The sequence below is a fragment of the Mustela putorius genome, unplaced genomic scaffold (genome assembly GCF_011764305.1).
Source record: "Mustela putorius furo isolate JIRA1106 unplaced genomic scaffold, ASM1176430v1.1 tig00000765_pilon_pilon_pilon, whole genome shotgun sequence".
Taxonomy (NCBI): domain Eukaryota; kingdom Metazoa; phylum Chordata; class Mammalia; order Carnivora; family Mustelidae; genus Mustela; species Mustela putorius.
In genome coordinates this window covers 3129057-3241789 of record NW_025421470.1, presented here as the reverse complement: position 1 = coordinate 3241789, position 112733 = coordinate 3129057, and the positions used below count along the sequence as shown (strand labels likewise).

Here is a 112733-nt window from a genome sequence, read left to right as displayed (position 1 = left end):
AGCGGGAAGCCCCGGTGAGCTCACAGGCTGGCAACCCTTCCCCAGACCCTCCCTCCCCGGAATGTTCTTCAGCATTCCTGGTTGAGCGTCTGTGCCGGGCCAAGGCCTGTGTATGCTGTGGCTGAGCTGGACGGCTTCCAGGTCCCTCTCTGTCCCCAGGCTCAGCCGTGCGGACCTAACCCCCCGGCTCCCGCACCCTGGGGCCGGTGGGGAGCCCGGGGGGCGGCATGAAGGAGGTGGTGGCACTGGGGCATCTCGTTCCACAGCCCACCCCCTTGCAAGCTTTCCCTCATCTCGTGACTAGCGCTTTTCAAACTACCACACCTGGGGCGGGGCGGGGGGTGCTCCTTCCCGCCACAGGCTTGTCATCGGCACAGAGCGGCTCAAGGACCACGACCTCCCATTAGCCGATCCCAGAGTACCCACACCTGCGGCGGGCACGTGGTGGCCTCCTCGCCAGTCGGGGGAGGGCATGGGTGGCCCACGGCGGGCACGAGCGTCCTTATGGCCCATATTTGCACTGGTGATGGCAAGGCCTGGGGCCATCCCCAGCCACCGCTCCCTGGCCCCATAGCAACTGTCATGTCACAGATTTCACATCCCCTGGCCGCTCGGCGCCCTGGGGACATGCCCCCCGGGGAAGAGAAACGCTGGGGACAGACGAGTAAGACCAAGCTGAGGAGCCAACACGAGTCTCCTCGTAAGGGAGGCAGAGCCAAGGGCCGGTTCAGGGCTCAGCCCCGGCGGTCCCTTCCAGGAGAGGACGCGGGGGGCAGGGAGTGAGGCGTGGAGAGACCGCCGGGGAGCCAGCGGGGCGGGAATGGATGAGAGGCTGAAGACGCGGAACTGCCGATTCCCTGAAGCCCCACCGTCTGCAGAGGAGAATCCTCTCTCCTCCTCTGCCCCCCCTTCTCCGGCACTCCTCCCCCTGCCCTCCCCCAAGGAAGGGAATCAACCTTTCTCTGCTCCCAAAGCCTTCCCACACCTGCCCCTGGGCGCGATGCCTCACATCCAAGGCCAGTTCTCAGGACACCTGCCGCCTCTCATTGCTCCAGACCCGAGAAGAGCTGATATAACAGAGCCCAGGTCGGGGGGCCCAGATCTTTCCAGGACGGGGCTGCCTGCCCAGGGGAGGACTGCGGGTCCCCCAGCAGGAACCCGGGAGCAGGTGCCGGACCAAATGGGAAGGAGTGAGTCGAGATTCACCCAAGCGTTTGCCGTGGCTGCCCTGACCTGGGACTTCCCTGTTGACTTAAGCCCTGAAGGTGCCGTTGCTAAGTCAGCAGGTTGACTTCTGAAGCCTGGACAAGGGCGGTGTGGAACCAAAGAGGTCAAACTGTTCGAGGTCACAGGCTAGGGACACGAAGTGTAGAAATGGAGCTGGTCTTTGCGAGTGATGCAGCCACTCCCTTGTCATAGTCTCTCCCCTGCAGGGGACTGGAGGACACGGAGACCACACGGGAGTCCTTATGGAGCCTGGGGGCTGTGCTCTGCAGCCTGGAGGGGAGGCTGGGGACGCAGAGCTGGCACTAAATTCCGATCTCAGCAGGGACAGTGGGGTTGTGGAGTGGGAGCTGGGACCCGGCGGGCCCCAACGCCCCATGGAGGCACGTGGAGAGCAGGGCCACAGTGTCCTGGCAGGCGTGCTGCTGGCTCCTTGCTCACAGGGTCCCCAGACACAAAGGAGATGCGTGCAGAGCTCTGTGTGACACGTTCAGGTATGAGCAGCCCTGGTCCGCTCACGAGGAACCTCACACGCGGCTCCTCCCAGACCCCAGACGGAGCCAGTTCTCCACACCCAGTCCTCGCGTCTCCAGAGGGAGGCTGTACGGCGTGCCCCCTCGAACTGCCCTGTTTTGAGAGTGTCCCGTGTCCTGCCAGGGTCCCGATCTCAGAGGACAACGCGTCTGAGGGCCTTCCGTTCCCGTGGGGGGAGCGGTCGTTACACAGGCCATTATGAAAATACATGGGGAAGCCCCGCGTAGCAGCAGACGGGGGACAGAGAAAAGCCACCCAAAAACAGCCCGGAAAACAGAAACCCAAAATCAAAGTACGCAGTGAAAACTTCGGCTCGATTAGACACGGTCTCGACAAAATAAAAATTAGGAGCACAGGGAACCTTTCCCCTGTATTTACCAAAGTGCAAATTACGCAAAATTGTAGCTGCGCCTCTGCCAAGACTTCATAGCAAACCGGGCAGAGTCGCAGCCTTCCCCAGCAGCGGGATTTCCAACCCCCGCTGGAATTCCCTCCTCGGCACGGCTGGTGGCCGGCAGGATGAGCCCCTGCCCTCCTGTAGGAAGGCAACCTTGCCTGAAACCACTCTTCTTCGTCTTGCCAGTAATTCCCTTGTCCTGGCCATTTCCGCCTACAAAGGCCCTCCATTTCGTGCAACACCCGCCCCCCCGGAGCTCCGTCCGTCTGTCTGGCAGGACGCTGCCCCGTCGTGAATCCTACCACAAGGCCAGTTAGATCTTTCCATTTACTCGGCTGAGGTTTTGTTCATGATCATCCTAAAACCCTTGTCCTTTCTTAGGTGTTAAGAGAAATTTGGTGTTCGACCCTGGTTCCTGACCCCAAGCTCCAACTCCCTTGGGATTGCCTGGGGGATAGGAGTGTCTCTTGTTCGAACAAGGTGACTCGGGATAGCTCCCAGATGGCCCTACTTGCCCACCCAAACCGAATCAGCAGCAGGAAGTGGCACTGGTGGACATGGCAGGAGAGCGTGTCCTGAGAGGGTGGCCCCCAGCTAGAGAGGGGGGCACAGACAGGCTCCGGGCCACCCCTTTGGGTTGAATGGGCAGGTGGACCCCAAAAACCTCACCCCGAAGGCAATCATGGGAGGAAGAATGTAGACCCTAGGACGGCTCCGTGGAGGCCCGAGGCCAAGGAGACAAAGCCACAGGACGGGGGACAGCCCTGGCGTTAGACATCCAGGAAAAGGAACCAGTTCCATCTTGAGGTCGGGAGGAACGCCGTAATCGTTCCATTCGTGATAAAGACATTTGGGGACAGAACTCTGCTCTCCCCAGCATTACACAGGGTGGGTTCCACCCCGCCTCCCCCCGGGAGCTCCTTCCCCACCCAGCCGTCCAGCAGATTACAGCATGCACTCTGTGCAAGTTACAACACAAGGCCCGGATGCCAGGGGAGAGGGACTCAGAGCAGCCAGCTTCTAGAAGAGAGCCACGGCTGCAGGGAAAGGCCGTCACCAGGACGTCCATTCCCGCGGCTTCAGCCTGCATCCGCGGCAACCACCCAGAGCGACCTCAGCCCCGACGGCCCCTGCCTGGCCTGAAGGACAGAGGACTGGGTTCGGGGCAGACACAGCCTCAGAAAGTGAGCGGAGAATCCAGGAGCAGAAAAAGCCAGGAAGAGGGACACTCAAATCCCGTGGCTACACCTGCCTGACCAGATTCACCAGAATGCGGAGTTCTGCTGCTCGAGGACTCTGTCAAGAAAACAAAGAGGCAAGCCGTGGACTGACAGACAACATGCATCGGGCGAGGGGTCTGTGTCCAGAATAAAGATCTTTACAACCCCAAAATAAGACAAGCCATTTAAAAACCAGATAAGTATTTGAACTGATGTTTCATAAAGGCTGACACATAATCATCCAAAAAGCACGGGCGTAAACGCTTGGTATCGCCGGCCTCAGCTGGAAGAGCGATACGGATCCAACGGACGAGACCGGACGTGCGGATCAGGGGAACGCTAGCAAATCCTATCAGCATGAGATTTCCTGATTTTGCTGACCACACGGTGGTTCCATAGGAGAATGTCCTTGTTTTTATAAAGTATACTCTGAAATATTTAGGTGTATCTCACACTCAAATGATTCTGAAAAAAGTAGCTACTGACTTACCATCGCCCGCCCCATGTGTGGCTCCACTCCCTACGGTACAGCTACCACAGCTGAGAGAAAAACCCTCCGAAGGTCCGAGCTACCTCAGTCCAGATTCTAAGTCAGCACGACCATATGTACACTTTGTTCAAACCCAAAACCCGCCTTACGGCCCCACCCCCCACGCATGGTGCACCTGCTTTGTGAACGAGTGAGCTGAAGGGAAGCCATCTTGCCAACGGCCCTGCTCCCCGTTTACGGCGAAACTCCTGATTCCTGCCGATATGCTAATCTGTAATCTCCTGGGCTTTCACAAGATTAAAAAAAAAAGTATATAACCATAAAAACTGTTCATTCTCCAGAGTACTTTCTTCCCTATGAAGAGCAAGTTTCCCAGGCAGCTGTCCTAACCGGGCTTGAAGAAAACTGTTTCTTTCCTTGAGAGATCCTGAAAGATTTGTTCATTTTGTGTCGACACAGACAACCACCATCCGGAAGCCGGTGATGTCACACCGGAAGGTCAGAAGGAGCCTCACCCTAGGTCGCAAGGTCTCTGTCACTCACCTACCTCCGCCTCGTCCCGCGGGCATCTTTTCTCTCCTGTTGTCGCCAGAAGGGCGAGCTCAGGGCAGTGAGATGCTGCGTGAGACGGAGACCTCACTCATGGAACTCCCATCACGGTATTTGTTAGAACTGTTCCATGTTATTATTCGTTACTGTTGCCAATCCCTTACCGCTCCTGATTTGTAAATTAAACTTTATTACATGTATGTATGTATAGAAGAACACGTAGTTTGGACAGAGTTCTGTACTGCCCGTGGTTTCAGGCGTCCCCGGGGTCTGGGCACATACAGCCCGTGGGTAAGAGTCACTACAGAACAGCGTATATACACTTACACACAAATTCTGTTCTTTCTCTCCCTTTCACGCTCTCTTTCCAAAGCCAATGGAGCAAGATAGAAATGATTCCGAGTCTGGGAAAGAACATACAAGCTCCTTTTACTGTTCTTGCAACTTTTCTGTGAGATCGAAATTATATAAAAATAAATTACAAAACATCAAAACCACTGGGAAAAGGTAATGAAATTTTCAAGGACTGATGGGGTTGTGTCAAAAGGACCCGAAGCAAGTAGGAGGAGTTCCAGTGGCCGGAGCTGTCCCTTTCAGCACGATAAAGCCGAGGATCACGGCCGCTGAAACACACTGAACGGATGAAAATCTGTGAGGCCATGAGCGCTGACCAAAAAAGAGAGCTCCAGGACAGACCAACGTGCCACCATTTGGAGCGTCCATTAAACTAATATCCTGCTTTTAAAATCATTCAAGAGAAGGAAAGAAGCATTTATCCCGTCTTCCCTGGAGGACTGTATTTCATGGGAACCAAATCAGTCCACACTTTCCTACCTAACAAACATGGAAGGGACAGTAGACTTAGAAAAACCATTGTTTAACCATAATCATAACTATTACATTTATGGCCCAAAAGATTTCAGGTTCTAATCCCTGGAATCTGTCAATCTTGCTTATTCAGAAAAAGGGTCTTCGCAGGTGTGATTAAACCAAGGGTCCTGAGATGGGGAAATGGATTGTCCAATCTCCAGGGCCCTTATGAGAGAGGCAGGAGGAGGTGCGGTGACACAGACAGAAGAGGCATCAGGTGGTCACTGAGGCCACCAGAAGCTGCAGGGACAGGTCCTCCCTCCAGCTCCTGGGCTCGCACAGCCCTACACAGCCTCCGGTTTGGGCTTCAGCCTCCAGAACGAGGACAGCACGGCTGCTTGAAGTCGCTCCGTTTATAGTAATTCACGACAGCAGCCCCAGGAAACTGGCACCGCAATGAAATGGACTCAGACTCCACGTGGCCAGGAGGCACGGGGGTCAGTGAGGCTGGAGTCCGGAGGCTTGTACAGCAGCAAGGCAGCGTACACACCACTTTTAGTCGGCGGGACACATGCAGCCCAGACACGCTGCTGCTCCTGATCTGATCCCGTAGGAAGTACACGGCGCACAATATGGAGAATTCAGTCAGCCGTTCACAAACGGGGCATCCACCAAGCCTCTCAGCATAACTTCCAGAAACAAGAAATACGGGGGACAGCGGGACCACCTGAGAGAGCCCGGACCCACCCAGGAGCTGTGACATTCTGCGGGCCGTGGCTCGCTCTTGCAAACCAGCCACAAGGGAAGGAATCCTCCCAATAAAGGGCGTGAAGCCCCCCCAGCCCAAGGCCCTTCCACGCCCAGACCATGTGCCTCACACAGTGTGCTTCAGTGTAACCACCGCGGTCCCCTGTCCCTTCTCCCTCTGAGGCACTGGCACACCTGTCCCCTTGTGATGCTGGGCCCCGGAGCCAACGCAGGCACTCTCACAGCACACTAAGGGAGCGCCAAGTAAGTTGCATTGGGGACGGTTTCGGCAGCGTGGGCTTCTGGAAAATGTGCAGGGTTCTGGTTTGTCATTTCCACGTGTCAGTCAGTTCTTGTTAGCTGCTCTGGAGTAGCGTCCAGAAATATGCCCACCACCCATTTTGGTGACTTGCCCAGCACTCCGGCACCCAGGTATGGGGTCTGTGGGTCAGATATCCACCTGCCCTTGTCTTGCAGCTCAAACACCACGTCTGCAGGCCTAGAGGGACGAGGTTCGAGGAGCACAGCACCAGGCTCCTGTCTGTGGACACTACTTCAATTACGAGAAACACAGGGTTGGACTCTCCCATCAGGATCCACCAAGGGTCCGTCGAGTACAATATCTGACGCAAATCACACGCAGTAGGGTTTTACCAGACGGCACGCTGGGAGCGCACAACCCCGATGCAGTTTCGTGAACCGCTAGATGTGGGGTGTGTAGGTCAATGTTCTATCCCGAGTGGCCAGTGGTTATAAATCGCGGTAAAGGAACAGCTGTGAGGACTTCCCCAACCTCCCTGCAGGAGATCGTGCAAAATTGTCATCGTAAGGAGAAGGGAGGCGAAGTGTGGCCAAAAGCAATGTCGGAGCCGTGTTAGAACATCCGCCTTCTGGTGGTTTCCTAGATGTGCGCTTTGTGGATTCGCCAGCTCTGTGGTTGGGAATTGTATTTGGAATCTCCTATTCTAAAATAGTATCCGTCTTACTGCGATTTCATATTCATGGTGTCCTGCGTGCTTTTGTAGACAGGTCCGGACGCCGTGTTCACGATGCGATGTTCTTAAAAAGGCCCCATGTTTTGGGACCTCGTGACCATAGACGCAGCACGTGACGCTGGACACGCCAGCTACAGAGACCGTTCTGGGCTGAACTGAAGACACCGGCCTCCAAACGACTCTGGGGGTAGAGGAAGATGGGGGACGTGAAGCTGGAGACGGGAGACGGGGGGGGGGGGCTCCTCCAGAGCCACGTGTCTTCAGGGTGGTGCGGGGCCCCCGAGGAGGGGCCTGGACAGCGTCAGCCCCTCCCCCCAGCCCCCACGGGAGGACCTGAAGAAGGTGCAGCACTGACGAGGTCAGAGCCGTGTCCGTGGGCAGCCCTGCCCTCAACCATCCGCAGGGACCCCCAAAATCCACGCTGGGAGGCTGAAGCCGTAGAACAGGCAGGAGGGCCCCCGCCAACGGCAGCTGATGGTTACTTGCCTGAGCCCGAAGTTTATTTTTTTAAGACTTTATTTATTTATTTGAGAGAGAGAGCCCTTGTGCCCGGGCAGGGGCAGGGGGAGGGAGGAGCAGAGGAATGAACAGACTCTACACTCAGCATCGAGCCCAACTTAGGGCTGAACCCCACAACCCCAAGGTCGTGACTGGAGCTGAAATCAAGAGTCAGATGCCCGCCCCGCCCCCCGGCACCCCGCCCTAAGTCTATTCACCGCGGTGTTTCGGGCACGGGATTGCTTTCTAGGTGTCTCCGTGGCTCTCCCGAGGGAGGTTGGAGAGAGCAGCTTTGGCAAGTAGTCACTGTACGTGCTCAGCCAGAAGGCCACCTCCGTGAACCGCCTCCTGCGGAGTCAGGGGTATGTGACCCTGTCCTTGATCCCAGGAGAAAACAGGGCTGCACCACCGCAGCCCGGTCACCCAGAGAGGCCCAGCTTAAAGACCTCGCAGAGGCTCATCCTTAAACAAAGGAGGAGGGAGACATTTATTCATACTGTGCACTACTTAACGACTGATAGAAAAGATCAATAACAGAGGAGCATCAGAGGGCCCTATAACGGAGCGTTTCTGTGACACGATCTCCTATCCTTCCCGCTTGCTTCCGCTCACTCCGGTGGCTCCGACTGTTTATTTTCTTCTTCTTCAAAACTAACAATTCCTGCGGGGAGAAAAGAAGCACGAATATAGTCCACACTCCTTTTTTCTATGCTGAAATGCTGTGCTAACAGATCTTTTGTAATGAATAATATTATAAATAGTAAGCATATATCAGGCAAAAAAAATACCGTGTTAAGTTTTATCTTATACCGACTTTCATGGTTTTTCTTTGGTACCAGTGTTAGGAGTGAGTTGGCCAGTTAGGGAATCGGGGCCAGGGTCCCCAACAAGAAAATACGGAGTCAGGACGGCTAAGATCACACAGCACTGACACCCCGTTTTGCAGCTTAGACAGGACCAAACATTCTGCCTCATAGCCTTTGCTGAAGTGATTTTGGCAAAATGTCCTGAAATAAGACGGTTAACCCCAAAGCATTTGTCAATATCACAGGCAAGAGGCAGCGAAAACCTAAAACCCCAAATGTCAGCAAAAAAAAGATCATCAACACGTGGATATCATCCTAATAGTCGGACGGACACGTGACCAGAGCCCTGACTGGCACGACTCAGCTCACCCTGATTGCTTACGATCGTTCCGCAGAAGAGTGCCCCCAAACCCCGAAACTTAGAAACTCCCAGGGCGACTCTGTCGGGCCCCCTCCCTCTCCGAGAGCTTTATACTGTCGCTCAATAAACTTGGCTTGCTGCCCCCCACCCTCCGTCCGGTCGACCCTTTCATCCTTCGAGGCAGCGTGACCAAGAACCACAGACGCTAAGGGGACCAAAAAGTCCTGTGACACCAGCAATAAACGGAGCAGAAGATAAACCCAAAGTCGACGCTGAGAATATTCCGGTAAGTGAGGGTGAGCTCAGGAACGATCTTTGCCGGCACGCGCTGTCCATACACACCAGCTCTGCGAACGTGGGGCTTCGCTGCTCGGCCCTTACATCCGTACAAAGGAAGACAAGGACTTGCCGCCTTCCAGGAAGGTGCTCCCTTAAAAGCGCCATGAAACTGAGAGTTATTTTTCATTGTAAGTAAACCCTATAACCCTCACTGCAGGCGAGGAAAAGAGATTGGTAGGCTGACCCTCCGCCGTGATGCAGGAATTGGGTTAAATCTTAAGTTTTTGTTATTGGCATGAAATGTGTGCCTCCGAGGCCCGTTGCTTACTGCAGCCTGTTGTTCATTTAAGGCGCTCTGACATTTTGGCATCTCCCCGGGAAGGTGTGGGTAGCACCGTCCCTGCCTCCCCATCTCTGCCCTGCTCTCAGGAATACTGACGCGGCCGTACTTGCTCCGTGCATGTTCTGGGCAAAGCAGTCAGCGGTGGTCACACGGTTCCCTCTGCAGGCACACGGCAGGCACACGGCTGTCATTCTGCAGACACTAGGCGGTCACATGAGCGGGCACGCGGCGGGCACACAGCAGGCACACGGCCGGCACACGGCTGTCATTCTGCAGGCACACGGAGGGCATATGAGCGGGCACACGGGCACGCAGTGGGCACACAGCAGACACACGGCTGTCATTCTGCAGGCACACGGTGGCCACAGGAGTGGGCACATGGCGGGCACATGAGCAGGCACACAGCGGTCAAGTCAACGATTCTCCACACACTGTCAGGCCCTAGGTCTCGCCCAGGGCCCCCCGGTAGGGCAAGCACAGTGCCCCCGCCCCACCGCCAGACGTGCTCAGATCAGCCACAGCCTCCCCGCATGGAGCATCCCCGTGCCATGTCCCTGCTCGGCAGATGAGGGCCTCCTCCATCCTCACAAACCTCAGGACCCTGGGGATAAATGCGGGATGAAGGGGTACAAGCCAGAGGCCCCCCAGCTGCCAACGGGCATGCCTGGCGTAGGCCTCCCACACTCTAAGCCACAGGCTGCCCAGCCGCCAGCATGGGCTTCTCTGGTGCAACTACAGCAGTGGTTCGTCTCACTTGACAACCAAAGCCTGACCCTATGTGCGCCCAGCGCATGGGGATGGAAACCTGTTTTACCAGGAGTTCATTAGTGCAGAGATCGTCTTCAAGAAAAAAAAAAAAAAAAAAGTGGGGAGTACAGGTCTTCCCCAAAACAGGCATTTGCTCTATATTTGCAATAGAAACAAACAAACCTGCATGGGGTCCCCGGCCCAGCAACCACCATCTGGATGGAGCCAGCGGTTCCCAGACCACTGGGTCCTGCACCACAGAGATGCCCGCCTTAAACCAGACACAGGAACTGAGTTCCAAGAAGAAAGCCCTCTCTGAACTTCTGAGGCTGCCCACAGCACCTTGTCAAAGGCTCTAGGAACCTGAAGCCCCAACAGCCTGATGGTCACATCCCTGGCCTGTGACCTGCATTCACAGATGCTTCGAGATTAACGGTCCCTTCAAACCCACTTGAAAGGGGCTGATTCCCAGCACTGATCAGACTGCTGGGATCCCACAGCAGTAAAAATCAGGTAAAAAGAAAAATTTAAAAAAGGAAGCAGCATTCTAAATCTCTAGAAAGACCCTTCAGCCTGAGGCTGCTCTTTTGGTAAAAATGGAGATAGTTAGCACGCGACAGACAGCGAGAGACCCTGCAGGGCTGCAGGCTGTCCCCACCACCGACAGGGGGCTGGCCGGGCGCCTGAGAGTGGGACATCCCACAGCCCAGCAGGAGTCCTCAGCCGGCCCCTGAGATCTCATCCCAGTCCCCGGGGCAGCCCACAGAGGCCAAGGTCAAAGACAGGAGAACCCGAGAGCCCTTCCCAGGGTGCGCCCTCCTCCTCCCTGGGCCCGAGGGCGTGCTCACCCTGGTCGATGGTGTCATAGCGGAAGTCCTCCCGGCCCTCCTCCCGGCTGCCTTCTCCGTCGTCCTCCCCAGGCCTCATGGAGTCGGTCTCCCCCTCGGAACCATCGGCCAGAGCCTGGCCCTCCTCCGAGGGCTCCCCGCCGCCTGAGATGAAGCCACAGGAAACACTGTCACGTGGCCTGCGGGCCTGGGTCTCAGCTGCTTCCTCACCTGCCAGCGCCCACTCCCTCCTGCCGACAAGGTGCCCGCCACCCGCTCTGGGGACCCCCACTCCTGCTGGACGTCACCCGATCAGGTCCAGAGCTGGAGCACACATCCCCCATCTCGGCAAGAGGCTTGGTGGGGGAGGGGGGCCTACTTCCCACTGAGAAGCCACTGTCTGTTCCCCAGGGTTCCAGAGCTGACGGGGGCAATTTGATGGAGTCGATGAACATTGCTCTCCGAAGCGAAGGGGATGCCCACAAGCAGAGACCAGAGAGGGGAGGCCTGACCCTGCCGTGCCTGAGGCTGTCCCCTCCCTGGCTGTCCTCTCCAGCCGTCGGAACTCCAACGCATTGGGACCCGTGCCCCGTACAAACTTCTCCAACCACCAATGGCGCCTTGGCTCCTTCTCGGGAAGAGCACGGGGCAGGGGACGGTCAGCTGCTGCCACCCCCTCTTCAGGAAGGACTTGTCACCTGGATGCTTGCGCCGGCCCTGGCCCGAGCCCACAGCCACAGCCAGTCCTGACCGAGGGCAGTGGGCTTTGGTCCAGGCTCCCCATGGAACCAACCAGGTTGTCCGTCCAGCCGGTCGTCCCACGTCCCCCCCTTCCACCGCCAGGAGGCCCCAACCCCCCAGGCTACCCCCCGACATTTTCATGCACACAAAACAGGCCCAGAGTTCCAGGTCCACAAAGCGGGTACCCAGGGCCGGCACCGCGGAGGTGCCCCGTACCTTCGGTTTCCAGAGCCTCTTCTGCACCAGGCCCGTCCGCAGGGGGCTGCTCCTCAGGGAGGGTCGGGGTCCACAGAGCCAGCTCTGTGATTTTGGTGGCTTTCCACCTCGGAAGCACGGTCATCATTGTCGCCTCCTCCTCCTCCTCCTCGTCTCCTCTTTCCTGTTGGTAAGTTTAAAAACAAAATTACTTGCATGCGTGTAGACTCGGTGTGGGATGCTTACTGCCGGGGACATTCGGCCACCGTGACAGCACGGCTCGGTGGTCAGGCCAGTGGCCAGCTGTCCCTGGTGTGATCTGGGCTCCAAGGTGGGTCTTGGAAGCACTAGGCTGAGGCACAGACGAGCATCACCGCACGGCGCCCACCCGTGCGTGCACTCCCGCTTCTGCTGTGAACGGCTTCCAGACTTGACATTCCCACCTTCTGGAGCCCTCAAGAAGTGACAGAGACTGGGTGTGGCTTTCAGTTTGCTCGGTCGCATTTTCCCGATCACAGCTTCTTTAGTACAATAGCTAGTATCCCGTCCCTGGGAGGAAAGGGCTGGGAGCATCCTAAGACGACCAGACAGCGTGCAAGGGCCTGAACACTAAGCATCTAGGATCAAGGACTCTGGAGGGAAATGAAGTCCCGTGACAGCCGAGGGAGAACTGATCACCTCTACACGCAGGCTCTTTTGTAAGAGCCTAATTCCAGCTGTGCAGCAGCCGGCATATGCCCACCGGACCGAGCGTCCCAGCCTGTTCCCGGTTTTGCGTCTGTACATTTCCAAAAATCTGAATATCAATATATCTGGGATTGCCACTGTTACACAGAGGATAATACAGATGACAACGTGGGACAGAGACCCGTCTGTCACTTCCACTGAGTCACTCAGAACCACAAGGCTTGGTTTCCAAGTTTCTGAGCTCCATCCCCTCCGAAGGGGGATGCCAGTGCTCTAGGCCTGCACCGGAGTTCCCGAGGGGCTTGTGAAAATACGGGTGGGACCTCCTGTGTCGGGACGTCGGGGGTGGGGCCCTACCACCTGCGTTTCTAGCAGACGTTAGAGCTCAGATCTCCCATCTTCCGTGTGCTGTGACACCTGGTTTCTGTGCTTATCACAGCCCTGGGCGTCATACCAGAATGTCCAAGTGCAGCCCTAGACCAAGACCCCCGGGCTGTGCGTTCCTCCCCAGGCTTATTCCTGAACCGGGGCAGTTCTGGGAGCTTATGGCAATATCACCCCCCACTTAGGTGTTAGGGTGTTCTTTCTACTTTCTCCCCAGCATCCTACAGTTCGGACTTCTAAGAACTTTTCCCCGAAGAGACTAAAACTGCCTGCTCCCCAAATCACAATAAGGGCTCAGTCACCGAGGCTATAAGGGACAGATTTGGGGGGCGGTGGGAGCAGTGTAATAAGTTGAGCTGGCAGGTCCCTTCAGGGGCCCATGAGGGGTTTCCGGCCCCAGGAAGAGACCAGCAAGGACCCGGTCCATCGCTGGCCCATCTAACGATTCAGCACGCAGCTCAGCTGTGTTTGCAGTTCTAGACCGCATGCGCCGAGGGCACGGCGCAGACAGGAATGGGGGGAGCTGTGGCCCGCAGGGGGTGACACATCGCATTTCTCTAGATGCCTCGGCTTCTGGGAGCCCTTCCCTCAGTCACTGCACGTCCTGGAATCCAGGCCGAAACGATGCTGGGGCTGGGGTCAGGCCTATTTTTAGCAACAGAATCAAGCATTTGGGACACTTCAAACTGGGTAGTTTGCCAGGAAACCGACCCTTGCCACAATCCGTGGCCCCTGGTCTAAAGGATGGTGAAGGTAAGTGGGGGGCATGAGGCCAGGGGACCGGTTGCCGTGAGCCCACGGAGGATTCTGGCCACTGCCGAGGGCATGGATATTTACTCTACAGAATAAAGAGCCTCTGGCAGAGTGATCTGAAGGAACTCAGCAGGGGAGAGGGGCCGAGGGCAGGCCTGGGCGTGGGGTGTCCTGGCGGGATGTGCCTGGGGGTGATGCCCAGGGAGGAAGGGGGTGCCAAGGTATTTTATGAAATCTCCTGTAGATCAGGAGATGATGACAAGAAATCCACAGGCACGTTCGCACGCACATGCAGTCACACATGCGCACACGCTCGCACAAACACGTGCCTAGTAGTGACAGTGTTCGCTGGCTAGTTCCTGTGAACCGGGAGGCATGGAGCAGGTATTCACGACAGCGCTGAGTGCTGGGAAGGCGCAAAAAGACAAGTGGGCAGGACAAGCCACATGTCAAAAGTGTGACGCTGGACAGGCTTGGTGGCACCACAGCCACAGATGCCAGCCGTCACTCCTGCTGCCTGACGCTGCCCAGAGCCCTTGGACTCCGGGCCAGCTGCTGCTCCTGACCCAAGCTGCATGTGGGCTTCTGTGGCAACGGTGACGTGACACTGCTCAGATCTGGAAATTTGGGTCTGGACCAAGGCACATGCATACAGGGGGACGACAACATGAGCGTGGCCGAGAGCTGGCATGACTTCATGTGATCTGATGGGATCCATGGGCTCAACAGCCCGGGCAGCTCCTTGGCCCGCGGATAGAGGAAACCGTATGCACTCTGCCACTCACCACGTCGGTCAAACGGTACTCCCCGTGCTGCTCACATCCGATATCAAACACGTACTTCCCAGGGCCGACAGGCTGCGAGCAGAGAGAGACCAAGAGGGCTTCACACTTAGTGTTGCGTACCCACCGGAGCACAAAATGCCACGGGGATGTCAGAAAACCAAAACCCATCCCAAAGGCGGGGAGCGAGACAGCGGATGAGGGTTAAAGGGCTTTTGTGAACTCACGGCCAATGGAATTGTCAGGTATAGGGCCTGTTTGCTTTCTTACCTAAACTTGAGTTTCATTGTCATAAAAGTAATGTATTTATTACAAAAAGTTCATGAAGTCAATACCCACAGGCAAACAAGCTAGAGATAGAAGTGTTAATAATATTGGAACATGGTCTTGGGGTACCCAGATGGCTCAGTGGGTTAAGTGACTGGCTTCTCATGATTTCGGCTCAGGTGGTGATCTCAGGGTTATGAGATCGAGCCCTGCCTCGGGCTCTGTGCTGGGCATGGAGCCTGCTTCAGATTCTCTCCCTCTCTCCCTGCCTCTCCCCCTGCTGCTTTCTAAATAAATAAATCTTTTAAAATATATATTGTGACATAGTCTTTATAACCTTATTCCTTATTTCTAGTGCCTAGATTTTTCCAAATAGACGTTTGACCGTAATTACACCCAGCGACTCATACTCTGCTGTTACTTAGAAACACAGCATAAATGAATTCCCGTATTCACAAATGGTCTTCCACAATTCCAGTTCTTTCCAGTTTTCTTTCATTTAAGAATTGTAATCTATTTTACCCATCTACTATTGTTAATATTTGGTGTGCTGACACTATCCCTTGACAGAGACCATGGCGGGAGATGTATTTGGAGTCGAAGTTTTCAGAGGTGGAATTCTGGCACACACACACAGTGTGTACATATATACTCACAAAATATATGGACACACCTATTTTGTTATATATTCACCAGAATGAGGCTCTAATGATCCTCCTTCCCACAACAACACTTAAGAGCCCTTTGTCAGTAACCCTTGCTTCTCCTGGGCATCAACATTTTGCTCTATCTTTACATTTTTTGAGTATATAAGTAACAGGACTCATCATTAAGTCACATCTTTAAGTTATAAGTAGGGTTGGATTTTTTTCAACATTTTTGACCACTTAAAATCCCACTGACTGATGCAAATGCTTTAGGTATGCGTACTAAATCTTACAAACATCCTAACCCCACTGGTCATTTATCTCTTAAACTTTCTTTAAAGCATATTCTAATCAATAAGGGATTATTTTTAGCAAGCAAAAATCTGTTGGGTTTTCCTTTATATTTCTGCTTAGAAAGTCCTCTTTCTTCATTTCAAAGTTAATGAACATTTACCTATTTTTTTTTCTATATGTGGTTTTGTTTACATTTAAACCTGTGCTCCCTCTAGAGTGTGTCTTCACCTCGTGCTGGATGTCAAACGGACTTTGTTTTTCTTCGTTTCGTTATTAAGTTGTCTGAGCACCACTCCTCGACTTCTCCCCATCATGTCCTCATTAATTTAAATGATGCCCTTTTCAGGAGCTAATTTGCCGTATGCACTTACATCTGTCCCTAGACTTTCTAATCTGCTTCATGATCTGTATTTCTCCAACCTGGTAGCTCAGTTGCAATTATCAAAAGTTTGAAGTACGTTCTAATAACTTGTCGGCAAGGATATGAACGGGTAATCTCCGAGGAAGGTAGTAGAACCAGGAGCAGAAGTGCGTAAAGATGCTGGACTTCACTAGGAATCGGGGAAATGCACATTAAAACCACAAGACATTTTTTATCCATCGGAGTTGCAAAAACATTAAAGACTGGTGATACCCAATGTTGGAGAATGTATGACAGAAGATCTCAGAGTCTGCTCACCAGAGTGTAAACTAGCACAGCTCTTTTGGGCAGCTGGTGATATCAATCATGATTCAAAATGTCAATATTTGTAAACTCAGCAATGGCCGTGTCTAACCTACGTAAATATTCCCAAATGAGCAAAAAGATCGAGGTCTCTGTGCCTATTTTCGTGTCCGGATATAATGTGATCCTATTTTATACAGTGACAGCCCTCATGCTGTATGTACGCGTGGAGAAAGGGCTGGGTGTCTGGGGACATTTCAATTGGAACGGACAGCTGACCCCTGAACAATGCTTGTCTTAACTGCACGGGTCCCTTTACATGCGGATTTTTTTTTTTTTCAATACAGAGTAGCACTATAAATATGTTTTCTCTTCCTAATAATTTTTTTAAAGATTTTCTTAATTTATTTGACAGACAGATATCACAAGTAGGCAGAGCAGCAGGCGGTGGGGGTGGGGGAAGCAGGCTCCCTGCTAAGCAGAGAGCCCAATGCGGGGCTCAATCCCAGGACCCCGAGATCATGACCTGAGCCTAAGGCAGAGGCTTTAACCCACTGAGCGACCCAGGTGCCCCCCTAATGATTTTCTTAATAACATTTCCTTTCCTCCAGCTTACCTTATTATAAGAATACAGTATCTAGTATAGATACAAAGTATGTGGCTGACTTTCTTGTGAGGATACAGTGTATAGCCCCCGAAACATACCAGTGTGTGTTAATGACTGTTTATCTTGTTGGTAAGGCTTGTTGGTAAGGTTTCCCGTCCACAGCATGCTCTTGGTAGTGAAGTTTTGGGGGAGTCAAAGTCCTGTGTGGATCTCTGACTGTGCGGGGGTCAGGGATCCGTGCCCCTACCCCTGCATTGTTCAACGGCCCACTGGACTTGTGTGCCATGTGCACAGGTCTCACTAACCAGCAGACCAAAGCTCTCCTTCTCCAGAGGAGTCTAGGTTTGTTGATTTTCCCAATGAACTTTCGTCAAATTCTTGTTCCCTCCACATAGCTCCCCGTGCTGAAAAGCATCCCGGGAGAATTTTCCTGAGAATTACATATGCAATGCATGGATTTGGGGAGAATGATGCTGCTTTACAAAGACTTAAAAGTAGAATCTGTAAGTCAGGGAATGAATTTTATGTCAGTGAAAACTAAGTTTTAAGAGAGTCCAAGGTGGTTTCATAATATTAGTTCAATATTCCCTGCACCCAACTTCTTTTTTAAAGATTTATTTATTTATTTATTTATTTGAGAGAGAGAGAGGGGCAGATGGAGAGGGAGAGAATCTCAAGCAGACACACCACCCCCCCCTCCCCCCCGCTGAGCACAGAGCCTGCCCTGGGCCTCGATCTCACGACCCTGAGTTCACAATCTGAGTTGAAACCAAGAGTGAGATGTTTAACTAGCTGTGCCACCCAGGCGCCTCTCTCTGTGTCAACTTCTAATGCCTTTAACTTGCTTTGCAAACTCTTCAGGGGACGTTTCTGGCCACGCTGGCTTGAAGTGTGGGGGGAGGGCCGAAGGAGCAGGGCATCTCTGTGTCCCAGCGGGGCCCCCACAACCACGGAGCCCTCCAACAGAATCGACCAATTATGAGCCCTGCGGACTGGCCACACCTTCCCACGCAAGCCCGCGTCCAGGGCGGACGGACTAGCCTGCGGCAAGAAAGAAGCTTGTGGGTCCGCCGACCCGGCGCTGCAGCGCGTGCCCCCCAGGGCAAAGGATGTCCGAACACCCACATGCTCACAAGCACGGGAAATGTCTCACATCTGACCTACCCATGAGGAGCACCTATGGGAGAAGGGACCCCCCCCCCTCCACTTTATAAGGATGGGCTGGATCCCGGCCGGGTAGAGTGGGGGTTCACTGAGACGCAGAGAAAAGAACCAGGTGCCCTCCACTCTGCCGTCTGTAGGCAGCAGAGACTTGGGGAGAGGCACAGCTGCCCCCTCCCTGTGTTTGGAGGGGTTGGAGGGTTCCCTGAGTTTTTAGGATTCTACGGTCACATATTTACGCAGACGGGGGAGGAGGGCGCGCTTCGTTTCCCACCGACTTACGTTTTTGTTGAAGAACTTGCCCTGGTACCTGTGGTTCAGGTGAATGAGTTCGGCCGCACCCTCTTGCTGTCCGTTCACCCAGGTACCTATGTACTTACTGCCCGTCTCTGCGTAGAAATAGGTGCCTTGCCCGTGCCTGGTAAAGACAGAAAGAACATGCAGTCTCCCCGCACAGTGGAAAGCCTTCCAGGTTTACAGGACAGACATTTAAATTGAGGGTGGCCTATCCTTGGCTTTTCTGTCTGTGCCTCCATCAAAGCACGCGCCTGCTCTGTGTGCCCATGCATGGGAGGGGCATCGCGTGCTGGACAGCGACACCCTTCCCGATGCCCTTCCTGCATATCATTCGGGTCACGTGGGAAAGAAGCAATGCTCCCAGGAGGCTCTGTGGCTCTGTCCCCAGGTGGGTACTTCTGTGGCCCCCTCGCCCCGGGGGCTCTGAATGAAGGACCGAGTATTCTCCCCACACATCTGTACCTGCCCAGTCATGTCACATCTGGAGTGCCCACCTGAAAGCCTTGAAGGGTTTGGACCGCCTGGCAGAGTTGGCTAATGGGTTTTTGTCATGATTCCGCCTCATAATAAGACGTCGTCATATTCTCGTTACATAAACAAGTGTACAGAACGGAAGAGAGAACGCAAACCTTTGGTGAGCAAACCACTCCCCCGTGTAGGTGTCATTATTGACGTAGTAGTAGACGCCGTAACCGTGCCTTTGGTCATCCGCCCACTCCCCTGGAAGGGACGACACAAAAGATGGCCCTGGGTGAGAAGGGAAAGACGGGCTTCACCTGCTGTCTCCTCCCTCTGTGACCCTCCTCTGTCCCCCGCCCCTCTGGCTGGATGGCGTGGTGTGGGCGGCTGGCTAAAGGAAACTGAGTCAAGGGCCTCCTGGACGCAGGTCTAGACAGGTGCACACACACGGGCCGCCGTCACCTGCGTGTGCCGACAACCGGTATCCCCGCTGGTCGGTGGCAGAGCAAGGATTCAAACCCGGCTTTGGTCCTGTAGTTCTCCCTACACCGCACCCCTGCTTGCACAGTTCCGCGATCCAACAACACCCAGGCTTGCCGACCCCGCCTCGACCTCTCCCAGCAGCTCACTCTCTCTCCCACCTCATCACCTCGCTCCGACACACCTTCCCGGCCAGGGTGCCCGGGGTGCCCCACCTGCACACCAGCTCCAAGGGTGTGGACCCCGCACCGTTCCCAGCCCCTGCCTGTGCCCGGACTCTTCCCTCACTGATCGCCCCTGCCTCCTTCCCCCCGTGCCGCCTCCTGCGAATCTCCCGCTGCCTTGCTGAGAAATACTGGAACTGGCAAAAATATCATAAAATTCCCAACACCTCTACCGTAATGACAACAGCAAACGAGTTAGGGCATGAGGTCGATCCTTGAGGACGGATCTCCGCTCCAGGAGACTTACGACACCCTCCAACCTTGCAGCTCACACAGGGAAGAAACTTAAAGAGTTTTCTGAGGTTGACCCCTCTCCTAAAAAGGCACGTGGCGTTGCTAATAACAAGTTGTTACCTGGAATGACGCTTTTCTAGACTATGCATAATTTTTAAAAAATGAATTTTCATCAATTTCTGATCAAAGACAAAAGATAGAATTCCCTATCTACAGAATTGCAGTCAGAGAGACATTCCATTATAGCTAGACAGACAAGGAAAAGGTGTGTGACAGCCATGTCAGGCATGAATTTTTAAACTTCTGTTTGTTAAGTCCTCGGATTTTATAACAGTCGTGGCATTTTATTTTGATTTTTTATTACAAATGAACATTCACATGTATGCCAATCTTATGTTCTTTTCCTTAAAGAGAGCCCCCAAGACTTGCATAAGATTCTGGCTTACAGGAGAACGGGCTCTGCTTCCCCTTCAAGAGGAAGAAGACACAGCACGCCGAGGACATGTGGATCGTCCAGGAAATACGTGTTTACGCGACGTGAACCCCATGTTCATCCACAGCAACGGATGGACGGAAGGGCACAGCCCCACGTTTTCCCTACCAGCTCCACAAGGCCTCGAGCACTCTGAGACGGACAAGCAGCAGCTCCAAGAGCGCTGACCTGGGGGAGCCTGCCCCCCGCCCCCCACGTGCGGGGCGGACCCACAGCTGACAGCCCAGAGAGGAGGCGGCGGGAACCGGCGTGAGTGAGGGAAGAGGTGTGACGTGTGTCAGGAACAGCATGAGCGAGGGTGACGGAGAAGCCCCACACTGAAATAACTCAGCAAACACAGGGGCTCGAACCTGAAGTCGCCCTGAGGATAGAGAGAGGGTGCAGGAGTCCTGCAGGACTCGGCTTTCAAGGAGCCATTGTGTCCCGGTAAATTACCAGTTTAAGAGGAGGAGGAGGAGGAGGGCAGATGTGCAGCAGAGGCGCTTCTGTGTTGTAAATATTCCCACTGCGGCCAAGGTTGGACTGCGCACGGGGCTGGGGACGAGTGGCCCCGAGCTGGCGCGTGGGAGCGCTCAGAGCCAAGCAACAGAGCCCCGGGAGGCCAAGACATCACTTGGTTTCTTCACCCAAAAAGACCATGACAAAACGGTTCCCTCCTCTTCTCTCGGCCATTACAGCTGGTCTCCAGGGCAGCGTGTCGAGAACAATGTAGTGAGCACTTCACAGAAAATCTTCAAGAAACAAATTGAATTACAGGGGCGCCTGGGTGTCTCCGTCAATTGAGCATCTGACTCTTGATTTGAGGTCGGGTCGTGATCTCAGGGTCGTGGGATGGAGCACCCTGTCCGACGGGCTCTGTGCTCAGTGGGGTCTGCCTGAGATTCTCTCTCCCTCTCCCTACGTCTCTTCCCCCATGTTCGGTCTCTCTTGCTAATAAATAAATAGACATACGGGAAGGCAGGCAGGGAGGGAGGGAGGAAAGGGGGGGGCGCCTGGGGGGCTCAGTCAGTGAAGCCTCTGCCTTCAGCTCAGGTCATGATCTCAAGGTCCTGGGATCAAGTCCCGCATCGGGCTCCCTGTTCAGCGGGGAGTCTGCTTCCCCCTCTCCCTCTGCCCCTCCCCCTGCTTGTGCATGCTCTCTCTCTCTCTTAAATAAATAAAATCTTTAAAAAAAAAAAAAAAGAAAGAAAGAAAGAAAGAAAATAATTAAATTGCAAAGGCACCAAACTTCAAGGCAGTGCAGAAATTTTTTTAAAATCCTGGTTTAGGGGCTCCTGGGTGGCTCAGTGGGTTAAAGCCTCTGCCTTCAGCTCAGGTCATGATCCCAGATTCCTGGGATCAAGCCCCGCATCGAGCTCTCTGCTCGGCGGGGAGCCTGCTTCCCTTCCTCTCTCTGCCTGCCTCTCTGCCTACTTGTGGTCTCTGTCTGTCAAGTAAATAAATAAAACCTTTAAAAAAAATAAAAATAAAATAAAAATCCTGGTTTACTGAACAAATAAGGTGTTCGCAATCCTGCCCAGCAGATGGTAACCGGGTGGCAGGAAGTGGTGACGTGAGGGAGCTAAGTGAGGGAAAGGTCGCCGCCTGGAGCAGGTCTTTAACACCGCGGGCCAGGTTTCCCTTTATACACGCATGCCACTGAGAAGCTGTGTTGCTGTTGCTTTAACCGTGCACTTCGTTGCTCAGCCTTCCAACCCCTAACTCTGTACTTTCTCATCATTCTCCATCTCGTCACCAGAGCGTTTTCAGCTACATTTCTGCTCGGGAGGAACTCCACAGTTGGCTGGCTGGTGGTCTGTGTTGGTTTTCCTCCAGGAGAGCACCGTCCCCTTACAAAGCTCTCCACGTGCGTCCATCCTGTCGCTATCCCCAGGCTTCTAGGGCTCCCGGGTCTGCAGCTCTGGGGATTAAAGACCATTTAAAGCAAGATGCCCTGGGGCATGTGGGTGGTTCAAGTCGTTTAACTGTCTGACTCTTGATTTCAGCTCAGGGTCACGATCTCAGGGTTTTGAGATCAGGCCCTGCATCAGGCTCTATCTACACTGGGTTCAGAGTCTGCTTGGGATTCTCTCTCTCCCTCTCCCTCTGTCCCCTCACCCCTGCTCGTGTGCAAGTGCTCGTGCTCTCTCTGCCTCTCTCAAATAAATAAGCAAATAAATAAATGAAATCTTTAAGAAATAATATTAAAAAATAATTAAAATGAAATGCCCTTCTAAGAAGCTCTCTGCCCACCTAAGATGCAGGTTAGTCACTGTCTGCCCCGCTGGCTCCCTCCGCTGCCGGGTCAGCAGAACGTGGATGAGACGGGAGCTGACATCGGTGGGGCATCACTCTGGGGGTGCTTCCTGCCAGCTAGGGTCTTTGCATTGGTCACCTCCTTTGGGATGTGTAATAACCAAAACACATTTTTACAGGGACACCACCCAAAACCCAGAGAGATCATGCACCTTGCCCAAGGCCACACAGCAGGACAGAAACAAAGATCCCGATTTCCGTGGTTCCAACATCGTGCTCTCTTGCACAAGCAAGGGCCATGCATTCATGTCTTCTTCTGGCTCTGGCCACTGAGAGCGTCCAGAAAAGCCAACTTTGAGTCATATCGTTTTGTCTCTCCACGTTGTCATGACCAAACAGCTTCATCTTTATTGGCTCCTTGCAGCTGGTTACAGGACCGGTCCTAGAGAGGGGTGTTCCCTCTCCTTTCCCAAGCCCTTGTGGACCTTCCGTCTCTGCATCTCACAGTCCAGAGAAGTGGTCCGAAAGCCCCTCTAAAGTGGCTCCCACTCACCCCCCAACCTCATTCCCCACTTTACCACTGCTCTAGTGGCCCCCAAACCAGGAGTATCCGCTGGTCCCTGGGCTCCCCATCAGGCTCAGTGGGTTGATCAGGAATGTGCCCCCAACCCCGGGCTGAGGCTGAGTACTCTTGATAACCTGCAGAAAACCACTCTGTGTCCCTTAGGGTGGCAGTGGGCCAACACACAGTCTTGAAAAATTCAACCATGTCTTAACTTGGACTTTATGACTAGAAGATTGTTCAATGGCTGAGCTAAAATTAACATTGTAGCTTTTGACCTCCAAGAAGAAATCTCTGAGCAGTGACCACACCCTGCACACTTTAACCTACAAAGCCACATGGAGACACAATAATTCATGGCTGTTGGCAAAGAAGGTCTACATTTTGGCTAATCTTCACGTTTAAAAAACCCCTTCGATCCCTTACTCTGAGTACCTTCTTTACATATTTACATGTTGCTCCACTTGTATTAACGTCTACACTAAAATAAAACATGACAACAATGAGATTAGGTTCATAAAAGTCTGGAAGGAATTAAATCAAACTCTAAATTAAATTGTTTCAAGTTGATTTAAAAAGCAGATGGTGTTCCTTCTGCGATAAGCCCTCTAAGAAATAGGAAACAGAGCAGAAATTCCTCTCTAACACGACCAACGCAGGTAGGCCTCCCCTGGCTCTCGGACTCTAGCAGAACCTCTGGTTCAGAATTCCTTGGTTCTACTTTCATTCGGTGATGAGGGAGGCAGCTCGGGCTCGCGCCGAAGGACATGTCCGCACCGGGAGGCGATGCTGCCGGCGGACACGTACTGAGAGCTCGCCGTCCACCGGGCACGGTTCCCCGTGTTCACTCCTCACGCTGCAGACCAGAGAGCTGGGACAGCGAGCACTGAGGCTCCCTACACAAGCTCACCACGGCTTGTCACCACGGCTCCAGGGATGCGGTCATAGCTCCCCTGGGAAATCTGATGAAAACTGGATATGTTCTTCCCAGGAAAAGTCCAGAACACAGAATCCTGCATAGTTTTGAGGGCTCACACCCACTCCCCACTTGTCTGTCTTCCCGGGCTCATCCCTCATTGGGATCAGATCAACATGGTAGTCACACCGGGTGATGACGGTGTGTGGGGGCAGCCGTGGGGTTCTTGGAAATAAGGGAACAAGAATTTCCCTCCCGCATAACATTGGCAGGTAAGAAATTGTGGCAAGGGGTGCCTGCGTGGCTCAGTGGGTTAAAGCCTCTGCCTTCGGCCCAGGTCATGATCTCAGGGTCCTGGGATCAAGCCCCGCATCGGGCTCTTTGCTCCGCTGGGAGCCTGCTTCCCCCTCTCTCTCTGCCTGCCTCTCTGCCTACTTGTGATCTCTCTGTGTCAAATAAATAAATTAAATCTTAAAAAAAAAAAAAGAAATCGTGGCAGACATGTCTTCCAGATGTGTCTTCCAGACCAGCGGCCTTCAACGAAGGAGCCACCAGGTCTAAAGAAACCACGTGTTCGTCAGAAGAGGGACTGGCCAGAAAGGGAAGCAGCAAGTCAACATCAAGAGGCTGAAAGGACTGAGTATCTGAGGTCAAGGGTCCAGCCCCCAGACGCCTGTGCTCCCCCACAGCCTCCCTTGCTTTTGGTACTGAGCACACGGGCTCACAGCTGTGCTGGCTGCAGGGGCAGCCGCCGGTCCGTTCATTACAGGCCTCTCTGGTCTCTGCGTCAACCCCGTGAACCTAGGAGCACAGCTGTGTTTATTGAGTGACTGACTGATCTGGAGGACTCGAAGCTCCCTCACGCAGCTCAGCGACCACGACAAGCTCAACCCCACACATCAACTTTACAACACAAACATCTGCTTTGTGAGCACGTCTTACCTTCATATCTTGAGCCATCTGGGTATATGAAAGTGCCGTGACCATGCTTTTTATTTTGAACGTATTCTCCCATGTACCGAGCACCATTTTTAAACTTGTAGACACCCTGAAACACATCGATTATATACGATTCGTATCATTCCTGTGTTCCGGGGTCACCACCAGAATAGTAACTGGAGAAATCTAGCCCCTGAAGGCACCTGTTCTGACCTGGCCATGTCTTTTCCCGTGTTCGTAGTTGCCTTCATACGTGTCCCCGTTGGGCAGTCTTGCTTTCCCGTGTCCGTGCCGTTCACCTGCCTCATTCCGCTCCCCCTCGTACTCCTGGGCAGAAGAGACAGGGACAAGGACAGCTACTGCGTATTAATCACTAAGGATGCGTTCAGCGTTTTCGTAAGTAATATTTCATGGAATCCGTCCCAGTCTTCAGCCCCGTCTGACAGGTGAGGTAGGAAACCACACCTGGGCGATGTGGAGCCTTGGTCTAAGGTGATATCCTGGGACCTGTCAAGGGTGGAAGCCTCCCTCGCTCTCTCCAGCATCTGAGTTTGCAACTGATCATGATAATCCTCTGCCCTGTGAGCAAAATCGACAAACTGCGGGAAACACGAGGCGCTCCTAATTGTGTTCTCTGTGGGAACAGGCATGAAGTAACAGATGCCGGTGGCATGGCCTCAAGCCACATTAGGAATACCTCCCTGTTCCTTCCTCCAATAATCCAGGACTCAAAATGCAAAAAAAACACCTCTTCCTCCAAGGATCTCCAGGGCTGCTGTGGCCTCAGGACCCCTTTCACCATGGGGGCGCCCGCGGGACAGGAAGCCACAGGGGAAGATAAGGACCAGGGCTCAGCTGTCACAAGTGTCCCTAACTCCACTTAGTTAATCTCGTTATCAAGTTTCAACTCCTCAGAGAGAGACTCGAGTTTCAAACACTCGTAGACTAACATGGAAATAATTATGTAACTTACAAGTAAATCAACTAAAAAAAAAAACTAATACAGGTTTGTAATTCACCTATTTTCTCCTACCCTTCAGCAAATAAACATTCCTCAAGCCCCTAACCATGAGTGCAGAGTGAACATATACATAATAAAAGGGCAAAGGCACAGAGTAACGGTTTGACACAGAGTGGTGTCTGCAAAGAGGGCACCACCAGCTCAGACATACGACTAGGACGTGGGGAAAAAACCATCTGCGGTCTGCCTTTGCCCAGGCAAATCTGTCTAGCTCAGAAATCCATGCTCAGAACGGAAGGTAAACATGTGTGACCTTACTAATTTGTTTCAGGGTTAGTCGAAATCAAAATGTGTAAAAAGCTCTCCACTTCGCTCAGAAGACCTCCCAGGGCACCCGACGGGAGTGACCGAATGGGGGAGGGGACTCTAAAATGACCCCAGCTGTGATTCAAAGCTAAAGTTATGGGCACAAAAGAGTTACAAATCACCAGGGCTACCTGAGGGGACAAGTTCGAAGTCTTACGGGGCAGATGCTGAAGAATGGGTTCCCCCAGAAACAGACTCTGAGCAAGTGATGTTTTAAAAGCGTCCTCTGAGAAACCAACAAAGGAGGTGGGGAAACAGACACAAGAGAGGAGGGTGGGTGTGTCAGGAGATGTCCCCACCTGGGCCTCAATGCCCCGGGGATGCTGGAGGGTAAAGCACTGTGGTTTGTCCTCTTTTTAGCACGAGCTGCTGGCTGTCTGGGGAGCGTGGATTCCTGGCTTCCAGCCATCCTACTGGCCGGGTGGCTCCACCCCTAGAGGGGCTAGTCTTGAGCAGTGACCAGGACAGAAGCTGGGAGGTGGGCACACCCAGTGAGCAAAAAAGTTCTGAGCATCTATCACAGCCGAAGTGGTAGGTTTTTCAGCTAATTCTGAAACTGTCTCCACTCTGTACCCCGAGCACACACACCGTGGCTGGGGTTCCCACCTGTCGGCCAGGAGACAGTCACCCTGTGGGGTAGAGTGATTAGTCTGGGGACATCCATCTATGCCCACGCAGAGCCCGGCTCCCGCCCGGACGCCAGGCACCCAGCACCGACTCTCTGCTGCCTGCACCGGGAACTAGTCCAGTGACCTGGGTCAGCTCCCACAAGAGCGGAGAGAGCCCATAGGATTCCAGGCTTCCAGGGTGGAAGCCTCGCTGAGAGCCCCTCGCATCTCTCGAAGGACCCCGCGAAGCCCTTCCCTCCACCCCCTTGATCCTGAGGCGCAGGCTCCAGGGCAGGACCCAGCGCCCTGCGGGCTCGCCAGAGCGGAGTGACCCGCCGCCTCGGAGGGCGCCCGGATGGAGACCAGCAGCAGGCAGGGGATGTTCCCAGAGGCTGGACTGGGAAGTCTTCGCCTTTAACGGGAGGCGGGATGCGGAGGGAGGAGGCGGCGAGGAGGGATGTGGCAAGAGGACGTCAGCGGGGCACCTTCCATCGCCAACGTCCCGGCGCGGCGCGGCGGTGGCCGGTGCGGTCCCGGTCCCCGGCTGGCCTCCGCGGGGCGCCCGGGAAGCCCCCCGCCCCCGGAGCGCTCACCCCAAGGTCATTCTCTCCCTCCTCCTCCAACTCCTCCGAGCCCAAGTCCGACATGCCCTCGCCCCGGTCTCGGTCCTCGCCGCCACCAGCGCGTCTCCAGTCGGTAGGTCCCCGCCGCCCGCACCGCCGCGTCCGCCGTCGCCATGGAGACGAGGTCCGCCCCGCCTCCCCCCTGGCGCGGGCGCCCGGGAGCGGGCCGGAGGGGCGGGGCGGAGCCAGCGGCCGCGTTCGGGTGCTGTCATAGCAACGGGAAGGGGCGCCCGGGCCTAGCGGGAAGGGGCGGGGCGGGAGGGCGTGGGGCGGAGCCACTGACCGCTTTCGGTGCTGTCATAGCAACGGGAGGGAACCTCGACCAATCGGCGCCCGGGAAGAGGGAGGGGGCGGACTAGGGATGGATTCGTCGCCCACGCGCGGTCTAGCGGGGACCCAGTGTGGCTGGCCCGGGCGGCCGGCTGCCGGCTGGTGCGCTCACGCGGGGCCGCCTTTGGATCCGGGCCCTAAAGACGTGGAGCACAGACGACGCACAGGGGCCCGCCCTGGGCAGGGCTTCACCTCTGCCTGCGCTGAGCCCTGACCCTTCCGACCCGGCCCCTTGGCTTCTTGGGTCCCTCCGGGGGCCCTGCCTGCTCCTCCCCACCTTCTGGGCTCTCCCGACCCTTCGGTGTTGGCGTCCGGAGAGATCTGTCCGCCGAGAGCTCTTCTCTGACACAGGGAGTCAGTGTGCGGGCGCGTCCACACTGATGCTCTTAAGTTTGACACCCCTTCTCCACCCCGAGCCTGGGTCCAGTCCCCTCTCTATCCCAAGGAAGAAAGGACTTCAAGTCCATGTATCGTCTACCGCCTGTCGTCCGTCCACCTGTCTATCCTCCGTCTAGCTCTCAGCCCCCACAGCACCGAGGAAAGTGTTTTTCCCGCAGCAGACGCTCAGCCAAGCCACTGAAATCAGTCCACGGGGCCGTTAGATTCCCGGTGAGATGGAAATATGGTCGAGGTCTTTCTTCACCAGTGGTACTTAACAGAATCTCTATTTTGTGTGTGTGAATAGACAAAGACCACCCAAATGAACAAGCAAAGGCCATGTATTCGGAGCTTGCCCTAGCCAGGAAGTCAGCCACCATCACTTGCATTTGGACGGAGCTCGTGGGCAGGCAAAGGGGAGGCAAGGCTTACAGTGGAAAAGAGCGGGGTCTCCAGGTGCGCCCCGATTGGAGGCTGTTAGTCCAGGGAAGCTGTGGGTGTCCCAGTAGAAGTGGGATATTCTGTGTGACTGGTGAGCAATGCATATTGGACTTTCTCTGGTTGGTCCAAAGCTGGACATGGGGACGACGATGACAAAATTGCTCAGTTATTGATCAAGTCCTGGCCACTGGTTACAGGGGTTAGTGTTTGCCCCTAGATCACTTGGAGGAGATAGCAGACTGACTTCCTACAAGTCCGACTCAACAGCACCCTGGCTTCCTGGACTGGTTACTATAGATAATGGGTTGGTTTCCTGGGCTGTAGCTTATGGTTCAGAATTCTGTTTTTCTGTATGCTTTGGCCTTTGTACATTTGCATATCCAATTTCTAATGAGTTTTTGCAAATGACACAAATAGCTGTCATCTCAAAACTAAATATTGTTGGGGTTTTTTGGAGTTTCAATACCTTGAACAATAACAATAACCCAATCATTTGATTTCATCAAACCTAATATTTAAGTATTAAAAATTTCATCTAAATGGATGGGAAACAGGTCTTAAAGTCATCATTGTTCTAGATGAAGACGTGACTCTCCTAGAGCCAGAATGTTCGAGTTCTAATTCTGGGTTCCCATGGCTTTGGTGACCTCAGGTAATTCACCTGCCCTCTGAACCTCGGATTCCTATTTTGTAAACTGGGGAGGATAAGCCCTTCCGCTCTCAAGGAGCTGTCATGGGGATCAAAAATAATATTTTATTAACATATTGTTATTTATTATGAAAGCTACCCAATGTAAACAGAACTATTACAAAGAAATCACATATCATTCAAAAAAAGTTCCCCTCACACCAACCCCAAGGTGTGTTGTTTGTTGTTGCTGTGAGGGTAGGGAAGGGGTGGCTGAGGAAACAGTTTGATCTGCCGACAGCCGACAGACTTACAGAGTACCAAACCCGTGAGGCGAAGCATCCACAGAACTCCCAGATCGCGCATGCTTTCCAGCCTGTCCCTCAGAACAATGACATAGTGGAAGGTAGTGATTTTAACCTAATGTCAGTCCCAAACACTTCACTTACTGAAAAAAGAGACAATTAACAAGCAAATTAACACCCAAGTCCCTACAGTTAGCACTATTTGTGAGTTGCAAAGAAAAAAGATTATAAACGCCAAAATTTAAGTTTTTCTTGTGGGGAAAAGTGAAGTGTTTGGGGACTGGATGGTCATGATCTCCTTTAGACTTGGCAGTTGCCACATTTAGTACAATTAAGCATGTCTTTTTATAAGAAAATGTCAAAAATATTTTAAATGCTAGAAATCCGGGGTGGCAATTGGTCATTCAAATACATGTTAGCGTTTTTGCAAGTGAAAACGAAGGTCAGAAATTCTACTTCCCGACTTGCTCTAACGATGACAGCGATTGAAGTTGCTAGGTGTCCAGCTCGGCACCCGCTGTTTTATGTGAATTGTCCTGCTGAGTCCTCGCGGTCGTCCCTCAGCGCCCGGCCAAGGAAAGGAAGCGCTGGGAGGTACCATCTTCGCTCCAGGGCGAAGAGCCAGCGGGATTCAAAGCCGTTGCTGCCCCTCACTATACTCTCCCGGCCTCCCAGGAGTAACTGGTTTTCTGGAATGGCCCGAAACCACCTTCCAGGCAGAGGCGCAGCTCCGTGAGCTTAGACTGAGGAACCCCAAATGGCTTAAGCCCCTGTTCAGGATCCCATGGCAGGGAGCAACTGGGCGCCAGCCGGACATGGAGCTCGTGAGTCCTGGAGCTTACGACGCGACTGACCTCTCCTGCGGAGAGTCAGTTACCGCCTCATCGTTCAGTCCACGACAGTGTCACCCCGCCCCCCATCGTCAGTCCACGGCAGTGTCACCTCGCCCCCCCATTGTCAGTCCACGGCAGTGTCATCGCGCCCCCCCATCCTTCAGTCCACGGCAGTGTCACCTCGCCCCCCATCGTCAGTCCACGGCAGTGTCACCTCGCCCCCCATTGTCAGTCCACGGCAGTGTCATCGCGCCCCCCCATCCTTCAGTCCACGTCAGCGTCACCGTGCCCCCCCCCCATCATCAGTCCACGGCAGCGTCACCCCGTCCCCCCATCATCAGTCCACGGCAGCGTCACCCTGTCCCCCCATCGTCCGTCCACGGCAGCGTCACCGCGCCCCCCATCGTCAGTCCACGGCAGCGTCACCGCACCCCCATCGTCAGTCCACCGCAGCGTCACCCCGTCCCTCCATCGTCCGTCCACGGCGGTGTCACCCCGCCCCCCCTCGTCCGTCCACGGCGGCGTGACCCCGTCCCCCATCGTCCGTTCACGGCAGTGTCACCCCGTCCCCCATGGTCCGTCCACGGCGGTGTCACCCCGTCCCCCATGGTCCGTCCACGGCGGTGTCACCCCGTCCCCCATCGTCCGTCCACGGCGGCGTCCCCCCGTTCCCCCATCGTCCGTATCGTCCGTCCACGGCGGTGTCACCCCGCCCCCCCTCATCCGTCCACGGCGGCGTGACCCCGTCCCCCATCGTCCGTCCACGGCAGTGTCACCCCGTCCCCCATGGTCCGTCCACGGCAGTGTCACCCCGTCCCCCATGGTCCGTCCACGGCGGTGTCACCCCATCCCCCCATGGTCCGTCCACGGCGGCGTCCCCCCGTCCCCCCATCGTCCGTATCGTCCATCCACGGCGGCGTCACCCCGCCCCCCCTCGTCCGTCCACGGCGGCGTCACCCCGTCCCCCCTCGTCCGTCCACGGCGGCGTCACCCCGCCCCCCATCGTCCGTCCACGGCGGCGTCACCCCGCCCCCCCTCGTCCGTCCACGGCGGCGTCACCCCGCCCCCCCTCGTCCGTCCACGGCGGCGTCACCCCGCCCCCCATCGTCCGTCCACGGCGGCGTCACCCCGCCCCCCATCGTCCGTCCACGGCGGCGTCACCCCGCCCCCCATGGTCCGTCCACGGCGGCGTCACCCCGCCCCCCATCGTCCGTCCACGGCGGCGTCACCCCGCCCCCCATCGTCCGTCCACGGCGGCGTCACCCCGCCCCCCATCGTCCGTCCACGGCGGCGTCACCCCGTCCCTCCATCGTCCGTCCACCGTCCGTCCACGGCGGCGTCACCCCGCCCCCCATCGTCCGTCCACGGCGGCGTCACCCCGCCCCCCATCGTCCGTCCACGGCGGCGTCACCCCGCCCCCCATCGTCCGTCCACGGCAGTGTCACGCGCCGCAGGTCCGGCGGGGCCTGAAGAAGCGAGAGGGCCGCGTCCCCAGCCTCCCGCGGCGACGCCGGACCCGATCCAGACTGCGCCGCCCGGATCCGCTCAGACCGGTTCCCCGCCTCGGACAGACCGCGGAGTCCCGGGAGGCTTCCTCGCAGCCCCCGACGCCCTGACCCCTGACCCCGGGTGACCCCGACGGCCTGGGGTCGCACCGGCAGCGCTTTCAAACTCCGAGGAAGGCCTCGAAACGCCTCCTTAACTCGTCTCGCTCCTTTCTCCGTAGGCAGGAGGGAAAGGGCGCGCACAGCGCCGAAGGCGGCGTCTTCCCGGGCAAGGAAGGAGGACCGTCCCCGCCTCCGAAAACCCTTCCGGGGAGCCCCGAGCACAACCTTCCCAGCAGCCCCCGCGAGGCGTTCTCCGTCGCCCACGGGTGAGCCCTTCCCAGCAGCCCCCGCGCGGCTTCCCGTCAGCCCCCGCGAGGGACTTCCCATGACCCCGCAGCCGGGAGCTTGCGCAGACGCGTGCCTCGGTGCGGCGAGAGGGCGGCGAGCGGGAGGGTCCGCCGGTCCGCCCGCTCCATTTCCCCGGTGAGACATTCTCTTGCCTTTCCCAGGCCGAGCCGACAGACGCGCCTGTCGCTACCGCCCTGCCCTCCTCCGAAGAGAACGAGCGAGGGAAGGCGGTCCGGCCGGCCCGCCGTGAGGGCCCTGGGGGACCTCGGGATCGCTCCGGAGGGGCCGGAGGTGCTGGCCGCCCCCGGGGTCGGCCCCTCCTCCCACGCCTTTCCGGCCCGCTCCGGGCGGGGGCCGCAGGCCTGGCGGTTGCCGTGGCGACGAGCTGCGCCCCTGAGCCTGTCCCTTCCGAGCCCCTGGGGACCCGCCCGAAGCGGCCCCGAGACCGGGGCACCGGAAGAGCGCACAGGCCTGTCCGGTGTGGTTGAGGCCGCAGCAGCCGCCCGAGAACAAGCCGGGCCGCTTCGGAGAGGATTCGGGCCGTCTTCGCCGCGGAAATGTCGCGCTGGCCGTTAGGGCTGCTTCGGGCCCGGCCGCGTAGACGGGCACCGCGCGTTCCCCTGCGCAGGCCGCGGTGCGCCGCCGCCGATCGCGCGCCGAGACCCGCCGTGTCAGTGGGTCCCTCAGGAGCCGGGATGGCCCCGTGTCTCCTTAGAACAGAACTGTAGTGCGTTTGGGGGCCACGCGCCAGGTGCCAGGCGGGACCCCGAGCCCCTCTTCGAGGTGCCCATCTCTGAAATGGAGGTGCGGCCGCTGCCCTCCAGCGCCGTTGCGGTGTCCGCGTGAAATGTTCGCGGGGAGCCTGGCGCCGTGAGGGGGCGTCGGCGACCCCCGCTCACACCGTGCTCGCGGCTCCTGTAGTCCGCCGGAGCCGCCTGCCCGCCGGTCTTCGGGGAACTTCCAGCTCCGTTTGGTCTTCGTGATTTTCAGCCGTCCTTCCTTCCTGCGGAGGATCAAACCGCCGAGGACGGCTCAGCCAGGGGCTCGCTTGTGGGGTCCGAAGTCAGGCTGTGCTGAAGACTCGCGTCCACTAGCCCGATGTCCGCGAGGGCGCGAAGAGACCGCAGCCCTTGCGGTTCCGAGTGACCACTTGTAAGTTCATGGCTCCCCTGCAGGTGGCAGCCAGCAAAGAGGAAACAGCCGGCCACATGCACCCCCACCGGAGTTATGTGGGTTCATGGAGCGATGTCAGGACGCGGTCATCAAGACACAAGCCAGTGCTCCTCCCCCCCGGGAAGTGAACCCATTCAGTAACGCAGCCCAGCCGGTGGGGCACAGAGGTTCGGGGAGTCAACAGGGCTGCAGAGGAGATGTCCAGAGACCGGGCAGACTAGGGTTTTATGTTGGCAGCCACTCAAGGGAAGAGCCTGCAGCTCGCCCCCACCCCCTCTGTCCTCACACAGCACAGAGCAAGTGTTCGACGCCACACGCTTACCAAAGTGCATGTTGGGTGTCATTTTGCAACAGAACTGTAGTTTATGCAACACTTGGAGAAGAGAGAAAAAGTAGAGCATATCCGTGTTTTGTTCCTTTTATCGTCTGGTTGAGAATCTTGGTTTTTTCCCCTTCTTTTTATTATTTTTATTTATTTATTTATTCATCTTGCTTTTTATTCTTTCTTGATTCTCCTTACATCAGATTCAGTTTTCCAGGGGCTCTCTCAATACCTCAGTGAAGTAATTGTAGCTGAGCATGTGCTGAGCCCCTGGGTTGTCTATTAGGGGGCTCTGAGGATCAAGAAAAATGTACAAACCCGTCTGGGACAAATTCAGCATTAATGCACGCTCTTTAAAAACTTAACAAAACTCTGATCCTCTGTGGCTTCCTCTGGATCCATTATTCTAAAACAGTGTCATTCTTAAAAGCTAGTGGGTATGTAAGGCCGGTTCTACTCTGGTACCAAAGATGACCTTGCGGGGGGCCATGGTGGTGGAGGGTGAGGCCAAGGGTCAAGGGACTGTACCTTCCGGGGCCTAAGGATGCATCAGACTCTCCGAGGCAGGTGCAGGGGAGGAGCCTGCAAGCCAAGTGACCTTTCCCGGAATAAGGCTTGCCCTGCCCAACTAGCGGGAAGGTCATGAGGATAGAATGAGATCATGAGGATGAAATGGTTGGGAAAGGCCACGTGCTGTAGAAATGGAATGTGTGTACTCAGCTCGGGTTTTTAAATCAGTGATCACACACTGCTTGATCCGTACGGAACAATGCACGTTCCCATGTGTCAGTGATGGGACACAGTAAGATGGTGAACCCCTGTGAACCTGCTCCCCAAAATGAGGAAGCAAAGGAGGAGATGAGTAGAATCACTGTGAACGTCTGAGTGCAAAGATCTCTGTCCACACCTCAAATCCCTCTGTGCAGGATTCAGTCTTGGAGGAGCTGAGGGGTCCTGGGCCAGGAGGGGGAGGAGGGAGACTAAACACTGCCCTGTGTTGCCTCCTAGGATGGCCGGTCCCGTGTCGCTGTCCAGCGGAGTGACTGATGCCCGAGGACTCCTCGCCTGCTGTAAGTCATTTTTCCCAGCTCATTTGGTGGGCAGAACCGCATCTCATGGTGCCTTTATTTTGTACTTCTGAGGATAAGCGCTTCCCCCCATAGGCTTATTCTTCACCTGCGTTGTCCGTGTGTAATTCTTCAGATGGTCTTGCTACAGGACTCCCTCCCAGAACAGTGAATCTTCTCTCTTTCTGGAACGCGATTCTCACATTTCTCTAGCTGGTGAACTGCTCTTCACCTTGAACATCGGACCCAGATGCAACCTCCTGGGGACGCTGTCCTACCTGCTTCCAGCCCTTGGCACCCCCCTTCTCTCGGCTTCCGCTGCAGTTCTCGCATCCCTGTGACTTGTGTTTCCACAGGTCAGCCTCCCGCCATGCCCCAGGGCCTTGGCCCCCACAGTCTAGCACAGAGCCTGCCATGCAGTCAAGGCTCACATTATTAAAAATTACTAAGTGATGTTGGCAAAATCGGTAAAATGCGGTGAAGTATGCAGCCACTTACTGGCATTTTGGTGTGAATCCTTCCAGGCCTTTAAAATGCACGTATGATTGCACTTAATTGGAACGGTTTCCTTTATCACTTGCTGTTTTCAGGGGCCCTTACACAGTAAACACATCAGCTTCTTCAGAAGCGTTTTAAATAACAGCAGTATTTCACCTTGAGGGCCTGTCAGCATCATCTTGACTCAGTCAAAGTTTGATAATAGAACGAATGGAAATGTTTAATTCAGGTTTGAAGGCGGTCGGGAGCGTTCCTTAAGGAGATCGCACTCGTTTACTAAGAAAATACCGTCTCCGGGTTGTTCCGGTACCTCATTCATCCGGCCCTGGGGTGACCACCAAAAGCACTTCCTCGGCTCTGGGCGCTACCTGCCCTCTGCTCTGGTGCCCTGCTTCTTTGTGCATCTTTATCTCCTCCCAGGGCCTGGCTTTTAATGGCCCAGCTGGTAGGGCAAGGCTCTGAGCCGCTGTGGACCAGATACCCTAGTCAGAGCGGCAGAAGCCTTTTCCCTTCCCCTGCACGAAGAGAGCCAGGAAGATTTTACATGGGACTGGCATCCACGCCATCTGAGCCCTAAAACTTGGCCCTGAAGACCGGGCTGGAGTCCACTTTGGGCCCCGCTAGGCTCCTGGCCGCCAGCTCTGGGCTTTGCCACAACTCCTGACCTCAGTGTTAAGGACTTCTAGGGCTGGGTGCGTGGCCTCTGGATAGGGACCGTCTGCATTTTCCCCGCTGCACGAGAACAGAAATGGAAAAATCCCCACGTATGAAGCAAGTTCAATTGGGCAAAGATGACTTCATCTCACCAGTGCATTCCTTGATTAGTTTCTTACTATGTCCAAAATATTGTTGGTTTTCAGAAGTGACGATATCAAAGAAAATGTGATTTTTTTTTTCTTTTTTAAAGATGTTATTTATTTGACACACAAAGAGCGATCACAAGTAGTCAGAGAGGCAGGTGGTGGTGCGGTGTGGGGGTGGGGAGCAGGCTCCCTGCTGAGCAGAGAACCCGACCCAATGTGGGCGTGATCCCAGGACCCTGAAATCATTACCTGAGACAAAGGCAGAGGCTTAACCCACAGAGCCACCCAGGTGCCCTGTGATTTTTTTTTCCTAAAAGAGTTTTTATATTGTTGTAACCGGAGGTTTTGTAACATGTTTAAGGGTTTGGGGGCTGGGGTGTTTGGTGGCTTGAAGGTCTCTGTAGTTACCTGCCGCCTAGGTGGCAAGCTCCTGAGAATAGCATCCGTCCTTCTCTCTTTGTAACATAGACAGCGTCATGCAGAGCCAAGCGCTTGGTTGCTCGGCGACCCTGCATTAGAGAAGACACTGAGGAGCATTCCAGGGTGACACATCTAATACGTGCTGCTGGGCAAGGCAAGGAGGGCGGGCAGCACCCTTGCAGGGAGACCGCAGGCGCTGGCCGTCAGTCCCCTCTGATCCCCCTCCCCCAATGTGACCAGGCGTGTCCCCTCACAGATGCTCCTGAGTTTGCCGGTGGGAGGGCGGTGGCTGAGACATAATGATCCACAGGACCTTAGTAGGCACATTGGGATTTAAAACTCGCATTCGCTTTTTGCTGCATAATCCAGCCTTAACGGGACTTACATTAAAGACAGGAGGTGGGAGCTCAAACTGCATTTTTAGAAGAAAATGGCAGGTCAGCCACGCACACTGCTGAAAGGGACTTTGTAGCTAGTTCTCTCTTGCCCGGGCACCTGGGGCATGGCCACAGATCATGGCACATTCATACAGACCTGCTGTACCTTCTGGCACTTAACGTCACCACTGCCCACCTGGGAACAGTCACTCAACGGCAGGGGTTCCTCGAGGGTCTCCTGGGTGCCAGGCTTGATTCTAGGTGGTGAGGATTCATTGATGGACAAACGGATAAAAAAAATCTCTGCCCTCACAGAGCCCACATCCCAACATGTGACCTCCTTCACCTCCGGATCAGCCACAGGACGTCCCTGTAGCTGACTGGCGCCCAGGACAGTGATGTTCCTGCCCCGCCGTGATACACACAGTGAAGGGGGGGACCTGCAGGACATGCTTAACACTGGAAAGCTGTCCATTCTGTTCATTATCAACATTATTAATTGAACAGAATCACCTTGCACCCCTCCTGCTGGAAGTCTGACTTTCTGATGAGTGGAGACATAAACGAAGCTTCTCTTCTCCCCACTAAGTAAGCAGGTTCTGGTCTTACCTGTCCCTCCCTCTCTGGGAACGGTCGGTGCTTTCATGCTTTCTAACCTTGCTGCATTCTCTCAAGCTCTGAAGTCCAGACTTGCCAAAAGCGCCCTCCAAAGAGGTTCTCCCCCAGGGATGTCTGTTGCTTTCCCCAGTGTGCCGTGGCCTGGCCGCCTGGTTCTTTCGCAGACCCCGAGCTTTTGGGCAGAAGGTACTTGTTCTAAACCTTCCTTCCCGTTGCAACTGCTGGCACAGGGCGTCTTTGGCACACAGTAGGGTCTCATGCTTCGTGGGTCTTTCTCATGGAAGACCGAACCTTCTAGAAGGTGTCAGAATCACCCCTTTCTCAATGCCAGGGGGAAGGAGGGACTCCTCCCTGCAAATTGGAGGAGGCGGGGTGACAAAAGCTGACCCTTCAGCTGAGTGCTGCCCACCTTTGTCCTCTCCGTGTCACTCAGGCCACAGACACAGTCCATCACACACTCACACTGGCACGGATAGAAACTTAAGGACCTCATTACTCTGCTGGAGGCCAGCAGTACCCACCCACAGCCCTCCAGGCAGTGTTCGCTGCAGGTTCGCTTAAATCCTCTTGATTTTCCTCAAACCCCCGAGGCTACCTCCTCCCTCCATTTCAGCAACTGACTTGATCTTCTGCAACAGGGGAACGTAGGTGACAGCTCCCAGCTCCTGCCTGTCCACCTAAAATGACCTCTGTCTGTGTCTGTCCTTTTCCCATGGTCCCTTCTCCATCTGGGGGTTCGTTTCTTTTCCCACGTTTTGGATTCCCTGTCTTTCTGCCTCAGGCGGGACACGCCCTTTAAGCTGACGGCCGCTTTCCTGTGCACCGGACTCCCGTCCTGACTTCTGGCTTCTGTAGGACAGGCAGCTCCTGAGAGAAACGGCTGCTTCCAGGTCTGGGGCGCATGGGTGAGATACACTTGGAACATCGAATCACACCGGAAAACAAGGATATTATCGAAGCACCAGGTCGTGGCAGGACTCGGCCAGTGAGAGGAGGCTCCCACCAGGGGCGCCTGGGTGGCTGCTGTGCTGTTGAGTGTCTGACCCCTGGTATCAGATCGGGATCTCAGGGTCGTGAGATCAAGCCCCACATCAGGCTCTGCGCTCAACACAGAGCGCAGGACTCCCTCTCCCTCTGCCTCTGTCCCTGCTCTCTCCTCTTTTTCTCTCTCAAATAAATTTTAAAAATATTTAACAAAAGAAGAAGAGGAGGCTCTCACCAGCCAAGATGGGCAAATGAGATGAACGCATATCACAGAAAGGGCAGAACAACATGGAAGGAAACTGATAACTTTGGGGCCTGCCAGCAAACCCAGTCCTTGTGTTGACAAGTAGCAGAGAATGGAAGGAATCCCGGCTTTATCCTGCCTTTCCTACCTGAACCACACCTCAGAGTTAGCTAAGTAGCTGGTGAGGACAAGTCTGTCTCGTGGAATGTGCTACAAAGAAAGAGAACTCACTAATTCTGTGACTCTCACTTCCAAGGAAGAGTGGACTTCGGCAGGGAACACCTACTGTCACCCATGTCGCGCTCCTCACTGCCCAACCTGATGGTGCCTCAAGATCTCACTGCCAAGTTCAGGAAGGGCAGTGGGCAAGAGAACACGTTCGATCACATCACGAAGACAGAGCCAGCCCCACACAGAGTGTGGGAAACTGTAGGACAAACCGCCCGGCCCCTGCAACCACGGGAACAAAGTGTCCGGGGCAGAGAGAGAGAGAGAGGCACAGGGCAAATACCCAGATGGGGAGACCCAGGGGACGCATCCGGGCAATACGTGCGCGGTCTGCTTGAGTCCCCCTTTAAAAACGAAATAGAGGGTGAGAACATGTGTAGCACCAGCAGGGAGCTGAGAGCACTGGCTGGGTATTGGATGCTGTTCTGAGCTTACTTTTGTTTGGGGGGAGCCTTGATGAATAGGCTGAGACTGTATCTTTTAGAGATACAGACTGAAAAGTTACAGATCCAGTGCTGCAGTGTCTGGGGTTTGCTGCAAAATACCACCGGGGCCGGGGCAGGAAGGGGGTCGAACCAGGAGACTCATTTGGCCGCGCATTGGTGATCGGTGAAATTGACTGATGGGCACCTGGGGCTTCCTTCCAGCGTGCTCTCAACTTCTACATACGATCGAAAACGTCCAGGCGTTTAAAACCTATGCTTCCTGCTCCCCAAGTCCTTCTCAAGCTTTGGACTCTTTTCTCCTCCCGGTCACAGCCAACCTTCCTGAAATGACTGTCTGCTTTCTCCTGCCTCTCACTCCCCACTCAGTCCTGCCCCACAGCGGTCGCCCACCCCCGTGGAAGCTGCAGTCCCCCTTCTTCTTAGCGAAGCCTGTAAACTTGACTTCTGTGCAGCATCTGACTCTGTGGCCCCCTCCATCCCCTTCTGGAAACTGCCTGCCTTGGGCCCTTGGACATCACCCTCTTCTGGCCTTTCCCACTACTCCCATCTGCCTGGCCCCTAAGTGTTGGTACCTCTGGAACCTCCTGCCTGGGCAAGGTTCTACTCCACTGTTGTCCATTTCTGCCCATACCCAGCCTCCCTCACCAGCTTAGGATCCTTCCAGTGACTCTGAAGCCACACCTCCAGCCCTGGTCAGCATCTCCACTGAGAGGTCCCCTGGGAACTAGATGCCCAACAAGTACAAATAAATTCCTTTCCCACCCGCCCCACCAAGGGCAATACGCTCTGTGTGCCTCTCTCCATGAGGACACCACCGTTCATTTAGCTGCCCAAGCCTGACGCCTGGGGGCCAGCCCCAGCTCGCTTCTCTCCTTGTCCCCTAGACCTTTCTCCCACCCATGTGCCCCATCTGCCACAATCTCCAGCCATCCCTGCCCCTCGACCAGCCTGCTGCCTTGCTTCTCAGGCTTCCGTGCATGCTGGGTTCGCTCTGCATGACCGTGTCCCTTCTCCGCCCATGCTCTTGGCCAACCCCTTGTATGCTCCCGAGACATTACCTCCTGTGACCGGCTAGCCAGATCAGGTGACCCTCTTTTGCACCCTGTGTTTGCCGCTATAATGTAACCGTGTTGTGATTGCTGGTTATCTGTGTGACTTATTCCCTAACCAGATGCTCTTTCTGGGGGAAGTGGGATGGAGCCCACATCTGTCTTTGCCTCCTGGAGCTGTGCTGTGGCTTCCTTGCCTCTACCTCCCTCTTGGGGTTTCCTTGTCTCTATCTCCCTCTTGGCTTGGGGCAGTGGAAGAGTGGGACCTGAGAGGTAAAACTGTTCACTCCCTGCTCCCTCCCTGCTGGGCACCACCTGAAAGCAGCTACATCCCCTCCCAAGCCCCCTCCTGTCCAGCAGCTCTGGCCTCAGCCCCAGCTCCCCGAGTCCGAGCAGTGGCTCACTTCCCTGGCCATAGCACATTGGCAGCTTCGAGATGTTGCTAGCCCCCGGGTGCATTCCCACACCGACCTCCCCCCAGCCCCGTGCCCTGCTTGACCTTCTCTAGTGGCCCTGTGCCAGCTTGGTGCCCTCCCCAACCTACCCTCGCCAGACTCTAGTCCCTCCCAGTTCTGCAGAACATGACCTTATTTGGAAATAGGGTGGTTGCAGATGTAGTTAAGGCAAAGTCCTATTGGAGTGGGGTGTGCCCCAGATCCGGTATGACCGGTGTCCTTGTAAGAGAGGAGGCACAGAGACACAGACACACAGGAGACGCCGTGTGATGGCAGATTGGAGCAAAGCATCTGCGAGCTAAGAAACACCAGGGTTGGCCAGCAATACTGGAAGCAATATGGGAAGCTAAGAAAAAGGCCTGGAACATTCTTCTGGGGAGGCTTCAGGGCTAGCACAGCCCAGCCAGCACCCTCATCTCAAGACTTCTGGCCCCCGTAACTGGGAGACCTGTTTGCCCTGTGGTTGAAGCTACCCTGTTTGAGGTCATTTGAGCCCCTTCCTCACTCGCACATGAGTTTCCTTTCGAAGGGCCCAGCCGATTCTTGCTGCACGCTCTTGCTCTGTGAACTTTGCAAAGTCAAGGCCCCTTGTTATTCCGACGCCTCAGTGCCTGGCACGGGGCTGACCCTGAAGGGCAGTAAACACCTGCTGGCTAAGAACCAACGTGGCGCATTTGGTCTGTTCCTCTTTTCCCGAAATAGCATCAGAACAGTCAAAGCAGGCATGGACGTTTCCGGTTAAAGCAGAGCCCCCCAACCAGGCCAGGTGTGTTCAGCTGACAGCTCCACATCTGGCCCCCCTGGGGTCATCCATCTGGAGCCGGCTGGCCTGTGTCCGTGGGTGGCAGCCTCAGGGCACACCACCTCTGGTGCTGCACACCTTGTCAGGACTTTGAACCACTGGATTGGAAAAGTTGAGCTTCATTCATTCTGTTCTCACAGGAAATTTCCATATTACACAAATCAATGAAAGAAAAGGAAGAACCATTAGATTCTTTATCTTCTCAACTGTTACAAAATTTGTGATTGAAAAAAACAGGGTCAGAGTCACCTAAGGCACCTGGGTGGTTCAGTCGTTCGCTGCCTGACTTTTGATTTCCGATCAGGACGTGATCTCGGGGTCATGAGATCGAGCCCCTCGTCTGGGTCCCTGCTCAGCGGGGCAATCTGCTTGAGATTGCCTCTCTCCTCCTCCCTCTGCCCCTCCCACGGTCTCTCAAATAAATTAATAAAACCTTTTGTAAAAATTTCTAAAATGTTACCTAGTGGCACAGAGTGTCTCAGTGGTGACATGCCAGCTGTCCCCTCCATCCTGAGCTTGTGTGCAGTCATGTTAACCATAAAGCCTGGAATGTTCCTCGAAGCAATCGCAGGTTCTCATTTCAAAGTGCAAACTGTTTTATTTGAAAGTTTTGTACAAATTTATTACCTCCCTTACTATATTTTCTGGATGTTATGATCATATAAAAGATTAGTATTTTATAAAAGATGAATACTTTAACCTTTTTAAAATTAAAAGACGAACACTTTTGGCAAATAATCTGTAGACCATCTTGGCCCCCTCTGGTTTTCCACAGTATGCCACACAAATACCATTTTCTCTGAGACAGCTTGCACACAGACTGCTGCCTTCCGAGTCAGGGCATGGCCTGAGTATCTCCCCAGCTAGATTCAGAAATCACTAGGACCAAGTCACCGTGGTCCGTCAGGACAGACGGGTTTCTGCGGCCCCCAGGAAATGAGAGGACAGAGCTACTGGAGCCGGAGAGGCTGAGGTGGGGCGGGCAGGGCAGACCCGGCAGTGTGTGAGAAAGTGCGCCTCCTGGAGGTGACAGTGCTGTCCCCAAGCCGGGGCAGGAAGGGGCAGGAGCGTGGTCAGGCCTTGTCTGGCTACGAAGGGACCAGGTCTCGTTCCCACGGGACCCAGGGGCACCGTGAGGGGTTTCATCAGGAATGACAGGCTGCCAGCTGCTTTTGGAGGCCAATTCGGGGCAGCGGGGAGAGTGGGTGTCTGGGGAGGAGCCCGCCCGGGGCTGGGAGAGCTAGGGCACACTTTCCGTGAGAGACCAGGATGCCCTTGGGAGCAGCAGAGGAGGGCCCGTGTGGGGAGAGATGCGAGCCAGGCTGGGCTGGTTTGGGGCTCACCAGGAACGGAGAGTCAGGAAGGGCAGAAGGAACTGGCCCTCAGAGACCCTGCCAAAGGGAGAAAGAAGGAGAGAGGCCTGGGGCCATCTCACTTGCAGGAGGAGGGGGCCCAGCGGGTGTCCTGTGGCTGAAACCTTGGGGCCCCCTGAGGCTGACAGGTTTCCCTTCTGCAGGGAGAAGGCTTCTCAAAAGCCAAAGGGGACATTTGTTAAGTGGTTAAGGTTAAGTGTCGCACTCAGCTCAGGTCATAGGTCAGGGTCCTGGGTTAGAGCCCCACCTAGCATCAGGCTCCGCACTCAGCGGGGGCAGGGGGGTGGGGGGGTGGGGGTCGACTTGGAATTCTCTCTCCCCCGGCCCCACCCCCTGCACACTCTCAAAAAAAAAAAAAAAAAAAAACCCACCACCACCACCAAAACCAGAGAAGTGGCACCTTCTGCACAACTCAGCGAATGGGAAAGAACAGCAGAGTGTTCTAGAACTGAACAGCCCCAGGGGAAACGGTGAGGCCCGACGGGGAGGAGGAAACCTCCTCAGGGCTGGCCTGAGGGAGATGTTGGGGAGGGCCTACCGATGTGCCCAGACCCACTGTCCCTACAGACCTCCAGGCAAGTAACAGTGAGGCCTCGATTACTTTTAGCCAGGGGCGGCCTCCTTCCTGGAATTTTTCTGCAAAATGTGTTTTCTGCTTCCCTTTGCTCTTCCTGGGTCGTGCTGTTCTGGGAGCTGGCTGCCTGGGCCCAGTTAGGGAGCTGTGTCCACTGTGGGTGCCTGTGGGAATATAAGCGGCCCCTTCTGGGGTCTGCGCAAGGACAGCTGTGGGCCCCAGTGAGAGTGGGATTCAGAGAACAGTGGTCCTGGGCGGTGATGGGAACTGTATGAGGGCACAGCCAGGGCCCCGGTCGCAGGTGCCAGGACCCAGGTTGGGCTTCTCCAGGCGACCCCTCCGAGCTGCGTGTCATGCACACACAGGTGTGATTCGGGAAGGCTCAACAGAGCCTGTCCGTCGGCCCCTTCTCACTCAGGAGCACGCTGGTTTGGGGATTTCTGACCCTTGAGAAGGAACCGCGGGAATAAAGGCCAGCAGTCCCAGGCACCCCCACTCTAGCGCTGGGCCTTCCAGAGGGACCCGTGGCTTTGCAGCTTATTGGTAAGACCTACCTTGAGGGCCAAGGGCCCAGGGGGGCTCCCTGTCGGCCAGTGCAGAACAAGCCAGTGAATGCCCGCGAACCCGCCGGCAGGTGCGAGGGACACGGGTCCGCCGCCAAAATGCCGAGCCGGGGCGGGGGGCGCGCCTGCGGGCTCCAGTAGCCAGCGGGCGGGCAGCGCCACTCGCGTGGGGGCGCCCCTGGGGCTGTTTGGGACCCCGGCGCGCCCCGGGGCCGGGGGTGGGGGGCGGGGAAGGGGATGGGGGAGGGCAGGGAAGGATCGGGGGGGGGGGGGGATGAGCCGGAGGGGGAGGGCCGAGCCGGCCGCCGCGGCCCGGGCCCCAGCGCCCCGCCGGCGGCAGGAAAGTGAAAGGGCCGGCGGGGCCGGCGGGGCCTCCGCGCGCCGCCCCAGGAAGTCGCAAGCAGGAAGCGCCCGCGGCGGCCGGCTCGGGCCGCGGCGCAGGTGAGGCGCGGGGACAGGGACCGAGCGGGGAGAGCGACGCGGGGACGCCCCGCACCGCCTGCACCCGCCGGGCCGCCGGCCTACCGGTCTCCGGATTTGCGGCCGCGCAGCACCTGCCGCGGCGGCGGCCCCTGCGTTCCGGCCGTTTCCCGCCCCGCCGGCCTTTGTGCTTGGCCTTGGCCTGGGCCGAGAGTCTCGACTCCTGCCTTGCCTCGGAAGGGGAATCAGGGGCGAGCCGAGCGGTCCCGCGGGCGCCCCTCCTCACCCTGCCCCGGTCGCGGTGACAGCGGGGGCTCCGGGGACCCCGCGGGAGGAGCCCCGCGCATTGGCCGCCGCGCGCCGGGGACGTGGGCGTGTCGCCGAGTCTGCCTCTCCCGGGGACCCGCCGCCGGGGAGGAGCCGGCGCTGAAAGGCGTCCGGGAGGCTCGGGGAGCTGGCGCTCTGGGCCTCTGGGCTGTTTGCCTGCTGAGCAGCTGGCTCCCGGAGCTCGTGAGCCTCCTGGCCCACACCAGTGGCCGCGTCCTGTGGATCGCTTGGAAAGCGCCGGAAAGTCCCCCACCTGTCGACCTCCAACCTTCGGGCTCTTTTTGCCTCTTTCCCCCGCCTTCCGGTGCAACCCCGCCCTAGCAGCCACGCAGCGGCTCCTGGCGACCCGGTGACCCCGAGGGACCGTCCTGATTTGCATTTGAACGGAGGACACAGGAAAGCCCTTTTTCCAGCCCCAGGTTTGCATTTCTAAAGGTGAAATTACAAAGCCTGCCTCTCCTTCCCGGTCTCCTGGGGCTGGGTGGTGGCCAGCTGCTGGGTGGCTGCCATCCGCCTGGGACCAGAGATTTGGGGAGGTTGTTTGAGTTGGTAACTGTTAAGGGTCTCTTCCCGGCACCTTCCTTGGTCTCCCTGTAGGTCAAGACTCCAGACCTTCAGTGTCTCCCCATGTAGGCGTGGACCCCTACGGGCAGGGTCTGTTTTGTGTATCACCTTTGACATTCAGTGGGTTGGGGGTCGGGGAGAGGAGGTGATGCGGAGAGAGAAGTTCTTTTTGTGTTTAAACCCCAGGAAAGAGATAGTGGGCACTGTCAGTCATGTTTCGTAGGGAATAGAGCCTTTAAAGTCGAAGCCCTAGAAAGTATTTTCTCTAGAAAGGAAGTTGTCTTCATTCTCCCCCTCTCCTGCCATTCTCTCTCTCTTTGCAGAAAAAAGAAGTAACTTTCTGGGGGGAGGTGTACCTTCCACCCGACTTTGCCTTAAAATAAGATCCACTTAGAAAATTCTCTTTGAGTAGCTCATTTAACATCTGTACAGGGCTACTGAGGTTTACACAGCGCTCCGTTCCGGGAAGACCCTTTCAGTTGAAGGAGCTCACAGAGCCGTCCTGGGCAGCCAGGTCACCCACGGACGGCCCGAGGGCACAGCCCGGGAATGCTTCTCTGCCTCGGGTCATTCCTCATCTAGTTGCGGGGTTTGGGGGCTTTCAGAAGGTGGTTATAAAACCTTGCCTGTTAGTAGGTTTGACTGATCTGCTCTGGAGGGTGGGTGGGAGCTGAATTCCCCGTCTGATGGTAGAATGACTCTGGAGGGTGTGACTTCTCTCGGGAATAGTGACTTTTGGAGACCCTACGAAGAGCGGCCAGCAGAAAGAGTACATCATCTTTTATGCAATGGGGTTTTGTGCTCAACGCAGGGTGTCAAGTGCCTCGCCTCGTTCCCTTGTGCTCTCCGGAGGACAGGGGACAGGCCGGAGGAAGAGAAGAGGGTGGGTGCAGCTGAGAAAGTCTGGACCTGAGTTTGCGCAGTGTCCCGCCCATGGGGCAAGCCGCCCGTCCTCTTGGGAAGGGAGTGCCGGGCCTGCCAGTGGACCTCACAGGGCTCCACGGCTCTCCATGCAATTCGTGCTTCTCAGGGGCCACTGCCTGGCTCTGGAGGAAGGAGCCTCACTCAGTTGAGCTCTTAACATCCCACGTGTAAAATCCCTACCCTTACTTCTAGGAGAGTGATAGCACTTGCCTTCACCCATTTCACAGGGGAAGACCGTTCAATTATTTTTAAAAAGAAGTTGAGATTTTCTTCCCCTGCTGGTTTCCAGGGCCTTCTGGATTTCTTTTTTTAAATTACAGGTTTATTTAATCGAGGTTTATTGATTGACTGATTCAGAGGGGAATACCATCTAGAATATTCCTAGACAAGCCACACCTAGCGAAGCAGTGTTTGGACAGAGGAAGGAAGTGGACTCTGGCCATCCCTTTTCAGGCACTGTAAAATTTAAATCCTTTACTCTGCGGTCACAAAATTGTTTCTCAGAGTATATAGAGGCCCCGACAGGAGCCCACACATTTTGAATGGAGTTTTAGTGAAATACTCTTTAAATCTAGATTTTGAGCCAAAACATCTTTGAAGCATTTGCAGAGACTGGTTTAACATGTCTCCAGAGTGCTCGCTCTGTGCCAAGTTTGAACCTAAGTCCCGGGAATGGGGCAGCCGCGCACCACCCTGGCTCTCCTGGATTTTCCGGAACACAGCTGCTTTTTCCTGAGCTGCTTCTGCCCGCCAGGCCCAGTGCTAAGGGCTTTCCATGGGTGATCTCTTTTTCTCTTCATAAGAACCCTAAAATGTAGGTGCCACCATCCCTATTTTGTTAGCCAGGGACAGCAAGAAAACAGACAGTTGAAGTAATGTGCCTGGGATTAGCCAGCCCAAGGTCAGCTGTAAGGGGGTTGGGGAGGGCCAGGGCTGGGGGTCCTGGGATGAAAACGCAGCAAGGAATTTGACTTTTTTACTAAAAAGTGTGCAGGGCAATCCCTGAAGAAGTCACCATGTGTGGAGGGGGGAAGGGACAGAATGTCAGCCGGCAGGGGGTGGGGGGGTGCCCAGACTCTTAGGAATGTAGCTGGAACCTTCTAGTGGAGCTATTTGCTTTGCTTCTCTGTAACCCCAAAGAAGTTGTTGGGAGACATTAAATAAATTTCAGCAGCTTTAAACTGAGATGAATGTTTACTCAAAAGTAACTTTAAAAAAAAACAAATTACGTAACTGTGAATTTTCAGTAAGTATTAAGACAGCCCAGGCCGTGCTCCTACATGCGCTGGGTCCCGTGTTATCTAAGGCCTTGGTCCAAAAGATTCCTTGTGGCCAAGCATCGAGGATAGACTGAGAAGTCATGTGTCCTGAGGTTGGCTTTGGGATGAGAGACCAGGCCTAACTGCTGTGCCGGGCGTCCTTGGCTCTCAGGGTTCCCTGGCCGTGGCTTCCCGCCTTACTCTGCCATCAGCCCTGGCTTCGGAATGGGGTCCTTCCCCAGGACATGAGGCATCAAGAGGCCGGTGGACAGTTGGGTACCTTCCCACAGCACGAGGTGCATTTCAGTTCAGTCGCGAGGCCACAGTGAAATGATTGGCTTGACGACCTGCCATCTCGCCCAGGCCTCTGTGTCTCTCTGTTAGCATGGCTTGGACGTGGCCTGGTCCACAGGGGGTGGAGTCGAGCCTGTCCCATTGCCTGGCATGCTCTGGTAATTGAGCACACGGTATGACTACTGGGCACGGACTGGTCTCCATGAATATTAGTATTCGTTCCGTAGAGTGTGGTGGTTAAGAGCGAGTGGGAAGATCTCTGGATGTCTCCCAGATGGAGAGGGAGGGACTCGGAGTCTCTCTGTTCATCGTCAGACCACGTGGAGTTTGTGTCTGTGGTCTCTGAACAAGCTGTCCCTGAGGGCAGGCAGATTGCCTCCCCCAGTAGCTCTCGTGGGGGGATTTCGGTGTGGGGCTGGAAGCCCAGCTTTGATCTGGGCCGGCCGACACCCACTCCGGACCTTACATCTGCCAGGGACTCCCACAGTGGCCCTGCCGGGACACCTGACTTTTCTACTGCTCATTCTCCTTGTAGGGAGCCGAGCCTCTGCCTGAAGGAAGAGGGCAAGCAAGACCCAGCAGGACACCTCGGTGCACCTTCCAGTCCGCGGGAGCTGCAGGGGCCAGAGAGACACTGGAGCCCGGGTTGGTAACCCACGCACGACGCCTCTTGTGACCAGAGCCCCGTGGTCGGCGCGGCGTAAATGGCTCCGCTGCCCCCAGGCGTCCGCTTCATCGTCTCGTTCTCCCGGGATCAGTGGTGAGTGCTGGCGCTCAGTCCGTGGTCCGGTGCTGTGTGGCGGTGCGTGCACAGCCAGTGTCATTATAACAAACGCGTATGGATGCCTGGCGTCCCTGGGTTACTGTTGAATGGCTTATCAACACTGGAAAGTCTGACCAGGAACTTTGCTAAGCTGTCCTCTGCGTTTGGTTCTGGCCATGACAGATAGCGTTAGGACTCCCTCGTGGTTTTCAGTAGTTTCTATAATAATGACGGTGTCCATGGAAAAACGCCCCTTGGCTATGGGCAGGATTGTAAAGTGGCTTCGGGGGAGATAAGTGTATGAACCCTGAGTGCGGTGAGTGGCTTAGCTGGGGCAGTACTTACTGAGAGAAGATGAAGGCTAAACAAGTTAGATGCAGACCAGAATACCGCTTCCTGTTTCGGGACCAAGCTCACGTCGTCGCATGCTCTGACAGCCCTTCTCACGGTTGGGGCAGGAATCTCACGCCCCTAGAGGAAGAAGAGGGCAAGGGCAGAGACTGGAGCCAGCCTCTCTGTCCCGGAGCCCACCCGCACAGAAGTTTCTCTTTCCTGTTGCTCTCTACTGGGAAGGAATAAGTTTTCCTCTATCCTCTTGGGCTCTTTCCTTGGGGACGTGCAAATTAAACTACAAAAGATAGATGTGATCACATATGCAGGGGAGGTTACAGAAAAATGTGACTCAGGTGGCTTCTGTGCCATCTTAGTAAGGGAAGAGGAGGAGGACAAGGGAAAAACAAGTGACTTTTCGGAAAGGTTCAGCGGGCCTTATGGGAACAGACGGGAGATAAGGTAGCGCTGTGGGCCTTTCTTTAGGTGAGCTGCTGGTGCTTCTCCTTTCCAGCAAGAAGTGTGTCTGCCCTGCTGCTCCCAGGGAGGGGGTTGCCGCACTTAAGTCCTTCTAGGTGGTTGTGCTTGTGGGCAGGTTAGAAATTAAAGGCACTCAGATTCCCTCCACTCAGAGCAGTTTCTGTGCCTTAGTGCCGCATCCTGGACCCCTTCATCTCTGCCCCGACAGCCCACCTGTGGCCCTCACACCCTTTCCTGCGTCTCAGGCCCCTGCTGGTCGGTGGCACCCACAGGGCCTCTGCGTCCCTCCCAGAGTGGTTCCCGTGTCGTTTCATTTCTCGTCTACAGGGCACCTGGTCGCCAGCTGTAGACACATCCCTTTCCTCTAGTGGGCGCTTCCCTTCAGTTTCCTTGTCTGTTTTGTAACTTTGTTTTGATACAGTTTCCAAAATCACAGAAGAAAATTGTAAGACTATCACAAAGAACCCCATGTCCTGTGCCTCACAGATTCATTCTTTTCTTCTCCTTTCTCTTCCTTTCCTTTTTTCAAGCTGAGGCCCTAGGGCTTCTCACACTTGAGTTTACATGTGCTTCCGCCCCCTGGGAACTTGTTAAAATGCGAATGCTTCCTCAGGAGGTCTGGGGTGGGGCCCAAGCGACTGCATTTCCCAGGGGACAGGGTGCCCTGCGTCCGGTCCGCAGACCGCACTCTGGGTGACAAGGGTGTAGCATGTCTCTTCCTCTCTGCCTCGGACTTGCTCGTTGGCCTTTACTCTGTAGATCCCAGCTCCCGTCCCCAGAGGGACAAAGCTAGCTTGGACCTTCCTTCAGAGGCCTGGCGATGTCTTTCTCCCAGTGGGCACTGCCCTTGCTGACACCACCTTGATTTCCTTTGGGGACCTGACTCCTTTGTGCGCAGCTGTGGGACTAAAGCGGGCTGGCTGGGTCTTGGGACCCAGAGGAGGGCCCCGGAGGACCAGCCAAGAAAGCCCTCGGCCTCAGGCGGGATAGAAATCAGACACAAACCGAGAGGAAGTAAGAACGGAGTCTATTGAAGGTACAGAGAGAGTGTGGATACAGACAGCGCGTCCGGGAGACTCAGAAGGGAAGAAAGAGAGCGTGTCATGTTCGCTTGGGGCCTGGGGTTTTACTGACGGTGGTCTGGTGCCCGTGCCTCCTCAGTAACCCAGGAACAAAGCCAGTGTTGAGCTGTCCTCCGGAAGTCACTTGTGCCCTGGAGCCGGGGGTTTTGGTGAGTCCAAGGTTTTGGAAAAGTTCAAGATGACTCCCCCCGGTCACTCCTTAGATATCATCTGCTGTGCTGGAAAACTCTGAAGAAGTCATTAACTCCTCGGTGTTCATGCGAAAGACGGACGTTATCTGTTCTGTCACAGATGTGTAAGGGGCGGGGGCAGAGCTCTAGCAAAAACCGAAGCTGGAAGCGCCGGGAGAATAGCCGTTTTCTATGGGGTCCTTTAGTTTCCCTGTCTCAGTAGGTGCGACTGAGGCCCCCGAGGCTCTGTGTCCTTGACCTTTCTCCTTGGCCCACGTCCCCCAGGAGGCAGTCTGGGGCCCAGGGTGGGATACTGGTCTCGTGCTGGGGTGCTGAGTGTCGAGCAGAGTAAACCTTGGGTAGAGGGACTGTTGAATGTGGCCAGTCCAGCGGGGGCCAGGGCTCAGCTCCCAGACACACCTGCACACTCTGCCCATTTGCTTCTCCCTCCACCCTCTGTGTGTGTGTGTGTGTGTGACACACACACGCACACACGTATTTTTCTGAATCATTTGAGTCAGTTGTAGTCATCATGCCCTTTTATTTCTCAGTATGCTGGTGTGTGTTTCCTGGCGATAAGACATTCTCCTACAACTGCGCGTGAAGGTCAGAATCAGGGAATTTAACGTGAGGTAATGCTGTGATCTAATCCACGGTCCATATCAGAAGTCACAGCAGCCAACGTCCCAGGATGTCGTGTCCTGTGTCCCCTGGTCCAGGACCCCGTCCACAATCACATGTTATGTTCCATTGTCCTGTGGGACTCCGTGTCCTTCAGTCAGAAGCTGTTTCTTGGCCTTCCCTTGTCCTTCATGACCTTGACATTTTTGAAGAGTACCGGCCATTTCTGTCATAGACTGTCCCTTGTTGGGGTGTCTAGTTAGTATTTCCTCAGGACTGGATTCAGTAACGCTCTTCTGTTAGGAACAGCACGGAGGGCAGAGGACGTCTCGCTGCTGGTGAGGGGCTACAGACGCGGGCACAGGAGGGGCTGGTCGGGAAGTAACGTATCAGGAAGACCGGGAGAGAAACAGCTACATGTGGTTCTGCATGTGGGCTTGATGCATGTGTGGTGTGTGTGTGTGTGCACGCATGTGTGGTACGTGTACATGTGATGTGTGTTGGTTAGATGTGTGTGGTATGTGTGATGTGTTTGTGCATGTCTGGTGTGTGGTGTGTGTGTGTATGGTGTGCATGTGTGTTGTGTTTGATGTATTTGATACGTATGGTGTATATGTGGTGTGTTGTGTTTGTGCATGTGTTTGCTGTGTGTGTGTGTGTGGTGTGTGTGCTGTCTGAGTGTGGGCTGTGTGATGCATGTGAGTCACGTACCACACCCAGTCGGCTCAGAGGCCCTGGATGAAGCGGCGTTCAGGGTAGGGAGCACTGGGTGCTGGGTGTCGGGCTCCGCGGGTCTCGGGCTCTGCGTGCGGTCTCCCGTGGAGGGACCCAGGCACCCTGGAGTCCGGACCGATGTGAGGACTGGGCCGCAGGCGCGGTAGGAGGAGCCAGGACTACTTCGTACCAGAAATGACGAGCCGAGTCTGGAGGGACTTGAGATTTAAAGTAAATGATGCTAGTGGTGGATTAGTCCGATGGACAGAACAAGAACCCCGGAGCGGCAGGGCTGTAAGTGCGGGCACGAGGGTGAGAAAGGAAGCCCCGCCCCCAGGGGATGCCTGCAGCTCCCCACCCCCCAGGCCCGCGCCCTTTGAGATCCTCAGGATCAGACACTGTGAGGGGAGACCAGAGGGACAGGATGCCCGTGTCAGCTCTACGTGTGTCTCCACAGACTCCGTGTTAGTTACACAGAGGGGAGAAGCGCCGCTTCCCGGACGGCAGACTGGGCACGGGGCCGCTGGGGCAGAGGGCCGCTTGAGCAGGTGGTCCGTGCCAGCATCTCTGACATCCCGTCTGTGTCTAGGATGCTCTGGGAAGGTGTCCCATCGTAGCTCTGTGTGGTTTTCTTGTTCCCAAGTTAAGGACGCCTTTGGACAAACTCCCATGCCAGATCCTACCGCCCAGTAACTGTCCCCTACAGTGTTGGTCTCCCCCGTTGGCCTACGACTCCGACGAGTACCGCTGCAGCTGGAAACAGACGCTGTGTCCTTCATCTCGGGCAGAAGCAGGCTGCCGTCCGGGAGCACACGCGAGGCTGGAGACCATGTCTGCGAGGCTCTGAGGTGCACACCGGGCCTGTGCTGTCACTGCCGAGATGCACTTTTGCTTTGCTAGAAACTTTGCATCAACCCCAGCACCGTTCTTGTGCTGATTGATGCAAATAAGGCCACCGCTAGACAGAACCGCAGAGTACTAGCAGGTGGAAGAGTCAGAGGGTTCTGTAGCTCCCTTGTAATTGTACATGTTTCCTGTTCCAAGCCCAAATGTGACATTGAACAAAAACACCAGTATCAGATTGCATTCGTGTCCCGAGGCTGCTGTAACAGCCCCACACACGACAGAGGCTGCAAGTCCAGACCCAGGTGTTGGTGGGGCTGCGCGGCTCCCAAGGCTCCAGGGAAGGATCCCTCCTGCCTCCTTCAGCTTCTGGGGGTGCCTGGTGGTCCTTGGCCTTCCTTATCTCGGCTCTGCCTCTGTGATCACGCTGCCGTCTTCCTGTCTGTCCCTGTATCTTCCATAAGGCCTTTGTAAGGATGTCAGTCATTGGATTAAAGATCTCATGTGGTCTCAGGTCATACGTGGGTTCAGTATGGCCTCAGCTTCACTAATTACATCCCCAGGACTCGATTTCCAAGTAAGGTCATGTTGTGAGATTTTCGGTTGGACTTGAATTTGGGGGGGCAGAGGATTCAACCCAGTGCAAAGTGGACGGTCACAATCATCCACAGTCCTGCTTCGTAGAGCATAAAGGAAGACAGAAAATGAGGGTAGAATTAATTACAGGCCAGGAAAAGCAATCAGGAAGGTTGTGTAGGACTTTGGTCCTATAACCCCAGGTAATCCCGTGGAAGTAAAATGTCTTCCAGACCTTCCGGAAGGGAACCGTCAGCCCGGGATGCTGACTCTTCCCCTCCACAAATCCTGTGTCACAACGAAGAGGAAAGGACGGGAGGAAGGGCCGGGTTAGAAGTCGGGGCACCGGAGTCCGCCCCGACACTGGCTCCACAGAAGGAGGGTTTTCTGGTTCAGAATCTCCAGGAAGGAGGCAGCAGCCCAGAGGTGGTGGGTGGAGGCCCAGGTTGGCCACTAAGTCTGGATAAGCTAGACAGACTGTCCTCTAGGGCTGCAGGCATATCAGGATCCCTGGGGCTCTTCAGATGTGATCTGGACACACACAAGAGCTCTTTATTTCTAGGCTTATTTATCCTACTTAATAAATATATTTAATAAGGATCAATTACTTGTACATAGAATATTCTGTTTATGTCTGGGAAGAGACTGGAGAGTGTGAACCCAGGGCCCATTGAAATCAAGTCACTCTATCAAAATCCTTAGCCGGGTGACAATGACATTCACATTTTCCTGGTTCGTAACACACCTGAGACCCGGGGTCATGCAGCATCCTCGAGGCCTCCATTCTTCTCTGGGACCCTGATCTGGGAAGTGCTGGGCTGACTTAGTCCCAGAATTTCGTCCGTGCTCCCTGAGCAGACTGCAGAAGGGGGCCCTGAGCCCAGGTGGGACCAGCTCGGGGTCCCTGCAGGGCTGGAGCCCTGCCTTGTGCCCTTCCGCTGCCCGTACCTCTGCCGTAGGTGACTATCCACTTGGGTGGGCTCTCTGTCTGAAAGTCATTGGCCTTTTCAGGCCGGAAACAGGCAGGTATTTCAGGAGTGGGGGCCAGCCTTGCCTTCCTGGCAGGGCCCCTGCTCTGCTCTCTTGCCAAGTTCTCTTCCCACTGACCTGTTTTCTTCCCCAACAAGTGCTTTTCCAGAGAGGGGTTCCAGCTTGGACGTTGGAATGAACTTTTCTCTTCTTGCCCAAGGTCTTCTTTTCTCTAGTCTCTGATTCACCTCAGTCTTGCTCTGGGGCTGCTTTTGCATAAACCAAGAAGAGCACCCGGCCTCAGGCCAGGCTTTCTGCTGCCATCTGCCTTGTTCATAGCGTGTCTGTGGTCACCAAGTTTCTCATGGAGGCCAGTGAGATATTTATATTCCTGCCTTGCATGTGTCCTTCTTAAAAAGTTGCACAGAAGCTCAAAGTAAAAAATAGATGTGCTCTTAAATGCCCAGGATACAGGCTTACAGGAAATTTGTACTTCATGCTCTTACTAACCAGTTAATGGTTTCTTCGTGTCTACTCCATGAACTGTGTGTTCACCTTCCGCGTCCCAAATTTCTCTTTGATTGTAGTTATGTTTTTATAAGTATTGAAACAGTTTTAATTTGCACAAAGCAAAAGTGGTGAAATTTTTAAATGTATTATGGTGATGTTGCCAATAGGATTAGTAATTGATATAGGATTGAGGGACTAATATACATATAAGATGATTTAAAATACAGTTACAAGGTATTGTTTGTTTATGTGTGTATGTATTTTCATCTTATTTATTTATTTTAATTTTAATATTTATTTATTTTGTATGTATGTATTTTATTTATTTGGTCCTTCATCCCCATCACCTAGTTCACCCATCCCCCGCCTACTTTCCCTCTGGTGACCGCCAGTGTGTTTTCCAGAGTTATGAGTCTGTTTCTGGTTTGTGTCTCTCTTTCTTTTTCCCCCTTTGCTCATTTGTTTTCTTTCTTAAATTCCACATATGCATGAGATCATACGGTATTTGTCTGTCTTCGACATTCTTCGCTTAACTCTCTAGATCCATTCATGTCATTGCAAATGGTAAGATTTCATTCTTTTTTAGGGCTGAGTACTATTCCGTATATACACACATCCCACTTCTTTATCCATTCCTCTCTCTGTGCACACTTGGGCTGCTTCCATATCTTGGCTTCTGTAGATACTGCTGCTGTAAATGTAGAGACACACGTGTCCCTTTGAATTTGTGTTTTTGTATTTTTGGGGTAAATACCCAGTAGTGCCAATACTGGATAGTACGGTAGTTTCATTTTTAACTTTTTGAGGACCCTCCATACTGTTTTCCAGAGTGGCCACAGCAGCTTACATTCCCACCAGCAGTGCAGGAGGCCCCCCTTTCTCCACATCCTTGCCAACACCTGTTGTTTCCTGACTTGTTCATTTGAGCCATTCTGACTGGTGTGAGGTGGGATCTCACTGTGGTTTTGATTTGTGTTTCCCTGATGATGAGTGATGGTGAGCATCTTTTCATGTGTCTGTTGGCCATCTGGATGTTTTCTTTGGCGAAATGTCTGTTCATGTCCTCTGCCCATTTTTAAATTGGATTGTTAGTTGTTCGGTGTTGAGTGGTTGAAGTTCTTCATAGATTTTGGATACTCGCCCTTTATCAGGTATGTCATTTGCAAATATCTTCTCCCGTTCTGTAGGTTGTCTTTTAGTTTTGTTATTTCCTTGGCTGTGCAGAGGCTTCTTACCTTGATGAAGTCCCAGCAGTTTATTTTTGCTTTTATTTCCCTTGACTCAAGAGGCATATCTAGAAGGATATTGCTAGGGCTGATGTCAGAGGAAGTACTGTATGTGTTCTCTTCAAGGATTTTTACCTCTTCAGACCAATATCTCTAATGAATATAGATGCGAAAGTCTTCAACAAAATGTGAGCAAACCAAATCCAACAAAATATAAGAAAAACCGTGTGTCACAATCTAGTGGCATTTATTCCTGGGATGCTGGGGTAGCTTGGTATTCAACAATCAATGTGATATTTCACATCAATAAGAGAAGGTATAAAAATCATCTGATCATTTCAGTAGATGCAGAAGAAACATTTGACAAGTCCAACATCTGTTGGTAAACCTTCATCAAAGCAGGTCTAGAGGAACATGCCGTAACATAATAAAGACCTTCCATGAAAAACCTACAGAGAACATCACACTCAGTGGGGATAAACAGAACTTTCCCCGAAGGTCAGGAAAATAGCAGGGATGTCCTCTCTCCCCTCTGTTCCTCTACATAGACAGGAAGTCCTGGCACCAGCAGTCACACAATAAAAAGAAGTAAGAGGCATCCAGATTGGTAAAGAACTCAAACTCTCACTATCTGCAGATGACATGATACTATGTATAGAAAACCTGAAAAGAGTCCACCAAAAAACTGCTAGAACTGGTAAGTGAATTCAGTAAAGTCACAGGATACAAAATTAATAGACAGAAGTGTGTTGCATTTCTATACATTAATAAGCAGCAGTAAGTAAAATTAAGGAAACAATCCCATGTACAATTGCACCAAAAACAATAAAATATCTGGGAATAAACTTAACCAAAGATGTGAAATGTCTGTACTCGGAAAACTATAAACCCTGATGAAAGAAGTTGAAGACGACACAGACATGGAAAGGCACCCCGTGCTCATGGATTGGAAGAACAAATATCCGTACAGTGTCTGTACTACCCAAAGCAATCTACGGATTCAGTGCCGTCCCTATTAAAGTAGCAACAGCATTTTTCACAGAACTAGAACAAACAATCCTAAAACATGTGTGAATCCACAGAACCCCCAAACAGTCAAAGCAATCTTGAAATGAAAAAACTGGAGGAATCGCAATCCAGATCGCAAGATACACTACGGAGCGGTCGCGATCAGAGCAGTACAGTACCTGGCACAGAACCAGACACAGTTGCTGACCAGACACAGGTTAGTGGAATGGGACAGAGAATCCAGAAATGGACCCTCAACTCTGTGGGCAACTCATCTTCAGCAAAGGAAGCAAGAATAGCAACAGGACAAAGACCATCTCTTCAATAAATGGTGCTGGGAACACTGGACAGCCACATGCGGAAGAATGGGACTTGGCCACTCTCTTACACCACACACAAAAATGAACTCAAAATGGATGAAAGACCTCAGTGTGAGACCTGACCCCATAAAAATCCCAGAGGAGGGGCACCTGGGTGGCTTAGTGGGTTAAAGCCTCTGCTTTCAGCTCAGGTCATGATCCTGGGGTCCTGGGATTGAGCCTGGCTTAGGCTCTCTGCTACGCAGGGAGCCTGCTTCCCCCCACCACCCCGCCTGCCTGTCTGCCTACTTGTGATCTCTGTCAAATAAATAAATAAAATCTTTAAAAAAAAAAAAAATCCCGCAGGAGAGCGCAGGCAGGACTTTCTCATCATTCTCAGACATCGGCCCTGGCAACATTTTCTAGGTTGGTCTCCAGAGACCAGGGAGATACAATGTAATCTTAATGCGTCTTGTGTTAACTTATGTCATCCCTGCCTCCGTTCTGTGTTGCAGGTACAGAGCCTTCATTTTTATTTTGACATTTTTGCTGTATGCAAGTTTCCACTTATCCCGAAAGCCTATCAGCATAGTTAAGGTAAGAAAGCATAAAAAGCACAGTTTCGTATCCTGCCTGTAGTTTCTGCCTGGAGCTGGGAGCTGGTAGCTACTCGAGGAGCCAGTTCGGGAATGGGGGAGGGGCAGGAGAAGGGGTGGGGGGCGGGGCCATGGAGAAAACAGGTGGTTTTAGAATCAAGTTATCCTGCTTTGATTGTTAGTTTCTCTTTTCTGAAACAAAAATCTTGGACATGCTTTTAGGGTTTATCGTTTTAGAGGTAATATGCTTTCAGTTGTAGTAACTGACAGTTGCAGAATTCTAAAGCTTAATCAAATATTTACTCTGTGACCTTCCCTCCAAATACATCCTGTCTTAAACTGTTCCCCGAAGTGCCTCTACGATCGCTGTCCTCTAAGTCTGGCCATGGTGGTGGCTCTCTTGTTATTCTGAGAACCCCGAGCTTCTGTTTGAGTGACGGGAGAGCAGAAAGTTGCTCAGCAGGCATTTAACTACACTTTGAGAAAAGAAGATTAAAGTAGACAAGCCTACGTAATAGCCAGTTACAACTGGGAAGAAACAGGTCGTTTTCTTACCCTCTTAGAAATGACATCATTTTGCCTATAAACTCTCAAAAGGCTGTAGGCTGTTGACTCTTGATTGTAGAAGGAACAAGGAAATTGTCCAGTGCCAAAGACTGCCCCCTCCCTTGCCTAGTCGTGGGCAGGGACACGGATCCAGCGCTGTAATTCTGACCTTAGCAGCCACGCTTCCTCCATGCCCACCACGTGGTTGAGCGCCGGCCTCTCAGTCTTCAGGCCGGTGGGAGCAGCAATGCCAAACGAGGCTGTTGCTCCTGTGGACAGTTTTGTGTTCCCCCTTCTCCAGTAATGCCCAGGGGACTTGAAAACAGCATCCATCTATGCAGAGGGTTCTGCAGGACCTCGCTGACCTCGCGTAAGCAGGAACCTTCGGTGCCCTTCGCGTCACTTGCAGAATTCTCAGGTTTTTGATATACCAAGTTTTAATGCCTGTGGAAATGTTTGCAGACTTTTAAAAATGTGGTTTTCAAAGAAGAGACAAGAGAGAGCGGGCTTTAATGCATCCAGCCAGGCACTCTAAAATCGTTCCAAGGACTAGCCACCACATTTATTTATTTATGTTTGAAGATTTTATTTCTTCATTAGAACACACAAGCAGCGGCAGAGACAGAGGCAGAGGGAGAAGCAGGCTCCCCTCTGAGCTGGGAGCCCAATGTGGGGCTCGATCCCAGGACCTGGAGATGATGACCTGAGCCGAAGGCAGATGTTCAATCATCTGAGCCCCCCAGGCACCCCAGCTGCTCCATTTAAATATCACCACTCACTCTCTGTCTTCCGTGTTAGGGAAACACACGCACAGCTCAAGGAAAGGCAAGTGATAGAAGTGGAGGAGATTGTTGAAGAGGTCCCAGCAAGCGCCGTGGGGCTGAAGGAGCGGGAGTGCTTGGGGAGCCTGCTGGGGTTTCAGGATCGAGCTCGGATGTGGGGGTGGACGCCTGGAGTAGCCGATGGAGCGTGGGCCCTCACCACGAAGCCCCAGCCCGGGGGGCAGAGGCTCTGCTGGGACGCAGGCGGTGTGGGGAAGGTGGGCTGCTTATTGGAGGATCGTCGTCGCAGGACAGGACATGGGGACTCGATGTGATATTGTGAGGGGCCTCGCGTAGCCAGGAAGGAATGTAGCGTTGCCGTAGGGCGCACTCCCAGTGTCCCTGTTGGGAGTTTGGGGCGCACTGATGATGGACGTCTTGATGAGGCAGGGTCCTGCCAGCCCTTCTGAAAGCATCTGTTGGTCACAGGGTTTGTCGTGACCCGCGGTGTGACAGGGTGGCCTGTTCGCCATTTGACACGGAGTCCTCACAGTGGCCTGGGGACTCGGGGGCCCAGTCCCCTCATGCAGGGCGGTGCCAGGTCTGGTGAGTTGGGCAGGGTCTCTGCTCTCAAGCCCTGAGCTGCGGGATCTGAAGGGCGTTGAGGGTCTCAAACACGCCCACGGGCCTGCAGCCCGATTTTCTCCCACGCACAGATTTCCCGACTTAGCGCCTTAGTTGTGCCTGGACACGGATGGGCCTCACGCACAGTCTCCTAAGATCGATCCGGACGTCCCCCTACAAACGTCAGCCTCAACTTTGTAACGCCTCACAAAGCTTCGACATGCTTAGCGCGTCTTACTTATAAAACTACAGCTACGGATGATTCTGGTGACCCAAGGAATAGCTTGAACTATCTGTAGTCTGTATTCGCTAGCACACGAGAAGCAAAACAAAGTGAAAATGTATTTGCTTACCTGGAATTGATCACCGGTGGTTGTTAATTATAAAACGGTTTATATCCCTCAATGACATTCAAAGAGTGGCGTGACATGCGACATTGTGGTGTAGCAAAAAGAAAACAAAGGTGGCGGTGACGGACACGGGCCAGGCGGCGGCGGCGGACACGGGCCGGGCGGCGGCCGACACGGACACGGGCCGGGCGGCGGCGGCGGACACGGGCCGGGCGGCGGCGGCGGACACGGGCCGGGCGGCGGCGGGATCAGGCGCAGCCCTCCTCCCTTCCACTGCCGTCCCTGCCCGGCCTCCCGTGCCCCCCGCGGGAACGGCGACCCCGACGGGTCTGAGTGTCCGCGCCCGGTCCTCTCTGGGCGCACAGAGCCCGGAAGGCGGAAGCTGTGGAATGCTCAGTGACAGATGGAAGACGGCCGGCGGCACAGCCCGGCTCTGGGTGGGAGGATTGCTCTCTAGAAAGGCCAGTGTCCCGGGATGAAGGCGGCTGCAGCAGAATGTCTCGGCAGGCCTTTTGCACCGAACAAAATCAGCCCAAGAATTTATGTGGCAAAATGTCCAAGGAAAGTGTGGAAAAGATAGCATTTTTAAGCCAGTACAATCAAATTTTTATGGTACGGCATGAGAACAGACCGAGAGGTCAGGGAAGGGAGTAGGAAATACGGCGTGGTGGACAGAGAAGGGGGAACACTGGAGCATCTTTAGCAAACGGCGTGAGCGCGGCTGGCTGTTGTCTAGAAGAACGGAGTTGAATCCCTAGCTTACAAAAATGGATGGGTGGATGGAAGATTAAGTGTAATAAATAAGTAAAAATCCACGAACAAAATGATGTCCGTCGGAGAGGTGTGAAGTTGGCAGAGCAGAAGGAAGACCCCAGAGGGGGAGGAGAGTAAGTTCACAGACAAGGAGCCTGAATCCCGCCAGACTGGATGAGCCGTGTGCGAGCTGGCCAGTGCCCGTGAAGGCCGGCGAAAGGACCACTGGGTCGCCTCACATCCACCGTCCGGACACCCGACGCAGCACGCTAGCCCCGGTCACGGGCAGCGGGGGCGGCGGGGGCGGGAAGGCAGCCGGGCGCCGCTGGTGGACGTGCAGGGCTGCAGCTCTTGGGGGAATGTGCCACTCTCCAGGCCGTGAGTTTGAGCCCCATGTTGGGCGTAGAGATTCCTAAAAAGATAACAATAATAATAATAACAATAATAAGCTTTAAAAAATAAATCAGTATATCAGCAAGTAAATAGATAAGCAAACCACAAACAAACAAAAAAAAGAATTACAGCCTCGCCACTTGACATAGAAAGATTTCCAAGAAGGATTTTGAGTAAGAAGAGTTAGGGTGTCCTTAAGTCTGTATTAAAGGCTTCTGGTTTTGAAAGATCGGCCCTGATCCCACACCTCTCCTCTCTCTCGGCGTGCACCTGCCGGTGGGGGTGTGTTTGCGCCGCGGTCCCGTGGCCCCTGTGTTCCCTCGGGGCACCTGACCACACGTGGGTCGTGCTGTGGGTGAGTCCCGGCCGTCTGGTCCTTCTGCCGCCGGCCCTGTGCCCAGTCGCCTCTCAGCCGCAGAGATCTACTGCTCATGGTTCTGGGGGCTGGAGACCCCCAGTGCCTGCGGGCTGGGGTTTTGGTCTAGTACTCTCTCTGCAATGTCGCTCAAGTTCCAAGCCTACACAGCAGCCTTCTTCCAGGTAGCTCCGCTAAGGACGTGGCCTGCGGCTGCGTGGATGTGTATGCCTCGGAAGGGCCGTGCTGTCTGCTGGTCCCGTGTGGTTCCCTTTCGCTGCCCACTGGTGGGGCAGGGAGCAGGGCCAGGGCTGGGTGGGATCTGCGGGGGGACCAGGGCCCACACCTGCTTCCCCACCCCCACCTCCGCAGCCCCTCGCCTGCACCCACGCTGCTTGCTCTCCGGGGCTGCTCGCTGTGGCCCTCCGTCCTGTGGCCACCGTCCTCTCCCGCCCCACCTTCCGGGCCCCGCGGCCTGTGCTCTGTATTTTGTTGTTGCTGTTCCCCCGTGGGTCCCACGGTGACAAGACGACCTCAAGGATCGTGTAGCTGGCACACTCCACGCCAGGTAGGCTCCCGATTGCTCAGCTTTGAGTGACCGACCACCTGCTGTCAGGGCGGGCGGGGGAGGGGCCGGCGTGGAGTGGGGGACTGCTGCTGGTGGCTGCCAGTCCCCACACTCTCCGAGAGGCCAGAGGCCAGGGGAGGAGCGGTCCCCACAGGGATGGTGGAGGCAGGAAGGCAGCACCTTGGCCCCTGTGTCCCAGCTCAGAGCCCGCTTACCGCAGGACAAACCAAACCAGAATCGCTTTTCTGCTTGTTTCCGAAAGAAGGGATCCTTCCCAATCTTTGCTGTTTCTCACAACGGCTGCTTCCTGGGACTCTGACCTGATGGGAGAGCATGTGAAAACCGTGTTCGGAGCAGGGGTCCACAGCCGCCTCCTCCCCTGCTCCCACGTGGGGACCTCCCCTCTCAGCGGGCAGGTCCCCCGCCAGCCCGCCTGCAGCTCTCTTCGTGGGCAGTGTACGGGGAGGACAGTGAGGCCCGGGGTCCAGCCCGGGGAAAGGCTGACTTCTGCAGGCAAGGAAGAGGAGCTAAATATAGAATCAGGGGACAGGGAAATGGGAGACTCCCCGGGGCACGTGGGAGGGAGGGGCTCGGCCTCCCCAGCCTCCCTCCGGGTTCCCTGCGACATCCAGCTGGGCGAGCCCCGGAGGACCGGCAGGGGCAGAGGGGCTCGAAGTAATGCAGGAAGGGCGAGAGGAAAGCTATTTAGCAAAGACTGAACCGAGTCTGTAAAGCAAGCCTTGCTGATTTTTAGGGCAGTGTTTGGATTCTAGCAGAACGCCCAGCGAGGGTGCCAAAGCCACAGGACCACAGAGTGGCCAAGTCCCGTGGGTCATGCCAGCTCTCAGTGGCGTGTGTCCATGCAAAACCCGGAGGCGTCCAGGCCAGGCTGACCACAGCCCTGGCAAGGGCAGCTGCCTGGAGGTGATCAACCTCTTAGGCGACTCCCTCCCGAAGAAACGGTGTGGGCGAGGGAAGGTGGTGGGCAGGACTCCGGTTGCCCCCCACACTCCCCTCCCCGAGCCTGGTGCACTGGGGTGGGGCTCTTTGCCCACTGCATGTGTCCTGACCTGGAGGGGTTCTCCTGGGACCAGCTTTGCTGGTGCCCCCCAAGCCCCTTGTCTCCCAGGTGGCGGCTCGATAAGGAACGCCCTTTTAGGGCCCCTGCTCCTGCTAAGGGCTCCTCCCTGACCTCGAGGATGCCTCCTTTCTGTCCTCCCATCTGGAGGACTGCTTCCTCCGAGCCGCTTGGAGTAAAGAAACCCAGAAAACGCTCAGCAGGTGGCAGGGAGCCCCGTGGGAGGGAGACGTGGGACAACCCGCAGCCCAGCAGGCGCGGGGAGGTTCCCCCAGAACAAGATGGGCCCGAGCCATCATGTGGCACTTTTCCGGAAGTGGGATTCCTCTCCCCAGCATCCCCCCGTGTCCCCTGTGCACGTCTCCAGTGACCACCCCTCCAGCCCTTCCTGGCACCCCCATGCCCCACCGCAACGGCCACCTTTCCTCACGGGGCACCCCGTCCCGAGCGCGGTGCTGATGTGGTGTTTGGCATCTCCAGTCCCGGGAAGCGTTCTGTGGGGGGTGGGGGGGGCAGCCCTGTCGGTGGGCAGGCACACAGGTAGGGTGGGAGTGGCCTGCTCAGGCCTCACACTCACCCCGAGAGCCCCGGAGCCTCCCGCTCCCCTGCGCCCTGCCCCTGGCCTGCCTGCTGGCTCCGGGGACAGCTCGGTGGGCTTCGGCTGTTTGGTTCTCTGGGTGGGCTGGTGGCCTTGTGCCCCTGCTGTTTGGTTCTCTGGATGAGGTATCTGATTTGCACACAGTGATGTCCACGGACCTTCAGCATCTAGCCTGGCGAACATTTACATGCTTGCCTGGCCAGTCATCCCTTGGGCTCAGGTCTCGCCCCCTTCCAGCTCCAGGTCCAGGCTCCGTGTGCCCTGTCCTCTGTCATTAGGTGACATTCTGCCGTGGGCACCGTGTCAGGCTTCCTTGGTTGTAAGATCTGTCCTCATCGTCGCGTGGACCCGTGGCTTGTCTCGCGTTCTGCTGGGCAGGGTTGGGTTGTCAACATTGAGCACGAAGAGTCCCTGCTTCCACTATGGGCGCCGGGACGGCAGCAGGCGGCTTCTGTCACATGGCTGCGCGGGACACTCGTCTTGGGGGCCCCACGTAGGCCTGTGTGGGCTGTGTGTGTGCTCAGGGCTGGCCACGGCCAAGGGCCCCACGAGCCTCAGTCTCTGCAGGCACTCTGGGTCCTGCAGACAGATCGCGCCCATGGGGCCTCACTCCCTGGGCACAGTGTTGCCATGTGCAGGCTTCCTGCTGTGAGCCTGCGGAGCCTGCCCTGAGCACACCTTCTCCCTCTGGCCTCTGACCCCCGTGGGTGGCCTAGGGCGAGCTGCACAGATACTGCGCTACCCTGCACGAGGGGCAAGTCCAGTTCAACAGCTGGAACCAGAAAGCCAGTGGCGCGCCCCACCGCCAGCCAGCAGACAATGAGACGGACTGTAGCTGGGCCCCATTCGGTGAGTTCTCCATCTGTCCCCCCGTGTGCACGCTGGGGTCGGGGGTTCTGGAAGTGCCCTGTCCTCCGGCTCCACCACGGCTGGGCCACTAGGCACTGCTGGACGCCGGGCCTGCCCCGTCTGAGCCTCAGGAACCACCTTCTTGAGTGTGACTGCCTCTCCGGGGACAGTGGTATCCTGTCAGTTGGCCCTCCCTGCGTGCAGAGCCGCTGCCATCTGACAGGTTCGCGGCCTGGGGGACCTGCTGCAGATCACTTGTGTTTTGTCCATGTCGAAGCTGGGAACAACAGGGAGACCCCCGGAGGTGGGGGGGGGCGTGGGGCAGGGGCTGGCCAGGGGCTGGCCTGGGGCTGGCCTGGGGCGGCCAAGGAGCAGCCAGACCCACACGGGAGGCAGAGTGAATGCCCCACGTGCTCTCCGGGACGAGTGGGGATCTCCTGTCACCCATGTTTGTTTAGTGACTGTTTGAAAACATGGTGACTTTCTTTCCTTCTGTCAAGAAGCCACTCGGGTGTTCCCCAGGTTTTCTGTGCTGGGGACAGCCCCGTTCTCCCGAGTGCACTGTCCTACCGTACAGGGCACGTGTGTGTTGGGCTGTCCTGCCCCGGAGCGCGAACCAGTGTTGGGTGCAGAGTGAGCGGTGCTCACTGTTGCCTGTTGATTTTCACCCCTGTAGACCAGGACAACTACCAGCAGCTGCTCGGAGCCTTGGATTACTCGTTTCTGTGCGCCTACGCCATCGGCATGTACCTGAGGTAGGTCTGCTGGGGTTCTCCGTCCCCTGATGGTTCTTGTCCCTCTGGGGCAAAACGCGTCCGCAGGTCACCTCCCTTCCCGTGTCTTCTCACAGACGAGGGCAAAGTGAAAGCCGGCCTGTGCAGGGTGCCCTGCTGGTCGGGGCGCCACTGCAAAGCTGCCTACGTAGATGGCCCAGTAGTATGCTGATCAGGGCGGACCGTCCAGGGACGGCGCTCAGGGCCCTGGGGTTTCACATGCACAGTGAATCCTGCCACGATGTGGTCACCAGGGGCGGGGTGCTGGTCGCCCCCGGGGATATGCTGTGGAGCACGTCCTCCCCTCTGGTCTCCGGGGCTGCTGTCTGCCCACATGGTTGCCAACATCAGAGCAGTTTCGTCCCCGCTGCCCAGCTCGGCCCCACAGGGTGCCTCACCGCCCTCCTTGTGCTTGCTGCTGGGAATGAATCCGACTCCAGCACTGGCTCACACGGCTTTGGGCCAGTCATTGCCCCTCTGTGGGCCTCAGTCTCCCCTTTGTGAACCGAAGAGAATGGTAGTTAACTGATAGGATCGTGGTGAGGACCCAACGAACGCTCAGAACAGAGCCTGGCCCGCAGAGCGCTCCAGCATCTTTCCGTGTGATCATTACCCCATTCTGAATGGACCCGGGAAGGTGGAAGTAGTATGTCAGTACCAGGACAGGTGATTACCTGATTAAACACCGGCGTTGTATCAGTTCAGCCAGGTTAAAAAAAAAAAAAAAAATGGGGCTCCTGGGGGACTCAGTGGAGCGTCTGCCTTCGGCTCAGGTCACGATCCCAGGGTCCTGGAATGGGCTCCCTGCTCAGCGGGGAGTGCGCGGAGTGTGCGTCTCCCTCTGCCTGCTGCTCCCCCTGCTTGTGCTCTCTCTCTGTCTGTCAAATAAATAAATAAAATCTTAAAAGAAAAAAATTGTAGGGACTAAGGCCCTTGGCTCAAGAGATTGTTGTTCAGAGATCTTCAGAGGTTTAAGAATCTTGGGGATCCCTGTAAATGGTTAGCTTCTTTCCTGACCAGTCCCCTGGAGCCTGGCATCCTCCAGACCTGCCCCTGTCCCAGCTCAGGGCAGTTGGTGGGTGGCCGGTACCCAGGCAGGCAGTTCCTGTTGGTGGAGTGGCTGCACCCCCATTTTATTGTATTTACCTAGCGCTGCAGAACTTGTCTGAACGAACGAATGAATAAGGATGGATGCGAAAACCCTCTGTGTGTGACCCACAGCGGAACACAGCCCCGCTGAGAGAAGGCGGGGGAAGCATTCGGCTTCGTGGGGCTAAGTTGCAGCCGGGCGGCTGGCCATGTTCCATCTTGAGATCAAATACTGATACCCGAAGATTGCAGTCTTACCGGACACCGATAACCTATAGTACAAAAAGGCCTAAAAGTTTGAATGTGTTTTTCTTGGTTACTAGAAGATAGTATTTACGTGTGCTTCTCAGCTAGGAGTGATTTTGTCCCCTAGGCAACATTTAGCAGGATCTGGAAGCATGGTTGGTTGTCTCAGCAGGAGAAAGGGGCTTCCTGGCAGCATCTAGCAGGCAGAGAGCTGGGCCGCTAAGTGTGCTAAAGCACAGGACAGCCCCTCGCCACAAAGAATGACCCCGCAGCACATCGAGAGTGTTGAGGTGAAGCCTTTAAATAGGTGGTTTTATTGTTGCTTCTTCACTGGCAAAGGTAATGTGTCATGCAAGTCGCTAAAGAGGGTTATTACAGAACTCCATCTAGCGTAGAATCTGGAGTAGACTCGCGACTGTAGCAAGGGCAGCCACTGCTTTCCGTGGCCTTTTAGTGACATCAGGGCACGTGGCTGGTCAGGTGAATCATCTGCAGGGGCGCCTGTGTCAGCGCAAGCCTTTCCTAGCGGGTGCAGCGAGGACTTTAGTCCCCGTACGAATCGGATGTGAGACAGAATGGCGTCCGTTCCCTTAGGCCTTTTCTTTAAAAACTTTGGAATAGAGACTAAATTTGGGCTCATTATTGTATAGCAAGACTGAGAACATTTTTCAGCCCTGGCCGATGGCATTAGCTCTATCCTGTGACGTCAGACAGGACAGCCAGACCCTCTGGGACACGTTTTCTCTGCTCTGAAGCCAGCAAGTGGAAAAACATCACTTGCTTAACTCTAGAATGCTCTTGAGCTTATGATGTTTCTATGCAACTTTGAATTTGACCTGGATGTAATTCCTAATTTAAATAATTATAAATATATATCATAAATATTTATAATTATAAATTAGACCTAATTTTAAATTACTTTCTGTAGTCACTTGGTTGGTGCTAGGTAGATGGTCCTCTCTGGGGACTTCAGAAGGAGAAGTGTCCTGCTGTCTTGGTTCTTGAGATGAAGGACAGAATTTTGGAGATCATTCCCTGAGCAGTGTTCCCCAGCCGGCAGGTATCATTATATTTCTTGTTTATGTGACTCCGGGATGGCTACGTGGAAGGAAGGGAGATCCGTGCTTTTCAGTGACTGCAGGAGGCTCACAATCATTTGATTATTCTGGTGTTTGTCCCCTTCATAAGTGACAGTGACACACCGCTCTACAGTGGCAGTTCTCCCCAGGCCACCTACTTCCCGAGGCATGAGCTGCTCTGCGGAGAGCAGCCACCATGGACCAGGCCCTTGGCCCACTTTGATCTCATGGGAGCCATCCCAGACAGCTCTGGAACGGAATTGTCCTGCAAGGCCAGCTCGTTACCGGGTCACGTTGCTGGGACAGGAGCATAGCAGCCCTAGCCTCCTGTGTCAGCACTCGCGTTAAAGATAATCTGTCTTCAGGCCTGGTCACAGTGGTGGCGGCTGGAGGGCAGCTAATGGCAGAGCCCATCCAGCCCCGTGTGTGGACGCAGGTGACTTAGCGACAGTTTCAGGGCCGAGGGACGTCCGGAGGCGACAGGCGATGTTTTCATGACACACATCTACAGTCAGAACATCACCATTTTAAATACTGTGCACACACACTGGACGTTGTTTATATAAAAGCAGGACTAACTAGCGGGACAGGTTTTTACTGTTTTGTTTTTTGAGGATCTTATTTACCCGTTCTGGGTGGGGGGCGGGGGAGGGGCAAGCAGACTCCCTGCTAAGCACGGAGCCGATCTCAGGACCCCAAGATCATGACCTGAGCCAAAACTAAGAGTCATTTACCCGACGGAGCCCCCCAGGGGTTCCGGTGGTCTTAACTGGCAGCCATCATGCACAAGTCACAGTGTTTGAGGTTTACGACTTGACAGTCCATGGCCCTTCCAGAAATAAAGTCCTAAAAGATGTTGCCAGTGGCCAGCCTCTGGTTCATGAGCAGTCTGCTGGACACAGTTGTGATGAAATCTTCCTAGAAACTGTAGTGCATTCGAGTTCTGAAAGCTCCGGGAACAGCGTGGGAACATCCAGAAAGGTCACGGCTCCTCCACATCATGGGTGTGTCCGTCTGCTCATTCTCACGTTCGCTGCTTTGTTCTCCGTCCTCAGCGGCATCATAGGGGAGCGCCTGCCCATTCGGCACTACCTCACGTTTGGGATGCTGGCTAGTGGCGCTTTCACCGCCCTCTTTGGGTTAGGCTATTTCTACAACATCCACAGTTTGGGATTCTACGTGGTAACTCAGGTAAGGGCTGGGTCCGTGGCTTCCCAGGGGCCGGGTGTCTGTGATGAATCAGACTGGGTGTTTGGGCCTCCGGTCCCCATCCCTGCCACGGGAGAAAGCTGCGGGCCGGGCCAGCTCCGTGTCCTGTCTGCCGGCGGGGTCGGCGCTGGCGTCGGAAGGACCCCACCCGCATCGGCACCCGGCATGGGGGACGCAGGAAGCCTGTGAGCTCTTCTCCCTCACATGGAAGGCTTTGAGATGTGTCCTGCGGTGCGTTTGACCTCTCGTGTGGGAGGGACGGGAGGTGTGGCTGGCGGAGGAGGAGGGGAGGGCTCCGGGGTTGCAGGCCATCAGCGGGGAGGCAAGGAGAGAACCCCATGGTGCCCCAAGTGGGGGAGAGGCCAGGGCAGGCTCTGCCCATCCCGCGGGGCCGTCCTTCAAGCAGCCCCTGCTCCGGTGCTCAGCCTCTGAGGCTCTCCACACAGCCTGGGGGTGCGTCCTGTCATCAAAGCAGATTGTATGTAATTTGCTTTTTCAAGTGTTGCCTCAGGACTTGAAAAGTTTGGTTGTTTTAATTACAACAGTGATTCACACTTCATAGTAAAATGGAGAGTTGGAGGGCGGGAGTGAACAGTTCCCCAGAGTCCCAGCGTGTTCCTAGAGGGAAGGCAAGCCCGGCTGGCCCCGGGGCCAGACCCACAGTCACCCCGACTCCCTCCCGGAGGGCTGGCCCGCCCAGCGGCAGTGGCGGGGAGGGCGGTCGGCTGGACCTGCCTCCCGTTGTGAACTTCTGCTCGAAGCTCCTGAGACTAAAGCAAACCTGCCGCCCCTCCTGAGCCCCTTGGAGCCTGAGCTTGGAGCACTCTCGAGAAGTGGAGAAATGCTTTTCGCAAGCTCAGGGTCCTGCCTGTGCTCCTTCCAGAGGGTCGGGATACAAGAAGTGAAACGTGTGGTCGGTGAGCTTCCCTGTACGCGCTTAGGCTCACGATTACACACACGTGCCGCGTACGCCGTTTACAACCCATCTTTGGCTCCCGAAGCTCCCATCAGAGAGTGTTTTGCTGCCTTCTTGTGGGAGTCTCTGCTGCGCTCCCAGACGTGCCAGGAACAGGGCGGAGTGAGCTTTCGTGAGCCGGGCCTGAAGACGGGGCGCCCCCTCTTCGGCTGGCGGTGAGCCCCCTTTCCCTCTGCCGCAGATCGTCAACGGACTGGTGCAGACCACCGGCTGGCCCAGCGTCGTCACCTGCCTCAGCAACTGGTTTGGGAAGGGAAGGTGAGCAAAGGCGGCCCCGCTTCCAGCGGCATGTATTCTCTGAGATTCTGATGAAAACCAGACCGCCTCCTTTCTAGGTGATCTTGACATTTACTGCAGAAAAAGCCACTTTTACTAGTGCACTCCGTGAAGGAAGTGCACTCCGCTGGGACTTGGGGTGCTGGATTCAGGAGGGCCTTCCTACCAGGAGACACGCCCACCTTCGACCCCTCCCCCATTCCGTGTCATGGCTGGGGCGGTCTGTTCTGCGCAGCTGGTCCCCTGCGCTCCATCTTCCCAAGACTCAGAGGCACATGGCAGCGTGGCAGGGTCCTGAGCGGGTCACCCAGCGCCCAGCGGCAGAGCCGCACTGAGCCTTGGTGACGGACCGCAGTCCGGATGACACGGTGATATCCGTGTGACGCACAGCGTGGCGGGGCCCAAGGTTAGAAGTGCCTGAAGCCACTAAACACGGCAGGGAAAGCAGAACGAGAGCCCGCAAGCTTTGTTAGGATTCCCCACTTGGCTCCTCCGGTGGGCTCTGTGAATGGCGGATTTCTCAAACAATTGTATATAGATTACGAAGGCACAGATTTCATTCTGGGCCCTTCCAAGAACTCAGGCAGAGGCTTCTTTCGCTCTAAGCGTAGACTCACTAAGCCCTGAGAGAGGCGTGCGAGGATTCCTCCGGAGGTCCGGCGAGAACACTGCTCTGGGCGCGTCTCCTGTGTCCGTCCGTCTGCCTCGGGCCGTGGCGTCTGTCGTCCTGCTCATTTCCGTGGGGCCCCTGACACGTCCTGGGCACCGTCTGTCCTGCACCTGCTGGCGACTTCTCAGGGTCATTTGTGTTCTGTTGTGTTGCAGGCGGGGTTTGATTATGGGGGTCTGGAATTCGCACACCTCCGTGGGCAACATCTTGGGATCCTTGATCGCCGGCTACTGGGTGTCCACGTGCTGGGGCCTGTCCTTCATCGTCCCCGGGGCCATCGTGGCAGCCATGGGCATCGTGTGCTTTCTCTTTCTCATCGAGCGTAAGTACACGCGGCCTTGGCGGTGACGTCCCGGCGGGAGGCTTTGGGGGGCCAAGTGTTAAGGGAAAGGCCCGCGGTGGCCCTGGCTCTCCCCCGGCCGGGTGGACTTCCCTCTTCAGGTATAGATTTCTCCCGTGAGCGCTTTCTCTCTGGCTCTTGCTGCATTTCTGTTGTCTCCTGGTTTCTGGAGCAAGCGATGTGGCAGTTCCTCTCCTGCCCGCCCCCAGCATCGGGCACGCGTGGTTCGCCTGGTGCCGGGAGTCCTGTACATGAGATCTGCCACTTCGCTCACCCCCAGGGCCACAGCGCCCAGCACCTGCTCAGCCGTCTTGTTGCCACAAACGGGCATCTCCCCAGCTCGCCTGCCTTCTGATAGGGTAACTTCATGAAATCACTGCGTGACTGCAGACCCTGTATCCTAATCAGGTGAAGAGTGTTCTGCCAGAAAATCAAATTCTTTGTTCCCTTCTAGGCTCAGTGCCAGACTTCTGATTGAATTGGGTTTGAAATTAATTTTCAAAACGGGAATCTGGCAGGACAAGGACTCCTGGCCATTAGTCCAGTGATAGGAAAGCCGCTTCAGCCGTTCCAGGGCAGGGCGTCTGGTCCCCCAGGCTCTTCTTGGAGCTGGATTGGGCATTTGCTGCTTCGATTTGCCTTAAAGCAAAATAAAATCATAGGCACTAGATGGCGGTTAATCCCAGGTAGGGGTGCTCAGGGGCTCGGTGCTGCCACCCATGCGGGCGTCAGCTTCGGCTCTGCGTTTGGAGCTGCCCAATTCATCCAGGACATTAAGGCGTGTTTTACTCAGCTTCTCGCTTCTCTTTTCTCATTGCTTGCCAGCGTCACCAACCTGTGGCATTTAACTGGAGTGAGTGTCATGGAGTTCCGGGAAAGGTCCCCTGTGTCACCTGTCCTCCAGGCTGGCCCACTAGCACGCGGAGCTCTGTCACGGGGCGTTTCAGCCTGTTCCTTAGGCAGTAGTCACCCAGAGAACAATGCGAGTCCTCTCGGCTCGTGCACAGGGGCCCCTGGGTGTGTCCTGCCCGAGGTCAAGAGTCCACGGTCCCTTTTCTTCTCTTCCTCAGCCAATGAAGGGTTGGTTCCGGGGGCAAGAGGAAGTGCACTGAGGAATGGGGTGTGTGGCCAGAGACGGGAACAGCCGCTGGCCGCCCGGATCTTAGTGCCTGAACCTGGTCAGCCCAGTTCTCCCGGGCCGGGCCTCATCCCCTGCTCTGGGCAGGGATCCCAAGACAAGGAAGCTGTGCTTTGTCTTTTGTTCTAAAACGAGAGCCTTCTTCCCACCGGGCCACCCCTCCTGTGGCTTCCGGGGCGGGGGGCAGGGCGGAGAGAGTCCACACGGGGCTCTCCTGGCGCCGCCTTCCCCCCACTTCTTGCTGGGGCCTCCCATTCCATCCAGGGATTGACCTGCGGCCCCTGTCCTATTCCTGTGGTGACCGTGGATTGCTGCTTCTCCACCCTGGCCCGCTGGGGGACAGAAGTGCAATCCTTCACCTTCCCCAGGCCCACCAAGCCTTGAGGCCAGGGGACCGTGCCTGCCAGACTGTCCCGGGAGGCTTGCTGTTACTGGGGTAATAGGCACACACCCTGCTGTAACTTGGCCGGGGTGGGGGACAGGCACACACCTTGCTGTTACTGGGGGGTGGGGGACAGACACACACCCTGCTGTTACTTGCAGGGGGACGGGCGCACAGACCTGGGCTTGCGTCTCCTGCTCCTCGGGTCCTCTGTGACCTGCAGGGTAGGCGGGGTGCTGACCCTGGTGGGAGACTCAGGGCTCCACAGGCAGGGTGAGTGCGGTGGGACTGAGGTCTGGACCCAGAACCTTCCCCCCACCGCCCTCCTGTCCCCTCAACACATTCTCATGGTTGGGGATGGATTCGTGCCAAGAGTGTCTACCTTCAGCCCTTAGTAGTACGTACACTGCAGGTGACACGAGATGTCAGGTGAGCCCCTGTTCCTTCCTCCTTCCCGGACTCCCCACATGGGATCTCCTCCTCCCCAATGTTCCATGGTCTGGAGCACGTTTCTCATTGCACTGGGTCCCCCCAGAGCCCGAGGTCACCCGACGTATCTCTGTCCCCTGGTGCCTGCTCTCCCCCGACATCACCCACCTGGTCTCCCCAGGATTGGTCCTCCCCGTCCCACCGCCCTTGGCTACCTGCTCTCCTCCCCTGGCTTCTGCTGGGGCTGCTCCCCAGCGCCCGGCTCACGGGGCTCACGGACACCTGACCCCGGCACTTCTCCGCCCTCCCACCAGATGTCCCCTTGCTGTCTTCCTGCGTGCTCCCTCCGGGTGTTGGCATCTACCTACCCTCTTGTATTAAAATCCGAGGTTTACTTTGGTAGTTGTACTGGAGATGAGACACCTTTCAGACTCCCCAAGTAACTAGTGGGCACGTGCCCTGTGGCCTTCCTCGTCATCAGGAGGACATTCTCGGGGGAGAGGCGGCCACCATGTAACAGGAGTTTTGCTGTGTCCCAGGCGCAGGGCCAGGCTTAGGGCGGCTATTATTTGGCAGATTTCCAGGGAAAAGTCTTGAGGCTCAGGGGCTGTAGGTGACCTGTCCAAGGTCACACACTAAGCGGTGAAGTTGGGGTTGGGGGTACCTGCTCGCCCATTCAGACTTTCTCCCTCGGTCCCTGGGATGTGTTCTTACAGACTCAATTTTAAAAAAAATATTTTTTCATTTAGATGATGATTTAAAAAAAACTTTGTGTCTTATAAACACTGCTTTTTCTTGTAGAGACAATACGTGTTTGAAAGACATTTTCCTGCAATGAGCTATGTAGGTGCTTCTGAAGTCTGTTTCTCAAACCTGGGTTCCGTAGAACCCTGGGAGTTGAACATTATTCCCCGGAACCACGGGAACTCTTTCCTTCAAAGGAAGTGGCACACATCCGGGTCTCCTCGGCCACCGTCGTTCTACTGCGTGGGCCTCCCCTGCTGATTAAGTGGGCGACTGGCCATTTCTCATAAGACACGCGCTGGCCCACCCGTGGTCCGTCTTCCCTCCCTCGCCGTGCGTATGCCACAGGCCCCCGCCTCCTGCCCTCCTTTCTCTGCAGGCCTGAGCGTCCGTGGGAGAAGAGGTGGACGCACCCCGGGTGTTCCAGGCCCTTCTCTTTCCTGCCCCTGATGAGGCCCCCCGACGGGAGCCACGAGGAGGTCCCCTGCGCTCGTGCCCCCATCACTGTGGCGTGTGCACCAGACCGCACCTCTCAGCCGGGGGACCTCATCACCGCAGTACGGCCCCGGACCCCCAAGTAGGACCCTCCGCTCAGACATCACACTGTCTGGGGAAGTGCCCTTCCCCCGCCACACACCCGCCGGCTCCCTGCAGCCGTGGTCCGGAGGGGCTTCTCTGCACAGGAACTTCCCTCTGGAGGCCGCCGGCCTCACGATAGGAGGCATCTCTGTAGGCTTCTGACGTCACCTCGTGCTGGGACCCCGGGCACCCATGCACGAGTGTCTGAGCACAGAGACCCCGGTGTGTAGGGTCAGCACGCCCGGCTCTTCCTGCCCGCTCAGGCCCCAGCCAGGCCCCAGCCAGGCTGGTGGAGTTCCAGAAAAGTGGTTTTACCAAAAGTTACAAAAAGACCCGGATTCAGGGCTTGGGGAGGGGCAGGGCTGTTGGAGGCTGCCGCCTGGTTTCTGAAGAAGGGCGTCTGCTTCCCCGGCTCCTCGTGGCCGTGGGTCTGGCTGTCGGTTCTGTGACTTCGCGTGTGTCCTTCCTTCTTTGCATTTAGGTAAAAAGTGTTCAGTTCTTATCAAGATAGCTGTTTTGTTTTGTTCCCACTAATTTGTATTTGTAATTAATCCCGTAACGTGGAACAGCCCATCACGCATGGTACAGGTCCCCTACTGCGCACGCCCTCACGGTTCCTCCCGATCCTTGTCCTTCGGGCTATCTGCGGCTTGTCACTGTGCTACACACACGCTATGCTTGTTTTCACTTGTCCCGTGTGAAATCTTTCCCGTCGTGCAAAGCCGTTTTCACACGCGCGACGGTTTGCCTTTGCCAAAGCTCCCCCACCCCACCCTGCGTGTGTCACGGGGACGGAAGGACAGGGGTGCGGGCGGGACACAGGCGGGCTGCTGGCTCGGGCCTTGTCCTTTTCTTCAGCTGCTCCTCATTTGGTCAAGTCGCAGGTGGGGTCTTGCTCTGGTGTGACTTCTTGGGTAGTGGGAACGCCCAGCCCTGGGTTCACCGCTGTTCCCGTTTGGTCTTGCAGATCCGAAGGACATCGCCTGCTTCTCGTCCCTGGCGGTGGTAAGGACCTGCTTCACTACTTTTTTTTTTTTTTTTTTTTTTTTAGGATTTTCTTTATTAGAGACCGAGAAAGAGAGCACAGCAGGGGGAGAAGCAGACTCCCCGCTGAGCAGGGAGACCAGTGCAGGGCTCCATCCCAGGACCCTGGGATCATGACCTGAGCCGAAGGCCGAATCTTACGGCTGAGCCCCCCAGGAGATACACTTTTCCCCTCCCTCATACAGCGCTCTTTCTTGGGCTTCCAGACCCCATGCCCCACCACCCTAGCTGGCCCCGCACAGAGGGCTTTGCTGGCCCCTCGCCTCTGCCAGACCCCCAGAGGCGCAAGTCCCCATCTGTGCCCTCCCCGCCAGGGATCTGCACAGGCCCTGGTGGTCAGCACCTCCCCCCAGCAGGGCCATCCCCTGAGCGCCACAGTCACACAGGCCCCTGCCCCCTGCCATCCCTGCAGGGGCCTCCGGGGGCCTCAGAGGGGCCACAGCTAGGGTCATCTCCCCACTTCACTCCATGAGCTTGCTGGGCTCCACATTCCCTGTCTCGGTCAGGGAAGCCCTGTCCTCACTGTGGGCAGGCTGGATCCTCGGGATTCCTAAACACGTGTTCCACCGCTCTGGCCCGTGGCCCTGGCATCTCTCCTCGAGCTCTGCAAGTAGTTCCCCTTTGCTCCTGCAAAAGCCGTGCTTCACACGTCACCTGGGAATATTTTTTTTTTTTAAGATTTTATTTATTTATCTATTTTTAATTTTATTTACTTGACAGAAATCACAGGTAGGCAGAGAGGCAGGCAGAGAGAGAGAGGGAAGCAGGCTCCCCGCTGAGCAGAGAGCCCAATGTGGGGCTTGATCCCAGGACCCTGAGGCCATGAGACCATGAGACCGTGACCTGAGCCGAAGGCAGAGGCTTTAACCCACTGAGCCACCCAGGCGCCCCAACCTGGGAAGATTTCTTTGCAGCAGGAGTCAGAGCGGGTCGCTGACTTGATTGACTTGATTGACAGCCTCCTGTGGCTCCCCGTTTGCTCACCACCAGTGCCTCCTGGTGGCAGCCGGTACCTTCCTAAGCAGATATAAAAACTCAATTTTGAAAGTCACTGCCTTCGAACAACAGGCGAAATTTTACAACATTTTAAAGCCCATTTTCCTTCCACGAGCATGGATTTCAGAGTTTATAGGGATCTGGGTTTTGTTGTGCTGAGAGTTAACCCTTACAGCTGGCCCGGCAGCGCCGTCCGAGGTGCCCAGCCGAGGGAGGGGCCACACGCGTCTCCTGCGCGCACTGACCCTGCCTTCTGAACCGTCTACTGACCCAGGGGGACCTTGGTTCCTCTCTCACCAGAGGAGAATGTCTCCCAGTATTGTTTCTACAGGCTTTTCCTTTCAAGGTCGTTTAAAAACATCAAAACCGTGAGGGAAAGTGAAGTTGACACAGTCGGCCCCGAGACCTCATAGCCGGTCCTCGGTCATTGTTCCCGAGAGGACCCTCTTCTCGCTTTCTTTTATCTGAGGGTCTAGAGCCCCCAGTTAGGCCTTTGTTTTGTTTTATTTGTTTATTTGAGGGAGATTGAGAACAGGAGCACGAGGCTAGAGGGAGAGGGCACGAGAGAGTCCCCCAGATGCCCAGCACGGCGCCCAATGCAGGACTGGATCCCATGCCCCCCAGCTCGTGACCTGAGAGTTGGTCCCTCGACCGACTGAGCCCCTCAGGCCCCTCAGCCCTGTGTTTTATTTTAATCCTGCGTCTTACTGGCCCTTGGCAGCTGTTCTGAGAGGCTCGTGCGGAGCGCCCTTCCTACCCTGCGGTCAGGTGAGGCGTCTGGCTGTTGCGTCCGTAATTGCTAAGTGTGCTTTTCTGTCCCCGCAGCCGAAGGGCTGTGAGAACGGCACGCACAGGTTCCGACTGCAGAAGCAGATCTTCACGGACGACAAGAACAAGCCCCTGGTGAGTCGGACCAGCCTCCGCTGCTTCGCAGAGGTCAGAGCCCAGCCGCGGTGACAAACTTAGGTCTCGTATTTCTCCTGTAAGACCCGCATTTGCCTTGTGCAGTTTCTTTGGACTTGAAGTCTGTCATCAGCCTGAAAGCAGCACACTTGGTCCACGACCGTGGGCAGCATTCAGCGTCCCAGGCACGCCCTAGGTCAGGCCGCGCCTGGAGTGTCAGCCACAGGGTCCCCCCTGTCCTGTGGACTCCCATTCTGGGGGGCCGGTGTGGGGTACAGACGGGAAGCCAGCAGGTTCCCGCAGCAGTTAGCCAGGCAGGGAGCCCCGGGGGGCGGGGCGCGAGCAGGCCCTGGTTCCGGCCCAGTCTTGGGAGCCGTCCCTAAGCAGGGGGCATGGATAGCACGGGGCGTGGACAGCAGGGGGCCTGGACAGCAGGGGGCGTGGATAGCAGGGGGCATGGACAGCGCTTTGAAGGAGGAGGGGTTGGTTTGCACCGACCTGGGCCAGGGGTTCAGGAGCTGGTCAGGGAGGCCTGGGAATGGGACGTGGGCCCAAGAGGTCATGAAGAGAGTCATCTCCCAGGCCTCCGCCCTGACACTCCCATGTTCCAGAGGGGGAAACTGAGGCAGAGTGCTCAGGGACCTGCCCGGTCCTGCTCAGAAAGGAGGCCTGGAGGCAGCACGGCAGGCCCCTTGGCTTTCAGGGTCCTTCCGACCAGTCCTTCCTGGGGCTCTGCCGCACAGCCCTGAGCCACGGGGACACTCAGACTCGGCTTTACACACTGAAATTACAAGCTCTTTTCTTTTTAAATCAAACATCTTAAAGGATAAATGTACCAAATGGGCTTCTTAATTTTTTTTTTCTTTACTGCCTACAGAAACTTATTTGTGGTGGTTGAAATAACAGGAAAGAGAAAAATGATGTCTTGTACCTCTTAGTTCTTGGAATTTAGGGAAATTCAACTGGAGTGCTCTAATCTCTCTACTCAATGCTCAGTGTGCATTTTAAAAAGTTGGGTGTCTTAGTTTGGGCTGTTGTAACAAGAATACCATAGACTGTGCGACGTAAACAACACACATGTCCTTCTGGAGGCGGGAAGTCCCAGATCTAGGCGCGGGCGGGTCTGGGGTCTGGCAAGGCCCACTTCCCGGCCGGCCGCCTTCTCCGGGATGCTCGAGAGAGCCCGGGGGGGACACAAACTCTGGGGGCCTCTTCTTACGAGGCACGGACCCTGTCCTGAGGGCTCCGCCCACCGCAGTGGGGCTCGGGGTTCCACTCAGGAGCTTCGGAGGGACACAAGTACCGGGTCCACGGCGTCAGGTGTTAATCGATGTCTGACAGCTGTAAGTCCTGCTCGTTACTGAAGACTGACTTCTCCGTGAGGCGAGCCCCCGGGCCCTGTGTTGGGGCGCTGTAATGACCAGTAAAGCCGGACGCATACTTCCGGTGTCACTTCCCTCTGCCCTTTCCTGCTTCTGCTGCCAAAGCCTGTTGACTAACGTGTCACCGAGGGGCCCGGGCAGGTCTTGTTTCTCCGGGTCTGGCTATACCACGGGCCGACCCTGTCGTGCCCACGACCACACAGATTTTGGTCCCTTGTCTCTTACATGGCAGGAAGGGCTAAGGTGCTGGAGGGGGCTGGACCCCATGAGGGTCACCAGCCAGGATGCCCCCCAAGCTCGACTGGACACCCTGGTGTCCCCTTTCCCAGAATGCCCCGGCTCAGATCCCCTGGGCTCGGAGTTACGCGTCACCCACCCCCTCATCACCGCCACTCTGTGCCCGGCGGGACGCTGACTGCCTTCCTGGCGGCTTGTGTGAGGAAAGGGGCCAGTGCGGAAGCGAGGAGGAGCGAAGAGGAAGGGGCTCCGCGTCACGGAGCCAGGAGGACCCGCTTCTGTCCTTCGGGTCTTTACGACGGCCTCGTGGTGGTCGAGATTTGTCACCTTGTAGTCACGTGTCATTGCCCAGCCTTGGCTTCTCTGAGGAGCCTTCTGACGGGCTGTGGCTCAGTGGACACTTACGAGCGTCGAGTGGGTGTCTCAGTGCTAAAGGTGCCTTCCACGTGGCACGCCAGTGGGAGCCACGAGTCTGGGGGATGCCCTCCCGGCACAGTGTGGCTGCGGGCCCCTCCGGGCACGGCATGGGCTTCTCACGTGAACATCAGCGTGTTATTACACGCTTCTCCCCCCGCTGTGTCTCCATGTGTGTCTGTTTTAATCTCAGGGAGCCCCGTTGCTCTCTGATTCGGAAGCCTAGGAGTGGGGCCCCCTGGCTGAAGAGGCCCCGCCCCCTGCCAAGGGCACCACAGGTGCCGTGAGACCCTGCAGGGCCCTTGGTGCGCAGCTTCCCATGTCCTGGTCGGCCCAGGGGGTCTCCGGCTCTGTAAAGAGGCAACTCTGCACCCCTGGTTTAGTTTGGAAAACCCACCGTGACTTCCCAGTTCCCCTCTGCGCCCTCCAGACACGCAGAGGACCGGAATTTGGTAGCGGGGGCCTTTCCAGCAAAGGCCGAGCTTGCTTAGATAAAGACCAGAAGTGCTGGATCTGGATCTGGCTTTCCGCCAGCCCGGCGAGTGGCCCAGAAGTGCTTTCCAGAACCGGGAAGGGGCAGGTGGGTCTCAGCGTGCAGTGCCTGCTCCAGGCTAGAGGCTCTCTTCTGTCAGCTGGGCAGGAGCTCTTCACTGTCTGTCCTCTGTGTGTCTGCTTGCATGCCGTCCCCTGGAGAGCCTGCTTAGTGTTCACGAGCACCTGTCCTAGCCTGAAACCACAGAAACCCCGAGGAGAGCGCCGGCAGTAGCATCTCTGCCCTCGGGCCTGGCAGCGTCTTTGTAGATATGTCTCCTGAGGCGAGGGAAATAAAACCAGAAATCAAGTGTTGGGATCTCTCAAAATAAGCTCCTGCACAGTGAAGGAAACAACCAAACAGGAGAAGAGACTCGCAAATGACAAATCTGATAAAGGGTGAGTCTGCAAAACCCGTGAAGAACTTAGCTCAACACCACAAAACATACAGTCCTATCGAGAGCAGGCAGAAGACATGAACGGACATTTCTCCAAAGAAGACACCCAGACAGCCAACAGACACACTCTCGTCATCAGGGAAATGCAAATCCAGACCACCTGAGAGCCCACCTCACACCCGCCAGGATGACGAAAACCGACAACACGAGAAACGACCGGTGCTGGCGAGGACGCGGAGAGAGGGGGGCCTCGCGCTGCTGCCGGGAATGCGGGCTGGCGCAGCCGCTCTGGGAAACCGCGCGGAGGGTCCTCAGAGAGTTAAAAATGGAACGACCCTGGGACCCAGCCAGCGCACTTCTAGGTATTTACCCAAAAAATACGAAAACACTAATTCAAAGGTTACAGGGCCCCCGTGTTTACAGCAGCTTTATCTACGGTAGCCAAGATGTGGAAGCAGCCAAGTGTCCACTGACTGATGGATGGGGAAGGGAGAAGTAGGGTGTGTGTGTGTGCGCGTGCGCGTGCGTGCGCGCGTGTGTGTAGGAATATTACTCAGCCATAAAAAGAATGAAATTCCCCTGTTTACCCCAACATGGATGGAGCTAGAGAGTATTATGCTGAGCAAAATAGAGAAAGACAAATACCGTATGATCTCACTCCTGTGGAATTAGAAGAGTAAAGGGGAAGAAAAGACAAACCAGGAAACAGATTCTTAACTCTGGAGAACACACGGATGGGCCCCAGAGGGGAGGTCGACCGGGCGATGGGGGAAGAGGTAGGGATGAAGGAGCGCCCCGGGATGGTGAGCACCGGGGCCGTGTGGCGGTGACACCGGAAACTGTAGGCAACTGTACGGGAATGAACATTAAAAAGTACCTTATTGAAATAGTATCGTAACTGTTGATAGCTACACATGGTACCAACTGGACTGGAAGCAATGAATCTGGAAGTGGTTCTTCCTGTAATTGGTCTGGAAGTTTTTTTCCTATAGTTCATACATGTCCTAATTTAGACTCTTCATTCATTTGCAAGTTTGCTAGAATAACATCTTTTATTCAGTGATGTAATCTAGTAAGATTTGTAGAATCTCATGGGTGTGGGGACAGTACTCATGAAACCAATGAAAGCACACGTTGACCGGTTTCTGTGGATCATGATTCATACCTTAAAATTCTTTGAAACAAAACGAAACCTGTCCTGCAATTTCAGCCTTGACCGCACACCAGACTGACCTGGAGCCTGTCCCCCGAGAGGGCTGAGACCGGCCCGGGGTGTGGCCGGAGCGCCAGGCTCCCTCCCAGCCCCCGAGGTGGCCATGTTTCACTGTGATTCACAACCGTCGGTTTGGTCTCCTGAGCGGAACCGCTAAACAGCGGCATTCTAGAGAGAGAAGTTTCTTTATTGCAGACTCCAATCCTAGTTCTCTGTTTCCGTGTGCTGGTACGGAGTTGTCCTTAGGAGGATGGGCTGTCCCACTGGGACTTGTCATCCTCACCCAGAAACACCCGCTCATATGCTTAAATGTGAGTGTGTCCCCATCACCGGGCCGTGTCGTGGTCAGACGTCCCCTTCTCGGTGTTGGGGACTTTGGGTCGCCTTCTGTCCAGTATGCGAGTTTCTGCTCTTCCGTGGAAGGGGAGTGTAAATATCGCGAGAGGACCGTGACACGCTTTATCTCTTTCTTCTTTCCTAATTTAAGTACGACTTGAAACTTACCTAGGTTGTAGTGAGATACATACAGTGAAACTGTTTGACTTTGTGGAAAGCGTGAGATGCACAGAAACATTTCTTTGTAAGTCTTGGACCTTCACGAAGAACATCTTTAGATCCTCCCAGCTCTGACTTGACCCCCGGCCCCGAACTGGGGAGCGCCGTTCTTTAACGAAGGCAAACGTTGTCCTCCAGGACTGTCCAGGATTGGAACTCACAGAATATTGGACGTGCTTTATGAATTGTAAACTAATGTTATTTCTGGTCACAGGTGTCCTTTGTGAACTCCTTAGTAAATACAGGGTCCTGTAAAGAGCTTACTGACCTTTCCCCTAATTCTGTCATTCCGTGATAACTGTTGTCAATTTGGAATCCAGCTGCTTTTTTCCCCTATAATTAGATAGTTCCCTCTAGTTACCTAGACACGTAATAGGCATATACTGAATGTTTTTTAAGATCATAATGAAAAATGAAGTTTTGACTTTTATTATTTAATGGGACATAAACGTTAAAATCTCACCAGCTTTTTCCTTCCTCCCTTCCGTCCTCCCCAACCGCAAAGAGATGTGTCCTCTACATGGACGCCCTTGAGCAACGTTCAGTTTATGGTGTTTTCCCAACTTTCAAATGGTCTTTCACAAATAGAGTCCTGCATTGCTGGGTGCAAGGATTTTGCGTGCTTTTAGTTGTTCCCCAGAGACACACGGGCGCTCGGGGACGTAAGGCAAAGACGCAGCCCCGCAAGGCCCCACGACCTAGCGGAACAGCGTCCTGCTCAGGACTGGCCTCGCTCAGCCAGGTGCGTGCCCTGCTGACAGCTTTTCTTCTCTCTCTCCTTCCCGATGGGATTCGCCTCCAGGACCCCGAGCTGCAGTGCTTGCTGCCGTCCGACGGGAAGCACCCCGTCCATCAGAGCCACGTCATGGTCCTCCCAGCCGACGGCGGGGGCAGCATGGCTGCCATCAGCTTCACCGGGGCCTTGAGGATCCCAGTGAGTACATGCCCGGGAGGCGTTTCAGGAAGGGGCATTTGTGCCTGCGGTTGACGATCAAGCTTAGCAACAGAAATCCGTGGTCACATAACCCATGAACTCTTGGGCATCAACCCGAGGTTGCCAGCCGGCAGTCATGGGGCTGAGTGAGGCCGCAGTGTTTGCCTCACACTAAGCTTTCAGTTTTTCAAAATCATTGCCTCCACGTAGAAGTCACCCGTTTCACAAACAGGGCTTCCCCTCTCCACTTGGGAAACCAGTAGGTCTGGCTCCAGCAAGCCCCTCATCCCGTGGCTCAGCCCCTCACTGGTGCTCCCCTCCGTGGCCCATGAAGAGCCTGAGTGTCGAGCCTTGGGGGGGGCACGTCCCCAAGTCCTGCTGTGGGGGTGTGGGTGAGCCCACTTGATTTTCTTTACCCTTTAAAGTGCTTTTAAAAAGGAGACCAGAGCTGGTGCGTTGCAGCCACACGTGCTAAGAGAAGAAATAAGGGACGGGGGTGCAGAGCCAAGGGAAGAGACAGAAGCCCCCGGACACAGGCACCGATGGTGCTGGGACTCTGCTCTGGTCCGTCGTTTAAAGATCAGGTGCTGGTCCTGGTGAGGCTGGCTCCAGGCTGGTGTGTGGCCAGGGCGTGAAGGGGGTCCAGCGAGAGGCTTTTCCGCCCAGGGCGTGGAGCTGTGGTGAGATCTCTTGTTGCTTTGGGTTTTTCTTGTCTGAAATCCATGGGCTCCTTCAGCAGAGCATGTGGGGGACCCACAAAGGACACGTGGAAAATGTGTTCTAACATGGTGAGCCACGGCAGGCGATGAAGGCAGAGCCCAGGGCAGAAGCATGCAGAGGGGGAGATTGCGAACACTGCCCAGGTCAGAGAGGATATCCAGACCCGTGGGGTGGCCAGGCGTGTGGACCGCGCCTAGAAACATCTGGACTCCCGCCCCAGGGTGTGACAGGCAGAGGAGTTCCTGCAGAATTCACACACAGACGAGACAGCCTCGCCGGCGTGGCCCTCGGCGAGGAAGGGCTGAGGGAGCACGAGCCCAGAGGCCCCTCAGCGACCGGGTGAGGCAGGAAGCATAAATGGTGCGTTCAGAGAACGGGTGCTTGAGAACAGAAAGTCCTGGCGGCACCAGACGACGCTGGGCGGCTGGCCAGCGGGCAGCGTGGAAGACCAGGCCGGGGCCCCCACAGCCACTGAGAATGTGGGTCGGCTGCTTCTAAATAGAAAGTTGCCTTTCGCATATGATGGTCAGTAACAACTAGTAACTTTCCCGGCGGGGCCTTCCTGTGCGGCTGCTCGGCCGGGGTCAGGGCAGAAGGAGGCACTGCGGCCCGCTCCAGCCAGATGTGCTGGGTGTCCCAGGCAAGTGTGTCACCCATGCTGAGCCTCCGTCTCCTCGTCTGCAATGGGGCTCAGGGCCTGGCGTTATGCTTAATGTTCTGAGGATTAAACAAAGTCACTCAGGGCAGTACTGAGGCCACACAGGGCATGTGGTCCACGCCATCAGCCCCGCACGCATCCTCGGACGGGGCTTGCCACTGCAAAGCACAAACTCACGTAATTTCACAATCACAGAGACTGAGATCCGTGTTCTCTGCCTGGTTTGGCCCCTGTGCGCACACGTGACACCTTAGCATCACCCCGTGTCTCACCCAGACCTCCCGGAGACATCTGGGACTCGTGTCATGATGCCACGCCTTCCCAAGAGTAGAGCTCAAGCAGAGCACAGACAGGACTCTCACAGCAGCTGTCAGACTGTGGGCCCTGGGGTCCTCGTCCAGACCCACATTTCTCTTCCCAGTGTCTTCCCCAAGCCCCCACTTCTCCGGGTGCGGGTGCAGGTGCCGGCAGGCATGCGTGCTATGACCGGTGGGAAGCCCTGTCCTGTGTGTGTCGGCCGCTGCGTAGTTTGCAGGGGTTTCCAGCAAAAGGAGGGAGAGCGTGCACCGTGTCGAGGCGGCCCTTCCAGGCACGCTCTTGGAGGACTCCTTCAACAGCTGAGTTTCCAGAGCGATGTGGTGTAGGAATCAGGTCAACACGGGCTTTCATGGACTCTGATCTGACGTCAAGAAATTGGGTCTCAATCTGTAAAGACAGGGGTGGCCAGAGTGGCCATGGGTGGGTCCTCCACCCCACAGCCCCGGCCGCCGCCACCCCAGTCCTCGGGCGGGACCCAGTCCCGAGGATGCCAGCTCCCCTCTCCCGGCAGCGTCGGCAGGTGCCCCACCAGACAGAGATGGCGGCTGTTTTTACAGGAATGAAGGAACTAGAATTGTGTTACTTGTTTCCACAAACCTGCTGTGTACGCTCGGGGTGAAGACCGGCTCTCTCCGTTTCAGGGTGTGATCGAGTTCTCTCTGTGCTTGCTGTTTGCGAAGTTGGTCAGCTATACGTTCCTCTTCTGGCTTCCTCTGTACATCACAAACGTGGGTGAGTATCCATTGATGGAAACACCGATGCTACGTTCCTGCCGTGGCTGTGATCCAGACGCTCTTTTAGCTCTGGTTTCTAGAGTCTCGTGAGACATACTGTTGATCAAATAGTGTGGTTAGTAGAAAAGTAGAGGCCAGAAGAGAATTCGGATACAGAAGCCATAATAACCTTGATGGGGCTTAAGGGGCCCCCTCTTCCATCCTGGCTGTGGCTGCTGGCGCCGTGGGGCCCTTCTATCTGGGGCAGCCCGCATTTGAATCTAGGCTACACCCAGCGTCAGGTCACACCCTCCCACGTGCAGGGGAGGCCCCCGGGAGCGGAGATAATAAATGCTGAGTCACCTGACCTGGAAATTGCTCCTTGGAGAGGAGCTCTAGTTCTGGGGACAGCTGGCAGCCTGTGTCATGTTTCCTGAGTCCGGCCGCAGCTGAAGCTGCAGATAGGTCAGAGGCACCAGCCTGTGGGCTCCGTGCGCCCCTGTGCCGTGTGCGACCACAGAGGGAAGTCAGGAGAGCCATCGGCAGGGAGGGCCCTGGAGCCTCCGGGCCAGGAGCTGTGGGTTGCAGGGAGAAAGGAAAGAAAGCAGGGCCCCCTGAAAGTGTGGGCTCTGGGAAGGTGACAGCGAGGGGAGATCTGGAGCCTGGGGCTTCGCAGAGCACAAAACCACTGACGGGGAGGAAGCCCTTCCTCCGCCCTGTGGTCCTTCTGGCCGGACTTGGAATCAAATGCCACGCGACAGGTGCCCGGAGAAAGTCACAGTTGAGAGCGCGTGTATCAGATATCCTCGCAGACGGGGGCGTTGAGACAGGCCACACGAAGCTTACGTGGGCACAGGAGCGGCTTGGGTCTGGGGGCCCAGGGGGACGAACGCGCGTTGGCAGGCAGGTGAGAGGAGAGGTGTGGAAAACCCCCTTACGCAGATCAGTTCCTGAAGTAAAGGGGCGTCTTTGGTAATAGCTCCCTTCCTGGGGAAGGCTCTCCTTCCCCCCATAAATCTCGGCGGCTGTGGGGGAGGCAGAGAGCTTTTCCTGAATCTGTTGCGTTTTAATTACTTTAACTCAGAATAAATTTTTTTAGATATTGATTGATTGATTTAGAGAGAATGCAGGATTGGAGGAGGGAGGGGAGAACCTCAGCAGCCCCCGCACTGAGCTCAGAGCCTGGCACGGGGCTCGATCTCACAACTACTGAGTCACCACCTGAGCCGAAATCAAGAGTCGCACGCTTAACCAGCTGAGCTACCAGGCGCCCCTTTAACTCAAAATGATCGTCATGTCAAAGTGGCCCGTGTGGGGGCAGCCTGCCCTGGGCCCCAGCACCGCGGATTCCCGACGGTTGTGAGGACCAGCAGGGGTGGCCGTGGGCCCGAGGCAGAAGGGCTGGGTTTCCCAGGGACGGCAGTTGAGGCAGTAAGGGGACTGCCCACGTGAGGGGGGCGGTAAGGAGCTGCTCCCTGTCGGGTGACTCCACGAGGGCAGGCAAGCCCGTGCAGTGTAGACAGGCGCCCCGCCTTCTTTCTTCCCCTGTTCCCTGTGACTGTGGAAGGGGTGACACGTTCAGGACTCGAGTCAGACGTTGCTGGCTTTTCCAGACCCGGTGATTAAAAAAGCCAAGTCCCTTACACGTGGCACTGAGGACACCAGGAAAGGCTGGGCTCCATCCCAGCTGCTTTCCCCGCCCCTTCTGCTACTCGGGCCAACCTGAGCCCTCCGGGGAGCCCCGCGCGGCTTCCTCCGCTGCTGTACATGGAGCTCCAGTCCCTCCAGACCTGAAGCCTCCGGGTCAGCCGGCCGGTGCCCGCGGCCCTCCTGTCCGTGTCGCATGGCTCTTACCACCTTCTCTGCTGCGTCCCACGCTACGGCCGCCCCTGGGGGACACCAAACCAGAGGGGATGGTAGTCGGGTTGAGCCGGGCGACTCCTCAGTTCTTGGTAAAGAGCAGCGCTCATCTTTTCTGCGAGTCTACCGACGTGGCAGGCTGCGGGGTCAAGTCCCAGCTGCTCTTGGTGTGAGTCACCCTGGGGACACCAGAGGGTGTCACGTGGGGTCTTCCTTGGCTGTGACTTGCTCACAAGGACACGTGTCATTTTCTCAGATCACCTGGACGCCCGACAAGCCGGGGAGCTCTCCACCCTGTTTGATGTGGGCGGGATCTTTGGTGAGTCCCTCCTGCCCTCTTGTCCTTGGCCGCAAACTTGGGGGGCGGTAAGTGAACGTCTGGGCCCGTGTTCTCTCCGAGCTGACTTACTGTCGGGAGGAACGTGTGTTCCCCAAAACGTCGCATCACCCGAGTGGACGTATGGCCTTCCCTCTGGGGGACGGTCCCCTGTCCCGCGTCTGACTCAGAGCCCGGTGTGGTGCTCCCTGGGGAGCAGGGGCCCTCCTCGAGGTAGGCGGCCGCAGGAGTATTAGTGCCGTCACGGTGAAGGGGCTTCGCGGCCAGCCTGGACCCAGACCCCAGACTTGCCTTCTGTCTCCCTGGAAGATGCCCCCGGGTCGCCCCCGTCTGCCCACAACCGCACGGGGCCTGTTCACTGGGACGGCCCCCTGCTAACGGTGAACGTGGCCGGAGACGTGGCCAGGGACACGGAGGAGGATATGATTCCCTTATTGCTTCTGTCTTGTACCCTCTGCGTCCTCTCGAGGGGCTCTTGCCCTGGGGACCCGGGCCGCTCCGGGCCTCACCTCTCTGTGTTGCAGGTGGGATCTTGGCGGGTGTGATCTCAGACCGACTAGAGAAAAGGGCGTCCACCTGTGGCCTGATGCTGCTGCTGGCGGCCCCGACGGTGAGCCTGGGCCCCCCCACCGCACCCCTGACCTGCCTGGGCCCCAAGTCTCCAGAAGCAGCCACCCTCCCCACCCAGCAAACACTGTCACGTCCTGCCCAGACTCAGCCCCATTCGTGGCTCGTGGTTTCTGGATACAGACTCTAGCCTCCGAACCTCTTAGCACGCCCCATGGGCCTGCCGAGCTCCCTCCCCCGGGTGCCTCCCGTGTCCCCTGCAAGTGGCCGGCCCAGCTCTTCATTCATCCCTGGCTCCCTGGGGGGCGTTCCTCCCCGCCCCTCTCCTCCCCCCCCCAGGCTCCTGCTCAGCCTCTGCGATGCCCCACCTCCCTGCCCCTGCCCCACGGTCACCCTGGATTCTGCTTTTCATGCATTGGGTGGCACACGACCCTGGGCAGGTGACCTTCCCTCTCAGGGCCTGTTGCCTCGTCTGAAAAATGAGGGTGCGGTAGCACCCCGTCCCAGAGGCAGTGCGAGGGTTTCTAAATCAGTACCGTTTTCCAGTCGTGTTAATTTCAGGAATAATCCTGTCACCCATCAACTTGCTCTGTAAGCGTCTGCGCGTCTGCCACTCTGCCAGGCCGCGTCCCCAGGACAAGGCCCAGCTTGGGGCCTGGGACCCTGACCCTCACAGATCCTCCGATGGCCTTTACTGGGGAAATACGTGTGGCCCCCGCCACAGGACCCCTTCAGCGCTGCAGCTTTTCGGGGGGCAGGGGACAGTGTGAGGAGGGGACGGTCACATGGAGCCCAGGGAGAGCTGCCCAGGTTGCTGAGAGCGGGAGGCGCCGTCGGAACCCACGCAGGGGCCGATCCTGGGGACTCCCGCGGGCTGCCCGAGAGTCCCTGCCTGGCTTTTTAGACAGATGGGCTCCAGGGCGGTGTTCGGCCGCCTCTGGTAACCCGCAATTCTCCTGTGTTCCTGCCCTTGCCAGCTCTACACGTTCTCCACCATCAGCAGAATGGGCCTGGAAGCCACTGTCGGTGAGTCCGTGCAGCTCTTCTCCTTGTGCAGTAGGGTTCCGTCCATGCAGCTCGCGGAGACAAAGCGGACAGCACGGAGGCACTTGGCTGGGCCAGCTGGAGCGCTGGTGTGGCCACAGCAGGCCCATGTCCCTCTCTGGGCGGGACACCTGCTCCCAGGGAGAGGCCTGTCCGTCTGCAGGTCAGAGCGCTGCCGAGGGAGAGCAGAGGCCGCTGCTCCGGGGCCGCCGGGAGCCCCCCAGAAGGCGGCAGGCAGGGCCGCGGCAGCCCGAGCCTCCCCCATGCGGGCGGGAGTGAGCCGGAGCCAGGCAGGGCCCAGCCTCCCAGCTGGCTTCCGTCAGCGGCCGTTCTGGGAGCAGTGCCGGCCGCGGAGGGGCTCTTCTTAGCTTCCCTCCGGTGACGCCTCTGACAGCTGCTAAGTATTTCTTCTGTAGTAGCAAGCCGGCAGCGGGGACTGGAAAGGAAGCAGCCTGTGCGTGATCCCGTTAGAAGTCTCCAGAAGGCAGGTCACTGACGCATGGGACCGTGGGGTTCCCCATGACCCACTGGTCCAGCGGCTTCTGCCTACAGTGTGAACCAGACGCTTGAGAAAATGAGCCTGGGGGGTGGCATAGAACGCGTGTGTTCAGAAACGATCATGTTATCCTGCCCTCAGGAACTCAGCTGCACTGGGTCTCCGGGTTCCCCTCAGGGACTGCCACCAGTGACTGTGGGCGCTTAGAGAGAGAGGGGGCCCTTTTCTCTGAAGAGAAGGCCGTGGTTGGAGTTGGCACAGTGCTGGCACCAATGATAGGGAGCCCTGGCATGCCCAGGGCACGGTCATGCTTTGGACACCAGGGTTCTGCTTACTCCTGGGAGGTCCCCAGCTGTCCCCGCTGAGGGTTGAGGATGCAGGAGTACCAGGTCCTCCGGACACAGCCAAGAGCCTTTGGGGGTGCATGAGAGGACTTCCAGAGCTCCGTGGGCAGGTTTGAAGGCAGATGCCCACCGCGCTTGGCCCAGCGTGTCCACTCCCCAGACGCGTGGGCCGCCTTCCCTTGCGCCCGCCTTCCGCTCAGGCCAGCCCTGCGCCTGACCCTGGGCTGCTCACCCCAGGGCAGCTGAGGCTGGGGAGGCTCTCCCAGAGGGCACTGCTCTGCTCCTAAATGCCTCCTCTGGTTTCTGGTTTCCCACAGCCATGCTGCTCCTGAGCGGGGCCCTGGTCAGCGGGCCGTACGCCCTGATCACGACCGCCGTCTCCGCCGACCTGGTGAGTGGCCCCACGGCTGAGCACAGAGCGGAGGCAGGAGCCCGTCCCTGCTGTCGTCCTTGGCAGACACGGTCACTCTCAGTAAAACCGTGTCTTGATAGAAGCAGCTTTCCTCTGGGAAGGAGTCCGTGCTCCTAAGTCTCTTCCGAAGCAAATGCAGGGAGATGCTGCCCCCAGTCCGTCCCAGCAGAGCTGAGGGACTCGTGTGAGGCCCGAGGTCAGAATCCAGCTCGCTGGCCCCCTCTGTGCTGCCCTTGCTTAACCCGGGGGCTGGTGACGCTGCGCCCTGGAGCCCGGCCGCGGGGCCCCAGATCAGAGACCCAGTGGGGTCGGCTCCCCCTTCACCGGGCCACCGCTGTGCCTGGCCCGCCCTCTGCTGGTCTGCCCTGGGATCCAGAGGAACTACCGTGCCCCCTCCTCCCAGAGGAAGAGGGTGCTGACAACGTGACCTAGGACTAGGGATCAGGAGAGCCCGGCCCCCATGCTCTGGGACCCCGTGGAGGCAGGGCCACCGTCATCCACCTGACAGGAGGGACGTTTCAGGCAGTCGTCAGATGCCCCCACCTTTAGGGAACACTGCACCAAGATACAAAATGTCCTTTAAAAAGTCGTTTCCCTAAATAAACGGGAGAAAAGAAACAAATGTCCCGTAGAGAAGACTTTACTGGGTGCCCTGTCCTCAGGGAGGGGGGCACGCCTCGCTGTCCTTAGGTGTGGGCTGCACACAGCGACTTCTCCCAGCGCAGGGAACCATGTAGCTATGGGGAGACCTGGCAGACCCTGCCCCCTGCCAGGGAACCAAGGTCAGTGCTGGCAGTGACAGGGTGTGACAGCCTGCACCCTGGGCATGTGCCGTGAAGGTGGCACCTCCCCTCTGTGGCCTCCGTCCCCAGACCCACCACCCAGCATCCCTGCAGAGGGGCATCCCGCTCGCGACGGCATCCGAGAGAGGGCAGGCGTCAGACGCCGTCAGAAGGCGTGCTGGCGGAACATCGTGTGGTGTCCCGGACAGAAGGACCTAAAGTAACCATTAGCTAAAAGCCCGCCTGTTAGGGGATCCTGGCACATAGGTGTCGGGACCTTTGCTGCAGCAGCTGGGGCGCGGGAAAGTGGGTACAGGACACGTACTCCCCGTGTGCGATCTGGGCCACAGGTCCGCGCACCTGAGACTGCTCTAAAAGTAAAAGCTCATTTAAATTCATAAGCAGGTCCCCAGAGCTGGTTTGTCGTCGGGTGGGCAGGACGGCCGGCCTCCTCGGGCATCTGGCCTGGCACCCCCCCCCCATCAGGCCTCCGAGGCCCCGGAACTTCGCTAACCCCCGCCCCAGGGACACACCTCTCTCAAGTCCTTCTAGAATCAGACCCCGAACTTCCCGGCCACTCGCTCATTCTCCTACTTGGCAACCCAGGCGGCTGCGAACCCCACACCTGCCCCCACCCCTCCTCCAGGGCCAGGCGTCTGCCCGACACTGTGCCCTGCTCAGCGGCTCCTGCCCCGTCCTCCCCACCCGAGACGAGCTGAGGCCCTGCTGTGCCGGGTCAGCAGAGAGAAGCAGAGGAGGGGCACAGGGGAGTCCAGCAGCAGGCCCCCCTTTGTGCTGAGGGTGCACCCATGCTCTTGCCTGCACGGGGCACAGAACATTCTGGAAGGGTCCACACCAGACCACTAACAGTCGTCTGCCCCATGGGATCAGAGGATAGAAGAGGGACTCCCAACTCCAGAAAATGTGGATTACAGCTGGTTATCGCTTCATGGATGTGCTTTATTTTGTATACTTCCGTGGACACACACACAAGCACCTGTACTTACTGTCTCGGGTTTATGTGTGTAGTTTAGGCATCTGGGCACCATTTCTCCCAATTAATTTTTCTTCCTTTATCGTCCTCAGTGTGTGCTTCTTTCTCCCGTCTCTTTGTCTTGCTTTCTGAAAACCAGAGCTCCTGTGGGTCTGTCATTTAGGATTTGGTGACTCCCCACATTGGCTTCTTGGGTCCTGCCTGCCTCCCCACCCTCCTGGGCATTTGCTGAGAACTGGGTGGGCGTTTAGGTGGTACAGAGCCGTCCGGCACATGTCCCAGAAAGCCCCTCGCAGGAACGGGGAAGTGGGCGTTAACGCTGGCGTAGCTCAGGGCAGGGACGAGTGGCGTCCGTGGGTCTGTCTTCCCCACTGGCTGGTGGGCGGTGCTGAGTAAATATTTGCTTAAGGAAAAATTCTGAGAGTTCTTTCAACCAGAATATGTTTGGACAGAGATGTCTGATGAGGTTTTACTGTTGAAAACCCTTAAACTTCATGTACCTTTCCAAAGTAAGTTGGAATAGAGTAGAGTTTAAATTTCTGACGGAAAAACACCCCATGTTTTGAACTGCTTTGCCAAGTTGTTAAGGCAAATTGCTGTAAGAAGGTGCGGGCTCGTTTCTCGCTGAGGCTGCTGGATGTGCCTCACGTTTGCTGTCCCCTCTCTCCCAGGGCACGCACAAAAGTCTCAAGGGAAACTCGCACGCCCTCGCCACTGTGACCGCCATCATCGACGGGACCGGCTCTGTAGGTGCGTGGGTGTTTTTAGCTCTAAGAGTTCATCATGGTCATGGGGAACCACACTGTCCACCCTGTCACATCCCGATTAACCAGATGCCAAGGATTCCAGATGTTTCGGTAATATTAGGGTGGGCTGGCCTTTTTTTTTTTTAACTGCATAAAACACTGTTTACGCTATTGTTACAATGCTTATTCTAAAAGAAAGACGATTATTGGGGCACCTGGCTGGCTCCATCGGTAGAACATGCCACTTTTGATCTCAGGGTTGTGAGTTCAAGTCCAACACTGGGCATAAACTTTACTTTAAAAACAAATAAAATTCAAAAAAAGATTATTTCTCAAGAATCAGAGATTATTTTTAGTTTGATGGTATCATCGTGCTAGTAAAAGTATCTTTTTTTGTCTACAAATGAGTGGAACACCATAATCTAAAAACGCAAAGGTTGATATGGGATTTGGGCATCAGAGTCTTATAAATGGCAGAGTCCAGAAGAAAGAGCGGTGAGACACGATGGTTCTCTGCAGACACAGGGAATGAAGACGTCAGCAAAGACTTACAGGAGGTCCCCTTTCTTAGCTGATTGGACAGAGGGAACTTATTTCAAAATTTAATCCCAATACACAATACGTGTATAAAATCTAACTTGGCAAAACGGGAAATATCTCTCAGGTCATAAATGTGCTCACATGTACTCGATAATTTACTAATCATTTTTATGAATGGAAAAATACAGGTCTCAGAGTCACTTAAAGTTCAGTTAGTGTTTCAGCAGAGTTGCCAATTCACGTTAATAATTTATGATAAAAACCAGCCGAGGGAAATTTGATGAATGCCGTTGCCGCAGAGTTCAGATAATTGTTATCGACAAGTTTAGATAATGAAAAAAGGAGCTCCTAACAGTTGTTACTGTGAAAACCTGATGTTTGCTAGGACCTAACCATGGCACGCACACGGACGGTAGGAGTGCGCGGCATGGGGAGGACCGCGGGTGGGTGGGAGAGGACAGGGTCCCCGTGTCCGGCCTTTACAAACATGAACAGGTCCGAAGTGTGCGCGGACCTGGGGGCCGCGGGCGTGGAGGCGTGTGCCCGCGGGTCTCTGGCTGCAGAGGGAGGACGGGCCCGGCACTGGCTGCGGGTACTTTCCCTCCGTGTGACAGAAGCGTGCTCAGGTTTTCGCTGAAGTCAGCCGCTGGCAAAGGGGGCTGCGGGCCGCTGGTCCCTGTTTATCCCTGCCGTTCAAGACGGACAGAATCTGAACCCAGTACAAACGGCAGGAACACTCCCAGGTCCCCAGGCGTACAAGAGTCCGGTGTTACCAGCCTTGTTAGGGTTCTTTTTTTTTTTCTTTAAAGAGGTTCGCTTTTGTCTTTTTTAAGATTCACTTATTTATTTATTAGAGAGAGAGAGAGCCTGGTGGGGGGCAGAGGGAGAAGCAGACTCCCCGCTGAGCTGAACTGAGCCCAGTGTGGGGCTCGAACCCAGGACCCATGAGATCATGACCTGAGCCCTAACCAAGAGTCGGACACTCGGATTTTCTCTTGGCGGCGCCCACCGCCCTGTGTGTAGCTGGATGGAGACAGCCGCCGTCCCGCCTGGACGCCCTCTGCTGTCGCACCGACGCGGAGCCTCAAGTCCTTCCTGCCTCCAGCGTTGGCGGCCCCCCCTCTGCGGTTTCGGGGCACACGTGTCCCCACTGCTGTCTGTTTTTAATTCTTGGAAAACTGATTCATCAGAGGTTACCCTTCCTGGGTTAATCCTTCCTTTTTTTTCTTTTTTCCTTCTCTCCCGTCTTTTTCTCTTTTCTCTGCTTTCAGAGCTGTTCTTGACTTGACTTTCCAACCTCGTCTTTGGTTGCCGTAATGTTAACATCCATCAGCGTTTTTCTGCCCTTTTCGTGCATCCCATTTTCTGTGGGGCTTTTTTTCCAGTTTTATACCTTTATTTGACAACCAGTGATTAGTTCTCATTCCACACATTTTGGAGATTTTGGAGATTTTGATAGATAACTGACATAGCTTTCTCGAGATTCATCTTGTTACACTTCCTGGACAGCCACGCACGGCCACAGTGTGGAACGTTCCTTATCCCTTTGACCAGACAGCGTGGTTGAGCTGGTGTCAGTGCACACCTCTGGAGTTCCCGTCTCCTTCCCGGCAAATTTCCAGATCTTTCTGTGTGCCAAGGGGCACGCATCTCAGAACCCACCCCGTGGACGTGCTTGTGAACGTTGTCGGTGTGTTCTCTGATCACTGTGCCGTTGAAGGCAGGACGGCCCTGGGCACCACCCTTCTCTGTGGGAGCCACTGTGCGGCGTTGGAAGGGAGAGCGTGGGTGCTGTGGGGGAGGGAGAGCCTAGCGTCCGTTCTTGGACGCAGCATGCGTCAGACTGAATCGTGTGATTGCTGATACCGGTTTTCAGGTATAAACGTGAGACTATCGTGTGATCCGACTTAATTTTCTATCCATTTTCTGAGGCTGTTTCGGTTTCCGGGCCGTTCCGCCTCCGCAGTTTGCTCGCTTCCTCCCAGTAGCCCTCCCCCCTGCTGCTCTGGGGCTTTCCTCAGACCCAGACGAATCCGGCCGGCCCTCCACAGGTTCGTATCTGAGACCGAGCCACCAAGCACTTCCTAGAAGCCCTTTGTGCGTGGGATGTATCAGCCGCTGGTCTTCACGGCCGCGGGATCAGACCGGAGTCTGGAGGAGGAGAGCCCGGGGCCGGCTGGGGTGTGGGCCTCGGGACGGCACTGCCGTCGTTGGGGGTCGGGGTTGCTTGGTGGAGGCGCTGGCCTTCCCTGCGCTCCCTGACTCAGTCACTGCCCCCCCACCCCCAATCCCCGAGCCCAGGGCCTCTGCTCACAGTCGGAGGGGCTGTTCCGCTGGAGTGACGCTGACCGAGGAGAAAGCCTGGGTCAGGAGAGTGGAGGGGCGTGGCCAGTCTTTCCTCATGAAAGAGTCGCTCCCACCCTCCCCTGCCTCCGCGTGTGCACAGGCCTGGCTACGAGCAAGGGGTCCTCAGGCCGTCTCCCTCCGGCAAGGAGACCGGAGCCCGTGTCCTTGTCGTGCCCTTGAAAGTCCGTCCTCCAGGGCCGGTGCCGTCTCCCATCTGCCCTGTCTCTGTGGCTCGTAATTTGTTAAATTCATTTGTGGCATATGTCGGTGTTGGGACATGTAGAAATGAGCACAGGGGAGCGATCCACCGTGTTTACCGGAAGCTTCTCTGAGACTTAACACACACGTGATCTTCTCAGGTAGGAAAGTAGTAAGGGCTGTCTGTAAACACGTGGAACAACATTAGTGCACGCGAAGTGGGAAGGACCCCGTACTCCTGCCGCTCGGGGTCAGGTGTCAGGATAACTTTGTGCTTCTTACCGGGCCGAAACGGTGACGCAGCCTGTGCACGGGTCGTAATCTACTCCCGTCGCTTTTCGGACAGGAAATACCTGAACTGCTGCTGCGTTCTTGGGTATCTTCAGGCATTTTGAGGAATATTTGCTTTCTTTCATTTTTAGAGTCTCTCAAAAATCATTTTGACATGATGTTAGACTTACGTAGAAGTTGCAGAAGCGATGTGGAGAATTCCCATATCCTGCGCCTGCCTCATCGCCTTTCCCACGCGTGCATTTGTAACACGCGCACGCATGAGAACATACACACGCGGGTTTGCCCGGACCGCTGGGGGCAGACGACAGACACACCCTCCGTCAACGGGGCTGTGTATTCGGTGTGCGGCGTTCCCTGAAGAGGGAGAGCCCCGGGCGGTGCGCCCCGCTCCCTGCTGTCGGAGTGAGGACGTCCGCACGGGCGCGGCGGCCGCACCTTGCTCCTGCCCGGTTGCAGTGACGCACTGCGTATGTGCGCGTCGGTCAGACGTCGTGCACCCGATGCGGGGCTCTTCCGTAGTTCTCCTTTGGGATTGTTGGACCAAGAGAATGAACGTTTTAGGGTCAATACAAATTTTCAGATTTGTTTCCAGAGACTGTGGAGCCAGCCACGCCCCACCGTGCGGGGCCCTGGAGGGCTTTCCACCCGCCCAGCCTGAGAGGGAGAAGGAGCTGCTTCTACTGCGTTTCTCATTCACAGAGCGGGAGGTGTTGAGCACCGTGCTGTGTGCGCACGGGGCCTGGGTACGCCTTCCGGAGTCTTCCTCACATGGCTCACGTGTGTCTGTTTGCCCCTCCCAGGAGCAGCCCTGGGCCCTCTGCTGGCCGGGCTCCTGTCCCCGTCTGGGTGGAACAACGTATTCTACATGCTGATGTTCGCCGACGCCTGCGCCTTACTGGTGAGTCTCTCTGGTTGTTGACTGCACTCTGGGGACGCTTCTCCAGGGGAGCTGTGGGCCTCGGGGACACTTGGCCTGCGCTCATGATGTGAGGCCTGCCTTTGCGTGGTCGGAGCACATGTCCTGCTGTGCAGCTTCGGGCGGGCCGGTAGGAGGCAGAGAGCAGGGGCACCCTGGCCCTGGGCCCCAGCCGCGTTGTCTGCCGGCTGTCGTGTAGCTTCTCTGGTGGCTAGACGGGCATCCAATGGCACCCGAGACAGGACTGTCGAGGGGACCAGAGGCAGTGGCAGGCCATGACCCACCTCCCGCACAGCGATCCCCCTCGCCCCAGTGCCCCCGCGTCCAGCAGCCCTGTGTGGAAGTGTGGAAGGTGCCCGACTCCCAACACCCAGAGGGTGGGAAAGAAGAGCGGAGGCTGCGGGGAGAGGCTCCGAGACTCGGGCTGCTGCGGGGGCAGACAGGACCCGGCCCGAGTCACCAGTGTGCAGCGCTCCCCCCCCCCCCCACCGCGGTGGCTGGTGGGCAGAGTCCCCGCCCGGAAGCAAGTTGGGGATTTGGAAATCTCAGCTCCGTGGATCACACCAAGGCTCGGATTTTAACTCCAGGGCTCCCGGTTTCAGACAGAATCCAGTGCCACCGTTCAACTCGGGGCCTGTTGGGTTTGAAGACGCAGCTTCTCAGAGTGTTTGTTCCATGTTGGTGTCTGAGGGTGTGGCCACGTCAGCGTCCCCAGATCATTTCAGCTCGGTGGCGGTGAGACTCCACCAGGGAGGGCTGTTCGAGGACTGGAAGGAAACTCCTTCGCCAGTGCTGGGAGCTCATCCGTCCCTCCCAGCCGCCCAGCAGCCCGAGGAGAGGCAGGGTGTCCACAGGGCCCACGGCATCGAGACAGCATAGACAAGCACTGAGGCCCCGGCTGGAGCCACGGCCGAGTCGCCCACTCAGAAACGGGGGGACCACTGCTTGTGCCCCAGGGGAGAGGACAGGAGGTGTCGGGCTGGGCTCCAGCGGGCGCCTCACCGGCAACACGGGCACGTGGGTCCAAGAAGACGAGGACCAGACGGACGTACAGTAAGCAGGCGAGACGCCACGAGAGCTGTCCGGGGAGGAACAGCCCTGGGCACAGAGCAGGGCGAGCTCGGCGAGCAGACAGCGCCAAGTCCGGGGGTGGCTTGGACAGTGAGGCGGAGGCTCTGTCGGAGGGAGACCACGCACAGAATGGAGCACACACGGGTGGTCTGCTCTGAGCCCCCCGGGTGGGATCTCGAGAGCAGGAGGGGCCCCGGTGCCAGCCGGGCAGCCACAGAGCGTGCAGACCGACGTGTCTCGGCTCCAGAAGGACAGAGACGAGAACATGGACATACCCGCAGGCAGAAGATAACCGGAAGGAAGCAGGACCGGCCCCGGCGAGACAGCGGTGTCAGGAGACAGGCCGCCCCGCAGCGGGGGCCGGCGGTGGGGGGTGGGCTGAACTCGGGACGCATCGGTCGTGTGTCTGCTGGACCCCGCCCGTCTGGGACTGAGAAGCTCGGCAGCCCGGGCAGGTCAGCCGGCGGGGTCAGATCCGGGCGCCCTGTAGGACTGTCTGGGGAGCGTGAGCGTGATGGCCGTGCTGTCACGTGTGTGGTCTTACACCTGCGGACGCATGTCACGGGGGCTCCAGGTGGCTGGTGTCCCCACAGGCACGGCATTTCATCACCTTTGACCTTTGACCTTCGGAGCCGTTGCCCCCATCCGCACTGTTTCGTGTCACACGATGCACCGGTCGTCGTCCTCCTCCTCTGCCCTCCGCTCCCCTCCCCTCCCCTCCCCTCCCCTTCCTTCCCCTCCCCTCCCCTCCCCCCATCCGTGTCGTGTAACCGGAGGCTCCTCCGCACGTGGGCTTCGGTGGCGCGTGCCACGGTCCGGTTCCAGCTCCCGCAGAGCAGGAGATGCTGGTGAGCTGGGGGCTCGGGGTCCCAGCTTGCCCAGCAGAAGTGTCCCTGTCACCACCTTCCGGTTATTTTCTGCCTGCGGGTATGTTCGCGTACTGAGCGCCCGACGCACTCCCTGCGTTCCCACTCCAAGCGCACGCGCACGGCTGGAGGGGCACAGAGAGCAGCCGGCCGTGCTTCTCTGCGGGGGACACACCTGTTCTCTTCCGCCCGATCTCGTGGCGTACGAGGGACTTCGAGCTCCTGCTGGAAACGCAAGCCTCGGAGACAAAAGTGTCCCTGCCCCTAGAGCTCCGACCTGAGCCGGGCCCGGCAGAGCCACGTGGGTTTTCAAGCTGTGCTGGGCCTCTCCCAGCCCGCCGTCCCTCTGGGCCCAAGGGCACCGGCCACCTTGGAAGAGGGGGGGACCACCAAAACCAGGCCCTGCACACGGGGCCCTCCTGTGGGGCTGCTGCCGGCGCGCGGGAAGACCAGACCCACAGCCGCAACAGCAAAGCCAGTTCGCCGGTGTCCGGCTTTGCCATTAGTCCGGCTCTGGAAAGTGACTCGGCCCTGTGAGCGGGAGGGAGTTCGAGGGAACGGCGGCAGGTGACGCAAGCTGTCCCTGGTTTATTCCCGCAGCCGCCCCAGAGGCCGCGGGCGAGGGGCCCGCCAGAGCCAGGAGCTCCCCCAGAAGCTTCCCGATAAGATGCGGCTGTTCCAGAGACGGCCTGGCCAGCCTCCCGGTGCCAGGGCCCAGGAGATGTTCACTGGGCTTTCAGGGTCCCTGCACGGCTCTCCAGTACCCAACCCTGCAGGTCTCCGCCGTCGTGGGTCACCTTGTCTTTGTTCCGTTTCTGATTCGGGTATCTTTTGATTGGACTCCTTTCGTTTTGAACATTACTCGATCCCAGAAATGTTAGGCTGAGCTCTGTCCTCACAGCCTTAGCTCCAGGAGCGCGGCATCTGTGGGCCTCTGAGTCCTTTCTGTCCTGAAGGAGCCTCAGAGTCCCCACGGGCAGCCCGGCAGGTGGCGTGGAGGCCGCCTCTCGGGACGCAGGCTCCCTGCCGCAGTAACCGTCTCTCCTCTCCGTTTGGGTGCAGTTCCTGATCCGCCTCATTCACAAGGAGCTGAGCTGCCCGGGGTCTGCGGCCGGGGACCAAGTTCTGTAAGTGCCCCCCGCTCCCGACTTCCCAGCGCCAGGTCAGAGGCCGCTCCGGCGAACCCTCCCACGTCCCCGACTTTGCACGTCTCGTTCACGCTCATTTTTCCCAGTGTTGGGGTGGCCGTGGCGGTCCTCTCTCCTCAAAATCTGGGAAAAACATCAGGGAAATTGCCTTCTTTGTTGTCTTGGAGCTGCAGCTTTGTGACAGAGATAGTCTCGGCTGCGGGTGTCCTGCGCGCGCCTCTGTCTCCCATCCTCTGTCCCCCGGGGCTGCCCCCTCCACGTGGCTTTGAAGACCCCATCGGGAAGGAAAGAAACTGGCTCTGCAGGGTTTGCACGTCCTGCCCAGATGCAGCGTCTGGCCTGTGACCGTCGCCGGCTGTGTCACCAGCTGCCCTTTTATCCTCTTCCAGGTTCAAGGAACACTGACCCCTCGAGTCCCCTGGAGGGAGGCTGCGCCTGTCCTTCACACACTGTCCAGGAAACGTTCAAATAAAGGACCCTGTGTTGGAAAGAATGGTTTACCCTTGCCTTTTGCACACACCCCTGGAAAAGACACAAAAGCCACCCTGAGAAGTCCGGGTCCTATTCGGTCGAGCCGTGGGACTCGCGACGGCGACTAGGAGGTGCGGGAAGTGCTGTGTCCACGGCAGAGTCTGGGACGCACGGCGGGACAGGCGGGCACCCCGGCAGCTGCTCGGGACTGGTGGGGGTGCTCGAGAGCCGGGGTGTCTCAGGTGTCTCGGTCTGGAATGTAAGAGTGGGTGAGCGCACGCTGGCGGGGACCCGATCCCGCAGCAGGTGCCCGAATGCAGCCAGCGCGGGGCCCAGCCTCTGAGAGGACGGAGGAAACCGACACCAAGACGGAACTCAGAGCCGCCCCAGCACCCAGAGGACTGTCGCAGCACCTCCTCCTGCTCTGCGGGCCTGAGCTCTAGCCGGCGGGAAGCAAGCAGCCGTGAAGCCATCCAGAGGCCCCGGGAGTGCCGGCCGGGACACCCGGACATGTCTGGGGTCCACGCTCGGAGGCTGCCGCGGCTGCTGTCCCCGCAGGTCTCGGGGATGACGTGGTTGGGGGGCGGGCGGGCACCCAGACACCTGGGACTGTCTCTAGTGATGTAGCACCAGTGCGGGCTTATTTATTGAGGATGTGCTATGTGTTCTAGAAGTTTTAGAAACATAAATGGCATTTTTTATTTATTAAGACACCTGACTCTCCTCTGGCCACTTGTTTTCCGACTTGTTGCCAGGAAAATACTCATTTGCTCTTTGAAATAAAATAGTCTTTTTTAAAACAGTTCAAGCAGAATGTTGACTGTGTCTGCTCCCGTTTCCACTGTTAACAAAAGAGAACCCCACGTGCTGTGTGTTCTTGTTTTCCGGGGTCGGACACCGCCCCGAGTTCCGCGGCTGGAGGCTGAGGCCGTTTACAGCATCCAGCAAAGCAGGGGCCACCCTGCTCAGGAGTGGCTGAGCCCAGGCCCCAGCAAACAGGCTATTTTGAAAATCATGCAATTTAAGGGACATTCTGAGATTTGTCCTCGATGCAGGGGAGGACACGGCTGCACCAGGAATTGCACGGCATGGGGCAGGCTCCCAGAGCCTCTCCCCAGGCACAGGCAGCGGACGCCTTCCTGGCCACGGCACAGACTGCCCCCGACGGGAGTCCAGCCCGGTTCCCCACCGTCCCCATGGAGGCTTCTGCTCCGGGCTCTCTGGAGAAGGACCAGAGAGATGAGGACTCTGCTGGGGGCCATCGTCCTCCCCAGACAGGCTCGCTTGCATAATAGCACAAGTCACTTACACGCTGGAAAGTTGCAGTAGTAAGCGGAGTGCGGCTCCCGTAAGCACGGACCGTGCTGTTCCTCGTGGGAGGCCGGCTCCGCTCACGGGGGTCCCTGCCACTCTGGTTCCTTCCGTCTTGTGTTTGCTGTTCACCTCGAGCCCACAGGCCGGGTCGCTCCTTTTTGGCTTCCCTCCCCGTCCTGGGCTCAGGCACCCGCCCCGCCTGGCCAACGTTCGCTGCGCCCCGGCAGCGTCCCGCTCGCCCCGCGGCCTCTGCGCCGGGGCTCCAGCTTCAGCGTCCACAACACGGAGAGGGCAGAACCGGAAGCAAACGTGCACTCGCGGACACGCAGAGACTCCTTCCTAACAACCCACCGGAGCCCGCTGCTCCCTGCCCTGCGGAAGGATCTCCCTGAGGCCAGAACTCAGCCCTATTCCCCGGCAAGGCCTTTAGTCAACGCCGCCCCCCCCCAACCTGTGTTAAAGCACAGCCGCCAGCCTGGGTGGTTCGGCCACAGGACACTTTGGGGTGACTATTTTTCCCAACTCTGGGGGCTGGGGTATTAGTCCCCACAGCCCACAGAGGAAAGGCCACTCTGCACCCCCGAGCTGCCTGTTGAGGTGCGGAGTCGACATCAGAAAGCGAGGGGTCCGTGCAGCTTTGTGTAAGGCAGTTTAGCTGAGACACGCCGGAGCCGCGGACGGAGGACTTGTCCTCGCTGATACAGGAGAGGGCATCTGGGCTAAGCCCCGATGACTCCCCTCTGCTCGCGGCTGGCTGTGCGGCATGCGGGCTCGTGTTCTCAGGGCAATGTGACTCGGCCCTCCATGAGTTCTCCTAGTCAAACCCGAAAAAAGATTGGGGAGGGAGCAGCGCCCAGAGCATCTGAAACGCGAGCTCGTGACGGCGCCGGAGGGCCGAGTGCGGGAGCCGAGCCCTTCCGAGGTGACGCGCCTGCGAGCTCCCCTCCCAGTCAGAAATCAGAACCCCTCTCCAGCTGCCTAATGAGACCCAGTAAAACAAATTACTAGAAAAAATGAACTGGAGCAGCTCAAGTCCTAATGCCTGTTGGGTTGGACAGACATCGTGCCAGTTGCTGTAGGGGGTGTAAATGCTTCCTCGGGTCTCTGTGGGGAACTTCCACAGTTGGTGGCCGGCAGTGGCCCCGCGCTGATTGCACCTGGAGCGGGAGAGAGCCCAGCCCAGCAGGTGGCCGTGTGCTAGGTGCTGGCCGGGGTGCTGGGGTCTGGCGTGCTGCGGGGCGTGTGGCTTGGAGGCTGTGGGTGCAGTGCACGGGGGATGCTGTGAATTCCTCACGGAGTGTCACGAGGAATGTCCCCAAGAAGCCACAGCGGCCTGACTCCTGGGACACCCCCGGGCCTGCCAGGCTGGGAGGTGCAGGCAGCCGAGCTGGCAGGTGTGTCTCTCCAGCCAGGGCCAAGACCACATGAAAACGAGGGCCCTTTGCTCAAAACCCAGGGAAAGGTGCTGTTCAAGGTACTGAAACAGTCCGTCCTGCTCTAGGAGGTGGGATCGTGGGGACACGTGGGGAGCGGCTGGGCTCCGGTCCCCCAGCGCCTGCTCCGCTGTCCCACCTGACTTGTTAGAAACCACAACGCGGAGGTCACATGACAGACCGTCAGCACCGCAACTGCAGAGCACGGAACCCCAGGCACCGGCTTCCGAGGAGCAGAGCCCGTGTGGCTGGAGGGTCGCGTGCCAGGACACTGCCCCACAGACGCTCCGCCCAGACAGAACGGAGGCTGAGGGGGCTGGGCTGGCCCTAGCCTTGCCTCTGACTGCGGCGGCCGCTGTCCGGGGGCAGGGGCTGCAGGAAGGCGGGGTGTGCTCCCTCGGTCTCCCCTTCCCTGGGGGTCCTGCCTTGATGCACGCGGCAAGTTCAGGTGCTACTCCGTGAGCTTCCATTCCGGCATGTTCTACATCCTCCTCCCGCCGACGGTTAGTCCCCAGGCTCTGAGCTGGTCCTGCAAAGCCTCCAGACAGTCAACCCCCTCCCTGACCGTTCACCAGCCAGCGTGGGGTCACGGCCACCGAAGGCGGGTCCTTTGTGTGTCTGGGGCTGCTGGCCCTGTTCCCGTCCCCGGGCCTGTCCCCCTGCAGCGGGGAGCTGCTGGCCAACGCGGAGACACTTCACCGAGTCCTTGCGAGAGCAGAGGTCTGGGCACCACGGGAGCCTTCCCAGGAACACGTTCCCGATGAGGGAGCCGGCTCCGTCAGGCCCCGGACACCACGGAGTCCTCCACGGAGGAGCCACACGCGTCACAAACGTGAATCCCAACTAACCGAAACGGGTGAGCCCCCGTCCCAGCCGACACAGCCCCAGGACGGGGCAGGAACATCCCTTCACACTCACACCCCGGGACCGCGTGAGTCCCTGTCGGAGAGCCCTGTCCCTGCTGGGCCGCTGCAGGCCCCGCCGTGGGCAGAAGGGCCGCGTCCTGCCCCTGAGGAGGCGGGCAGGGGCGGGGCTGGTGGGCTCGGTCGTCCTGGCGGGCAGGGGCGGGGCTGGGCAGCACCTCGGCTTGTTAACGCCCCAGACGGCCCTGCCTCGGTTTGAGGTTCTGACCGGACGCCTGAATCAGACACTCTGTGAGGTGTCAGAGCTCGTACGACCGGCCCTGAGGGCATTTCAGGTGGATGGGCCCCGAGTGGAGGCACAGAGAGGTTGCCTGTGCTCATGGCCTGAAGCGGGTCAGGGTCTCGGGCCGTGGCGTCCACACGGCTCCCTGATCGGCTTCGAGTCCAGCACAAGGAGCGGCTTGTGCACCAGCCCGAGAGCTTCCTTAGTGTGTTTTCAGACGGAGGTGAGAGTCCCGTAACACCACAAAGTGTGTCCTTCAGTGGCTTTCGGTGCCCAGGTGATGTGCGACCACAGCTCTCAAGTCTCAGAGCTCGTGACCCCCCTGGGCTCCAGTGGTCACACCCCAGCCTCCTCCCCCAAGACCTTCACATTTCAAATGAAGGTTTCCTAATGGATTGGCTCCAGGGCCCCTTTTAGCCCCAAACTGCTGGAGCTAGTGTCTGCAAACCAGCACTTCCTGTATCACCCGCTGATCCATCCACTCGTTAAACAAACATTAGGAAGAAACCGGTGGGCCGGAAAGCGTGGTTTCCCGTCACACTGTCCCGCTCCTCTAAGAAGCCTCACCGGGGACCGTGGTCGGGGTCTGCTGACCCCGGAACACCTCCCCGAGCCGTCGCTGTCCCCAGATCCGAGTCCCACATAGGCCACGAACAGCTCTGGTTTCTCCCTCCCACACCCACCAGCCTTCGCCGTGGCTTCATTCCCCCACAGCCACACCAGCCCCGGCACCAAAGCGTCCATCGAGGCTTCTGCGCACGCGGGTGGGAAGGGCACGCGCACGGAGGCTGCACTTTGCACCGACTTCCTGGGAGCCGGACGCCCCGAGTCCCCCAGCACTGTTTGCCGGCACGTTCCAGAGCGGTGTGCACCGACCCGTAAGGACTAAGACCTTGGCGTGCACCTTGCCTGCAGGGAGAGCCACCCGGCTCGGTAGCATCCCCGGACGTCTCGGGTGGAGACGCTGGCCAAGAACAGAAAGTGGCTCTGTCCAGACCAGCTCCGTGAAGCCAGAACTCCTCGATCCCTCCTGCGCCCGCACCCACGGCCGGCGGTTTCCAGCCCATCGGAAGGGTCTTCACGAGTTCCGCACACGGGAACCGCGAGGAAGGGCGAGTGGGCAGGAACAGCGCCGTGCGAGCCCACACACAGCCTCTCGGTGCACGCACGTGTACGTGTGCAGCCCCCACCCCTCCCAGGCCGAGGCCCCAACACAGTGGTCCTAAACCTGCTTCCCCCTCTTCTCAGCAGATTTTATTTACCGGTGATCTCCCAGGAGCGCCAGACGGCTCACAGTCAGCGCTGGGACCCGCCGCCACCAGGATTAAACACGGGTCGGTTTAGACTCCCGTTTCATTATTCTGAGTCGGACTAAGCAAACGGCCTAAGACAGGCTGATCATTCTGCCCAAAACATGTCCTGATGCCTGAGAACAGATGTGACGGACCCCGTGTGGGTTTGCACCAGTGGCACCACACAGGGGGCTTGGGCGGACGCACAAGAAGCCGGAAGCCTGTTGGAAAGGGCCAGGGAGACTGTTTCCTCCGTAAGCTCGGACCCCACAGACAAGTGCATCCTCTCTGCCCTGAGAGCTGGTGCCGGGCCCTGGGAGCCCCTGAAGCCCTCACAGACAGGTCACAAATCATAAATTGTGTGGCCTTGGGGCCAGTATCCAGGGCAAGAAATAGAGTATTACCAGCGCCCCAGAAATAGTCCCGGGCCCCCGCCCTTACACATCTGCTTTATTCTGAGCACACGGGTTTGCATGGAGCCCAGCGAGTCTTTCCGGGTGTCTGCGGGTCACAAGGGCTGCTCCCTGCACCATCGTCCTCTCCACAGCGGTGCCCTGCTCCGGCCCCTGCCCGACGCGCAGACCGTCTTCCAGGCTCCTGCAGTCTGGCTCTCCGGGTCAGCGCGGCTGGGCTGCCCCCCCAGGCGGCCAGACACTAATGCAGGCGTTGCTGGGAGGCCCCGGTGGGTGCGTGAACGCCTTCCCACGGCGGAAGCCACGTCCTGATGAGCGGGGGGGGGGGCGCCGCCATCCCCCAAAGGTCTTCGGAGCACAACTGAGGTTTCCCTGGAGAACGAGACATCCTGCCCATGAATCAGTGTCCGCTCCTGCCCAAGAGTATGTGTGTGTGTGTGTGTGTGTGTGTGTATGCGCGCGCATGTGAGCACATGTGTCTGTATGTCTGTAAGTGTGTGTGCGTGCAGGTCTGTGTGTAGGGGTGTGTGTGCGGGCGTGTGTGTGCATGTGCATGTGCACGTGCGCGTGTGAGCACACGTCTGTATGTGTGTCTGTGTAAGTGTGTACCTGCCTGTCTGTGTGTGTGTGTCTGTGTTTACATGGTGTGTGTGTGGTACGCGTGTGTGTCCCCATCCGTGTTTCCCCACTGCTTGTCTCTGGGGGAACCTGACGTAGACAGAGTCTCCCTGTATCATCCACGTGTCTGGCCATGAACGTGTCGTACTTTCAGACTCAGGAGCACTAAAGCTGACTGATTGTAGCAGCGGAGACACCCGCTCGGCGGGCTGGCGTCGCCCGGGACGGCTGTGTTTGGAGTCCGTGTTTCCGAGACGCGTCCTGAGCCCAGCACCCGCCGCCCCTCCGTGACCTGGGATGTCACCAGCTCTACAAGCTGTCCTTTGGAGCCCCTTGTCCTTGAAGCCAAGCCCCGTGAAGCCAGCTCCGGGGAGCCGGACGGCAGGATCGCAGACCCGACAGGTGGGCTGGTGCCGTCCATTCGTTCACACATTCCCTCAACACACACGCTTCGCGCAGTGCCGAGGGAGCGTGGGGACAGCGACAGGCGGGGTGCACCCACGGGGCTGCACCCAGGAGCGGGGGACCACAGACCGCAAGCAGCAAGCAAGCGAGCCGCGCCGTGGACGGAGGCCGGCCTCCGGCAGAAACTGGCCGCGCTGAGGGCACCGCAGAGGGCACGGCGTTATCCGAGGGCAGGCGGCCTCCCGTGAGGGAGAGTTGAGCAGAGAATCCAGTGTCGTGATGGGCCGACCCAGGGCGGGCCCCCAGCAGGTACCCGGGACCGGGTTTCTCCAGACACGCCGAGCCGGGGAGGGGGCCAGAGGCATGCAGGGGTCGGAGGGGGGAGTGTGAGGCCCGAGACAGCGCACAGGCTTCAGAGCGGGTGCGGCGGGCCGCTGGGCGTGAAGCCCTGATGGAGGACTGGCCTGTGCAGACGGGGAGGCGGCCAGCAGGCCCTGGGCCCAGACACCCTGGTGTGGGTGGGGACGTGGGCATGACCGGCGAGGCACTGACGGTGGCCCAGGGGCTGCCCCACGCCTGGGGGCCGGCGGGCACGCTGGGCTGCTTCTGCCACAAAAGCTGGGCCCTGGGGTTATGTTTCCTTTTGCTCGAATACAGCCCAGAATCCTTGCCGCGGCGAGAGGCCCCGGCGCCCCCAGGACCTCCCCCTGCAGGAAGTGTCCGGGCCCTGCTGGGGGCCCTGCCGTGCCCGCTGCCCAGCAAACCCCTCCCATCGCCTCCCGGGGTGTGGGCCGTGGGCTCGCCCGTCTGCCTGTCCCTCCCGGGGCACGAGAAACCCGGAAAGCCTGCGGATGGCCGGGGAGGGAGGAGGGACCCGACGCGGCCAGGCACCTGTGCCCTCCACTCCTCACCCCTCCTCCTAACGAGGAACGAGGGAGCTCGGCCCCGAGGAGGTCACCAGGCCGAAGCCGGGGTTCGCCGCCAGGGCCCCGGCCTCCCCACGACTCTCTTTCAGGGCCTTGCGCGCCTGTCGGGGAAGGGCCGGGCTCACCGAAACAGACACGATCCCGGGAGGAGCTGCCGCGTCCGGCCTCACCCGTGAGCACGGGCTGAGCAGCCCCGCGAGGGGAGGGGAGGCCCTCGGTCCCGAGTCCTCTGGCTGCGCCGAGGATCCAGCCGACCTGAGGCCGATACAACAGGAGAAAGAAAACAAAATGTTTTCACGTGGGCTCTGCCGCTCCATAATGAACTGAAGAGAAAGAAACCAGCAAGACCAGCGGGCTCTGCCTCCTGCACAGGGAGACCCCGCGTCAGAGAGGCACGGCGGGACCGAGACAAGTGACTGGGGGGGCCTTCCGGTCGGGAGGAATTCTAAGCAGAATTGGGGCTGGGGTCGTGAATTAGCCAAGAAAAGTAACGAGTGTTGTTCATACAGCCTCTGGGCTGTCCGTGTCCCACCTCTGGTGACGAGGACACGGACGCATCTCTTCCTCCTGATAGGGAGGGCGCCTTCCACAAGATTGACCTCCTGCCTTCAGGGGGCGGAGGGGGTCTGAGGGTCCCTCCTGCACAGGCTGGCTCTTAACTCACTTCTATTGAAACTGGTCACTACGCCCAAGCGGCCCGTTTCGGAGTGGCGCGTCCGTGACCCCGACACCTGCTTCCTCTCCACCGGCCTTTTCGTTTTCGGTTTATAATGCGACATAGTTTCAAGCAAATCCTAAATTCATGTCATTGTGCCCCAAGCCCCTTTCCCGCCTAAGCCAGCCACTTACCTCAGTGCTTTGCCGTGTGGGAGCGAAGATCACACGTCCTGATCTCCCCCACTGCCCAGACGAGGCCACCGGAGAGGTCGAGCGACCTCACACGGCAGGTCCCCCAGGATTAGATCTGGTGCTCGCTCGGGCACACTGGTGCTGGGGGCCCAGCCCAGGAGGAGAAGGTGCGGGCCTCCAGCCCAGGCGCCCCCACCTCCCTGCCTGCGCCAGCTGGACATGACCAGAGGGGAGGGCACGTGTGCCACGGAGGAGCCCGGGGCGCTTGGTCCCCACCCGTCGCCTCAGCGCAGGATTTTATAAATCTAATCGCCTGCTGTCGGAGGGAAGAGAAATGAGTAAGAAACTCAAGTTACCACTAACTTTATTTTTAGAAGCGGCAGGATGAAATGAAAAATGAGGTCTCTAGAATACCAAGTAGGGGAAATGATAAATCGATTCCTCCAAATTATATGAAATGCAAGAAAACCGTCCAAGCGGCAGTGACTCAGAGGAGCCCGGGGGCGGGCTCTGAGCAGGTCCGGGAGCTCCTGGAGGGCTTTCAAGTCCATGACAGACGGGAGGTGTTAATGACACCCTCCAGGACAGAGCCAGCTCCTCCAGAGCGCCCTGGAGCATTTGCAAATGCAGCGTGGGGGGCACGAAGAGAGTTAGCACCTCCAGGGCTCCCCAGTCCAGCTGGAGCCGAAATCCAGGACCCGTTCCCGGAACGGGGACCCTGCGTGGGCAGCAGAGGGAGCTCTCCGGGCTCTCAGCGTGGACAGGCGTGCGCGGGGGCTTAGCGGGCCTGGAGGGGCTCCGAGCACGGCTCCCAGGCCCCACTGTGCGTAGCAAGCAGGAGCCGGAGCAGCGGACAGACCACCCTCCCGACCGCCGTGGCGCCCCACTGTGGGGCTCGTCCCCCACCCCAGCCACCACATCACCAGAGCTGCTCCCCTTGGCCCCTTCGGTCCTCTCCAGCGGCCTCCCATGCTTCCTGCCCAGCATTTCCAATGCGTGCCCCTCGAAGCCCATGAACGATGCTCCCACCCCCCCCCTGCCCATTCAGCCCGCGTCCTGGGAGAGTGGTGACCCACGTCCCTCTGGTGCTAGAGCGTGGAATGACCCCGTGCATGCGTGTCCGTCCAGAGCTGCTTCCCTTTGCCATGGTGCTGGCGGCCCCTGGGTCTGCTCGGGCGTGACGCGGGACGGGCGGCCCCAGCGTGTAAGGAGGGCTGGGGGTGGGGCAGCGAGGAGACAGACGCCGGGGCAGGAGGGGGGCTGGGGGTGGGGCAGCGAGGAGACAGACGCCGGGGCAGGAGGGGGTGATTTCTGGGGGCGCAGGGACGGCCCGTTCCATAGAAGTGCTGCCTGAGGGTCCCCAGCGGAGGGGGGGGACAGGTCTTGCCCCTAAGGGCACCGCGTCCCCAAGGGGAGGCGGCCAAACCTGGGCTGTAGGCGTGTGCGGCGTTGGCTGTCGGGTTCCGTGGGGAAGGTGTAAGAGAGAGGTGAGCCCGGAGCCCACGGCTCGGTGTGTAATTGGGGATGAGCGGGGGCAGGGAGTTAACAAATTCAGAGACCTGCGGGTTAGACAGAAGCTGCCGCTCGCGTCCCAACAGCAGAACGGTGACACTGAGACGCGCCTGTGGCGGCTGACTGCCAAAGTCCGCGGCTCCGAGTGCGAGGCCCAGCCCACCCCGGGGACTGAGGGCGGCAGCACCAGGCGCCATTTCAGGAGGGACCCAGGGACCCCGGGACCCCAGGGTGCGGCTCCCACCTGAGCTTGTAAGGCTCGCGGGACCAGCCACGATCTTTCCCCATAACTGCAGTAAGAGGTCACGGGCCTTTCCAAGGGGCAGGTGTCCCCCGAAGTAACCCCCAGCCGGGGAACAGTCATGTCCGGTTCCGTGCGGGAGCTCCGTTCCAGTAAGTCTTCGCGAGCGCTGAAGCAGCAGAGACGGAGCCCTCGCGCCCCGGGGGGGACCCACGGTGGTTCTCTCGAGCCTGTGCTCACGACCGTGTCATCAACCAACACACGGCCGGCTGGACGCGAGCTTCTGTTGAACGGCACAGACTTTGCGTGTCCCGTGGACACGTGAGCACTGACCTCCCGGCGACAGCTCGGTCACCCACCCCCGACGGAGGCCCGGTTCCCCGTGAGGTGCGTCCTCGCACGCCAGTCCGCACTCCCATCCTGCCAGGGGACCAGTTTAAACATCAAAAAGCACAAAAATGTGAGAAATGCTCCACGACTCAGAAGAGGCCACGGAGGGGAGACCTGCTTCCAGCGAGGCCTGAAACAGGGCGGCGACCGTCCTCTCCAACCTCCGCGGGGAGCGCGGGCGTCCAGCCACTCACGGGCTTTTGGCCAGTCCCCTTCCTGTCTGAGAACAACCCGGAGCCTTGCACGGGGACTACAAAAACGTCTTCCCAGCAGGTGAATTTGAAAATACAGAATCCACAATTAATGGGGATGGACCGTGTTGGGGACCCTTTGCAAGGACCTGAAAACCACCCCGGGTCTCACTGCTGTAGGGGCCGCAGGCAGCCCCCAGTGCTCAGCCCAGATCAGAGGAGAGGGACCCCAGAGCACAGGGCTGCGGGCCAGAGGCACGGGCTGGGGCACTTCCCGGGGGGAGAATCAGGGCCGAACCCAGGAGCTGGGATTCCAGGACGGGCCTCAGAACCCTGGCTCCTCCTCTTGTCATCCTGCCCTGCCCCGAGTGTGTCACCGCCACCACCCCCCCCTCACTGTTCCACCATTTTCCAGCACGTGCCGGCGGGAGTAACCGGACTTCGTCTCATCCACCCACCAATCAAGAAGGGGCACGTCTGGACCTGGGGGGGCCACTGGGGGTGCGTGGGGAGGGCTGGACGGGAACGCCGGGCGCCAGCATAGGGACTGTATTTCCTGGGTG

General features: G+C 56.9%; 2 protein-coding genes across 10 annotated transcripts; one reads left to right on the top strand and one right to left on the bottom strand.

Moving 5' to 3' along the window:
• Positions 1-7464: 7464 nt before the first annotated feature.
• On the bottom strand, positions 7465-27527 carry RSPH1 (radial spoke head component 1). 4 transcript variants are annotated; one of them, XR_001181058.2, is made up of 10 exons: positions 27377-27527; positions 25062-25175; positions 24852-24957; positions 18936-19053; positions 18292-18427; positions 14373-14444; positions 11785-11947; positions 10849-10992; positions 9350-9523; positions 7465-8125 (listed from the first exon to the last, which is right to left on the bottom strand). XR_001181058.2 is itself a non-coding variant. In XM_013061348.2 (9 exons), the coding sequence occupies exons 1-9, from the start codon at positions 27428-27430 to the stop codon at positions 8073-8075; spliced, it is 960 nt and encodes a 319-aa protein (XP_012916802.1). In that variant the 5' UTR covers positions 27431-27526; the 3' UTR covers positions 7465-8072. The 4 variants fall into 4 exon arrangements, 2 of the variants coding, with proteins under 2 accessions (XP_012916802.1, XP_004762279.1); XR_001181059.2 differs by having other exon boundaries at positions 9360-9523; XM_013061348.2 differs by lacking the exon at positions 9350-9523 and having other exon boundaries at positions 27377-27526.
• Positions 27528-32244: 4717 nt separating this feature from the next.
• Positions 32245-101459, top strand: SLC37A1 (solute carrier family 37 member 1). 6 transcript variants are annotated; one of them, XM_004762219.3, is made up of 21 exons: positions 32245-32351; positions 34720-34781; positions 48536-48760; positions 58107-58188; positions 64930-65062; positions 65739-65817; positions 69305-69440; positions 70616-70692; positions 71536-71702; positions 75960-75997; positions 77858-77968; positions 83468-83599; positions 85937-86027; positions 88125-88187; positions 88730-88815; positions 89750-89798; positions 90974-91047; positions 93516-93594; positions 97769-97866; positions 100884-100948; positions 101359-101459. In XM_004762219.3, exons 3-21 carry the CDS (start codon positions 48705-48707, stop codon positions 101372-101374), a joined length of 1632 nt encoding a protein of 543 aa, XP_004762276.1. In that variant the 5' UTR covers positions 32245-32351; positions 34720-34781; positions 48536-48704; the 3' UTR covers positions 101375-101459. The 6 variants fall into 6 exon arrangements, with proteins under 6 accessions (XP_004762276.1, XP_044940377.1, XP_044940379.1 ...); XM_045084442.1 differs by lacking the exons at positions 32245-32351; positions 34720-34781 and adding an exon at positions 44547-44653; XM_045084444.1 differs by lacking the exons at positions 32245-32351; positions 34720-34781 and adding an exon at positions 45247-45378 and having other exon boundaries at positions 77858-77935.
• Positions 101460-112733: the final 11274 nt, after the last annotated feature.

Bases quoted from the DNA above. Each gene is read 5' to 3' on its own strand.
- SLC37A1 (XM_004762219.3), top strand. From the start codon at position 48,705: ATGGCTCCGCTGCCCCCAGGCGTCCGCTTCATCGTCTCGTTCTCCCGG. The intron at 75,998-77,857 runs GTAAGGACCTGC...CTGTCCCCGCAG, and splicing joins GCTTCTCGTCCCTGGCGGTG to CCGAAGGGCTGTGAGAACGG. The intron at 91,048-93,515 runs GTGAGTGGCCCC...CCTCTCTCCCAG, and splicing joins CCGCCGTCTCCGCCGACCTG to GGCACGCACAAAAGTCTCAA.
- RSPH1 (XM_013061348.2), bottom strand. From the start codon at position 27,430: ATGTCGGACTTGGGCTCGGAGGAGTTGGAGGAGGAGGGAGAGAATGAC. The intron at 24,958-25,061 runs GTCAGAACAGGT...GATGTGTTTCAG, and splicing joins ACGGGAAAAGACATGGCCAG to GGTGTCTACAAGTTTAAAAA. The intron at 14,445-18,291 runs GTAAGTCGGTGG...CTCTGCTCGCAG, and splicing joins GCAAGTTCTTCAACAAAAAC to CCTGTCGGCCCTGGGAAGTA.